This window comes from Spermophilus citellus (genome assembly GCF_964194105.1).
Source record: "Spermophilus citellus genome assembly, chromosome: 5".
Classification (NCBI taxonomy): Eukaryota; Metazoa; Chordata; class Mammalia; order Rodentia; family Sciuridae; genus Spermophilus; species Spermophilus citellus.
The window spans coordinates 166,947,281-167,059,767 of NC_138186.1; the positions used below are offsets into that span (position 1 = coordinate 166,947,281).

The window sequence follows — 112,487 nt, forward strand, 5'->3', positions numbered from 1 at the left end:
CCAGCTGCTTACCCACCAAGCCTGTGTGCCCTCTAACCTATCTGTGCATTCAGGGCTTCTGGATCACCCAGCCTCACCCAGGCTGGTCCCGGGTATGGGTGACCCGTTTCCATGTCAATTCAACACCTGGTGCTTACTCGAGTGTCATTACATGCCTGGCCTGGTGCTAGGTCCTGTGGATGAATCATGGAACATATGTGGGAACAAAAATAATGTACAATGTGACCCCTGCCTTTGAACTTACTAAAATAAATGCTCAAAAGTGGAAAACCACCCAAAGATAAAAGGTGGCACACAATTAGTGCCTCATGAGAGTCGGAGTTGAGGAAGATCCTTGGCTTTCGGAGCAGGAGCCCACTGGGGTCCAGGGGCGCCACCAAGGCAGCAGGAAGAAGGAGCCTTTGTGCTGGGCTGTTAGGAGAGTTTGTTTGTTTATGGAAGACAATTTAACTGGAATCAGGAGCCACGTTCTCTGGGGTCCCAGTCTGTCATTCACCAGATGTGTGAACTGGGGCTTCTTTCTAGACTCCCTAGGTCCTGCGGCAGCTGTGACATCTGCAGTCATCCCGGCTGAAGTTCTTCATCTCACTGGATGGCTTGTGCGTTTGCTCCCCCACGGCCTAAGGCACACCTCCCCAGGTCCTCCTCCATGCCCGGGTGGGGGCAGCCAGCCCCTAGACCAGTGTGGCCCGGCTCTGCAGGCCTAAGGCACACCTCCCCAGGTCCTCCTCCATGCCCGGGTGGGGGCAGCCAGCCCCTAGACCAGTGTGGCCCGGCTCTGCAGGCAGCAGTGCTGGGTAAACACGAGCTGCTGGCAGGCTCACCCTCTTCATAGTTTCCATTCTGAGCTCTGCTCTCTGAAATGCCTTTGAAGTCTCACAGACCTGGGCCCCAGCTCCAGCCCTTCCACTTCCTCGTTCTATATCCTTAGGCAAGTTGCTTTAACCTCTTACAAACCTCGATCTGTTCACTGTGAAATGATGGTACTGATCCCCCCAGGGTTGTTGTGAAAGCTGACTGTTCATCACCCAGGCCGGAGTGGTACCTTGCAGGGCCTGGGCAAGGTGGAGCTGTGAGCTGCTGCCCATCTTTGGAATGCTGTGCATATAACCTAAATGGCAAGCAATTAAAGTTGTGAAATTTTATATTGGATTAATTTATTTCTTTGTTTCAATTTTATAATCATCGTGAAACTGGGTCATTGTGGAAATATAAAAAGGAAATTAAAAAAAAAAAAAAAAAACACTGCTGGTCCTGCTAAATCCCTCCAGAGGGAGTCGAGAGAAGGGAAGAAAAAGTGAATGAGACTGTGTTGTAACGTTTTTTGTTTTCATTTTTGGTTTTGGTGCTATGGATCGAACTCGGAGCCTCATGCATACCAGTAAGTGCTCTACCACGAGACACAGCCCCAGCCCTATTCAACACTTTGATTTTCAATAAGCAACAACAAATGTCTATTTATTCCTGCTGTGGTTTGGATGTGGTTTGTCCCCCCAAGGTTGCAGGTGTCGGGGGCTTGGGCCTCTGTGTGATGGTGTTCAGAGGTGGGGAGGCCTTTAGGAGGTGAAGCTGAGTGGGAGGTCGTCGGAGGTGCTGCCCTCAGGAGAGATTAATGTGTTCTTGAGTTCCTGAGAGCAAGGCTGATCCCTCCCCTCTCCTGGGCTTCCTATCCGGCCATGGGATCTGACATACACTCCTGCCAGATGACACCTGCCATGGTGCAGTGCAGCCGAGGGGGGCCTCACAGTAGCTGCTGCTGCTGACAGCTCGGTCCTTGTCCCCGATGCCAATCCAATAACAAGGCCATGGTTTTGAGAAAAAGGAAAAAGATGGTTTATTGCTTTGCTAGCAAATAAGAAACATAGGGGACTCCTGTCCCAAAGGATGTGATTCTGCCCATCCGCAGGAACAGGGGGCTTTTAAAGAGGTGATTCAGAGAAAATGAGGTTAGGGAGGAGAGATCCGGAAGGAGATCAGGGGAAAGAAGATCAGGGAAAAGAAGATCAGGGAGGAGAAGGTCAGGGAGAAGAAGGTTGGGGGAAAAAAACATGTAGTTTCAAAGCAACACGAGATATAGTCAAAGCATCAAGTGTGAAGGGAAAGCGAGGGGCAAGAGGCGGGTAAGGGAGAAATGAAAGACAGAGACCAGGCAGAGACACACATCAGGGTTTATTTGTCAGAGGTGACAAATAAAGGCCATCTCTCTACAGCGGAGAGAGGCAACACAGGCCCAGGACTTTTATGGGGCAGCTCAGGAATCATAGCTGGGCAGGTCCTAAAGCAGGCGATTAAGAGTTGGGTTGGTATGAGGGAGTGGTGAGCCTTTCTCAGAAACACCCTTGGGCGGGAAAGTGAAAATTTTTCCTTAAAAAGGTGGCTGTCACTTAAGATGGCCATCCAGATGCTAAGCAAGGACCTTTGACACTGGTACCATGCTGTTTCAACTGTTGGCCTAGGAAACTGAGCTCAATAAACCTCTTTCTTTGCACATGACCCAGTCTCAGGAAGTTTACTATAGCAACAGAAAACAGACTGATACAACATCTTTTCTACACTAAAGACTATTACAAGGACTAGTGATTGTAAATGTATAATAATTCCCTCACAAACAGAGGGTGGGTAGCCACAGAAAACCTGCTTTTATTTTTTAACCCCCAGTCCCTTATCCATGAAATTCAGCTCTCCTCATTGCTATTCTTCAAACAAAAAAAGGAAGAAACGTTGAAAGGAAGAAAAGAGAGAGAAACTGCTTTGAATGGCCCTTCATCCACTCCTATTAGGCTACTGCTAATAAATCATTGATGCACTGAGAATCTCTGTTGTTTTCTTTCCTTTGACTCTTTTTTTTAAAATAAGTTTCAAGCTAGGAGAAAAGATAGCTTGTGATTAAAATATATATATATTGAAAAAAGTAGAAACGTGTGTCCACGGCAGGTGAGACTCAATGGTGATGTTGGGGAGGCTTTACTGATTATTGGATATGACTGAGTCATGCTGGAGAGTGTTGGTAAAGATGGTGCCCGGAGCGCTTCTCTTCCAGGAGCTCAGGTCCATGACGCACTGAATGGCCTGCGAATCGTCACCTCCAATCCCTGTGAATGGCACGAACTTTGAATGGCGAACCTCCAATCCCTGAAGTGGCATGAACTGTAGGCCAATGAAGAAGTAACAAGCCCACTAGCCCTGCTCCTCCTCATCCTGCTTTAAGCCCATAAATATCAACCCCCTGTTGGTGCTCCCTCTCTCTCTTACTCTTACTCTCCCCCTCTTACTCTCCCTCTCTCTCTTACTCTTACTCTCCCCCTCTTACTCTCCCTCTCTCTCTTACTCTTACTCTCCCCCTCTTACTCTCCCTCTCTCTCTTACTCTCCTCCTCTCCCCTCTCCCTCCCCCCACTCTTCCCCCCCTTCTCTTCTGCGATGCCCTGCTAAGGTCCTGCTAATAAAATCTTGGACAGGTAAATGGTTGTTTTGGCTTGTTGAGTTTACGGAGCTTTTCCACCGTTCTTTACAAAGAGCTTTTTAGTTTGCCTGCTCCACTCACATGCGTTTTCCTATTTAGAGCTCATAAGTACCCCTTGAATGAAGTTTTCATTTGGGATGTCTTCAGCCCAAGTGACAGATGACCCAATTCAGAGTTAATAAAAGAAGTTGTAAGTTTCTTTTTTTTTTTTTCTGGCTCACATTACAAGAAGACCAGAGCTCTTCTCCACCATCCTCACTGTCATATCTTCTCTAAGACTCCTGGTCCTGAGCTCATCAGCTTCCCATCCTTTCCTTGGTAGGGGGAGGGTCAGCTTCCTACTGCGGCATTTCCTTAAGAGCAAAGATGCTGCTTCCCCGCTAAGCCTCAGTAATCCTCTCCCGTGTCTCATCCAGGCAGGCTTAATCATGCCTGTTTCTAAATGGATATGGCCGGGGGCAGGCGTCTCTGACTGACATAGACTGATCAGCTGGGGTGTGGTCGATGCTAAGCAGTCAACCACTCAACCTCAGTGTCCTCTACAGACATCCAGTTGGGGTCATATGATCATGGGTTTGCAAGCTCAGCCTTTGGACCAAATCCGATTGCCACTTTTTATAAGTCAAATGCCCTTGGAACACAACCACGCACAGATGCTTGGGTGTTGTTTATGGCTGCTTTCATGCCACGAGAGCAGAACTGAGTAGATATGACAGAAAACATACAGTTCACAAAGCCTACGATATGTACAATGTGGCCTTTTACAGAAAGTTTACTGACCCTTGTTCTAGATGGAGAAAGTGGATGAAGGTTCAACAACCTGTCCAAAGTCAAAGAGCTAATAAGAGGCAGAGAACAGATTCCAAGGCTCGCTGCTCTCCCTGCCACCAGCGTCTCCTGGGGACAGGCCTGGCGTTTACACTGGCACAGATCTCCTGAAATGAGCACATCTGCGACGACTGATGGATTTTCAGACACGACACTTCCACATGCTCACAGTAATAGAGGGTCAAGAGGGGCATGAGGAAACGGAAGAGGAATTCTACAATTTATCATAAAACGTTTGACACCCTATTTTATTTTATTTTATTGTGGTACTGGGATCAAACCCAGGGCCTCTACCACAGAGCCACGTCCTCAGCCCGACACTATTTTAAAAAGACACCAAACACTAACTAGAATTAGAGTAGAAATTTTCAATAATCAGTAGGATAAGATGAAAGAGGCTAAAAAACGAATGTCACAGAGATGAAATGCGGATCGATGCTTACTTCGACAAGTTCAGCTCACAGGATAATGTCAGTTTTTAAGTGAAGGAGAAACAGCGGCATGAATAAATGAATGAGTGAATATAGTCCTTACGACAGCTGGACTTCGTGGGTTTCCAACTCTATGTTGGTGCAACAGCCGGAAACACTCAGCATAAGCCATACTTGGGATTTTGATTTGAGTCTTTCACAGGTTCCTGATGACTTCCTAATGAGGTCACATTCTGAGGTGTTGAGGGTTGGGACATCGACATCTTTTGAGGGGACACGATGGAAACCTCAGGCCTGGTTAGGGCACCGCCATCCGTCCAGCCCCATCTTGAGTTCAGTCCGGCAGTCCTCCTTCCTGCCCTCCAACTGGATTATAGGGAGACCCGGACAAAAGCCTCCCGAATTTACTTCTCTGTAGGAGCCCCCCAAGATCCTAGACGTTGGCATGCACCTCGCTCACCAACCGCCTCCCACTGCTGCTTTGTTCTGGCCTGGGATGTGGCTGCACAGGACCAAGCTCCTTGTCACAGCACCCGTCCAAGGCAGGCTTCCTCCCACCTTGATGCTGCGTTTTAATCTTTGAACAGAAGTTCCCGGCTTTTCTGAAGATCCCTCTCTTCATTCCTGAGCTCAGAGCCCCTCGTTTGGGAATACCTCTCACTCCTCCAGATAGAGTGAGGAGCAGAGGGGGTTCTCTGTGTCCCCGAGTCCCTGTGGGCCCTTACAGACCCTTGTGGCTCACTGAGTTGTAAACTGTCTTTCTGCATAAACATGTGAGTCCCTCCAGGCAGGAAATGCACTTCCCCCCCCCATGCCTCCCTAGTGCCGAGTGTAGTATCAATAAAAAGATAAGTATTCAGTTTGTGGTCGTTGGAATGACTTTACTGCCTTTTCTCCGACTGAGGCTTTCTGTGAAGAGAGCAGGGATCAATAAGCCGCCTCGTTCCTGTTTCAACCGTGTCCCAGGAGAAATCCCGCTGGTCCAGGTCTACAGGTGTGTGTTTATCCATGAACATTCCAGGTGAGGAAACAGGCACCGGTCCTGTCTCAGACAATGGTCTGCTGAGAAGGACACCACATCTGCCCATCTCCTCCCCGACAGGCAGGTGCTGACCCACTGGGCTCCGCGCACAGCCCTGGGCTCTCTTCGTAAGCCACTGGCCATTGTTAAAAGGGCTGTTTTTGCAGGCGTTGCCCTGGTTCGTTTTCACAGGAACTTCTCATAACCGAGCTGCAACGGTCCTCAAGTGGCAATTCATAGACACTTTCTCTTCCCTCTCGGCTCCTGGGGGTTCCCCTGGTTCTCTTTCTGTGTGTCTGCTCCTTTGCGGGCTGATCTTCTCTTCCCCATAAATCAACATGCTGCTCTTTGGCTGTGGCAGATTGCCCCGTGAGTGGCACTCCCCCAGACAGCTGGGGTCCCGGTTTCCTCTTCTGGGATCTGGACAGGGGCTGGTGAGTCCTTGGACCACAGTGGATGGCAAAACAGTGTCCTGTGATTCTAGGCTGAGTTCTGACAAGGACGCTGCCCCTCTCTTCCTCGTCCTCTCCCTTTCTGCTTGAGTTGGAGCATTTGAAGGAGTTGGGCCACCGGGAGAGGCTACTCGCAGGCGTCCCAGCTGAGGTCTCTGCTGACAGACAGCAGCAGCCCCAGAGCGCAAATGGGAGAGCTGTAGGGGCTGCAGCCTCCGGCCTTCACAGTCACCCGGCAGAGGCAAACCATCCTGCCCCGCCTGTCTCAACTCCTGACCCCGAAACTAGTGAGAATCGGTGAGCAAGGATGACTGCGTCAAGGCACTGAACTGTGGCGTCATTGGTTATGGACTAACACGGCAAACACACCAAGAATCCCTTTGTTGCTCTCTGCCACTTTCTTCCCATCGTCACCTCTCCTGCCTCTGCAGGGGCCTCCTCCCTTGCCCACGTTCAGCAGGGTGTTAGAACTGCCTCTGGGGCACTTTCTCCCCAACAGCCTCAGAGGGTTCCACAGAAAGACACTTTGCATCTCCCCCACCAGATAGACATCTCTTCTGTTCACTGTTTCTGCTCTTGGCAGGACAAACCTTCCAATCCAGAAACCTCATCAATTCCTTCCTTTCTGTCTGTCTTGTCCAGCCATCTGTCAAGCATTGACTGGGTCACTTAGTCTGTTTCTGGCTGTGAGAAATACAAAAGCCAGCTCAACGTGGTGTGGTGGTTTGGGTCCAGTCAGGAGATAGACACAGAGGACATTTATTTGTTTATCTTTAAAATTATTGTTTTTAATAAATTGACTAATGAAAATTGCATAGATTTATCAGGTTGAACATGATGTTTTGAAATGTGCAAGGGCTCAACTATTGCAGTATAGCCAAACTGAGCAAGCACATGTGTATTTCTGATCTATTGAGGGCAAGGTTAGTGTAAAGAATTATTAACTGAGAACTAAAGAGGTAAGGAAACCCTGTATGGCTCCCTCTGGCTGAGAGTGGACCCAAGGAAGGGCAAGCCTGCAAAGATTCAGACCTCATTGGATAAGGTATGGGTCAGGCCAACATATAGCAGGGGAAGCCCCTGGCCTGGCCTGGCTGGAGCTGGTCTGCCGTTAGTTGGGTCGGGTCACTGTCTGTTAATACATTCAGGGAGCAGGTGATCAACCCCTGTGGCATGAAAGTGCTGGAAATGGCAGGAGAATCTCTTCAGCAATGTTGTTATGGAGCCCTGAGCTCAGAACCCTAAACGTACACCTCACTTTAAAGGAGAACTGTACGTATAGCAATTCCTTTATTAGCACGAGCATATAGCCAAGGGTAATAAATCAATAACCAGCACGCATGGCTTACACACACGTATTTATTCTTTCACAGAGCAAAAGACGAGTTTCTGCCCAGTGCTAGGGTTCTGATGAAGTGGAAGGAGTGACCTTATCTCCTTTCACAGCTACTAGCAGTTTTGAGTGACTTATGTGGACATCACAACATCCAGGGGCGTCTCTTTGTATTGGAGAGAAGATCCCAGGATGCTTCCCGTCAAGTTCTGGCATCAGGACCTGATCACGTGCCCTTGTTCTGGGTGTGAGCACGGCTGGGAAGCAAGGCTCTTGCACCTTCAGCCTCTTAGAGTGGGCTTTTCCAGCCAAGAAGGGCATGGGGAGGCGCGCAGGAAGGCCGCCGACCTCCCAACCTCAGGCCTCTGTCCCCATACCCCTTCCATTTCCATGCCACTGCCCAGGCCATTACCTTTGGTGTCACAAGGCCTGAGATCCAGCCCTGCCAAGGGTTAGCCAGTGGGGAACTAGGCACTTTTGGAGAAGATCACAAGGCTGTCGGCTGACTATTTTGTCGCCTTAATTTCACTACTTCAAGTAAAGCAGCTTTCAGTCCAGCCTGCAACCAGAGGGGTCTTCCTGAAGTGTTACCGTGACAATCTCTCACACTGAGTCTCTTACTGAGGCTGCAACTCATGAGTCCCAGAGCAGAGTTCACACCCAAGCTTTATCACTATCTAATTGCATGAACTTGGACAGGGTGTTTAATTTCTTTATGCCTGAATTTCTCACCTTTTAAGTGAGGATCATAGCATGACCCAGCTCACCAGATTCCTACAAGTAGATGATATGGGAATGAATCCTCTCGAGTACACCTTCAATATGGATTGTTGTGTCAGCTATTTTTCTATTTATTAAAATTGATTAATTCCACCAGATGCAGTGCTGTACACCTGTAATCCCAGCTACTCAGGAGGCTGAGGAAGTAGGATCACAGGTTCAAGGCCAGCCTGGGCAACTTAGACTTTGTCTCCAAATAAATTTTTAAAAGGGCTGGTGAGATAGCTCAGTGGTAGAGCCCTTTCCTAGGATGCACAAGGCCCTGGGTTCAATTCCTAGAGCTACCAAATGCATACACACATACATACGTTGGCTATGAGCTCTTTGAGGAAAGGATTGAGTACAATTTTGGCCAAGAATGTTTTTCTCTATTGCCATACGATTTCCATTCAAGCCAAAGGTTTTGAACAGAACACGCAGTATGTTAGATTTTCATTGCTGTGATCAAGATACCCAACAGAAACAATTCAAAGGAGGAACAGTTTATTTTGGCTCACAGTTCCAGACGTTTGGTCCATGACTGGCCGACTCCATAGCTCTGAGTCCTAGGTGAGGCAGAACATCATGGTGGAGGGGTGTGGTGGAGGAAGCTGCTTCATTCACCGCAGCCTGGAAGCCGAGGGGGAGGGGAGAGAGGAAGGAAGGGGCTGCCGGGAAGAGGAACCCTCCAGGCATGGCCCCAGTGACCCCTTCTCCAGCCACACCCACCTGCCTGCATTTACCAGGGTCAGTCCACCCACACTAGGGACGACTGATTAGGCTACAGCTCTCTAATCTAATAATTTCACCTCTGAACATGCCTGTATTAACACGGGAGCTTTGGAGAGATACCTCCTATCCCAACCACAACAGCTTCTCTCTCTCTTCACCAGGCTTTGCACTTGCGGCTTGCCTTGCCTGTAACGTCATTTCTCTATTCTGCTCTAACTTATTCTCTCAGGGTTACCTCCAAAGCAATCTCTTCCGTGATGGGGTCTCTTTCCCAACTTCTCATTTTTTGGGGGGAAAAAAAGTCAAACCTACAGAAAAGCTGAAAGAGCAATTCAAGAGTGTGGGAAGCCATTCTGACACGTGATCGGGTGACTCCTGTTAAGGGCCTGAGGCGCTTTGGCTCTGTCGAAGCTTTCCCGACCCTTTCCTGATGAGAGAGTCCATCCGTGTGGGGGTGTGCCTGACCACTGACCCCGGGGACCCAATCACTGACCCTGACCTTGGAGTGCAGCCCCCCCCAACCTTCATTGGATGGAATTCTCCCCTGAATTTCTTGTTCCCCAATAAAAGGCTACTCCCCGGTGTGTTCACTCTCTCTCTCTCCTGCTAGCCCTGAGTAATCCTCGCTGCCCTGCTGGGCGGCTAGAGGTGGGAACCAGAGAGGTGAGCCGTCTTGGACCTAGCAATATAAATAAGGTACTGTCTGTGTGTTTTATTTCGATCTCTTCTAACTAACTTTATGTCTAGAAACTCATTAATGAAACCACTGCGCAGCCCGCGTGGTAGACAAGAGTACAGATATAGTTTCACCTACATTTGCAATGGTTAATATTTTTAACATCTTCTATCTATGCACATTTTTTTTTTCTGAATCACTTAAAAATTGCCAACATCATGACACTTATCACTAAGAACCAGGCCACTCTACATAATTGCATTACCATTATCTTACCCAAGATACTTGACATTGGTTCAATATTATTGACTACATAATTCTTTGGTAACAGTTTATTTCTCATCTTAGAAATCAAGGAGCACCCAGAAGAATGACAATGTGCTTTCAGGGTCTTTTGGTAGAGTCAGGCTCTCTTGGGTGTTCTGAAAAGTTTCTGAAATTTTTCTGTAAGCGTCTGCCTGAGTTTCAGAGACAGAGACCTGTTTATCCTCACTCTGACAGCTCCTGGTTTCTGTTTCAAAGGGGAGGTTACTGGCCTTACCTGCTGGTGCTAAGGCGCAAGACACTGCGCAGGGACGTCCTCAGCAGAGGTCTGTTTCTGTCCTTGGTCTATCACTTGAGCTTGTGTTTCTAGAGCCAGGCCAAATGCCAGGTACAAGGAGATTGAGCCATTGCAATGATATAGTGGTTGGAGCACCTGGATTCCAAGCCTGGACTTGTCCCATTAGTTGAGGGGTGGAGCTGTGTCTGCGAGTTGCCATAACAAAGTGCCACTGGGTGGCTTCAGACAACAGAAATTTATTCTCACAGTTCTGGAAATTGAGAGTCCAAAATCAAGGTGTGGGCTTGGCCCTGCACTTTGAAGGTGCAGAGGACTATTGTTCCAGGCTTCTCTCCTATCCCTGGTGCTGCCTTAGGCGCCATTTGGCTCACAGATGCTTCAGTCCCCTGTTCTCATGTCTGGCTCCTCCCACTTGGTGGGAGAACAGCAGTCATGTTGCTGAAGAGCCCACCCTACTCCAGCACCAGTTCTTCCTACCTAATCCATTAGCAATGGCCCTATTGTCAAATAAGCCCACATTCTTAATACTAGCAGTTAGCACTCACTATATCTTTTGGGGGACACAGTTCAGAGGGTCTTGGACTAATGTCTCTGAGTCTGTTCTCTCAAAGATTTGCTGCAAAATTTAAGTGAAATACAAAAGAATTATTTCTTATACGATGCAGCTTTAGAGTTTCTTCTTTTTTTTTGTACCGGGGATTGAACTCAGGGACACTCGACCACTGAGCCACATCCCAAGCCCTATTTTGTATTTTATTTAGAGACAGGGTTTCACTGAGTTGCTTAACGCCTCAGCCTCCCGAGCCTCTGAGATCACAAGCGCGTGCCACTGCCTCCAGCAGCCTCGGAGTTTCTAATATATGGTTTATATTAAAGATGCTCCTATTGTCTCCAAATATCTCTTAAACCTTTTTTTTTCTTGGGTTTTTGGCTTCAATTATTAGAACATGCGTAGCATTTTATTATTATGCCTCTTTATTAAGAAACTCCAGGAGCCGGATTGATGGCACACGCCTATAATTTCAGCTAATTGGAAGACCAAGACACAAGGTTCACAAGTTTAAGGTCAGCCTGGGTAACTTAGTGAGACTATCTCAAAATAAAAAATCAAAGGGCTGGGGATGTAGCTCAGCAGCAGAGCACTTGTCTAGTGTACACAAGGCCCTGGGTTCAATCCCCAATGCCACCAAAAACATAAAACAAAATGCCCCCCTTAAGATTAAAAACAAACAAAACCCCAATTTCCTGGGGTTGAGCCTGTAGCTCAGTGGTAGTGTGTGTACTTATCATATGTGAGACTCTGAGTTCAATCCCCAGCAGCAAAAATAAATAATAGAATAAACAAACAACAAACAAATTCTGGGTCTCATCTTCAGAGATTTTAATTCACTAGGTTGGGATGGGGCTCATAAATTGGCATTTCTACAACTTGGCAGGTGATGCCAAAGTGGCTATTGTAAAGGCTCACTTTTGAGAACCAGTGAGGTAGACAAGTTTTTCCAGCGGAGAGCCGTATAATAAAACATAAAATATGTCAGACTTTTTCAGGCCATGGTCTCTGTGGCAACTACTCAACTTTGCCATGGTAGTCAAAAGCAGTCAGACAACACCCGGGGAAATTGGTTGTGTATGAGCTCCAATAAAACTTCATTTGCAAAAACAACTACCTGGATTGGTGAGACCACTGGCTACAGCAGCCACCTTGACTACAACAGTGCTCCCATTTTTGGGGGAGGAGCAGTGGTGTTTTTCGAACTCTAACATTTTGGAATTGTCCATTTCACTTTTCTTTTAGAATGTTTCCCAGTATGAATTTATTGTTTTATCCCAACTAGATATAAGTTAAACTTCTTGGCAAGAATACTATCTAAGTGATATTTTGTACTGTATGGAAAACTTGTGAAACACTTTGAAATGGATTAAAAGTATTACTGGTCAATTTCAGCAGAAAGCTAGTGTTGTCTAGTACACCCTTGTGGGTTTCAATAGTTCCTCCTTATCTGTAGGGGATATGCTCTAAGACCCCTAGTGCTTGCCTGAAACTGGACTGTATGTACTATGTTGTTTTTTTCTATCATACATATGAGAAAGTTTATAAATTAGGATCTGTAAAGGATCAACAAATCAGAATAATTATAGCAATTTTTTAATGAAACTATTTAAAACTTATGCATGATTTGTTTCTGGAACTATCCACATAATATTTTCAGAACAAGGTGGACTGGAAAACTGAAACCGTGGAAAGGGGGGATACAATAATCTGATTCCATGGGATCACGTAGGTTTTATTCTCTTTGAGGTATTTATAACTGTGTAAATTGTAAATACTGATGGTGATATATATGATTGATGTCAAAAATACAAGTTGTGTCCACTGGGCATACAGTTGATTTGTGACCAACTTCATTTCAGCATTCCTGACTTTCTACATATGTGCTGGATTTTCTTTGTATTCTCTGTTGAATCAGACATAACATTGCTGATTATCACAATAATGAGTTAAAGAGTATCTTTGACATATGTTCATTTCACATCTGCATCTGAGTCATGATTATACCCTCCTTTAAATATTATCCTTCACAAATTTTCATTGTATCACTTCAAAAAGCAGAAAATGCCAGTTTTTTAAAAAATTGGATACTAATTTTAATTACATGATTAAGGTGATTATGCCAGATCTTTTCATTGTAAAGATCTCCCTTTACCAGGGAAACAGACTTTGGGGTAATATTTGAAGACACAGATAAAATTCTGGTTCACAATAATTCTTCACTTGTTGGTTGTCAGTGATGACCCTTGCCTTTTCAATTATAACATGCAGTTGCAAAACACCAACCCTGTCTTGATGCCCACAGTTGATATCTGAGCTGCTCCCTGGGAGTCACTCTAGGCTATACAGCAGAGCACATGCTACACAGCACATCAGCTATGTCACTGGCACTGTCTGAATTGGGCTCAAACCCTACCTTTTTCCATTCATTACGTACACCATCACGTAGTTACTTAATTTCTGCATGCCTCAATTTTCTTACCTGTAAAACGGGTAAAATAAAGGCAAGCATTGTACATCTCAGCTATACGCCCAATCCCTATATCTTTACTTTTCCAAAAGCATGCAAGCTTCGGCTTAAGTGTCCAGATTTATCTTATTTTCACCGTGCCTAGTTCACAGCCATTCCTTAGCAGGCCATCTGAATGACATCTGAATGTAGGAATTAATAAACCTTTGTCAAGTGGCACTTGCTTGATAGTGTTCCCTTCCATTTATATCTTACTGCTTGTTGCTCTGGGTCGCCTTCCTTGCTGCAGGAAGCCCATGCTTGGGAATAACATCTTCACTGAAGGTGTTGAGTCCCTCAAGGGCAAAGATTGGGCACCACATGCAGGACTCCAGGAAAATCGTGCTCTTTACGCCTACGGATCCGCAGACACGGCTGGGCTAAGGTGTTTTCTGCAAGGGCACTTCGACTCAAGCCCCCTCATTTTGCCCTCCCAGGGGGTCGAGGCTGGGGACGGTTGTTCTAAGCTGGGAAGCGGCCACGCTTGGATCCAGACGGGCGCGCCGGCAGGGTAAACTGAGGCCGGGCTCGAGACCCCCGACGGCAGCCTGGAAGCGCAGGCCTCGGCGGGCACCTGGCGCGCCCCGCCCGCGCCGCTTCCTGTCCAGCGCGTGCCGCGCTCACGTGACCCGGACCGGGGCGGAGCCCCGAGGGCCGCGATCACCTGAACAAGGGAGTCACGTGAGCGGGGGGCGGGGGCGGGGGCGGTGCCGGGCGGCGGTCACGTGACGCGGTTCCGGGCCGCCGCTGAACCCAGGCGAGCCGCGCTCCCCCCGGCTGCGTCTCTGGCTCCAGCTCCAGCTCGCCCTCGGCTCCACCTCCGCCCTGGAGACGCGACCCTGCCCCCGGCGCAGCCCCGAGCGGCCGCCCGCCGCCTGCCCCGCGCCCGCCGCGCAGCCCCGGCCCGGCGCTATGGGGGCCGCCGCCGGCTGCAGCGCCCACCTGGGGCCGGCGCCCGCGGGCCGCCCGCCGCGCGCCCTGCTCCTGCTTCAGCTGCTGCTGCTCGTCGTGGCCCCGGGGACCGCGCAGGCCCAGGCCGCGGAGTTCCCGGAGCTGTGCAGGTAGGTGGCCCGCCGGGGCGCAGGCTTCGCTCGCGGTGCGCTCGGCCGGGGCCGGGGTGGGGGGCAGGGAGCGCTCGGGGAGGGAGCCCGTAGTCGGTGCTTGGATCCGCCCCGCCCCCGAGGGAAAGTTGCCTGCGTGGTGGCCGAGAAGAGACGCAGGGTCCCGTGCGCGCGGGCGGGGGGCGCGGGAGGACGCGCCGTCTTGGCGCTGGCCCGCGGAGCCCTGTGCCTGGCCACTTGTGGCTGTCACTAAGTCAGGGCGGCTTTGTGTGCGACCGCCGGCCGCCCGACCCGACTGGGTGTCACTCTATGCTCGTCTCGCCCCGCGCCTGCCCTCTCACACCAGTGCGTCTGCGAAGTTGGAGGAGGCAAGAGCTAAGGCTTTGCTTTTGACCCCCTGCATGTTTCCATTAAAGTTCCACCAGCGAGGCTTCGGCTAGGCCCCCGAGTGTGGAAAGACTCACCAGTGAGTCGGAACCCACGCATATGGCCTTGCAGTTGGGTCGTGTTGGTTTCGTTTGCTGATTGATTTCCTACTTACGGGTTTCCATTTTTTCTTTAAGTGGGTTTTTGGCAGTATATGACTTTGTTTTGTAATTCTTTTAATTGGGGGTCGGGGATGGTCATCCTGTGTTGGCGTTCAAGACTTTACCCCCTCACTTCTCCAAGCCAACTTCCTGTCTGGTTGCTCACATGATGTCATTGTCTCCGGGGTGGATTATTCTCGTGGAGTCTTCTGCTCTGGGAACCGCGATTGTGTAATCATTGGTCCTATCTAGGTTTGTTGGTGTTCCACTAGGACCAGGAGGTGGGCCTGGGGAACTGCCAATTCCCGGAGTTTTCGGACCTTCTCTGGACTGTTTAGATTGATGGAAAAATCCAGCTTTTATTTATTTTTTAAACTTGGGTAAAAAGCAAGCAGGACGAAAATTCTGAACAGTCAACAGTTTCTCTTTTGGCAGATGACTTTTCAGAATAAAGTGGAGTCTACTTTGAGCTGAGCTAGGGTTTATGGGGTCCTTATTTTACCTTTAATCAGATGTAGTTTTTAAAAGTAGTACTTTGAATTCAGAATTTGCAGAATTATTCTTTTAGGGACGTTGAAGCTGACCTGAATAGAAACCCATCTGGATTTATTTATTCTTTATTTGTTTACCTTTTTTAGGGGAGGGGAGGATGGTGGGAGGGAGAGTTTGCTGTTCTGTAGTTTGTAGGCTTAACTGTGAGAAGATACATTGTTGCTGCAACAAATTCATGATATGGAGGAAGGGAGGCAATTTAGGCAAGGTCAGGCCCACTCACTTATAAAACAGGAAATTTTGGACTAAAGACTACTTTGAACCAAGAACATCAACAAGAAATTAGCACAGTTGCACTAGTGGTCAAGTTGAAGTCTTGGTCTTGTTAGTTAATTGCATATTCGCTTTTTAACAGCTAAAGTTTCACTTGGCCTTGAGGGGAGAATGACATTGCTGTTTCAGGGGCCCTCACTTGTGCATTAGGTTAGTCACCACAGTGTCTAGAACCTGTGTTCACTCACCTTATCTCCAAGTGGAACACGGGCCCACAATCCAGTATGAAGAGCCTTTGCAACTACATACTCCAGCCACAGTTACCTGTGGCATAATGGCCAGTGCTAGGGAGGGTTCTTAGGTAGATGAGCATTGTTAGCGTAAGATGTAACCTCTGTGGTCCTGGAATCGCTCTAAAGTTGGTGTTTTTTGTCACATTTCTTCAGGACAGCAAACCTGCCAGTCACTTCAGAGATGGGTTTTCACATGACTTTTCCCCAGTCACTGCCTCATAGTTGCATGTGGAGACTGCAGTGGCCCTAGCTTCACTCCTGGGGTGGGGTGCAGTTGGTTTTGGGGAGAGGTGAAGGAAACTGGAGGAACCATTTTGGCTGTGGCTTTCAGGACCACTGTGCACATGGAGAGGCCTGCTCCTGCACAGCGTGGCAAAGCCCCGAAAGTGTAGCTGGCTCCAAGCAGCACTTTAAATAAGTGTTTGCTCTGTGAAGAGATTCGGTAATACGTTTTGTGAGTGGCAGGAGGAGTGCTGTGCCAGGTGAGCCCTGCGATGTGGGAAAAGTTAGGGATTGTCCTCAGCTGCTTCCTGGGAGCCAATAGAAAGGACTTGTTTCTTGAGACCAGTGTGACTGGCCTGGGCAGAGCTCCTGGGGCGGGAAGGAATGTCCGAAGGTCAGTGGGGCAGGATCAATGAGAACAAGAGGAGAGGGCAGAGGCCAGGCCATGCAAAACCATCAGAAATGACCAAAATGCTCTCTGCCCGTCTGTCCCTATATTTACTACCACATGCTTTAAACTTTGTAAGATGCTGTATTATGTATATAAAAGCAAGTTTTCACCCTTTACTTAGATGTTAACATCCTTAATCAGTGAATCTTAAGTGTCCTGATAAGAAAAGTGTACTGGTGTGGCTCAACTTTAGGTAGTAAGATGCTTTAAAATTCATACAGAACACGTTTTCCCCAAATCTTTTAGATGTAAGGATATAAATGCTGGAAAGTTTTTATTTTATTGAGGACAAGAGAATAATGAAGCCAGCTGGGAGTTGAGGTTGGTTAAGTTGCTCTCTAAGGATTTTTTTTTTTCTCCTGCAGTTTTTCAAAAGGAACAGTGCTTATATGCCTAATCTGGGCCACATGTTAGCTTGGATCACATCCATTTGTGTATATGTTTCTTTTAACCATAAATGTGTGCAGAAGTCTATGCCTGATAATTATGGTTACATTAGGCCTCATGCATTAATTCTTAGAACAGCATTGCAACAGATTCCTAGGGAATGAATGTCTAATTGGGCTTCACATCTTTTATCAAAGTTTCATAGAAAGAAAGATTTTTAGAAGACAGGGCTGAGAAAAATAATTTTAGATATTATCCTCTCTATTTCCACCGTGGCACATCAACTGTATTGTACTGGGCAGAGAGAATTCAGCAGTTTCAGAACTGGGTCCAGTGGCAGAGTGTATCTCATCGTTTTGTGGGTGCTTTTGTGTGTCACCTTCTTTTTCTTTGGATTGTCCCAGCCGTGGAGATTTCTTGGTAATGTCCCAGCTGGTCATGGATGGTGTAGGGGAGGTAGAAATAGCTGCTTGAGTTTATGGAAACTGCCAAGCTGTGATCCGAAGTGTTGTCCACTTGGCTTTCCCACCAGCAATGAGTGAGATTCCACTTTTCCACATCCTTGTCAATACTTGGTCTTGCCTCTCCCACCCCCAGCACGGGGCAGGGGGAGGGGGTTGAACCCCAGGGCTGTGGGTGTGCTAGGCAAGCACTGTATCACTGAGCTCCATCCCTAGCCCTTTTAAAATTTGGCATCAGTCTTGATGTGCTGCCCGATGTCCTTCTGCTTGAGCCCTTCCAGGAGCTGGGGTTGCAGGTGTGTGCTACCATGCTGGTTTGCCAGTTTGAATTTTACCTATTCTAGTGTGTTTATCAGGTATCATAGTGTTTTAATTTTCATATTCCTGCTGCTCATGGTGTTGGACAAGAAGAGAGCATCTTTTCTTGTATTTTCTGGGATACCTAATGATACAGACTCACCTGGAGTGTCTTGTAGAAATAATGTCTTGCCTCCCTACCCCTTAATGGTTTGTTTGGATCTCTTTATTGGGTTTGAGGAGTTTCTTAGGGGCTCTGGGCACAGGCCCTTTCTTAGATACGTTACATGTGTCATGCTTTCCTCTAGTCTTAAGTGATGTCCTTTGAAGAGCAGATACTTTTAAAACTTGATGACTCCAATTTACCTATTTTTTTAATGGTTCATAACTTTTTGTAGCTTGAGAAATCTTCATCTGCTGCAGAATTTCACCACCTCAGCACCGTTATTATTGGTGCTAGATAATTCTTTGTTGGAGGGGCTTTCCTTTGCATTTCAAGTGTTAAGCAGCATCCCTGGCCTCTACCCACTAGATGCCAAGATCACTTTCCACCATGCACCCCTCCCCCAATGTAGGCAAAGAGAAACATCTCCATACATTTTTCTTTTTTGGTACTGGGAATGAACCCTGGGCGTACTTTACCACTGAGCTCCATCCCCAGCCCTTTTAATTTTTTTTTTTTTTGTGTGTGTGTGTGTGTCTGTGTTGAGACTAGGGCTCATTCTGTTGCTTAGGCCCTCACCAAGTTGCTGAGGCTGGCCTTGAACTTGCAATTCTCCTGCCTTAGTCTCCCGAGTTACTGGGATTATGGGATTGCACCTGGCTCCACACATATCACATGACCCTTGGGGTGCAAAATCTTCCCCAACTGAGAAACAGTGGTCTACCCCATGGTCACAAAAGAGCCTCTCCTGTGTTTGATTCTACGTGTTTTAAAGTTTATCTGTAGTGTTTATCACTATGTCTACTTTTTTGGTTTAATTTTTATGTATGATGTCAGGAAAGGGTGAAAGTGTATTGTGTTCCATAATATATGTAGTCTTATTTACTAATGTTGTATGTGGGATGTTGGCAGCTAAGCTTTTAAGTGAGCCTGGCTTATCTTTTATTGTGATTTACTTGGCTGATGTTGTTATCAGGAATGTTTGCTTTGTGGACAGAGCTGGTTAGCTTTTAGTATTTTTCTAAGTAGTGTCACTGTTTTCATACAAGTTGGACATTTTCTGTTTGGTGAATTTTGGTCAAACATCATAGCAGCACACTCCTGAGACCTTGGACCCCAGAGAGGTAGAGTGTAATTGGGGAACAGTCTTTGATTATGATTTCAGTTTTTTTTTTTGTTTTTTTCTTGTGGTACTGGGGATTGAATTCAGTGTGCTCTATGTCAGCTCTTTTAAAAAATGTTTTAAGACAGGATCTCACTGAATTGGCTGAGCCTGGCCTCGAACTTGGGGTCCTCCTGCCTCAGCCTCCAGAATTGCTGGTATTATAGGCGTGCACCATTGTGCCTGGCTATGGGTTCAGTTTTATCTACTCTCACTTGTCTATTCAGATTTTCTACTTTTTCTTGAGCCAATTTTGATAATCTCTCTTTTCCTAGAAGATTGTCGTTTTAGTTATACATTTATATGTAAATATGTACAATGCTACTCTTTCATATTTTCAAAAATACTCTTTATATGTAGGTAAATTTAAAAGTTCCTAATGCTTATTTGTACACTTTTTTCTTAATTATATTCACCAAAGATATATTTACCTTCTTTCAGTCTTTCCAAATTTTGTACACGATCTATCACCATTTTTTATTCGTGTATATCCTCTCTTTCAATTAATTTTTCTGTTTCTAGCTTGAATTGAAAGCAAAGATCTTTTATTTTAAATCCTTTTACATAATTAAGAAATGTTTAGAGCAAATGTTCAAAGCAATGTTTCTGAGCCCCACCGCACTTTTACAGATTTGGACACCGCCCACCCCCCATCTCCAGTCCATTAATTCTGTATATTTTCTTCTGGGACCCAAAGTCTGTCTATTTGGGTTAGGATGCAGTTTAGGGATAGATTTGATCCCCAGCACATACCACCCCCTGCCACATACATTCATATTTTTAGTAGTTAAAACTTTCTGGGTCCAATACATTTTTAGAATTTTTTTTCCAGGTGCTGTAGCCTGGATGTGGTTTGAGTGGTCCCTCAGCTTCCTGTGTTGAGTTGAACCCCCACTGTAAGGTGTTAAGAGGGTGGAAACTTAATCTAGCCCTGGTGATTAGGATGAGATAAAGCTGTCAGGGTGGAGGTCCCCCCATTGGATACTGGTGACTGTATAGGAAAAGGGAGAGCCCCCCAAATGCTCCATCACCACTAGGGTCCCCTTGGTCCTGTACCCCAGGACCATGAGCAGAGTAAATCTCTTTATAAAGTCACCTGCCTCACGTGATGAATGGTAGTCATGTAACAGCGTCCACTTAAGGCTTTGAATACAGTCCTTGCTGCCCTGCTACTGCAGTTTATTTTTAGAATGGACATGTTTCTCTTCCTTTCTCCCTGCTCCTCCCAAACTTCTCCCCCTCCCTACTCTCAGGGGAAACAGGATTACCTTTCTTCCCCATTTTAGGCAGATTTATCTACCCTTGAGCACACACCCACCACAGGAACCAGTAATCCAGACTTTGGGGATGGCACCCAGAGACCTCAGAAATTAACAAGTGAATCACCACTTCCACAGAGAGTGGCCTGTAGCCTTTGAATCACCACTTTAAAAGCCCCCGTTCTTGCTGATGGGCAGGATCTAGGCCTCTGCGACAGGAGTCCCCTGTGTTTCTCCTTTGTTAGCAAAGCAATAAACCTTCTTTTTCCTTTTTCTCAAAACTGTCCTCATTATTGGGTTGGCATCGGGGACAAGGACTGAGCTTTTGGTAACAGTGATGCAGAATGGACTCCTTCCTACCCCAGGGTTGTGCAGTAAGTGAGGTGGAGTTTCCCCTGTGGTCTCACACTTAGGCAAGTCGAGGTGTTGTATGTGTTGAAGAAACTGTTGGTGTTGGGTCAGGGTTCTGGCTGGGCTGTTAAGCTTTTCCCTCCACCCACTTTGTTCCTCTTGACTGGCGGGTTGCTTGGCACTGGTGTGTGGCTGCCACTTTGGACAGGGTTGAAGGCGGCGTCCTTGCTGCACTCCTGCCCTCCCGTTGGCCCAGGGTGATGCTCATGGCTGCCTCTGTCACCCTCCGGTACACACTGCCAGGTTCTGCCTGAGGGCTTTTGCTTTCCTTTTCCTTGGGAGTTTGTCACCTCATGGTGTTGTGTCCTCCTGGTGCCCGTGGTGCGTGGTTGTGCCTGCTCTGCGCAGCGTCTCCTCAGGGACATTTGTTGCTTCCTTGTGCAGCTGTGCAGGGCTGGGAGCAGTTGTTGGACCATGGCTATGAATTGTGTTGGAGGGAGGGGCGCTGGGCCGGCATGCCGGTGGCCGGCGTTGGGTCCTGAGCTCTTGTCATCTTCCGCTTATCACCCAGTGCTGTTCCTGCTGGGAGCAGCGCTGACCCTCCTCATGGCTCTTGGCAGCGTCTGTGTCTTGCCCCTGAGGGTTGAGTTGGCTTTGTCAGATCTCTTCTCTCTGGTCTTCCTCCTCAGGACAGGTGGAGTCACTTTGGGAAGTCACTTTTCTGGTTTTGTGTCCAGGCTTCTTCCCCAAGCCTTGGGCGAGTTGCAGGACCTCAAGGTCTTGGTTTCTTCCTGAGTCAGATGGGGATGCCACCATGTTTTCAGGCTTGGTGTGGGAGTTAGAGTGTTCCAGATGTGCAGAAGTGGGGTGGTGGCTCTCCCCGTTGGGGTCCCGCCCTGGATCAGTGATTTCGTTTTTCCAGCCTGTCACTAGGCATGAGGAGCTCTCTGTTGGTGTCCTGGAGACTCGGCCTCAGCTGGCAGCACTGCTGCTTGTCTGTTGACTCTCCATGTGAGCTTCCTGTTGAGGAAGAATGGTTTCTACTGTTTGAAAAAAGTTTTAAAGCCACTAGACTGTGGTTCTCCAGGTCCATTTTTCATCCAGAATTCTGAGATTCTGAGTTATGCATCACCAGGGCTCCCTCCCAGCTCAAACTCCCTGGAACACTGAGGAGCTTGATAAGAGGTGTGGGGCTTGGGGGGGTGCCAGGTGCTGTGTGTTGGAGAGGGCCCTGCGTCCCTTCCTGCTCCACCCAGCTCCTGCAGTGAGTGGCCAGGACAGAAGGCCGCGGCGGCTGTGGTTGTACTGCCCAGGGGAAGAAGAGAAGACCTCCTGTCGTCTGTGAAGAAGTCAGGAAGTCCCCATGGCTTCTGCAGGGGCTCAGCAGCCAGAGGCCTCTGCCCTCACCTGGACCTACCCAGGCTTCCCTGAGGGCGGGAGTGAGTGCTCCCACGTGTGCTGTGGGTGGGAGGAAGAGCTCCCAGGCTCCAGGTGGGTGTGAAAGCACTTCCCTAGCCCACCTGGCTGTGCAGCTGAAGACCAGCTGCTGCTGGCCAGGTTCGGGAGGTGCCTAAGGTCACATCATGTCTCTGTGTTGGCCAGTGCAGGGGGGCAGGTCTGCATGAATCCTCCAAAGGTGGGGGGTCCCAGGCCCTCCTGTTCCTGTTAGCATAAGGCTGGCTGGTCAGACCAGCTGGAGTCGTTTGGTGGGATTTTTCTTTTTCCTTTTGTGGGCTTCTAGATCCCCTGGGGCAGCCATTGTTCAGTCAGGCGCTGGGGAGGGCAGTTCCTCCGGATGGGGGGCAGATTCCTGCCTCTCACAGAGGAGCAGAGCTGCGGAGCAGAGGGTCTAGGAGATGAGAGACAGTGGATTTTAGGATCCAGAAGGACCAAGGGAAAAGTGAGGGAATGTGTCAACCCTGAGCAGTGGCCTTTGCCACTGGGTTTGCCTGGGGGGCGCCTGGTGAGGAAAGTTGAGGCTTTTGCCTGCATTCTTCACCCAGTGTGTGTCATGGAGCAGAGCCCTGCAGGAGAGGCCTGACCACAGGGTTTCGATTTGTGTAAAAGTTAATTTGGTGCCATCTGGGTACTTCAGCTTTCCTCCAGAGTCGGTGATGAATTTTAAAACAGCTGTTTTGTACTTAAAGTGAAAACCTCCCTCAACACACCCTGGCCTGCAAATAGAAACCAAGCCCCCAGAACAGAAGTGCTAGCAAAGCGGGTTTCCTAGAAATGACAGGGAGGCCCATGAGTCACCCCATCCTTCCCCACCTCCTCCCTCCACCTGTCCCTGTGCAAGTGTTACTTTCCACACGCAGAGTGAAGCCACCACTTCTGTCTCCGCCATGGACCTTGGGAGAAGACAGCGTGCTCCTGGGGCGGGGCCCTGGGGCTGTGGGGGCTCTCTACATGTCCGCAGTCCTTTCTGTGAAGTGCCCCCTTGCAGGGAGGAGCCTTCCAGGACCTCGTTGGGACACACCAGCGTGGCTGAGGCACTGGGGCAGCAGGAGAAAGCAGGGACAGTGGGGACAAAAGAGACCAGGGTCATCTGGGGCCAGAGGCCACCGGGTGACTTTGAGGCTTTCCGAGATTTTGCTAGGTTGATGGAGATGTGCAAGTTCTAACTGCTTGGACTTAGTGCTCAGCTGCTTGTTATCCCCTTAAATTGGCCGTGTTTTCCTGGCCATGATGTGGTGGAGATAGCTCGTTCCCTGGGGCAGGGCAGGCCTCACTGGCTTGGCCACTTTCTGAATTTGTGACCTTGGGTGGTGGCCTCAGGAGGCTGAGGTGTGGTGTTGCACCTTGAGCAGCAGGAGAGTGGAGGGAGACGGTCAGAAGTCGCTCAGGAATCAGTGCCCAGATTGTTGGTAGGTGACATGCGGCAGCCCCTTTCTGTGAGCACAAGGTGAGAACTGACTGTTTTGAACCCGTTTCCCTTTCCACCGCTGGGTGTTGGTTTCTGCTGGGCTCAAGTGCCTGTCCCAAGGTTTGACCCCTGCATCTTCAAAGCAGGGACTTTTGTCCTGTGTCCACTAACTGGCTATTGTGAAGGACCAGCACCTGGTGGCCTCATTAGCACTGTGGACCTAGAAGGCTGACTTCCCCATGCTTAGGGCTCTACAGGAAGGGCACTGGGTCCAGGAGGGTTTCTGTGTCCTTGAGCAATGGACAGGGTTGGGACTGCGCTGAGCACGGGCTGGCTAGCTCCAGTCGTCCACGCGTGGGGAGAGGAGCGGCAAAGCGCCAGAACCCAGACCCTGACTCTCATCTTAGGAAATCTCACGGAGCAGGTTGGGGTGGAAGCACTGGCCTGTCCAACTGCAGCACAGGGAGTGGCCGTGCCTTTGTGTTGGGAAGGGCTCTTGGCAGCTCAGTTCAGCAAAGCCTCTAGAGGAAGTGTGTCCCGTGTCTCCCTGCTCCTGGGCTCTCTTCTGGTGACAGCGGCTGGTGGCTAGGTGGCATGGGGTTTTCGGGGAGGCCCAGTTGCTGGCCTGCCCTGAGCAGAAAACCCAGGATGCACTTGTATGTGTGTCTGTGTCACCTCCATGTCCTGGACTTGAGGTCAGCTCCATTGGCTCTGTTGATGTGGCCCATTGTTGAGAGCCACATTTAGTCGGAATGATGCCTGGCATTTTGCTAGAGGGAATGGTTGAAAGGTGACCCTGCTCCAGGGATTAGGGCGGATCCTCCTGGGATTAGGGCGGATCCTGCTGCCTCAAGCGCCCACTACTTTGAAATTCCCCTTGAGTTCTTGCGGGGTTCTGGGAGAATTGGCGGGTGGAGAGCCCGGTGAAGGGAATGTGAACCCGGGAAGTGTGTGTAGAGGGCTGGTGAGAGTTCGGGAATAAAGAGTTGCTGTTTGAACCTACAAAGCTTTGTGGCGGCACAGTTATTTGTGCCCAGCCAGACTGCGGCAGCCCAGGACTAAGCACCCTTCCCACCCGCCTCTCTAGTTCCTCCCCAGTGTCATGTGACATCTTTGGGGAGGCCTAAGCTAACTTACCTTTTTGTAAACTCAACTTTTAAGCAGTCTGAATCATCTTGATCCAGAAAAAAGCCTGGATCCCAGGTCTCAGAAGCCCTGTGTTCCTGGTCTAGGTTCGTCCCTCACAGTGACCTTGCATGTTAGCTGGTTTTATAGACAAGGAAGTTAGGGCTTAGAGACTAGGTGAGTCTCCCCAGCCTGTTGCTCAGTGGGGGGCCAGGGTTCAGGCCCTGGGGCCCTTCCCTCTGTTGGGAGAAGGGCCCTGTCTCGGTCCTGGCTGTTTCACTTACACTCAGGATGCTGGCCCTGGTTGGCTGCCCTGTTCCTTAGGCCTGTTGCTGACTTAGAGACCATGGCTGATGTAGAGCTTCCAGCTGGGCCCCCTGTCCAGCCAGCTTCCCGCTTCCAGACCCTGTGTGACTGTCTAGGAAAACCAAAGGCTGTAATGCCTGGCACTTTGTGCCTTTAAAAAAAAACAACCAAAACAGGCCTCCTATCTTTATCCTGCTTTGTGGGTTTGTTAGAGTAGGAAGTGAAGTACTTCCTATATAAGCCTGGGCCGCGCTGTGGCGAACTCCTGTGTTCCCCAGCCTCACACCAGGGTAGGGTCATCCTGCCAGATCAGATTTTTCCCTCATTCGCGTCTGCAGCAGAGCATTGTCCGTAGCAGGGGCCAGGCCCTGTTCTGCGGCAGGCCTGGGGGCCCTCCCTCCTCACGTGCTCTCCCCCTTCCCTGCTGTCCCCCTTCCCTGCTCTTTGCCTTCTTTCTTAGTTTAGGAGACTGGTCCAGATTTTTGAGGTTCAGGGGCTGGCCATGTGAGCTGGGACGCTGAGAATAGCAAGGGTCAGTGAGGAGCGCACAGTGTCCTGAGTGTTCTGTTAGAAAACCTGGATGTGTAGGTTGGAAAGACTTGTCACCCCCTGTCTCCAAGTGTGGGTTTGTGGCTCATTCACAGCATTCCTCTTGCTGGTGACTACAGCATCTAGCTGGATGGAGTTAGCTGTATGTTGCCAACTGCTGTTCTTTTTTTTTTTTTTTTTAAAGGAATTAAATTACAGATTCACACATGATTATTATGACTGGTTCTGTCGTACCTGCCCGATATGCCAGTTATTCTAGGCCAGTAATACAGTGTTGAACAGCTACACACCCATCACCAGAACTCCAAGGCTCACAGGGAATTAGGGAACTTGGAGATATTCCAAAAAGTGTGTGTGACAGTAAATGAGGAGGGGACAGAATGTGATGATAGTTCATTGAGTATTTTCTGTTGGAAGGGAGGAACCCAGTTTTCTGGTTTCTAAGATTTTTTTTCCTTCAAGGGATCGGGCATGTCGTACATTTTGGCCATAGAATTTTACTCACTTTTAGTGTTAGCTGTTTTAAAAATGAAAGAACTCAATATTATGTCTTGCAGTTTTACAAGCACTCAGAGGTGACATGAGAGAGAACTTTGATATTGGTGTCACAATAGCTTGAAGCCAGTCAGTGGCAGTGGCTGTGCGGCTCTCCTCACTGCCCGTCCAGGTGCAAGGCCAGAGTGCTAGCTGGTTAGATTGGCTGCAGCTCTGCTGCCCCTCGCTTGGTCTGGGCTGGCCAGTGTGGGCTTTAGGGGTGACATTGGCTGTAATGGTGCTGGGAAGGTGGAAGCAGAGGCCTCCCCGCCTCTGGGTTTGTTGGTAGTCTGCTTTTAGTTGTGTGTGTCCTTCTCGGTGGTGATCTGCCCTCACCTTTCAGGACGTTAGAAATGGAACCTGCCAGCCGCTGCACAGGTGTGGATGACCACGGCTCTGCAGGGCGGCTGGGCAGGAGCAGAGAAAGCACCTGTGAGAGCGGGTATTGTGGAGCTTTCTGGAAGGTGGAAGGCTCAGACTGTGTGCTTGGCTCCTGCCCAGGTCAAGGGTGTATCTCAGCCAAATCAGAGCTGCCTTTTGAAGTCATTGGCTGGTGTGACTTCTGCCCCTCCCCCATTTCCTGCTGGACCTGATGGTTTGTAGGACCCTCCTGGGTTGTTGATGACACTTGTCACACTCTACTCTTTGGCTTAGTCAGCTTGAAGGAAGGGAGGAAGACAATATAGAGGTTCCTTGGTGGAGTCTGCCACCATCTAGAATGCAAATAGACAGGACTTGCTGTCACTCCTATGGAGGCCTGCGCGGTGCCAGGAGAGGTTGCGTAGGTGGCTGAGGTAGCACCTCTGGAGTTTGGCAACACAGACTACAGAAGAGAAAGCAGAGTTGGGCTGGGAGCAGGCAGTCTGCCCACGGGCCAGTGCAGGGCATCCAGAGGCCATAGCTTCTCCCTGGAGGCCGTCCTGCAGGGGCAAGCCTCTGGCAGTCACCTGCCCCATTACCATGGAACGTTACACTTGAGAAGGGAATTTCCATACGTAGAGATGCGTTTTTCTGTGTAATTACTGTTTTAATGAATCAGATTACACAGTACCGGTTGGTTGCACAGTGTACTAGGAATTTGGAAATCTTCATGCCACACAGGAATCTGTCATCTTAATGGCACTTTGTGACAAAGTCTAAACACTGACTTTCTGTTGCATGTTTTGCTAGTTTCACTGTGGTAATTCAAACTAAATACTTTTTAAAAACTGACAATGATTCAAAGTTGAAAGCAATGAGACTGTTTACCTTGGTGGTTCAGCTCTTGCCCATGGGGCTCAGACCAACCTGGATTTATTTCTGGCTTTGTCACCTCATGACTGACCATTGGGGTCTCTGACTTCAAGCTGAGGAACTTGAGAGATTGAAAATGGTGTCAGGGGTTGGGGCAGGTGTGGCTCAGGGTCAGCGCCCGTGGGTGAGCCTTGTCCAGTGCCTCGGTTTCCTTCTCAACCCATGGGTGAATAAAGGTTCTCTTGGGACAGAAATGCAGGTGACCTCCAGAGTGACCTTGGGAGCCACAGGTGGGAGTAGGTCACAGAGATTTAAGACAGAAGGAATTGGTTGGTGAGAACAGAGATCTTCCCGCCTCCATCCCAGGGTCTTCTGTTTTTACTTTATGTGAGAAACAAATGTCTGTTTTTTTTGTTTTGTTTTGTTTTTAAAGTGGTTCTGCATTTGCTGGTGATGGTTTTGGGAGGGTGGTGTTGCTGTCCGTGTGGTGGGGTCACAGCCACCTGGAAGATGCTCCTGGTGTGGGTGAGGTGCCCTCAAGCTGGCGCCAGAGCTGCAGATTGACAGGGCTGTGCAGGTCGCCCAGAGGTGTCGCGGGGCATGCAGTGTCTTTGACCTGGATTGGAGCCTGAGAGCGGGAGGGTATCAGCTAGCCAGTGGTGTGCTCTGATACGAGGTGGACCAGGGAGGATTTGGCTAGTTTTCAAAACTGGGGTCTTCGCGGGGGCTTTGGTGTTCCCTGGAGGAGGCGCCTTTGTGAGGATGGCGACTGACTTCTGCTGGGACAGTGGGCAGTGACGGGCCACGTGTGCAGAGGGCCGGCTGCTTCCCCGGCCTTCAGCTCTCCTGCCTGCCGCCCCCGTTGATGAGCAGGGTCTTAGAAGAGCCACTGGGAAGGAGTGTTAGTTTCCAGAACATGCCAGGGGGCCTCTTGCTGTCCTGCCAGGGAGGTTGCTGGCCATAGCAAAGACATTTAAGCCACTCTGAGTGTGAGCGAGTGAAGACGAAAGGCCACAGAGCTGGCCGGTATTTCTTCCAGAGCTTCGTTTCTTGTTAAAATTCACAGTTTTAATGTTACAGCTTAGTTTTTTCTCTTTGATCTCATGTGTTCGCTGCGTTTCCCCTGCACCACCCCCAAGTCTGAATTTCGCAAGCTGAGCTAGCTTAGTCTGGCAGGACTGTCCGGGGGTCCCAGCCCAGCCACCTTGCTGGCTGGTTGCTCCTGGAGCTGTGTCCTTTGGATGGAGGTGCTGCTTTTAGCTGTGTGTTCACTTTAAGTAGAGGATTTCTAATAGACTTTTAGACCAATTTCTCAAAGGTATCATCGTGTTCTTGGTCTGATACCTTTATTCTCTGGCTCTCTCACACCATCCTAGTGCTTTTACACTTTAGTATTAATTTTTAAAGAATGATTTGTGCCTAGGCCATTCTGGTGGCTTGTACTTTAATCTGGCAAGAAGTCCAGAATCATCTAGTTTCAGATATGTGGAGAAAAATGCTTAAAAAGTGCTATTAGATATTTTTATTTAAATTTATTAACTTAAAATTAAAAATTAAAGTTTATTAAATTTATGTTTAAGTTTATTATGCAGTAGCTTTTAAGACGTCTTTGCTACTTAGGGGAGTGTGTCTGCGTGACAGTCAAATCCCCCCAGGGTCTGTACCTGAGAGTGCATAATCGTCTGTGACCTCGAGTTTCCAGTGAGATGATTTTGGCTGAGTGACTGCGCCTGTCTTCGTGATGCCAGACGCCAGGCGTGTTTGTTTTGAAGCAGACACAGCGCCCACTGGCTTTAGAGTATTTCAAGTACTGACAGCCTGCAGATGCCTTGTTAGCCAGCTTAGAAATGCGCTGTGACCATTCCTTCGTTTTTAAGTGATGTGACTCAGGTCTCAGATCCCAGCGCTTCGCTGTGTGCTGTGGTGTATGAGTCTTGTGGAGGTCGCCAGCCCTGGGAAGAGCCAGGGTGTGGAGGGCTTTAATAACCCGTCCTGCCTGCTCCCAGCACAATGTACATTTTGATAAGTCTTGAGGAAAAAAAGGAATAAAATGCAGATATGGGGCTGGGGTTGTGTCTCAGTGGTAGAGGCTTGCCTAGGTGGTAGAGTGCTTGCCTAGGTGCGTGAAGTACTGGGTTCGATCCCTAGCACCACATTAAAAATAAATAAGTAAAAACAAATAAAAGTATTGTGTCCATCTACAACTAAAATATATTAAAAAATGCAAACATAAAAAGAATCGACTGTAACCAGGCAGCTGCCTTAGGAACCCTGATTTCCAGGTGACCAGGACGATGTCCCTTGTTTTACTCCTTTCCATTTCTCTTCTTCCCAAACACATACTTTTTACAGTCACCTTATGTAAACATCACTCTCCAGAAACAGCAGTGTGTTTCTGGTTTTAAAGAAAAGCATAGCATTTTAGGTGCTATGTGGATCTTTTTCTTTCTTTCTTTCTTTTTTTTTTTTTTTTTTGCAGTACTGGGGATTGAATCCAGGGCTCGCACATGCTAGGCAAGCACTTCACCCCAAAGCTACATCCAGCCCATTTTATTTTATTTTGACATACGGCTTGCTAAGTTGCCCAGACTGGCCCTGAACTTGCCATCTTCCTGCCTCAGCCTCTGGATTAGCTGGGATCACAGGTGTGCACCACTGTCCCCGGCCTGTGTGAATTTCTTTAGGGTGGATTCCGACTGGTTGACTCATTTAAAATTATACCTTTAGGTATCTGTCAGGTGCTTAGGACTGTGAAGTACTTCAAGGAGGTCATGTTGAGGTTTTTAATCTACTGACAAGTAATTGGAAAAACTTAGTTATGGCTCCTCAATAAAGGATTAACATTTTTTTTTCTGTAATTAACCATGATTAATAATAAAAAATTCACTAATACTTCACAAATAAAAACTTGAGCTTAAGCTTTTCAGGAAAAATTCAGTGTTGAGTGGCCTTCCTTTACTTGAGGATTAAGTCAGGCCCCTGCCTGACAGAGTGGGTGTGTCTCCCACCTCCTTGGTCTCACCCATTGCCTGCCCTGTTCCCTGCCTTAGCACCTTGCAGTGGCCGGCCGTCTGCCTGGTGTGCTCCTCCTTCCCTGGGGTTGGTCCTGCTGGTCAGGTCCCTGCCATTTCAGAAGACCCCCCCAGTCTGCAGTAGCTGGTCACGTGCTCCCACATTCTGGTGGTGTGCTCATCGGCGTCTGCCTGCAGGTGGGATTGTTCTGAGTGTTCTGGAATATGCAGTCCAGCAGGCCAGGGACCTTTGTCTTTTTGGTTCAAGAAATACTTGGGGGAACCATGGAGTAAGGGTGGCTCAGGGCAGGGAAGAATCCTGTGTGGGCCGTTTTCTCTGTGCTGGGTGATCCGTTGGGGATTTTCTCAGGTTTGATCCTCCTCACTCCAGGAGGCAGCTGAGCTCTCACTGATGTAGAAGTCGAGTTGAGTAACTGCTGTCAAACCTGTGGTCACCCCAAGGCTGGGCACTCAACAACCTGTTTTTCAGGCTTGTAGCAGTTCCCTGGCCAAAGCCTGCTGGGGACACAGCATTGCCTGTGTGTGCTTGTCTCCCCTGGCTGCTGGGGGGTGGATCGGATTGCTCCCCAGACAGAGGTTCACGGGGGGTGCCTGGTGCCTTGTTTGCCATTGACCCAGAAGGCTGTTTGGTTCCTCTGTTGCCGGACTAGTCTATGTGGGAGACATTCTAGGCTCAGAGGGTGCATGGGGTGCGGTTTTGTGCTGAGTCACTGCTCCAGAGCCCCAGAGACAGGGGTGCAATGCTCTGGAAGTGGCTGCTTGTGTGAGCCAGCTCTTCCTCTCATCAGAGGGCACTGCAGTAGGGGTGAGCTGCAGGTGAAGGCCGGTGGTCTCACCCACCCTCGCATCTCGGAAGGCCGGCCCTTGGCAGTCTCCCTGAACTAAAGGCAATCAGGTGTTCTGCATTCTGCAAATAAGTTTTTAGACCCTGTCCTCCCTTTCTCTTTCTGCCTTTGCTGGGGAGTTGGTTGCATTTGACAAAACACACACCATTCTCCCAGGGAAGAGCAGAGAACAGGGTAATTGGACAGAGGTGACAAGCCAGCTGTTTTGTTCCTTGGCCATCAGGTCCTTCTGGAGCAGCTTGCCTGGCTCTGAGGGGACAGGGAGTGCAGACACTCCAGAGAGTGGGCCTCAGCCGACTTCCTCCCACGTGGAGTCAGGTAGTTGGGTCGTTGCAGCTTATGCTGTCAGTTCAGATCTGCACTGTGACTGTACGAGGTCACATCAGAAGTAGGACTGTCTTCCATGCCAGAACTGGTTTTAACTATTTTTTTTTTAAAGTAAAGTCTGCAAAAACTAAAAAGTTAGCCAACATTCACTTGGCTTTTCAGCATTTTGGGCCATTGGAAAAGTTACTCCCTTATAGTTGGTGTGATTCCTCAGCAGTTATCATCTTACTGGTCGATTTTAGTCTTGGTGATTGTTAGGTCCTGTGGTGGCTTCAAGGAGATCTTCCCAGAGAGAGGTGATATTTAGTGGTTTCTGCTCTGACTTCTTTTCAACTTAGCATACTTGGCTTCAGTATTTTGGTTAAAGAAAGTATCTTCTAGTTTGTGGTTGTTTAAGCAAGTGTGACTTGAAAGTAAAATAAGAGAAGTTTAATTGTTGGCAAATCAATGACAAGTTGTTTTTTTCTTCCTTTCTAGTTTTATATGGGAAGCTGTTGATACCAAAAATAGCATACTTTATAAAATCAGCATCTGTGGAAATGTGGACATTGGTCAGTGTGGGCCGTCCAGTGCTGTTTGTATGTACGACTTGAAGACCGGCATCTACCGCTCAGTGGGTAAGTATAAGCGACTGCAAGATGCCCTGGTGCCAGGACATCAGTTCACAGATGGCTTCATGTTGAGGGCAGTGTGTGATAGAGCTGGGTCCACAGCTGAGTATCTTATAGTACTTTCATTGTATGTTTTATAATAGTTTAAAGTGCCATGTCCCCTATGAGATGATAAGATTAGGTTCCCCCCGTCTAGTGGGTCCTATGAAAACAACAGTTGGGGAGAATTATGCAGATGTGTATTTAATGCGGAAAGATGCTTCCTGCAGGGCTCTCCCTTCCCACCCGCGTTCTTCTTGCGCCATCTCCACTTGCCCCCGTGCGTCTGGTTCCTGTCGTCCAGCTCCCTCCCCTGCGCCCTTCGTCCTTCTTCTCTGGTGTCTGATTCTTGGGTGGTGCGTCCTCACGGTCAGAGACCGGTTGCTGGCCTTAGGCTTACATTAAAAATTAAATAGTCCTGAGGAGTGCCACCTTTCCTTTCTTGGGCTCATGTCATTTCCCCAAATTACTTTTCGGGTCAGGATTCCTTTCCTGTTGAGGGTTGTGGGTCCCCGTGGATTGAGAGGGTTGTGGGTCCCCGTGGATCGACAACTCTGCCAGGTCACATGGAGTGGGGTTATGGCAGATGCCCATAGGAGGAGACACAGTGTGATCTCCGAGGTGACTTTTGACCAAGGCAATTCAGATGACAGGTGCTGTTCTTTCATGAGGAACAGTGGTGGAGTGGAGACCGTGGTGTCTTGAGCAGGGTCCAGCAGTAGTCAGAAGAGGGTGCTGGGTGGTGTTTGGGTCTGGGGCGAGGGCTTACTGTGGCCGTCTGTTAAGAGATGCAGATAAAGAGGTGCAGGTCTCCTGGGAGGGCCGACTGTTCCATATCCCTCAGCTGAGGACAGAGGCCTGGGATGGACAGCTGAGCAAGACCTGGTTGTGCTGGATTCCCCGGTCAGACCACTTGTGTTACTTGGTGGTCTGTGTAGACAACTTGGGGGAAGATTGCCCGTTTCCTCATTGGGATCTTTTGATGATTCAGAGAGACCATGAGTGAGCCTGTTGGCCAGTGGTGTTTAGGTTTCAGAAAGGGGAAAATGTAGTTTTACTCTTGACTTTGTTTCTAATACTAGCGTATAATATTTTTGGCTAATGGAAGTGTGTCTGGCAGTTGGGGGCAGCGAAGTGCAGTGTATATACCATGCCTGACACAGGTGCAGAAAGGCCACCAGGAGGATGCTTGTGAGATGGGCGTTGCTGGAAAAATCAGAGACCAGGTTCTGTAGGATGTGAAAGGCAGGAAGGAGGTGGTAGTTTCTGGAAGGTGTTGGATCCTTTATAGATTCTTGGTGATAGTGATGGAGAGGTGATTTTACGGGGGGGGGGGGGGGTAGTTTGCTCAAGGGAGAGACCCAGGCAGCTAGATGAGTCAAATCTAAGTTATGGTTTAGGCTCATGATTTGAATCAGCAGTTTCCAGGGTCCTTTTTCACCTGTGGACATACACGACAGATACCTTTTTCGGAGCCTCAGACTCCCTGAGAGAGTGAGGACGTGTACCTTTAGCCCAGAGGTAATTGCTCCTTTTCTTCAGCTAGGGAAAGCAAATCACATTCATGAATGAGAGTGACGTGGATGTTAGCATAGGGGTAATCTGAATAAATGTGATTTTACTAATTGGAGTGTACAATAAAAACAACATTTGTTTGCATTTAGGTGTCAGGACTCATGTGTTTAAATAAAACATTTCATTTATTCAGCAGCCTTTGAAGTAAGTGATTTCATATCCCTCATCTTATAAATGAAGATACTGGAGCCTAAAGTAGATAGACAATTTGCCATGTGTTATGCAGCGATGGCTGTGAGTGCTGACAGGCCACCCTGGGGCTGGGGTGCTTACTCAGGGCTGTGTCCCAGAGTTCAGGTTTGCACCAGACCAGTAACAGCTAGAATGGGAATGGGGGGAGGTATGCACTACCCTGAGGGGCAGCGAGAGACTAACTTATGATTTTGCTAGAAAGCAAAAAAGGTGAACTTTCCAAACAGCCACAAAAGCTGGCTCCACAGTAGGTCAAGAGGAGCTGTGCCTGGCACGGGGGCACAGCCTGAAACCCCGTGAGGGAAGGAAGGAAGCCGTGGCAGGAGGATTGCAAGTTCAGAGGCAGCCTCAGCAACTAAGCAAGGCCCTAAACAATTTAGCGAGACCTGTCTCAAAATACAAAGGGATAGGGATATGGCTCTGTGGTCAAGTGCCTCTGGGTGCAATCTCTTGTACAAAAAAAAAAAAAAAAGCTGAGGCCCTAGTATGGAATAATCTGAAGCAACCTGAGGGTGTGGAGGCGCCAGTACATCTGCCCCAGGTCAGCGCCCTTGTCCATCTTCTTTTTAGAGTGCCAGCCTATTCAGATGGGCCTCTGGGAGCTCAGCCCAGGCCTGGAGGCCTTGTGCGGGGACAGGAGGCCTTCATGGGCTCCCCAAGGTGGGGCAAGCCCCTGCCTTGCCCTGGAGCTTGATCTTGCACCGCCTCCTAGGCGGCCAGTCCCCAGCCTCAACCCATACTCCAGTGCCTGTTGCTCTGTCCATCTCCACCTGGCTTCCTAGCCCGCCCCACATTCCCGGGTCACACCCCTGACCTCGCCCAAGTCCTCTACCCTGTCTCCCTCAAGCTTGGCCACAACATCCTCCGAATCCCCCATGCTGCTCACCTCCTGTGTTCACCTGGCCCCGCCCACTTTCATGCCCTGTCCCAGCCCCGCCCACCACCCTGCCACTGCCTGAGCTCTGGAAGCCTCGACAAGGATGGGCTGTGTGCTCTTTGTATGAGCTGGTCAGGAAAAATATTCTGCAACAGAAGGACGTCCGGCAGACCTTTGCACTGATGGAGGCACAAGAAAAAACTGCCGTATTGTGAGCCCCTTGCTGTGGGCTTTCCTAAGGGGTTGACCTCTTGCTCACTGGCATCTTATTTCACCCTCTGCCCTCTTCAGCCTCTCCCGCGCTTGCCTCCCCAGGGCCTCAGTCAGGAGGAGAATGAGGGGTTAAACCAGCTCTAATCTGAGTTCATGTCATGTTCATTGTTAATCTAGGGAGGAACCTTGACCTTTTCCTTCTTGAAAATCAGGTGGTTTTGTATACTACAGTGAAACCCATCTCTAACAAAAGGAGGATCTTGACAGCAGCCATCATCTGCTCCCCCTGCACACTTCCCTGTTTTCTATTGGGAATAATTATTAGTTCACATCCTGTATTTAGACGATTTTATTGCTATGTACTGTATCCAAAAATTTTTTACTCTTATTTCTAGAAAAACCAGGTATGTATGTTATTAATGTTATTTAAAACTATACCTTTTGCTATGCATAACTTTTTGGGACATATGATAATAGTAATAGTGTGTTGCCAAAATATCCTTGGTGTTCACTGTGGTCTGCCACTTCTTACTGCTGCAGTATTTTGTAGTGTGTGTCTACAACAGCGCACTTACCCACTCTCCTCCTCAGGAGCCTCTGGGTTGTTTCCAGGTTTTGGCTATCGTGAAGAGCAGTACATAATCTTTCACATTTCTTGTTACAGATAGTTATGTAAGCATGACATTTCTTTGTGTGTATGCATACCCTAGACTGTTATAGCTCAGCCATGGTACAAGAGCATCCAATCTTAGGACAAATTGTCCTGCTAACTAAATAATGGTCGTACTAATTTACATTTCCACCAGCAACATAGGAGAGCCCTGGATCATCGTACTTTCAGCTCAGTGTTTAATTTTTGCTAACCAGGTAGCTGTAAACTATATGTCATGTGGCCTGATTTGTAGTTACTTGGTGGCCAGTGGTACAGAACTCCCCTTCCTATCTATTGATGGATGGTTCTTTTATGTCAGATAGTGTCCTGTCCATTTTACATTGGTTGTTCTCTGGATGTGACCTGTATTTTCTCTCTGGAAGCTTAGAATTTTCTTTGCCTTTGATGTCAGAACTCACTGTGACTAGACAGTGGCTTTCCCTTTTCTCTCCTCCTTGGTGTGCTCTCAGCTATAGGTAATTCATTGTGTATTTTCTTAAATTATTTAAAAAATTGCGTATGATTGTAGGTGATATTATTAATTTATTTATTTTTGATACCGGGGTTGAACCCAGGGGTGCTTAACCACAGAGCAACATCCCCAGCCCTGTTTTACATTTTATTTTGAGATCAGGTCTCATGAAGTTCTTTAGGGCCTTGCTGAATTGCTGAAGATGGCTTGGAACTTGAAGCTCTTTCTCAGCTTCCTGAGTCCCTGGGATTACAGGCGTGTACCACAGTGCCTAGCTATATGTGGATGTTCTTGATGTTAGTTCTTTGCCAGTCTGTGGATCTTCTAGTTTATAACTTATTTGGTTCCTTTAGGCTAGTTTTTGGTTAAATTTCCTAAGAGTTAATTTTGCCTATTGTACTCTTAAGAAATCTCTGCCCACATTAAGACATGAAAGGTATTTTCTACAGTTTTTAAAGTCTGACTTTTAATGTTTTTCAATCCATTTAGAGTTGGTTTTTGTATACATTGGTAAGCAGGGATCCAGTTTTGTCTCTGTCTTGTGGATGACCATTTTGTTTCCAGGGCCATTTATTGAGTAGCCCCCCACTTCCCTCTGCAGGACTTCTCCTAATAAAAGTTTGGTATACAGGTGTGTCTCTGTGCTCTTTAGTCTGTTGGCCTCTTTTCTAGTCTGTTGGTCAGTTTACATATTCCTGTACCAACCCTGATTTTATGTAGTTTATTCTGAATTATCACAGCAATGTCCCAGACAAACCCAGACACAGTCACCCTACTTACAGGCCTTTCTAAAAAATCGTCCTTTCTAAAATGCATGTGCATTGAGAAGCATTAAAGGATTTGAGTTATACATTTTGATTTATGTTTTTGAAGATAATATTGGTCGAAGATGAATGGGGAAGGGTGATGGTGAGGGACAAGATAAGGGTGGAGGCACGGGGACCAATTAGGCTGTGGCACGAGGTGGTAGAGCTGGAGAGATGTGGATGGGTTTGAAGTGAGGGACAAGCAGCTGAACTTTCTGATGTCCGAAGGTAGTAGAGGCTGGAGACAGGAGTCAGGTTGTGTCTGGGCCTGATTGAACACCTAGCCGGGGTGGGATGCCATTCCTGAGGTGAGAATTCTGGGCAGGGATGATTTTGCAGGTTTATGAGCTTTCAGATAAATGGTAGTGCTTCTCCTTGGAAATAGCTTTGTGGTTCTGTGTGTTTCATAGCCTGCTCATTCTCTTTCCTCTCCAAACAGGCGACTCTCTTTTGAAAAGTGCAACCAGGTCACTTCTGGAATTCAACACGACCCACAGCTGCGATCAGCAAGGCACAGGCCACAGAATCCAGAGCAGCATCACCTTCCTGTGTGGGAAAACCCTGGTGAGTGGGAGGTCAGGCTGAGGGAAACGGCCAAGGCATTTCTGAGTATCATTTTAGGATTTAAAGCTATGACTGCTGCATCTTCAGGCCCATGAGCTCTCACCTGAAGACCTCTGAAAACAGAACCAGGGTTGTTCACTTTGGATCAGCCTGTGGGCTGCACTGTTACTCACACCGAGATCTGAAAAGAGTCTGTTAGCAGCAGCATGAACTGGGAAGGTTTAGGTCACAGAGTAAGCTTCTGCTCTTTAATTTCCCTTAAGAATCCCGTGTTCACGGGGCAAGAATCATGAGGGCTGTCGAGGTTAATCTCTCCTGAGTGGCATGTCCCACGGGTGTCATGGTGGGCCAGTCTGGAGCCAGCGCTGGTCAGTCTGGTAGGAGGAGCTGGTCAGAGACGGGAGTCGGTGGGTGTTCTGACTGTGTCAGGAGGCTCCACAGGAGCCTTTTCCTAGGAAGCATGGGGTCACGCTTTCCGCCTGATTTTGCTGGCATTTGGTTCAGAGCACATTTGGAGTTTGGGGGCAGAAGACCCTGAGGATCGCGTCCCGGGAGCTTGCTGTGCTTGCGTGGTGGGGCATGGAGCAGTTCTGGACTGGTTACACTCAGGTTCAAGCAGAGTTTCAGGAAGCCTTTGTCTCCAAATTCCTCTGTGGGAACTTCTTGATGACCTAGTTTGACTAAAGCTGTTGTGTCCCCTGTCTTCTTCTGTATTGCTAGTAGCCTTTACTGTGCTCTCTCTTTAAAAAAGAAACTATATAGTACGGTAACAATTTTTTTCTTTTTTTAAAATAGGGAACTCCTGAATTTGTAACTGCCACAGAGTGTGTGCATTACTTTGAGTGGAGGACCACTGCAGCCTGCAAGAAAGACATCTTTAAAGCTAATAAAGAGGTAACAGAATTTAAGATCAATGATTGTGAAGTCTCTTCTGGAGACCTTTAGGATTTGAAATACTGATCCCAACCTTTTGGGGTGAAAAAATCTTGTTTTTTTTTTTTTTAGTTTTCAAACTGCATTTGAATAGACACCGTGTGATCTAATCGTGAAGACTTTTCGGAGTGGCTCTTATTTTTATGATAGGGCATTTAAAACGTCACGGATTGTGATATGTTGGTCTAGATTGGAACTAGACCGACTCACCCATATAAGGCAACTTGGTTCCTAGTTTTTGGAGCTGTGTAATGAAGTAAGCTATGCCACATGGTTGGGTCTGGGTTAAATTATTTACTCTTCCCACAGGAGCCTTGCTAACAGCTTGTCCTGTTGAGATAACTGATTCTTCTCACACTTTTCTGTTAGTGTTTTCTTTTCTTTTTGGTGCTGGGGATTGAACCCAGGGGTGCTTTACCACTGAGCTTCGTCAGACCCAGTGTTATTTTCTGTTTTGAGGCAGGGTCTTGATAAGTTGCCCAGGCTGGCCTTCAACTTAGAATCTTTCTGCCTTAGTCTCCTGTCACCAGGATGACAGGTGTGCACTGCTGCGCCTGGTTAGCTTTTTGTTCTCAAGGATCAGAGACTGTTGAGAGCTGGTCACTTGCAGATGGCTTGATCAATACTTTTTACTGGCAGCCTAATATCACAGAGTTTAAGAAAGGGCAAAAAAAAGATGTTTGTTTTTTAAAAATTCAAGTGACAAATAATAGATTATCACTGATTTTTCAGTTAAAACCATCTGTTGAAGAAGACAGTGACGTGGAGGAGGCAAGGTTGCCTCCAGAAGAGAGCCTACAGTGTGCTCAGTGAGAAAAACGTTAAAGTGGATTAAGGGTGATATTTGGGAGGTTTAAACTTCATTAAAGTTTTAAAACTTAAGCTGTTGGACAGTACACCGTCGGTGGCAGGAGAAGCATCTCAAAGCTGAAAGCCACTTGGGGGTGGTCATCAGAAAGCATCCAGTTGGCTGGCCCTGTCGGCTCTCCAACGAGGCCCTAGCCCTCTTTTGGCCCCACAGACGTTCTCAACGGCTGGGATGCCCGTGGTGCCCATGGTGGTGTTCTGCTGAGTGCCCCCTTACCCTGCCTTGCCAAGCTGACTGTATGTTTCTTTGCCTGTGAAACAGTTACTTTCCAAACAACCATGCTCTAGCTCACCAGCCGAGCAAGAATTTTCTTTTACATTTTTATAGGGTTTTGAAAAAAAAAAAGAATATGTGATGGCGATCTGTGTGGCCCACAGAGCCTGAGACACACCCCGTGGCCCTTGGCGGGAGGAGTGTGCCGGTCTCTGTGCTGAGCAGTTTTGCGGGTAGGCTGGCGGGGTGCAGTCTGTGTTTTTGTCAGTGCCCTTTAATTTCTGTCAGTCCATATGAAGACGTGAGAGAAACAATTGCAGTTCTCAGTTGTCCGTAGGTGTGGGTGGCCGCTGGGGCCTTCCTCATTTGGCTTTCGTCGTTGAGAGCCCATTGTGGACGGAGCAGTCAGAATTCTGTTAGGTTTGCAGGTGGTTCTTGCTTTTAGGGAGCCTGTGAGCTCACGGTGCAGAGACCTGCCCTCCTGGCTCACCTGTTCCTGCTGTGGGGTGGCTTTATTAGACGCGAAGCCTGGAGAGCTCAGTGACTGCCGAAAGTGTCCCACTGTCACCGGTAGCAGATCTTAATAAAGCTTGTGCCCTCTGTCCTGACTTCACTGTGATAATGGCTACCCCTTTTATGGTGTGATAACCTTAAAAGTCAGAGGTTTATGTGCATGTGAAACATTCACCATCCTTCAAAACATCTCCGGCTGGTTTAGTGTCCCAGTCGTCCATCTCCAGTCTGTTGGCCGCTTGCAGTCTTTGCGAGTTTTGCTCTGTCACTTGCAGAGGGAGCTGACGGGCCTTCTTATGGGAGTCCCAAACAGCCCTTTAGAACTGCATGTGCTGTAACGATTGCTCAGCGGATCCTGGGAGTGGTTTTTAAGATAATTATTCCCTTAAAACAACTGAATATGTACGTCCCCTACGCTAACACCCTCAGAGGCATAAATTGCAGCACTAGCATCTCAGAGTTCTCGCTAGTTTTATAAGTAAGATCAAGAGGCTGTGGAACAGTACCGGCCACGCTGTCAGAGTGGGTTTGAAGCTGGCGAACAGCCTCTCCCAGGCTGGGACATTCCAGCTTTCTGAATGTCCCCTTAGCTCTTTACAGTGAGGTCAGAAGTGGGAGCAACCCAGTAGCCTCCGTGTCCGGCTAGTCCCTCAACCTCTGGGAGAGTGAGACAGCCTGAAGTTGTTGGCTGCCCTGAGTGGGGGTCCGCAGTCTTCCGACTCAGACTCCTCCAAGAGTTGTGGTGAAATGGGTCTAGTCTCAGAACAAGGGATTCTTCCCAGGGTGGCCCCTGTCCTGCGCTCTTGCCACATGCCGTCTTGCTCCCTTGACTCATAGAGGTTTCCTGCGCTCTCCAGCCAGCCCACGCACTCTCCTTGGCAGTGAATGTTTTTGTATGACCTTGCTGTTGGTTGACAAGCTTTAGATTTGCAGGACTGGGGACATGTGTGGTTGCTTCTTCCTGCAACTCAGTTGTAATTGGCAATAGTAACCTTTTCTTTTGCCTTTCTGGGGGATTGAGCCGTCGGCTGGGCAGGGCTTGTGTGCCTGCTTACTTCCAGCTGGGGTTGGAGAGGCCTCCTGCCTCCTCCCACCACAGCCTTTATCAGCGGGATCCTTCTGTCTGAGAAGCCTGTCAGGTGGGAGATTTTACCCTAGGGATCTGGTTGGCAGGAGTCCCTGAGGCTGTGTGGAGGTGTAAGTTGTTTGATACAGTCCCTTAGCTGTCCATGAAATCTCTGGAATCTGGCCTGCCAGGGGAAGGTCAGTGGTCTGAAGCTTTCCTGCAGGTTTGATAGCATCTTTCTAGGAAAACTTGAAAGCTAAATATTAAGCAGTTAACCTTTGTACTTAGACCTGTTTGTGAATTGCATCAGTCTGAAGATAAGATCTTAGGGAATTTATCCATGGAAAGTTAACAAAGCTCAATACTTTGAGATGATCACAGAGCACTGAGAACATGGATTTTTAGAATATTCTTTGGGACAATTAAAATGATGCCAGTGGGGCTGGGGATGTGGCTCAAGCGGTAGCGCGCTCGCCTGGCATGCGTGCGGCCCGGGTTCGATCCTCAGCACCACATACAAACAAAGATGTTGTGTCCCCCGAAAACTAAAAAATAAATATGAAAAAAAAAAAACTTCACTCTCACACTCTCTCTCTCTCTCTCTCTCTTTAAAAAAAATAAATAAATAAAATAAAATGATTCCAGTATATTATTTTGAAAATAAAACTTCTGAGAGTATTTCAAATGAAGTCTTGACAGTGGATGGTGTTCCCTTAGTGACGGGGCCTTTTCTACTCCTGGCTGCATCTCTGGGCTTGCATGCTTTGCTTCAGAGTGACAGAACACTTAAAGCACAGGTCTGCCAACTTAATGGGTTCCTTGACATTTTAAAAATAATTCATGGAGATGAGAGTGTGGTAATAAATCTAGAATTGAGTAAGGGTAACTGAAGACTCCCGGGAGGAACTGAGCTCCGTGTTTTATCGAGCAGACATTGGCACAGCTCCTGTTGTGTTTTTGGCATCGTCCTGAGCTAGGTGAGGGTTACCGCCTGAGACAGAGCCTGCCTTCAAGGAACCCACATTCTATGGGAGGAAGCCGACAGGTCAGCAGATGGCAAGCAGTATCTGGTACCGTGCGCCTCTGCGCCATGAAGAATGAGCCTGAGTGAAGCAGTGGAGGTGGAGATCCATGTTTTAGATAAAGATTTCAGAAAAGGCCTTACTAGGTGGTGACATTACTCAAGAGTGAATGAAGTGAGGGTGAGAGCCGGTCAGCATCTGGCTTCCAGGGCCATCAGGAGGCTCTGCGTGGCGTGTGGATGAGAGGAGGGCCGTTGAGGAGTTTTGGATTTCATCCTCTGTGTAAGGGGAAGCTACTTGGAGCAAGGAGTGATGTGGCCTGATTTCCCTCTGAAAGATTGGGCCTGGGGCGCATCAAAGCCAGAAGCTGGGGACCAGTTAAGAGACGCTTGCTGGCAGGAGACCTGGTGTCTGTACAGGGTGGTGATGGTGGAGGTGGAGAGAGAGCTAGTTCCAGGGCTTAGTTTGAAGGTGGAACTGGCAGAACTTGCCAGTGGTTGGATTGAGAATGTGAGAGGAAGCAAGGGGTGGGTGTGGTTCAGTTTTGGCCTGGACAGCTGGCTTAGTGACTGTCCCATTTACTGGGACCATTGGGGTAAGAGCATGTGTGGGGAGATATCCAAGCCCCATTTTAAATATGTGGAGTTTCAAACGCATGTGTGCGTCCTGGGCCGCCAGGGAGGATGGCGGGTGCAAGCACTTGCTCAGACGCACATGTGCTGCAGCAGTAGCTGCACATGCAGTGACTTAGCCAGGCCTTGCAGTAGCCCCGTGGACAGTCTCTTGTTCCCATGTGATATGTGGGGAAACTGAGGCACAGAGGTCGGTTCGCACCTGGTCATACTGTCAGCATCAGGTTTGAACCTGAGCGTTCTTGGGTCTGTGCTTAGAAACTCGGCATCTCTTGTGGGCTCCATAAATCAGAAGTGGGAGAGGCATAGTCTGGGGTAATCTGCAGGTGTGTAGAATCATTCAGGGGGACACCAAGAGGGTGAGCATACACAGGGACAACGAGGTCGGATACACAGCTGTGGAGCACCTCTGTTTAGACCTGTGTTGGAGGACCCTGAGGAATGTCCCAGGAAGCCGAGAGGTGGGGCAGAAGGAGGCCAGGTGCCTCTTGCCCAGGAAGCAAAAGGCAGAAACAGCTTCCGGGGGTGGCCGGGACCGGTAGCGCAGCTTGCCGTTGGAGGGGAGTGAGGGGACTCAGAAACAGCGTCAGGTGCGGCAGCAGGGGAGGGGCGTGCCTGGGCAGGCGTGACGCCATCGCTGCGGGAGGGGAAGCACCTCCGTGACGGTGTTCAGGAGAGAGCGGAGGTGCGGGGGGGTGGTGAACAGGGACGTCCAGGAATTCTGCTAAAATTTCAGAAGCACATGGGAGCTGAGCGGGAAAGAGAGGGAGGACGCCCATGGTGGGCATCGTAGCCTGCTGAGCAGTGACCCAGTGGAGAGGGCCACCGTCCGCCTTTGCTCTGTCCCCCTTTTCCTCAAGGGTGGTTGTGGCCCGAGAGCCTCAGGAATGGAGACCCGTGTTGTGTGACACGATCATAGGTGTGCCTGACACAGTCCCCAGGCGTGTGATGACCCCAGTTTCATGCTGACCCCTCTCCTCTCTTCCAGGTGCCGTGCTATGTGTTTGACAAAGAGTTAAAGAAGCATGATTTAAATCCGCTCATCAAGATAAGTGGTGGCTACTTGGTGGACGACTCTGATCCGGACACTTCTCTATTCATCAATGTCTGTAGGGACATAGGTGAGAATCTCTGTGGGCGTGAGGGGCTGGTGGTTGAGATTACCTGAAAGGCTGTACCTCCTTTGTTCCAAGTTGGACATGGTTCACCAGCTAGGCCCTGCAAGAGAGCTCTCCTTGCATCTGTGTCCTCTTGGCCAGCCCCACCGCGTGTCCCCAGAGAGCACTGCCCCCGGGTCCGTCCAGGCTGTTCCTCTGATCTGCTCTTCTCTCTGCCGCACTTTACACCGAGGGAGTGTTGGTCAGCCTGCCGGGGGTGCCCAGGTCCCGTGGCTTTGAGTGGCACGGTTGGTAAAAGGGACCATGGGGTGACAAATACTTTGGCCACTTGATCCTGAGGTGTGTTGGCTCTGGCTTCTTTGTGTCCCCCTTTGTAGTGTCAGAATGAGTGTGAGGAGCATGGTGTCTTTACCAAGTTACCTGAAGCCTGTGCGTAGATGGCCTGTATCTGACGAGGGACTGGACTTTGACTGAGCCTGAGAGGCTGCCGTGCACTGCCCGCTCTGTGTCCCTCGGGCTGAGTTGAGGTCCGCAGGCCATTGGGGTCTTTCCACAGTGTCACCAGTGATAGTGCTGAGTAAACTTTTCTGGTGATTAAGTAATATAAAGGTCATTTTTAGTGTTTTCTTTATGCTTATATTTCTCACATAGTATATAAGACTGTCTCAGAAAAGTTGGGGAAATTGTTTGCTGATGGATGGAAGTTCTGCGTAAGTGTGCTAGTAACTGGGCAGCAGGCAGAAGCCCGTCAGTGGGCCTCTGAGCCACCCGTGGGTAGTGGGCTCGAGAGCAGAAGGCTTGCTTCTCTGGTGTCAGCGGCGGCTCCTCGTGGTGGGAGGCAGAGTGGACATGTAAGCCCAGCAGTGCGCGAGGCACCGGCTGTACCGTGAGCCGCGCAGGCTGTGAAGCCGTGCAGCTGTGGTGCTGGCTGGGCCACGGCCAAGGAAGCCCAGCACATCTGGGAGCATTGACTGGTGTGTGTGGCCATTGGTCCCCCCGGGCCTAGAAGGCCACACACTGGTCACTGGATGGTTCTGTAGTTAGACTGAAGTCAAAGAAAGTGCCCTCTTAAGACGTGAGCCCAGAGCTCTCTGTAGGTTCTGTCCACCAGCCGAGTGTTTCTGCTCCTCGGTGTGGCTTTTCCTGGTCTCTATCAGGGATGATGCCAAAGGCAGTGGACTGATGGGAGAAGACAGGAGCAGTCCTCGGCTCAGACCATGCAGGGGGCCCTGGAATGTCTGGATGGGCACCTCTCGGGTCCTTTGCAGAGTAGTACTTTGTTTCTTTACCTGAGCTGTGTGCAGAGGGGGGTGGCTTGCAGGCTCTCAGAAGGTTGCTTATGGAGATTCTGCAACTCACTGATTTTCGTTGAAAGTACCCTGGGCCTTCATGTACATGCAAGGACCATTTCTGACACTTAAATCTTGTTTATTTTAAATTTATTTTTTACTTTTATCTTTTTACATTACTGGGAACTAAACCCAGGGGTGTTCTACCACTGAGTTACATCCTTTAAAGTTTGTATTTTGAGGCAGGGTCTTGCTGGCCTCCAGCTTGTGATCCTCCTGCCTCAGCCTCCCAAGTAGCTGGGATTACCAGTGTGCGCCACCACACCCAGTGACTCAATCTGTTTTGACGTCGTGTGATGCTTTACAGACTCACTCCGGAACTCGAGTCCACAGTTGCGGGCCTGTCCTGCTGGCACTGCTGCCTGCCTACTGAGAGGGGACCAGGCATTTGATGTTGGCCAGCCCAAGGAGGGACTGAAGCGAGTGAGCGAAGACAGGTGGGTTCACGGACAGAGGCTGGCCTGCGACTCTGCTTCATCCTCTGCGGGAACCTGACTCTGCGGGTGGTGCTGTGCCTTTCCGGACAGGCCTTCAGAGGCTGCTCCTCACCTGCTCCTCAGATCGCTGGTCACAGCCGAGCCACACTGGCTGGTCTGCTTGTTGCTCTCTCTGATCACGTGTTGCTTATCTCAGCTAAAATAACGTGGCCCTGCCTGTCGCGCAGACCTCTGTTTGCTTTGGGAGCTGACGCTCACTGAAGGTGCTGCCTGTGAGGTTGATTTTGCATCCACACTTACCTCTTCTTTAGAGCTCGGAGGGCAGCTTGCAGGGTGCAGAGGTTCCTCCCAGTGGGGTGTGCTGGGTACGGGGTCCCCAGCAGGGGGTCTGCTCCTTGCATCGGCTGTGCTGTTCCCACGCGGCTCTTGTAGGAGGACGCTTTCTCTGCATGTTGGATGTGACCACAGCCTGAACACAGATGAGGGTTCTGACTTTCTCTCATTCCTAGAGGCCTTGGGTAGGTGTGTCTCGCTGCCTGGGTTCTGGAGCCAGTGGGGTGCTGGGTGCTCGTAGGAACGTGTCCAGGTGCAGGTTGGGGCTTGCCCACAGTAAGCATGGCCGGGAAGGCAGGTGCTGGGAGTGTGCCGCCTGTGTTTGTTTTAATTTGCTCAGGCAGCTGACTGGGGCTTAGACAGCAGCGCACTCTCCTCATGGCCTGGAGGCCGGAGTCTGAAGCAAGGTCCTGGGGTGGTTTCTCCGAGGTCCCTCCTTGTCTCATCAGATGGCATCTTCTCCATGTCTTCATGTGGTTGTCCCTGTGTCCCTACCTAATTGGGACATACTCGATGTTGGAACAGGGCCCACACATCTGACCTGATTTTTATTCACTTGCCTCCTCATGGTCCCTGTGCAGTCGCTGCTGAGATGAGTGTGGGGCGTAGGCTTCACCGTGTGAGCTGCAAGGGAGCTGAGTGACAGATGGGTGACCCTGGGTCCTGGTGGGTTGGTGAGAGTTTGGGAAATGTAGGGCACTGTGCAGAAGGAAGCCTTGCCTGGGAGGAGAGGCAGGTCATCTGTTTCAGCAGGTCTGTCGCATCTGGCAGCAAGGATGGGCACTGCCGGCCAGCGCTGGCCGTGTCCTAGGGCTCTGGGTGTTGGAGGAGAGCCCCAGTCTGTGCTGCTGGATCGGTGTTCTGGGTCTCTTCAGGGTTAAAGGCAGATCTGCAGCTTGCACTCAGGAGCTATTTGAGGGGGAAAGACCGTGTGGCCCCCTGGGCAGAGAGATGCTTGGCCTTCGATTTTTTGGGTTAGGTCATTGAAAAAAAATGTTTCTGTTTTACTCAACCAGCTTTTCTTGGTATTTTCAATTTACATGTTGGTCATCTTGTTAATTTGACTTTCAACAATAGTGCTCATCAAAGTATACTTTTAATTTTTTTTCCAAATGGAGATAAATAAAGTTACTTTGTCCTCTGGGTGCTTCTGCAGTTTGCTCAGGGCAGTGCATTAATTTGATGTCATTTATCTTCATGTAACCCTCTCTCTATGCCGAATGTGCAGGCTTGTCCTGAGTTACATGACGGAAGGGCCAGGAAAGCCAGACTTCTGTGACGGTCACAGCCCGGCAGTGACGATTACATTCATGTGCCCTTCGGAGCGGAGAGAGGTGAGTGCCTTATTGCAGGTGACCTGAGAGCAGTTACCCTGAGCCTGGGTCCCCATGTTTGGTTTGGGGCGGCGGCTGGTGTGGGGAAAGGCGAGTGTTCCACGGGGCCTGGACTTTGGGCAGCTGAGCGGCCCGCTTCTGCTCTCCCACCTAGCCGGGGGGATCTCCCTGGAGCAAGGTGGGGTGTTTTGTCCTTTGTGAGATGATTTTAAGTGGTTCATGGAGAGATTTTTTTTGTCCTTGGGTTGATCTTGGCAGTGATTGAGAAGCATGTAGGCATCATCTCAAGCCTGGATCTCCTGCAGGAGAGTGTCACTGCCTCCATCTTGCCTGTTTTGCCTCCAGCCTGTCCCCGTTTTGCCCGCTGTTCCCTTTCGTGTATGGACAGATTTATTGTCCCTGTTCTCTTTCTGCTTTTCTATGTTTTAGCTTATTTTTGTGGCACTTGGGGCTAGAACCCAGGGCCTGTGCACACAAGGCCAGTGCTTCTGGATGCCTTTTCCATCTCTGACATACTTATTAGCCTCTTTGAGGCTGGTGACTGAGTCTCGTTTGCTTTGGGTCCTCCTTGCCTAGTGGCCTGTGTGCCAGGCCTGTGTAGGGGTCACTTTGCTGTTTAAAAAGTACTTAAACGGGGAGCCAGGTGCTAATGGGAAGGAAAGGACAGGAGCTCCCTGTAATTTACTTCTGCCTTTAGAAGTAGAGAGAAGTAGAAGGGGCTGAGCTCTTGCCAGAGAACAGCACTCCCCTCCTCCAAACAAATGTGGAGCGGGCTCTGATTTCAGGCTGGCAGCTGGCCTGTTTGGAGTGTGGGATCTGGGGACAGAGGTGAATGGAGGCTCAGCTTTCCTTTGATGTCCAGGCTTCTGCGTCCCTGTGTTAGCTCACCAAGGCCTACTGTCCAACATCAATTCTGAATGTGAATCTGAAGAATACAATACTTTCTGTTGGTACCTCCAGATGTGAATTGAAATCTTCTAAGCTAGTAGTGGTTTGGGATTTTTCATATGTACTGTGTTTGTGAGAATCATTTCACGTTATCATGCTTAGGAGGATAGGGAATTTCCCTCCATTTTCCTTCCAGGGGGCCTGAGGCGCTTCTTGGTGCCAGGAGAAGACGCTGACCTGTTGCTGGTGGGGTGGAGGTTTCCTTTCCTGCTGGGCTGTTTGCTGGACAGGTGGGGTTAATGTGCGCGGTCCTGCAGTACTTACTTGGAGGGTCTGTCTAAGCATTTCCATGGACTCACTGAGTGCTCTTGGCAGCTGGTATTTAGTGAGTCTTCATCTTGCAGACCGGAATCTCAGCTTCTGGTCATTTTAAAAAGTCTTATTGAATTCACATAGTTAGATTCAAAAAGTATGATTCAGTGGTTCTTACTGTGTTCACAGAATTGTACAACCTCCACCATAGCCTTAACTTTAGAACATTTCCCCCACCCCAGAGAGAACCTCATGCCCATCAGCAGTCACACCCCAGCCCTGGCAGCCACATGACCATGAGTCCACTTTCTTGGTAGACATGCCCTTTCTGGATGTTTCACTAAGTGGGAACACAGCACGTGGCTTTTGTGTCAGCCTCCTCTTGCTCAGCACGCAGCTCTGCGCTGGTCTGTGGCAGGCTGCACTGAGCCACAAGGCTGGGAAGCACTGGTTATGGGCCGGATGGGAGGGCTGGGCCTGCACTCCGCAGTTGTGTGACCTGTTGTCAGCCTGGCACTTGGTAGTGCGACTGGCCTGCAGCAGGTGCTCAGTAAATACTAAGGAATGATCAGCGCCAGCATAGCTATTCCTGGTACTCAGACCAGTGGTGTTTCTTCTAAGGAGGATTAAGAGGAGGGCCTGTCAGCATTCTTCACAGTTCACGCGGGAGCAGCAGTAGGCGGAATCCAGGCTTCTGGTCGGGTGATGGGCTGGCTTACCCCAGAGCAGACTGGAGTTCAGAGGAACTGGGCACAGACCCCTTTGTCAGTCCCAGGAGAGGCATAGCAGACAGGCCCACTGGGCGTAGGCTCCCAGCACTGGGCTTCGGGAATCAGTACCGAAGCGACCCACTGCTGACTGCCCGGGTCATAGTGATTCTTGGGTGGCGCAAACTTCAGGGTGGACTTGCTGGCCACAGCCCGAGTGTCACCTAATGGTGACCAGAAAGAGAGTAGAGTTAAAGGAAATGGAATTGTTACAAGTCAAATGGAAAAACAAAACCAAAACCAAAACCCAGTTCAATTAAAAACAAGACAAAAATAAATGTAGGAGTTATAGGTTATAAAATCAAAATGCATACTGGGTATTGATTAAAAGAACAGGAACAGAAAATATATAAAACCCAACTCCCCCTCTTTGAGCTTTCCAGTGGCAATCTGTATTTAATCTGCATGTAACATTTTTTATTCTCCTTCTTTCTGATTGTTCCTGACAGGGCACCATTCCTAAACTCACTGCTAAATCCAATTGCCGTTATGAAATCGAGTGGATTACCGAGTACGCCTGCCACAGGGATTACCTGGAGAGCAAAAACTGTTCTCTGAGCAGCGCACAGCACGACATCGCCGTGGACCTCAGACCCCTGGCCCAGCCTGGAGGTGCGTGGCTGCTCTGCTGCTGAGGCTGTGGGGGCTGAGTGCATGTGCACCCCCAGGCTGGGGTCTCTGAGATGGGCCCAGACTTGTCTCTGGGGATGCTGCACTTTCGGACCTGTGTCTGTGTAAACAAGCCCCTCTTGTGTGTTCTCCTTTCTTAGGGTCCCCCTATGCTTCTGATGGAAACGAGTATACGTTTTATGTGAACGTCTGTGGAGAAGCCGAGATTCCGGTCTGCAATAACAAAGGGGCTGCAGTTTGCCAAGTGAAAAAAAAGGATACCACTCAGGTTAAAGTAGCAGGGAGATACCAGAGCCAGACCCTCCGGTGCGTGCACACAACCCTCCGCTGCCCTCCACCTTCACCCCCCTAAGTACAGGAGAAAGGGAAGCCAGCCTTCCCTCCCGTTGACTTAGGCAGGTTGCCGTGTGTCACCAAGCAGGTGGGCGTTCTCCCTGACTTCACAGTGAGACTGACTGTTCACGGTGTTTGCTTCTGAGCCTGTTTTTTGAAGGTACCATCCTGTGGGACATTCTTCAGCTCCAGTCATGTGGCTTTTGTATTTTAAATGCATGTTTTTGAGGGGTTTTGATAATTCTCTGGAAGTTTGCGGATCCAAAATGTCGTGGGCATGACATAAGAAAGTGGAGCAGCTCAGCAGATTCGCATAGTGTGACTCTTATGACCTTGACTCGGTTGCACCTTTACAAGAGCAGCCTGAAGATGGGTTCTCTGAAGTGGGTTTTGTCTGGGTCCTGTTGTGAGACTGCTCACAGCTGAGCTGGAAAGGCCCCAGTTCTCAGCCCAAAGATGAGAGAGCAGGATGCTGCGACACCATCCTGCAGTCTGCTGTTACTCTCCAGTGGCAGGGTGACGGGCCCATGCATTTGGAGTGTACTTCCTTTAGGACGTGTCCGCCGCCAGCTGGAGAGCTCGCCTTTTCACGCCAGTTGTGATTTGTTGATGGTGTGCAAAAGGCTTCAAGTAGCCATTTTAAAAATTCAAGTTTCTTCTGTGGTTTTGCGTGTATGTTCACAGATACTCCGATGGAGACCTCACGCTGATATATTTTGGAGGCGATGAATGTAGCTCTGGTTTTCAGCGGATGAGTGTGATAAACTTTGAGTGCAATGAAACTGCAGGTGAGTGCGTTTGGGGTTCAGGTCCCGCTGTGGCAGGAGGGTGTGGGAGCAGTGCATGCATGCGTCTTTCTCAGAAGGGGATGCTGGATGGCGCAGTCAGCCATCCCCCTTTGGACCTGGCGGTCTCTGATCCTTGGGCTAGATTTTTCTGTTGGAGCAGCATCCTCCTTGCCCCTCCCCCACTCCCCAGTGACACACACATCCTGTTTCCACTTTCCTCTGCTCTCCGTGTTTGTCTTGGGAATGGGCCCAGCACCAGGCTTGCTGGGAGTTTCAGCCTTGAAGTCTGGCGCCTGCACTGCACTGCGTAGGACGGGCCCAGCAGAGGTGGGTCTGCTGACCAGCTGTGTGGGCCTTCCTTTCACGTCACGAGTTTCAGGGGACTCTGGGCAGAGCGGTGGCCTGTGGTGGGGTTCAGGTCTGGGGTTTGCTAAGTGTCTCCGGGAAGGTTTTTAAGTTGAAGGTGTAGCTTCCTCTGGGTGACAAGAAGTGTCCTTGAGTTGCCCAGGTTTCAGACACACAGGGCACCATCATCACAAGACCTGTCCTGTCCCTGGGACCCCCATTGCCGCTGAGGCCAACCCACCTCTGCTCCAGGCTCTTGTTCTGGAGGCCAGACTTGGTGCAAACACATGTGCTGCCCCACCCCAGGGGGTCTTTCTGGCTCTTCCTGATGGTTTTTTTTTTGTGTGTGTGTGTGTGTGTTTGTGCGCGCGCCTGTGTATTTTTCTGTGGCAGGTCTTGTACTGTTTGGTCATGGGGCCTGTTCCGCCATGATTGACTCGGATCTAGGGTGGGCAGCTATGCATGAAGCTTACATCTGCAGTGGGAAGCTGGGGTGATTTCAGACTGAGTGCTCATGAACTTGCTAGCTGGCAAGCAAGCAGAGAGTAAGCCTGCTGCAGCAAAGCTCTCCATCACCCCTACCAGGCCAGTGCCTTGGCGGGGCTGGGGTCCTTATTTGCAGTGTCTAAGCCCTTTTGCTCAGGCTCTGTTGGCTCCCCTTCCTTATCACTCCAGGACTCATACATTTTTTTTTTTTTTTTTTGAGGTCGATCTATTGACTGACTATATTGACAAGATACTGATTGGTTACATGTTGAAGAAAACATACAATACAAAATACAGAAAAAGTTGGTTCCATCCCCTCCCACTCCCCCCTTACCCACCCACCCCCAAATACTCATCATCGTGATTTGGTCAGAACAGGGCTCAGAGCCAGAGGTCAGGTGACCGAGGGTGGAGGGGTCATAGGCAATGGATGCGTGGCTGTCACAATGATGCTGCGGTAATGCTGCGTTTTCTCTCCCAGCTGGGAGTGGGGTGGGAAGGAGGCTGCAGCCTGATGACAGCCAGCTGAGGGCAGAGCTGCCTGTCCCCTTCCCAGCCCAGGGCCTGCCCACCACCCCAGACTAAGACCACTCCCAACAAGGTAAGGATGCGGATGCTCACTCATACATTTTTTAGTGCCTGTTTGCCAAGGCCTGAAGGTGCAGTGGTGACAGATGGGCCTCCAGGCACAGGACTGGAAGCAGAGGGAGATAGAGCAGGGTAGTGCTGTCAGAACTGAGCTGCTGCCAGTGGCATCACCCTGCCCCTCACGGGTCAGCGTGGGCTAGTTGTGGGCAGCACGGGTGAGGTTGCTTGCAGGAGCAGAGCTGCTCTAGCTGCTGGACGAGGGGCAGCCCGCCAGGTGCCTGGGGGTGGCTGTGGGCAAAGGCTGCCAGGGCCTTCAGTGGCGCCAACTTGGGTAGCTGTGCGCAGGTCTGTGGCTGGGTGTGGTTGAACGTGAGCCTAGAAAGGCAGGGCAGCCTTGTCCAGAGGAGCTGCGTGTCCTGCAGGCCTGGCTTTGCGTCCCGTCCCTGAGGGTTCTCAGCAGGGTCACAGTGGGCCTCTGACTTGTGAGTGAGAAGACTCACTGTGGCCTCTGGGTACACCCCCATCTGGCTGGAGTGCGCCCTGTCCCTGCAGGGTCTCCGTCCGTCTTTTACCTCCTCTGAGCCCCGCCTTTACAAGACCATCTCAGAATTCTGAATTCCACCCCTCCTACTCTGTGTTCCTAGTCCCGGGGCAGCGCAGCCTGCTTCTTCCTCCTTGCTGCAGTGGGCTCCCGGGCTCCCCAGTGGGCCTCCTTCTGCACTGTCAGGTGGCTTCTGTGGTCTGAGTCCCACCAGCCTGTGTCCCTGTTCTGTTCAGGGCTTTTATTCATGACTGAGCTGAGATCTCTTGAGAGTGTTATTCTCATTTGGGGATGCTGGGAAGGTAGAACAACCACCCCCATGACCCAGGTGGCTAGGAATTTGGTGGGACAGCAGCCGCAGACTCACAGGAAGGTGTGGGGGGAGAAGGAAGGTGTGGGGGGAGAAGGGTCGGCCTTGGGAAGCTGCTGGCGAAGCCCGGGGCTGTGAACCAAACACCAAAGGCACTTTCTTTTCCTTTTTGTGATAAACATTTTCAAACAATAGCGAGGCCATTACCATGGAAATGTATGTGCCCACCACTCTGACCATCATTAATTGCTTCAGATACACCTTAGTGGTCATATCACCAGCCCCAACAGAGCACATTCCTTTCCGTGACCTCATGTCATTACTACCCTGACAAAGTGAGCGGTACCCGTGGTGGAACAGCAGTGTGTGCATGGCTGCCTTCGTGGAGATTGTACTGAGGAGCCTGCTAGATGCCAGGGGCTTAGTGGGTGGGTGGGCTTTGAGCCTTCTTTCAGGTGGGAGTTGCAGTATAAAATGTTCTGATCCCTTCCTGCTCTGTGATTCAGTCTCCATACTTTTGAACATACTATGTACTATGAAATTACTTCACTGTTGTATTCAGGTTTAAATGTGGAGCTTTTAGATAAAGTCCCATGGTGGAGTCTGTTTTTGGATGTGAGTGGGTGTTCAGTGGTACAAGTTTAATGTGGTTCATAGTTGAAGTTAAATCTCTAGGACCTATTTATGCTTATGAATCTAAGGTTCATGTGTCTCTAAGACACAGAGGCGCGTCCGTGATTCTCTTGGCCGCGGTCTTTTTTTAACATTGACATCCATGATCCACACCTAGTTTGCTGTAAAGTGATGCCTTGTTATTGGGCATCCTGATAATTTCTTTTTGAAAAATAAAATACACTGTGATAGGTTAAAAAAAAAACTGCCCACAAATTTAAGTGGATCTTGGTACATTAAAGGTTCATTGCCCTTAGTACATTGGGGACAGAGGACTGGAGGTGGGGGCTGTGCCCCATGTGGTCAACCATGGACCTATACTCTGGGGTCTCTGCAGAATGGGAGCAGCATCCCTTTGCTCCCTGGGGGACAGAGCGAAGCTTCTGGCCCAGCCCTTCAGACAGTGAGGCTGGGAAGTGGAGCTGTGAGGGAGGGTGAGCCGTTTCCCAGGGCAGCGCTGTCTTCTCCACCGAGGACGGAGGATGAATGCTGCCGCAGCAGGGACACAGGGCTCCTTGGTTTTGCTTACAGGGGCAGGCAGCAGGACGGCCCTATTTGGTGGAAGGCAGTTATGGTTTACTATTCAGCTAAAATTCTTGGAGAAGTTAAACAAGACAGGTCAGGTGCATTGCAGCAGTACTGCGGACAGAGTCTTCCTGCAGCCCACTGGTTTCAGGGGCCAACCCTAATTAGTAGGATGGGTTCTAGAACCATTCTGAGGTTCACTTAGTCTGTCGCTGCTTACCTGGAGCAGTTCGGGAAGACCTCACGTAGCAAGATGGCTGGGGGCTTAGGGTGCATTCCGGCAGGATGAAACCTGCGGAGGCTCTGTGGGCAGGCTGGGAGGAGGCACTGAGCGGATTCTTGCTAGTGAGCCAGTCCCACACAGGACACATCAGTCCTGGTGAGGGACAGCAGCGTCTGTGACCTGGACTGTGCCCCGGAGAGCAGGAGGGAGTCGGCTTTCGTGCAGAGAATGGCATAAGGTGCTCACAAAACCAAACCACCCGTCCAACCAATGGATCTGGGACATTGGGGAACCACAAAGAAAGGAAAGAGAAGACACAAAGCCCCAGGCAGAGTGGGAGGCCCCGTCTTGTGGTATGAGCCTGGTCTGGGCCAGAGCATCTGAGTGTGATGCTGGACCCCCTCCTTTCCAGCTGTGAAGCCGTAGACGAGTTATTTAGCCACCCTGAGTCTATGCAGTGGGGCCAAAATTGTCCCTATACCGAAGGGTTTTGAGGACAGAGACACTGATTCTATGAAGTTTTGCACGTCCTGCCTCTGTGTCGCTGGCCCTGGTACAACTGAGATGCTCAGACTGTGGGACAGGTTAGGTGTCATGGCTGGCACGTGCAGCGTTCAAGAGTCACTAGAAATCACAGTTGAAACGTCATTTCCTGTGCACTTCAGCTGAAGCCGCTGCCAGCGTGCCCTCTTCTCTGGCCTCCGCTGTAGGGACGAGTCCCGGGGACTTGTCTCGCTCAGTCTCATACAGTGGCACTCTGGGACCCGGAGCTCTGCTCTCCATCCTCCTCTCTGTGGACCACTGGTCTCACCCAGAGGGGTCCATGGGGACTTGCAGGCAGGTGCGACCCTGCTGCCTGCACGGTCCTTATTTGTTCTTTCAACTCCTCTCAACCGTGTTGCGATGGCCCTCTGTGAGGCTGCTTGATGCCACTCCACCAAGAAGAAAAGGGCGCAGGCTGCCAGTGAGGGCCTGAGTGTCCACGGCTTGCTGGAGTGGCCCTGATATCCCTCAGGCCTGGGGGTTTTGACTGACCGCTGGGTGGTTCCCGCTGGCTGTGTAGATGTCCCGCAGCTCAGGTGACGGGGCTTGGTGCTTCCTCTTCACTGCAGGTAACGACGGGAAGGGAGAGCCTGTGTTCACCGGCGAGGTGGACTGCACCTACTTCTTCACCTGGGACACGAGGTATGCCTGTGTCAAGGAGAAGGAAGACCTGCTCTGCGGGGCCAGCGATGGGAAGAAGCGCTACGACCTGTCTGCGCTGGCCCGCCACTCAGGTAGCACTCCCCCAATGCGGACCCAGCCCTGTGTTCCCAGGATACTACCCCTGAATACGTGGGGACACTGTGACTGTTTCTAATCACCGACTGCGTCACGACCCCTTTTTCACTTCTTTTGTAGCTGTCTGGATTATAAGGAGCATGGATGTGGGAGGTGGAACCACCCATGTTCAAGGCCAGCACCATCATTTTCTCCTTGGTTTATCTGGGCCCATCTTACCAGAGTTTAATGAGAATGGCCCTGTGCCTATTGTGTTAGGCCACCTTGTACTCTGTGCTTAGAGACATTAGTAAAAATTGCTTGGTTCTCCCAGCAGCCTTCCACCGGGCAAGGTTTCCATGGGCTCAGGGGCCGTGGAGGCTGGTGGACCTGGACCTGGGCCTTGGTTCATGGCTGATGCCCTTTCCTCTGCCTCTTGCTCGTCTCTGACATGGGGTCACAAGCCCTGCCCTGTGCCGCACACAGCTGCATCATTGTGGGTCAGTGTAGTGGGCCTTGTCCTGGGGAAGGCCTGATGGGCTTCAGGGGCAGGCAGCAGGACGGGCCTGGACAGTGCGCCTCTGCCTTCGTGGGGCTTGGCATTTGACAGGAGAGAGGGGGCGGGGTCATTGGAACGGAAGCTCTGGCGGCGGGTGGCCTGACCTCGCAGGCGGAGAGGGGTGCCTGGGCTTAGCGGCTCTGGTTTGGGTAGGCGGGAGCCGTCGCATCTGTAGGGTGGAGAAGGAGTTCTACAGAGTCACGTAACCACCAGATGTGACTGTATTCTGAGACCCTTTTCAGAAGTACCACCACGAGGGGAATCCTCTTTGTGGGGGCCGGGTTTCCCCTGAATGCAGACACAAGTACTCTGCCCTGAGCCCAGTCAGCAGATTGCTCTGCAGTACGTGATCCCTGTGCTTGGGCAGTGGAAAGCCCAGAGCCGTGTTCAGTTCCACGCGTGCGCTACCAGAGATGGGTTTTCTGCACAGCAGAGCGTGGTGATCTTGGGGCAGAGACCGGGCTGAGGACTTGTGTGGCCGTGTTGAGGGCGACTGCCTGACGATTCCAGGCTGGAGCTCCTTGCAGTGCGCCCAGCTGGTAGCAGGTGCCGGGAGTGGACGTTTTTGTCCTGTCACTGTGGACAAGATGAGACAGTGCAGGGGCTGTGCTTGGTGCACTTTGCGGACTTCCCAGCCTAGCCCTGGTCCTCGAGGAACCTGGAGGGTTGGTAGCATTTGTGTGAGCCGGCTGTGAGGTGAGAGCTGAAATCCTGCCTACTGCCCCGCAGGCCTTCTGCACTGCAGCCCAGCGCAGCACTTGGGGCCTCGCACTCACTGCCATCTGCATGGCTCTTCAGGTCATTGACACCAGAGGACGGGCCTCCCCAGCCGGGCTGCAGGCTCTCCTTCGGCAGCGGGGTGCTCTGCCTGCGGTGACCGCACTCTGTGCTGCTGTGTTCTTGACGGCAGCTGAGTCCTGCCTCTGTTGGCTGGCAGCAGGCTGGTGCCTTTGGATCTGGTGACCCTATATGTCCTGCTTACTTCTGCGGCACCACTCCTCGGGTCCTGCCCCTCGCTGTTACCCAGAGAGGCTGTAGGTTCCTTCGGCAGCGTTGGCCTCTCCAGGACCGAGGCTGGCTGTGTTACCCATGGCTGTTGGTTCTTTAGGCCCCAGATGGGCTGGCTTTGGATTTGGTTCTCAGTTTCTGCTTTTGCACTGTGGGGACTGGGAGAATCTTGCTTCTTAATTCCCTGTCCCTGTGAGCCTGTTCTGAGCCGGTGGTGGCCTGGCTCACTTCTGTCACCGTCAGAGAAAGTAGAGTCCCTCAAGGTCCTGTGCTCTGACCTTCCCAGGGCTCAGAGGTGGGCATGCCTGGGACTCCTGACCAGGAGCTTAGTGAGCTCTGGTCTCTTGACCTGTAGCCCGGTCACCATTTGTGTTGTGACCCACGGAGAACAAATTCCCTGCCTTGGTTACAGAATCAGAACAGAACTGGGAAGCCGTGGTCGGCAGCCAGACGGAAGCAGAAAAGAAGCATTTCTTCATCAATGTGTGTCACAGGGTGCTGCCAAAGGGCAAGGCCATAAGCTGCCCCGAGGATGCTGCTGTGTGTGCCATGGGTGAGTTGGGTGCCAGGGACCCCCTTCTTGAGGGAGGGTGGGCGGCGGGACCTGGCTGCTTTAGACCCTGCTGAAGTCCATCTAGCTTGCTCTGTCTGGGTGCCACATAGAGACGGTGAAGAAGCAGCCTGTGGCACAGACGTCAGGCCCTGCTGGGTGCCTCCAAATCCTGAGGCTGGCGGAAGCCACCTGACTTTGGCTAAAGCTGTAGGTGGGGACAGAAGGGACCACACTGGAAAACGCTTGACCATCGCTCCATTTGTGACCTGAGGACCGACCCTGCCTTTGTAAAGCGACACTGGTTGTAACAGCTTTATTGTCCATCTTCCGTGGTGGACGGCAGCCAGAGCCGCGGGAGGCACTTGTGCCCCAGGTTCCTTTGCCCTCTCCAGCCCGTGGCCGTCACACAGAGATGTCTCATCAGGGGCACAGTGTGTCAGTAGCTTGTTGTTGAAGGTACGCTTGAAAAGGCCAGGAGAGGAGAACAGGGACACTCCGCTGTGGGTGTCGGAAGCTCAGTGGATGTTAGGGATGGCCCCAGGGCACGGGCAGGTGTGACTTTAGGCAGGTGCGTCGCTGTTGGAGTCTCAGCAGGACTTGGAGCAGAGTTTTAGTACATTATAGAGAACTGTATATGGGATGCACCCCAGAGCCTCCTGCGCTGGGGAGCCACCCCCCAGCCCCTAGTGACCCTTTGGAACCATGTTTTCCCTTCCTCTTGCTTTCTCTTTTCCAGATAAGACTGGAAGCAAGAATCTGGGGAAATTTGTCTCCTCACCCACAAAAGAGAAAGGAAACATCCAGCTTTCCTACTCAGATGGTGATGATTGTGGTGGTGACAAGAAAATAGCGACTAACATCACACTCGTGTGCAAGCCAGGTAAAGGTGTTAAGGAAAAAGAAGTGTTCCTGGCATCGGCCAGAGGGGTGTTACGCTTCCTGTGTTCCTGTCCCCTGCTCCCTGCAGAGGGTCTTGGACTTCAACCCAGAAACGGAGCAACCATGTGGTGTCAGCGGGGAGTTGGGATGTCGTTTTCCACACGAGTCCTGAGCACAGTGTCCTGTTCCTTAGGACTGGGACAGGGTCAGAGACGGAGCGCTCAGCAAACGGGAAGAATCTTCCCTCCAGGGGGAAAGAACCACAGTCTCACCATATAAATGCATTCATCTTCACGTACCTTTATTTAACAGGTGGATGTTGTTCTTACCGAGTCGAGGCCTCATGTCCTCACCTGCCTTAACTTCCTTAGTGCTGTCTCTTCTGTGTTGCCCGGTTTTCTCTGGTTTTTAGGGATTGCCTTGTTGATATGGCTTGGTTTCACTGTTTTTAAACATTTCCCATATGATTGGATTACGGGCATGTTTCTAGTGCTGAGAACTGATTCTCTGCACCCTCCATCGACTTCCCACTGAAATATTTCCTTTGGATAAATTCCTAGCAGTGGGAGAAGATTAAAGACTATGACTATTTTTTTTCTTGTTTATTTTTTGGTAGTAAAATGTATGTTACATGAAACTTAACATTTTAATCACTTTTATAAATCCTGATAAAATATGCATAGCCTAAAATTTACCACCTGGCCCATCTTAAAGCGTATGGTTCAGTGCATTAAACACATGACGCTGTTTTTGCATCCCTCTGGAGGCCATCTCCAGAACTTTTAATCTTCCCAAAGTTAAACTGAGTGCCACTGAACAAGGACTCTCCATTCCTTGCCCCCAGCTGCCAGTCTAACGTCTGCTCTCTGGGTTTGATTGTTCTGGGTATTTCACAGAAGCCAAATCATGCAGTATTTGTAAGATCAACCCTTTGTCCTTGAATGTGCTGCCTCTCATTTCCCGCTGCCCTTCCCTAGTCTGCTGTGTGTATGCGTGTGTGCACGCAGCACCAGAGGGTGAGCCCAGGGGTGCTCTACCACTGAGCCCCGTCTCCAGCCCATTAAAGGTTTTTAAAACAGTTCGAGACAGGGTCTCACTGTCTTGTCCAGACTGGCTTTGAACTTGCAGTTCTCCTGCCTCAGCTTCCTGAGTAGCTGGGATTCCAGATTGCTTTTAACAAAGCAAGAGTAAGGAGAGATGTTTCAGAACAAGCAGGTTGATAGGTTTCTTCCCTCGATGCAGGTGATCTGGAGAGTGGCCCGGTGTTGAGAGCTTCCAGGGATGATGGTTGCTTCTACGAGTTTGAGTGGCACACGGCAGCTGCCTGCGTGCTGTCGAGGACAGAAGGGGAGAACTGCACCGTCTTTGATTCCCAGGCAGGTGTGTGTCTCAGCAGCACCTCTAAAGATTTTTCCTGAACATTTCTGTGAGTGTTTTAGAGGGAACCTGCTTTAGAGTTTAATTAATGCTATTTGCCCAAAACCCTGTGTGTCTGATGTCGGGGCTAGACCTGTTGATGGTGCCTTGGGTTCATGGTCGAGTTGGGTTTGCTGCATGTGACACCTTCGGTTTGGAAGGCTTTTATACGAGGCCTAGCCCAGAATCCTACCTGGGAGATTCTGCAAGAAGGACGTTGGATTGGACTGTGGTCATCCTGCTCGGATGTACTGTGGCGTGGGGGACAGCGACTGTGGGCTTTGAGTCGGGCTGTAGGTTACTGAGTGAAGGGGGGTGGTGTCAGCTCCATCTCCAGGGGGAAGCGCTGGTAACCACAGGCTGCTGCTGAAGCTGCCTTTCGGCTGCTTCTGGGGAGTCATCTCCTTTTTGCTGTGGGGTGGGGTTGCCCTGAGGACTCCCTTCCGACTGGCCTCACATGCTTTTTATTGTTTGAACTCTTACTTAGGGTTTTCTTTTAATTTGTCACCGCTCACAAAGAAGAATGGTGCCTATAAAGTTGAGACGGCCGAGTATGACTTCTACATCAACGTCTGTGGAGCAGTGTCCCAGGACTCCTGTCAGCCAGAGGCCGGGGCCTGCCAGGTGGCAAGGAGGCAAGTGACTTCTCTGCGTTTGTTCTGGGCCTTCTGTGTAAAGGGACATGTATTCAGGAGTAGGCGGGTACCTCCTAAGACCTTGCTCCACGGCAGGCATTAAGGGCTGAGAGGACCTCAGTGCGGGACGCCAGGAGCCTTGCTTGCTAGAGAGACCGCGTGCCACGTCCCAGGGGACGAGGAGGGGCTGGCGCTGGCCCACTTCTGTTATTTGCACATTTTAAACGTCACTGTGTGCCTCTCTCTTTTCTGTGTGGTCCTAGTGGAATGCAGTGAGTCGAATCTTGAGCCAGTGGTGCGGAGAGTGGGTTTGGGTCCTGGTGGGGGCAAGGGAGGCCCTCTTTCCCTGCGGTTGGAAGTCAACCTGTGGGATTCCCGTGGGCTGCAGCCCCGAGTCCTGCTCGCGGTGGCTTCCCCACTCTGCCCACCGGCCTTCCTTCAACTCCACATGGACCTGAGAATGCATCTGCTCATCTAGGGCTTTCTCAGAGACCTTTCTTGTGTTTATCTCAGTGATAAGAAGTCGTGGAACTTGGGACTGAGTAATGCTAAGCTTTCGTATTACGATGGGATGATCCAGTTGAACTACAGAGACGGCACGCCCTACAACAATGAGAAGCGCACTCCGAGGGCAACGCTCATCACTTTTCTTTGTGATCGAGAAGCCGGAGTTGGTTTCCCTGAATACCAGGTAGGAGCTGTCCTGTGTGGTTTTCCCTGGGGACACTTGAGCCCGTTGACCCTTTATTTAGAAGCAGAGCTATTAATAGTCTGGTTTTCTGGCCAGGTCATCTTAATTATTCCTTTCAGATTTGCCAGGGTGCAGAGGCAGTGTTTGTTCATTGGTTAAGCTTGCTTTCAGTGGGCTGGACGCTCATGGTTGCCTACAGCCCCGTTGGTTTGGGCATAAAACTGCAAATGCATCAAAAGTCGTCCTTCGCTCCACTGAACCGAGGCTGAGTTTCCATCTTCGTGGCGTCTTCTCTTTACTGAAATGAAAGGATGTGGATGAAGGAGACTTCCTCTCATAGAGTTTTCATTTAAAACAACACCCTTGTGGTATTTTGAATGTTGTCTTTGATAGCATTTCTTTTTGCCACCTGTGCTGGTCAGCTCTCGTCTATACAGCAAACACGTGAGATGATCAGTCTGCAGAGGGAAGAGGCTCACAGTTTTGGAGGCCTCAGTCTATCTGTTTGGCTCATTGATTTGGGCCTCTGAGTGTGTGTGGCAGAGTCAGGAAGCAACAGAGGTGGAGGAGGGGCCAGGGTCCCACAGCCCTGTAGTGGGCGCTCCTCCAGTGACCTGAAGCCCTTCCACTAGGCCCTGCCTCTTAAAGGTCCACCCCTCCCACTAGTGCAAACTAGGGACAGACTGGACACATGGGCCTTTGGGGACATTCAGTATCCTAACTGTAGCACCATGCATGTCTCTTCCCTTGTCTTTCCACTAGGAAGAGGACAGCTCTACCTACAACTTTCGGTGGTACACCAGTTACGCCTGCCCAGAGGAGCCCCTGGAGTGTGTGGTGACTGACCCCTCCACGCTGGAGCAGTACGATCTGTCCAGGTGAGGCCTGGCCCTTTTTGCCGAAGTCCCCTAAATGTTGCTGATGAGCATGTAACCAGCTTATGTCACGTTGGCTCTGGTAGATTTAGCAGTGCTGCCCACTCTTTGCTACAGCAAGACCTCAGCCTGAAGCTTTGGTGTCTAAATCGGTGGTTGGCGAGGTGTGGGGGCTTACTGAAGCAGACTCGCGGTAGGCTGTGCAGAGCGTGGTGACAGTCGAACGCAAGCCTGTGTCCCCAGTCGTGTGTCTTAGCAACGCGTGATTCACTGATAGGTTCTCTCCTTAGGAATACCTGCATGCAGTGGGTAAACTCTTTAAAAGCACAATCTTTCTTGAAATTTCAGTCTAGCAAAGTCTGAAGGTGGTCATGGAGGGAACTGGTATGCCATGGACAACTCAGGGGAGCATGTCACTTGGAGGAAGTACTACATAAATGTGTGCCGGCCCCTGAATCCTGTGCCAGGCTGTGATCGGTACACATCCGCCTGCCAGATGAAGTATGAGAAAGATCAGGTGAGTCTGTCTTCCCTGTGTCTCCTGTCCCCCTTAAGTGCATGGCTTAGTGATTATTTTGGGACCCTAGATCACAGCTGGCCTGGCTGCTCAGGTGCAGCCCTCTGCATAAGATCAGGCCTCTGTGGAAACTGACCCGCCTCCTGCACAGAATGAGTCATATTTGAGTCTGTTCAGATTTGAAACTTCAAGAAAATGCCAGTGCATTGTCCACCTTTGAGCAAATAAAGGGTGAGGAAAGCTCTGAATGATGGTGTGGGGCCTGAATTCAAGTGTCTGGTTCAGCTGGCTTCTGTAAAAGAGTTTCTGCCTCCAGGGGATTATCAGTCTGGGGAGCTGTCTGGATGTTCTAGATCCAGGCATAGCTTTCACTCCTGCTGCTGAGCTGCCCTTGGTTATCCAGTTGGATTCAGTGACCTCCAGAACCTCTGCATGTCTCCTTGTGAATGGTAACCCTCACAGTGAAGGGGTGCCTGCTGTAAAAGCAGCAGGCCAGGAGAGTATTTCCTTGGCACACGTTAATGGCACTCTGGTGGTTAAGAGCTGAGTTCCTAGTGTTTGGGGATAAAGCCCAGTGACAGAGCATTTGTCTAGCTCAGATGAAGTCTAGATTCAGTTCCCAGCATGATAGATGGATAGATCCCCAGCACAACACATAAGTAGCTAGATCCTCAGCATAGTAAGTAGGTAGGTAGGTAGGTTGATTGATTTTTATCAATCCCCAGCAGAACAGATAGATCCACAACATGATACATAGATACAACACGATAGGTAGATGGGTAGACAGATCCACCTCTAGCACGATGGAGAAATAGATCCTCAGCGTGATTGATAGGTAGGTAGGTGGATAGGCAGGCAGGCAGGCAGGAAAGAATTGTTTTTGTGTACATGCAGTGGTCCTTGTAGGAGCAGTGACCTCAGAGTATCGCCAGTCCCCATTTCTAGTTCCACATTGTGAATTGGCTTCCTCAGTGTCATTTATAACCCCCTGGTCAGCATCCAGAGTGCTTCCTTGGTGGTTCTCAGACATGCACAGTGGCCCAACGTGCATGTTCCTAGCTGAGGTTGATGAGTAAGGTGATGCTCCATCCTGTCATTCAGCCTCCTGCTGAGATGACCAGAAGGTGGAGTGGGCGGGGGGTGCAGTGCAGAAGCCGTGTCTGGTGCCAGGTGGACTGGGGTCTGTTAGTAGGACACCCTTGGGCGAGTCACTTAACATGTCCAAGCCTCAAGCAGACCTGTCAGGATGGGTTGTGCACAGGGTGTAAGACTGTGGCCTAGGTGAGATGCAGATAGGCTGCCCAACTCCCCTGGGAGCAGTACTTCAGTGTCCAGTGATTCACTGGGGCGACTTTGTGGGTGTGTCCACCACAGATGATAGTGGCTTGTGGGGAGACTGGCTGTCCTCAGGGAGCCTGACCCACTGGTGTTGCAGGGCTCCTTCACCGAGGTGGTGTCTGTCAGTAACCTGGGAGTTGCCAAGGCGGGCCCCGTGGTGGAGGAGAGCGGCAGCCTCCTCCTGGAGTACGTGAACGGCTCAGCCTGTACCACCAGCGATGGCCAGCTGACCACCTACAGCACCAGGATTCATCTCATCTGCTCCAGGGGGAGCCTGGTAAGGCGCTGCTGGTGGGCGAGGGAGAACGCCACAGAAACATGCTTCGGGTCACGATGTACAGTCACACTGACGTTTGTTTTTCATCATGGTAAAATGTAAATGACACGATACACCCTTTCGGACATTTTGGGTAAGAATGTTAAGGCTGGGCGCGGTGGTGTACTCTCTAATGCTAGCCTCTCAAGAGACTGAGACGGGCTCCCACATTCCAGGCCAGCCTCAGCAACTCAGGGTCTTTTGAGCAAGACCTTGTCTCAAAACATAAAAATAGCTGGGCATGTGTGTAGCTCAGAGGTAGAGTGGCCCTGGGTTAATTCCTAGTTCAAAAAATTTTTAAAAAGAAAAAGAAACATAAAGTGCTTGTGTGGTGCATTTCTTACCAGGACCCATGTCCAGAACTTTTTTGTATTGTCCCAAACCCAGTTGCTTCCTTTACTGGGAGCTTTATGTATATAGCAGGGCCGTGGGTTTTTGAATACCCGAGTCAGTTGGGTAAACTGAGGATGGCAAGTCACACGTAGATAGTGCCCGTGCCACCTGGTGCACAGGGAACGCTGGCGTGGTCGACTGGCCTCGGTGGCTCTGGCATTCTGTTGGCTAGATGATCGTTCTCTGCACTCTTATCCTGCACTTGACCTTTCAGAACACCCACCCGATATTTTCTCTCAACTGGGGATGTGTGGTCAGTTTCCTGTGGAATACGGAGGCTGCCTGCCCTGTGCAGACGATGACGGACACCGACCAGGTACGTGTTGCCTGCCACCTGGCCCCTCGCTGAGCTTCCTGCTTGATGGTCCCCTGGTGTTCAGCTCTGCACCAGCCCACCTTGCATCTGCTCTGATGGATAGCAGGTGTCTGGAGCCCCTCCTGCTCTCTCTCCCCACGCTGGAGGCCCAGATCCAGGATGAGAGACAGGAGCCTTGCTTCTGCTTCCCGCTCGCTGTAGCTCCTCCGTTCTCCGCCCAGCTCTTTTGTGTGGCAGCGACACCCACCCGGTGGGCCCTGGGGCTCTCCATCCCCACAGAGGTCTGGCTGGCTCGTATGTCACTCCATCTTAGAACATCGCAGAGCCCTGGCTGTGGGCCACTGGCTCTCGTGATCCCTTCATCTCCCTTCCAGCTCTCTCCTCCTTGGCTGGCAACTGCCACAGTGCCCAGGCTGGTCCTGCTGCTGTGGCCTTGGCCCTGCTCCTCCCAGCTGCATGCTGTCCTGCAAATGTGGCAGCAAGCTGCTGCTGTGGGCTCTGCCTGCCCAGGGCAGTGGTCTGCACAGAGCGGTTCCTTGTGGTGGGGCTTGTTTCCCTCCCTTCCTGGTAACCTCTCCCCAGACTGCAGAGTTGCTGGCGGCAGAGACCTTGGCTTGTCCCCATGGATGAACCCAGCTCAGGGTCCTGCTCATAGGTGCACCATGAGGGTGGGAACATGGGGTGCCAGGCACCTTACCTGTGGTCGGCGCTTCTGGGGCTGTGATCAGTGCCCCATTCCCTGTGTTTGGGGGACACTGGAAGCCCATGACAAAGTTCCTCACACCTTAAGAGGAGGGAACGTGGTTGAAGTTACCCTATCATGCCATTAGTACCTTTCTTTCCCTGAGTAATTCAGAGACAGAACTCAGGATTTCTTCAGATGGTTTTTAAAGGAATTATTATAGTCGCCGATAGTTTCCGCTTACCTTTCCCCTGGGGGACTAGCGATACTCTGCTTATTCAGATCATGCAGCGGTTCAAGAACGTTTGGGCAAGTTGAGCACCTCTGAGTCTGTCGCGCTTGGTGTGGGGAAGGCACGGTACTGGAAGGTGTGGGTGCACTCAGGGCTGCCTTTCTGGTAGGGATTTTAAAGTTACTGGGGAGCAAGCTCTGCAGAGCTCAGCAGCAGGTTTCTGAAGGTGCCGTGCTGCTGTGGAGTTGGACTGAATTTCTCCCCCCGCCATTTTGCCTCCTGAAGGCCTGCTCCATAAGGGATCCCAACACTGGATTTGTGTTTGATCTCAACCCACTCAACAGCTCCCAAGGATACGTGGTCTCGGGCATTGGGAAGACCTTTGTGGTAAGAGTGATATGATGAATTCCTAATTTGCTTGGAATCAAGGAGACAGTGCATTAAAGTCCCCTGAGAAAGTGACCTGGGATGGTAGGTGTCCTCAGGAATTCCAGGCACTATGATGGCATCCTCCCCCAGGAGTGACCTCGTCCCCGCTGTCCTGCAGCAGTTCCCATGTGGCACAGTGTCCTCTCAACCCAGTGCTGTGTCCAGCAGCAGTCCCCAGAGCTGCTGCGGCGGCATCCCTGGGGCCTGTTAGAAGTACAGGTCCTGGCCCCACCTGAACCTTGTGAGTCAACGTGGGCTGGGCCCAGCAGTTGGCTTAACAAGCCCTCCATGTGATTGGATGAGCAGTGACGTTTGAGACCTTCCAGTGACTTATTGGTCCCGTAAAAGGAAGACAACATAGATGAATGTGTTCTAGGCTCTTCTGAGAGTGCTTTCTTCAAAAATAGTTCCTGTGGTTTGCCTGGGTTTCTAAGGAGGACGATCTCCACATTAATGCTGTTCTTTTGTAAATAGCACCACTAGCAGGGAGAAAACTTTTCAAACATCTTGGTTTTGGTTTAAATTCTTAGATCAGTGCCGACTTTTGTAATATGCTTTGAGAACTGGTCTGTAGTAACTGGATGTGGAGGAGGTCCCTGGGGCTGAAAGACCACAGGCAAGAGGGCGCACAGCCCAGCCCCCAGCCAGGGAGACTGGCCAGGCCTTGCCCCTGAACAGGCTTTGGCGGTGTCTCCCCACCCCCTTTTCCAGCATGTTATCCGGAGTCGTTGCCATTTCATAATACCAAACTACAAATGTTTCATGGCCCAAGTGTTAGTTCTGGTACTGTTTGGTTTATAGAGTAGCTGTTACTGCAGAGTCTGGTTTATTCCAGGTGTTATGTGATGGGGGAAGGAAAGGGAGAGGGTGTTCGGTTGCCTGCACTGGTGTGAGGAAGGTGAGAACCTCACTGAACTGCAGAGAGCATGCTTGGAGAGATGACTAAGAACCCCATAGAGAACATGCTAGAAACAGCCCAGAGAGGTCCTGCCTTGTGCACCTGACCCCAGGGCATCAGGAGGCAGCTTGTGAATATCAGGAACGTCAGAGACTGACAGTGAGTGGCAGAGGTAGGAGTAGAGTTGGCTGGTGGAAGGGGCTCGAGGCTCCAGCGTTGTTCCAGGACAGGGAGCCACAGCGTGGACATCACTGTCCACCAGCCAGTTCTGCATGGCTTCTTGCACCCTGTCCTGCAGGACTGACTTGTCCTGGATGCTCCCCAGCACCTCCTGGGCCCTGAAGCTGCCACCGGAGGCCTCTCTGAGGCCCTGACCCAGCCTCTTTGCACTGGAGGGTGTGCAGGTGTTGGGCAGCTGGGCTGGCGGCTGCCCGCAGCTTCCCCCAGCTCTGCCGTCGGCTCGTAGGGGAGATTTAGAAGGAAGAAAGGGGAACTGGCTTCAAATTCGCACCATCACACACCCCTGGATGTGGCCCCAAAAGCTGTTAGAATACTTGGGTGAGGTCTAGCACTTATTTTCTCTCTCAAGTAGGAAACAGCAGTCTTTAGGAAAAACTCTTGCTGTGTGTGGTCACGAGCTCTGAATTCCTTGCCTATTAACATGAACAGAGAGAACTTTTCCCTTATGGATCTTCATATCAAAGAGCATAGTCAGTTTTGTTTTCATAACTACAATAAATTTAATTTTACTGAAACTGTGTCAACTTAAAGAAATATAGGGACATCGATTTTTATTCACTTGTAATTAACAAGACTCCAACTATGTGTACTTTCTCTGATATAATTAAAAATACTGTCAAGTCATGGCTTATCATATTTCCTCCATTATATATGGAACATTGCTGCATGCCATATATCTTATGCATTTTATAAATACAGGGCAGCATAGATGAATAAAACCGCGTATACTAACACTTAAAGAACACTTATGGTTCTTTAGACTTTGATGTTTGCCATACTTAATAACTAGGATTTCACTGCCTCAACATGGCGAGTAGGTAAATTAATATCCAGTGGGCTCTGAGGTTGCCAGGGCTCCTACTGTGCCAAGCCCTGTAGCCTAACCGGCCTGCCCGGCTCTTGCCCTCTGGCCTCCAGTTCAACGTGTGCGGCACGATGCCCCTCTGCGGGACCTTCGGTGGGAAACCAGCTTCTGGCTGTGAGGCAGCCACCCAGACAGAAGAGCTGAAGAACCTGAGGCCGGAAAGGCCCGTTGGATTTGAGAAGAGCCTCCAGCTGTCCACTGAGGGCTTCCTGACCCTGACCTATAAAGGGGCTCCTCCTGCTGACAGAGGTGAGCCTGGGCTCTGTTCTTTAGCTGACGGGGTTCCGCGCCTCAGCGCACCTCTCTGAGTCTGTGCTGCAAGCACACCTTTGCTCTTCCCCCGGGGGCCTGCCCCTCTCCTGCCTGGTCTCTTGTACATGCACGTGGCCGCCTCTCACTATGGGTGCCTTAACTAGCTCCTTTCAGTGTAATTCTGAGATTCTGGAGAGGTGGCCCTGAGTTACTGGTCCCCAAGATGCTGTCCTTCCTTCCCCTCCCCTGGCATCCCTTTCTCCTGCACCCCCAGTTCTCCCAGTGGACTCTCTTACTCGTTATCACGTTTCTTTTAGGTACTGAAGAAGAGAGGGGTAGGGATGAAGATCATAAAAGTTACTGTTTTTTCCTAAGTTAATTTCTTGCTTCTGATTTTTCCATTCGATCTTCATGGTTTCTTAAAATATAATTTTGCTGTGTAAATTTGTTAGCATTTCTGCTCCTTTTTGCACCTGTGTTGGACAGCAGAAACCATTGGCGCTTTTTGGGTCATGAAGTGCAAGATCAAGCCCATGACCCTTATGATGCCAGCAGCTGGGCCAGGACAACAGCAGTTACTGCATGTAGAGTACTTGCTGTGTGCCAGGCCTGTGTTAAAATGCTGTATGTACGTTGTCTGGTGCGTTCTCATGCCAGCTCTGTGAGTCTTATCCTCCTCGTGTTTATGACCTCTTGCTTAACCCTGGCCTCATTTTATACGTGCAGTAACGAAAACTGGAAAGGCCATGTCCTGGGGACATAGGCGATGGCTTTTTGGGTGGCATGAAAGTAAGGATCCAGACTTCTGGGATTCTAATGCTGGCTCTGCCAACAAACTCATCCTCTTGCACAGATGAGGAAACAGGTCCCCAGAGGTGTGGCAACTTGCCCAGGGCCACACAGCTAGTGAGCAGCAGAGCTGGATTTTTGAGTCTACATGTCCAGTGTCACAACCTCTGCCGTTGTTAAACCCTTGCCATCATGCCTTGCTAAACTTGGGTGGAGACAGTGGTGTGGTGTGGTTGCTAAGAGTGCTGCTGCCATCCTGGCAGACATCACCAATTTATTGTCTGGAAGGGAGCAGAAGGTTCTGCTATCTTGGATCCATCACCCCTGTGTCAAAAGTCTTCCTTTACTTTAATACATGGCACCTCAAGCTAACAGAAGTGGAAAATTCGACACTGCTGGGAGAAGAATAGCCAGGGTAGCAAAGGAGCAACTTATGAGGTAGTTTAAGAATTAGGAGTCTTGGAGTGAGGTCAGCAGGATGGTTGACAGGAGGAGCCTGGTATGCCTCCATCCATACTAGAGGACCAAAGCGAGGACAAGCAATACCTGATTCACTCGAGTGAGCAAAGCAGGGTGCCAGAGTGCGCTGGGGATGTGGCAGAGACGGTGCAGGACACAGAGCTACAAGGTGACCTAATACAGAGGGAGATGAGCACACAGCATCTGTAGTCCTGTCCCTCAAAATCAACTCTGAAGGGCTGGGGCTGTGGTTCAGTGGTGTAGAGCACTTGCCTAGCATGTGTGGAGCACTGGGTTAGATCCTCAGCACCACAAGAAAGTAAATTAAATAATGGTATTGTGTTCATCTACGACTGAATACATATATTGCCATCTGAGATCCCACTCACTTGGGGTCCTGTGAAGGAGATTCACAGCAGCTCAACTGACTCAGGCCTATGAGCCAGCCAGGAGACCCTGCTCACTCTCCCTCAGCTCTAGGAAGCATCTGGTGGTCCATCCTGAGCATCTTTAGACTGCAGAGGCCCCCATAAATGGTGCCTCCAGCCACTACCCTGGAAACACCTAAGTGGCTCGGCCTTCTCGTTCTTGGGCCTCAGAAAGCAGCTCAACAACCCTGCCCACCTCTACCATGGCCCAAGAAGTAGTTGAGCAGTCTTTACTCAGAAAGTCATCTCACTAAGGTCCTGAGAAGGGATGTTCAGGCCCACCACCTGCCCTTGGCCTTGGGAAAGAGCTGAGCAGATCTCCTTGAGTATATTGGCTCCTGAAGGCTCTGCACAGTTATCTGTGCAGCCCTCAGGCAATGACAGATTCTCTGTCTGAGCCCATTAGTGTGGCATGGCTACCATGTGGTCCTTGGACATGGGCAGGCCCCTCATCCTGCTGTCCAGCGTGCTGTGCTTCATTCACAGGAGTGGTCCCATCCTCATATGACTCTCAGAAACCAATGGGTACTCCATACCCATCATTGAGCCCACGGTATCTGTAGCTTTCAGCAAAACCCACCTAGGGGAGCTGCATTCCAGCAGGTGGTGCAGTCCCACAACTTCTGCAGCCTGGGCCTCTGGGACACCTGCAGACATCAGCAGCTTTAATTACAGCCACAGAAGCTGTGTGTACACTACGCCGAGGTACCCACCTGGAACGAGAGCCGAGGCAGAGTGCCCAGCCAGCATGAGGACAGGCACGGCACTAGCATACTCTTCACTATGAAAGTCACCCTGTAAAGTTGGTAGAGGCAGCTGACCCACCAGAGATGTAAATGACAATGCAGGCACACAGGGAACATGGAGAAGTACCGCGCTGCCTGCAGAATAATGTAACAACCCACTATTGACAGACAAAAGGAAAGGAAATCATAAACTGCATGTCACAGAATTCAAAATAATGATTATTAGGAAACTTAAAGAGATAAGAGAACACAGAAAATTCTGTGAAACTAGAAAGAAAATACCTGATATGAATAATAAATTCAGCAGAGAGATCGTTAAAAAAAAAAAAAAAGAACCAATCGGAAATCTTGGAGCTAAAAAACTCAAATGAAATTTTAAAAACAGTTGAGAACCCTAATGGTGGACTTGATAAGAAGGAAGAATTTCTGAGTTAGAAGAAATAAGGATTCTGATTTTGGAGACAGGTCTTTTAAAGTAACCTTGTCGTATTTTGTTTTTAATAAAAAAGAAAAAATATGAAGGAATAAAGAAAGTCTTTAGAACACAGGATATCATGGAGTGAGCAAACGTTTGTATTATGTGTATTCCAGAAGGAGGAGAAAAAAGGTATAGACAATGCATTCAATGAATAACTGCTGGAGACTTTAGACACGTTGGTAAGTTGTGTATGTCCACAAAGTCAAAAGAACCCATTAGTAGATTTGACCAAAATAAAAAGGATCCTGAGATACACTGTAGTTAAACTGTTGAAAACCAAAGGCAGAATTCTAGAGATAGCAAGAGAAAGCATCATGTCACTTGTAGGGGAAGCCCCAGCAGACGTAACAAGCAACTTCTTTGCAGAAACTACCAACCTGCTAGAAATGTGATGGTACAAAGTCCTGGAAGAAAAAAGTTGCCATCCACAGTTTTTATATCCAGTGAGGCTATAGACTTCAGAAATAAAGTAGAAAGGAAGACTTTCTGAGTGAAGGGCTTCTGGCCCTACAATAAATGCTTAAGGAAGTATTACAGTTGAAGAGAAAGGTTAACTATGATCATGAGAACAAGCAAGTCAGCAAAGAACAGCGATGAGAGAAAGAGAATCAAACCCTAACAATACAGAAAAGTAGGAAACGGCAAAGATGAATAAGAGGAAAAGTGAACAGAGCCTATACAAAGTGACAAGAAAGAAATTGATGGAGACAGAAGTATGCTGCTACTTGTCACTAAAAACCTCCAATGTGGGCTGAGGTCGTGGCTCAGCTGTAGAGCGCTCGCCTAGCAAGTGCAAGGCCCTGAGTTCTATCCTCACACCACGTAAAAATAAATAAATAAATAAATGAAAGAAAGAAAGGTAAAAAATTGAAAAAACAAAACAAAAACAAAAACCTCAAATGTAAGTGGACTAGATTCCCCAGTGAAAAGATACAGACTTGTTAAATGGACCCCCCAAAAAGTGATAGGCTGACTACAAGAAACTTCCTTCACCAGTGAAGACGGGCACAGACTGAAGAGGTGGAAAAACTACGCCAAGCAAAGAGACCACAGGAGGTCAGAAAATGGACAGCCCTCCAGACCTAGCAACAGAGAAGATCCAAGGTGAACTGTACCGAGGGGACTGCAGACGTGTCCAGAACAGTCACCCAGAAGGCAGGAGCACGTTTTCCTCATCCACACACAGAACATGCTAGGGCAAGACACAGGTCTCAACAGAGTAAAGACAACTGAGACCACAGGATTCATCTTCCTTGACCTTAGTGGACTAAAATCAGAAATTAACTTGGAAATCAGGGGAACTTGGAAATTGTACGGTACGTGGAAATTAAACAATAATGTCTTGAGCAACTCATGGGTTGGTGAAAAAACCAAAAGGAAATTTAAAAAATCTCTTGAAACAAATGAAAACAAAAGCACAACTTATCAAAACCCATGGGAAACATAGGAATAAATGCCTGCACCAGGGGGGGAAAAAGATTTGAAAATAAACTATCAAGATGCAACTCAAGGAACAAGAACAATCTAAACTCATGATTAGAGCAGAAGTCGGGCGTCGTGGTGCACGCCAGTAATCCCAGTGGCTTGGGAGGCTGAGGCAGGAGGATCACAAGTTCAAAGCCAGCCTCAGCAAAAGCAAGGTGCTAAGCAACCCAGTGAGACCCTGTCTCTAAATACAAAATAGGGCTGGGGATGTGGCTCAGTGGTTGTGTGCCCCTGAGTTCAATCCCTATACCAAAAAAAAAAAAAAAAAGATTGAAGCAGAAATAAGTGAAAATAAGTGTAACTAAAAAGTTACAATAAGATCAATGAAGCAAAGAGTTATTTTGAAAAAGAACTTAAATGTTTAGCTAGATTATTCAAGAAAAAATAGAGAAGTCAAGTAAAAACAGGAAGGAGAACAGAAGACAGTCCAGTGATAGCACAGGAATACGAAGGGTCACCAGGAGCCACTGGAGCCACTCTATGCCAGCCTATCGGGAAACCTGGACACAGGTAGGCACAGAAAACCTGGCAGACCAATTAGGAAGAACAGTAGTGAATCACTAGTAAAGTTCCCAACCGAGAAAAGCCCACTCTTAGATGGCTTCACTGCTGAATTTTACCAAATGTTCAAAGAACTCAGGCCAGTTCTTCTGAAACCGCCACAGACAGGGGCGTGGAAGGCACACTTTTGTAGGAGGCCAGCTTCCTAGGTACAAGAGCCAGGTGAGGACAGTGGAAATTCCACTAGAAGAGAAAGCTCACTCTCGACTCCCTGGGTCAGAGCCATGAGCACAGGGCAGAGCCGGGTGGTGGTGCTCCACAGATGGGGTCCTGAGACTCGGCCACGGTCCGCCCGGCTGTCCATGGAGCAGTACGCCCTCCTCTTGTCTGGCTCTTTTGCTCTCCATTTAGAGCACTGTTTTAAAAGAAAATAAGCTCATCGTTTATCTGTGATGTCTTTTTCTGGCTCCAGTTTTGAAAACCTCGTGTCTCACAGGGTTACCAGGTTTACAGTGTGGTCATGCAGTTACCAGTGGTGGACATTTCCTGATGGCCTTACAGTCCAGGCTGGAGTGCTCCATGGGCTCTGCTCACTTATATAACCAGGGCTTTACCCCCCTGCCTCAGTTTCCTTGTATAAGTTGGGGGTGATGATGGACAGCCCTGGAGGGTCAGTGTAGCTGCAGCCCCTGCCCCACGCGCCCCACTGCCTGGCCTGCGGCAGGCGCTTCCTTCCCTGCTTGCTTTGCCCTCACAGACAGAATAGTCTGTGTTGGATGCAGCAGTGATTTCATTTATTTTTTAAATGTTAGATCACATGAGTCCCTTCCCAGCTCAGAGCCTTGCTGCGTCCCTCCATGGTGCCTGGAGTAGAAGCCAGTAGTCCCTCAGGCCGAGGACACTTCTGGACTCCCATGTGGTCTCTTACTGCTCTTCCTGCCTGGTCCCACCTCCTGCATGTTTCTGGGAGTTCAAGGGAGGCCCATTCGTCCCCACTCCTGGCCTGGCTCTGGACTCACCGAGCCCTCTGTGGTCCCTGTGTTCCCTTCACTCTCGTGGGCAGCAGAGCTTAGTATTTGTTAAAACCCAGCAAATGAGAGTCAGGCTGCTGCCTGGTGTTTGGACTGACAGCGCCGTGGGGTTTGGATGCTTCCTGGCAGAGCAAGAGTGCTGAGACTTAGGCCTGTGACATGAACCCCTGATGACATGGCTCACATGCCACGAGTGTGGCCACTCAGGTCCCCGGGCACAGACCAGCATGTGCGGTGACTGGTTCCCAGGGTGGCGGTTGTGTGGTGCCGGGCAGGGGCTGCACTGCGCTGAGCTGCTTCTCCACCCTGGCTCCCTGCTCCCCAGGCACTGTGTTTATCATCCGCTTCCTCTGCAACGCTGACGTCTACCCAGGAACCCCCAGGTTCCTGCACCAGGACATCGACTCCACACGAGGCATCCGCAGCACCTTCTTTGAGTTTGAGACGGCCTTGGCCTGTGTGCCTTCTCCAGTGGATTGCCAAGTCACCGGTGAGCCGGGGCCTAACAGTGATGGGCTGGGTGAGAACCGTGTATGTGTGTGTGTGTGTGTGTGTGTGTGTGTGTGTCTGTGTCTGTGTGATACGTGAGAGCACATGTGCGTTCTGAGTGTATATATGTGTGTGCGCTGAGCGGTCGTCTCGGGCCAGCCCTGCTGTGTCTTCATGTGGGCGGTTTAGGGACAGCGTGGCTGTCCTCCTGCATGGAAAAGCCTCCTGGTTGTGGTGGCTCTTCTGGGCCTTGGGGTCAGGGATGTCAGCCACCCTCACTTGGGTGAAAGGTGGCCCCGGAACTGAGGAGAAAGGGTGTTTCAGACTCGGCTGGTAACGAGTATGACCTGAGCGCCTTGAGCACTGTCCGGAAGCCGTGGACGGCGGTGGACACCTCCGCGGGTGGGAGGAAGAGGACCTTCTACCTGAGCGTCTGCAACCCCCTGCCTTATGTGCCCGGCTGTCATGGTGAGCTCTGCTGAGCCTGTCCAGTCCCTCTGCAGGGCTTCAGGTGGGGGGCAGCCTCCTGTCCTCCCCTAGCCTGACACCACCCTGTTCTCTCAGGCAGCGCAGTGGGGTCATGCCTGGTGTCAGAGGACAACAGCTGGAACCTGGGTGTGGTGCAGATTAGCCCCCAGATGGCGGCAAACGGGTCCCTGAGCATCGTGTATGTCAACGGCGATAAATGTGGGACCCAGCGCTTCTCCACCAGGATCACGTTCGAGTGTGCGCAGACCTCGGTGTGTACTCAGGGGCCAGGTGTGCTGCGGTGCCAGTCTCCCTTCACTCCCAGTCGGCTGTGCCAGGAAGCCTGCCGGTTCCTTCATGGTTTTTGGCCACCAGTGGGGTTTGGCTGGAATGCGATGTTCAGCCCTGGGTCTGGCTCCATGCTGGACTCACAGAGGCTCGCATGGGGTATTAGTTGTGGCCATCATTTGATTAACTTTTTAAAACCAAGTAAGTGGAAAACAAAGTGCGCCGTCGGTCTGTGTTGTAGGGGTCGCCCACGTTCCAGCTGCTGGACGACTGTGAGTACGTGTTTGTGTGGAGGACGGTGGAGGCCTGTCCCGTGGTCAGGGCGGAAGGTGAGCCTGGCCTGTTCTTCACCGTGACGTAGGGTAGCAGCACTGCACGTGCGCCTGAGCTGTGAGCCTATGACGGCCACTATGGAGGGGACCGGGAAGCACTTCCAGCGGTGGACAATGTCCTGTCCTTTTCCTTTTACTGCAGCTTGTCAGTGACACTTTCCTACACACCTGCGTTGACGTACTTCTGTCTTCTCATACTTACAAACCCTCGGGTTGGGGTGGTTGCTTGGATCTGATGAAGTGGGTTTTATCCTGAGACAGGCTTTTCTCAAAAGGCGTTTGAGGGACAATTTGTAGTTTATATGTAAACAAAATAGTGTGGTGTTGGCTTTTGATGCCTGTTTTAAGGCCTGTTGACCTGCCTGGGGGCAGGGCTGTTGTGCCCTGGCATTTGCCTTTGCGTGTGTGTTCCTGCAGGGGACAACTGCCAGGTGAAGGACCCCAGGCACGGCAACCTGTATGACCTGAGGCCTCTGGGCCTGCAGGACACCGTGGTGAGCGCCGGCGAGTACAACTACCACTTCCGCGTCTGTGGGAAGCTGTCCTCAGACGTCTGCCCCACCTCCGACAGGTCCAGGGTGGTCGCATCGTGTCAGGAAAAGCAGGGGTCAGAGGGATTTCACAAAGTGGCAGGTACCATTCATTTTTCTTTTGTTGACTTGCAAGTCCAGCAGAGAATAGAACAGAATTAAAATGTCAGGCCGTTCCGCCGGGGACCGTGTTTCTCTAGAGCAGGAAGGAGCGCGTTTTGCGGTGATGTTTCTGACCCCAGGTGCTTTCTTGGTCGGAGTTCATACTGAAGCATGCCACTCGCTGAGTGTGTTTCTGACTCCAAGGTCATGTTGCTCTGTAATACCTGGAGGACACACTGAGCAGCTAGTGGGTGTTTGGAGGTGCTCTTTTCTGGGCTGAGTCACAGGGGACACATTCAGTGTAGGGTTTGGCCGTAATGAGCAGACAGTTACTCCTGGCACCTGGGCCAGATTTAATCAGCTTAGGAGCTTTAAAAGATGCAGTAGAACAGCTCCGTGGTGAGAACGGGCAGAGACAGCCTCTCAGGACTGGGCTGAGGTGTGCTGGTACGTCACCAGACCTGAGGTTAGTCTGCTGTGCTGCGTGCTGGGCGGGAAGAGGTCTGGCTTCATGCCTCCTGTGTTGTGATGTGACGGAGGGTGGGTGATCCGGTGCCCGTGGTCCAGGGGTGCTTTGCCTCCCAGCTCTTCAGGTTGTGACTTGACACAGCTTAGGATGGGTGTGGCAGCCTGGGACTCGTGAACTGAACCTGGCTTGGTCTACTGCTTCTTGAACAGGTCTCCTTACTCAGAAGCTGACTTATGAGAATGGGTTGTTGAAGATGAACTACACCGGGGGCGACACCTGCCATCAGGTGTACCAGCGCTCCACCACCATCTTCTTCTACTGTGACCGGACCACACAGAAGGTGAGCGCCCACCTCAGCCCTGCAGAGTCCCCTGCCCTCACCCAGCTGCCCTTGTCTTAACTGAGTGAGTTGGCTCTTGGGTCTCATAAAATCTCCTGGATAGCTCAGTTAAAAATATCATTTACAGGAAATGTGTTGGAAGCGCGGTCTGTTCCTCTGGGCTTTACTGAACATAGCTTTTCCTTCTTGTTTTCATCCTGAAACTCGGAGTGTAAGCTGTCGAAGCTCTGCATTCCTATTCTGACCCACGTTCATCTTCACTTTGCAGCCAGTGTTCCTGAGGGAGACTTCGGATTGCTCCTACCTGTTTGAGTGGCGAACACAGCACGCCTGCCCACCCTTCAGTGTGATTGAGTGTTCGTTCAAGTGAGTTGCTGTGTGTCGGCCGGCTCCCTGGGTGTGCTTTGCTTTAGCACATGAGGTCAGTTTATCTGGCCTTCTTCCCCAGGCACCTGGCAGAGTCTATGACTGTCTTGTGTCAGATGCACATGAGGTGGTGACCGGAGCAGAAGCAGAATGTTCGAGTGTTGGCACCTCTCAGGGTTCCCGGGCAGGGGAGGAAAGAGCGGGCCAGGTTCCCTGCTTATGTCAGGGACTCAGCTTTGGGGACAGTGTGGCCCTTTGCCCAAGTCCTTGCAGCATGCAGAGGGTGATGGAGGGACACAGGTGGGCCGGGGTGAGGAGCAGGATGGGGCAGCGCTGGCCGCCAGCTTTTCAGGGCTCCCTGCTCCTGGATCTTTGTTCCCCGTGACCCCAACATGCTCCTGAGACCCATGTCCAAAGCTGTGGGTTCAATTCATAGGACAACAAAAACAAGTCTCATACAAATTTCTCTTCTGTATTCAATTTTCTTCTTTGATTTTCTAAGCCATGTTCCAAAGTATTATTTCAGGGCAATCTTCAGTTTTCTGGTATTTATATATGTAGTTTTAATTTTCTTTCTTGTCCTAAAAATATGTCTATAGTTTTTGAGTGGAATTAAGTCAAAGGAGAATTCCTGATTATTTACAGTGAAAGTTTGCGTGTGTGTCTCTATAGTAACAGAGTAAAAGTGTATATAAGGTAAAATAGCTCCTTCCCCATCTTCTCCCTTCAGCCTTTTCCACTACTTATATAATTTCTTGTAGTTTTTTTGGAACCCTCTGTAACTCCAAAGGGCACTGTTTTAGTCGGCTTTTTCACTGCTGGGACTAAATGACCAGAGCACGACGAGTGTGGAGGAGAATGAGTGTCTTTGAGGGCTCTCAGTTTCAGAGCTCTCGCCTGTAGACAGGAGGATCTATTCCTCGGGGGGCTCGAGGTGTGGCAGAGGGAAGCGGCTCACATGATAATCAGGAAGCAGAGAGACTCCACTCTCCAGATAACAAAATATACACCCTCAGCTCTGCCCGCCCCCTGTGCCTCCAGCCACCACCCAGCTAATCCCGTCAAGGGTCACTTCATCTACTAGGTTAAGGCTGCGACCTCATCTTTTCCCCTCTGAACCTTCTTGCATTGCTTTATATGTAAGGCTTTGGGGGACACCTCACATCTGAACCATGACAGGCACCTATGTCCCTTTTGGTCAGCCTCCAACAGGATCGTTGACTGTTTTCAAGATGAAGATTGTAGTGAGGTACAGTGGCGCACACCTGCAATCCCAGAAACTCAGGAGACCGAGGCAGGAGAATTGCAAGTTTAAGGCCAGCTGGGCAACTTAGCAAGACCTTGATTCAGAATTAAAAATGAAAAGGGCTGGGATGTAGCTTAGTGGTAGAGCCCCCCTGGGTTCAAACCCCAGTAGGCTTAAAAAAAAAAAAAAAAAAAAAAAAAAAAAAAACAACAAACGTAGTCATCCATGGGTGTCCCTGGGGGACTGGTTCTAGGACCCCTTCCCCCACATACTCACACTGTAGTGTCAGGGGCGCCAGAGCCCCCCAGGTGCAGCCCCCCACCCGCGCTGGCCTGGCACCCCTGCAGTGTGGGTGCTGTGGGAGGAGTCGGCTGAGGAGAAGCCCGTGTGTTCAGCAGTTTCTTTCTGAGCCCCTCCACCTGCAGTTGGCCGACCTCTGGCCCCTCCCCCTCCTGCCCACGGTTGTCAGTGCCATTTTCCTTTCTCCCGTAAGGTCTTAGGACCTTAGGAGCTTCTGGACCCTGAGCTCTCCTCCCTGCTGCACCTCTGGCTGCCTCTCGGCTTCTGCTGACTCCACCTGGTTCCACTTTCTGCCTCTCCCCTGCCTGCTGCTCTGCAGCGCCTGCTGTAGTGGGCTCCCTGCCCCTGCCCTTGCCGAATATCCCACTAGTCAGTAGTGTAGTTGACACATGGCCGTGGGAAAGTGTCAGCCAGACTGTGCTGAGACTTCAGTGCAGGGAGGCCCTTGTCATGTGGAAGCTTGAGCTGCAGTTCTTACTGGGATTAAGGACCCCACGTGCCGTCCCCGTGGTGGGTCTCTGACTCGCCCCTGTTTCACTCCTGACTCTCCCTGTCCCACTGGCATCCTTGCCTTTCTTTGAGTGCACCAGGCTGTGTGCCTCAGGCCCCTGGCTCACGCTGTTCTGACGGTGCTGCTGCTCCTGGGCCTCAGGCTGTTCCGTTTCTTCTGGGGTTTACGCAGAGGTCCCCTCAGTGAGGCCTTCCCTGGCTGCTCTCGCTACAGTTGCCACTTCCCCAAGCTTCCCCCTCAGCTCCTGTCACCATGTAGCATGCTCTACACGAAAGACCTGGGTTTTGTCCATGGTCTTTCTTACTAACAACTTCTGCTGGCTTCCTTAGGATAGGTGGTTCTACGTGTCCAGGCGACGCCCTGGCTTCGCCGGCACTTTCCGGAGGAATGGGCCCTGTTCATTCTTCTGTAAGTGCTGAGCCCGAGGGGTGGGTCTGCAGTTGCTCAGCTGCCATCCTGCTGGGCCTGGCGCATGCTGGTGCTCAGTGCTGTGCACACCTGATGCAGAGCAGCGCGTCTTCATCCTGGGCACGAGGTCAGCACAACCCGGTTTTCCTTCTGTGCCTGTTGTTGGCCTTGGGTTTGGACAGCAGGTGGCCTGCCGGGCTGCTCCTGGAGTGGCTGGTGTGCCCTGAGTCCTCAGCTGCTGGCTTCTTGGCCAGCGAGCTCCACCTCTCGTGGCCTGTGTGTGCCCAGCACTTGGAGATGATTTTTGGATTGGACTTAGTTTTGTTAATGTAAGTCTTCAAAATTCAGTGGTGTCAAGGCGGTCTGCCTGGCTGGGCAGGGGCATCCTCTGTGACGTTCTCTCTGTCCCTGGGTGAAGCCTCACCTAGGACAACATTGGAACCTTCTGGATGGGGCGCTGAACTGACTGTGGCCTTCTCCTCCCTGCAGGGATGGGGCTGGCAATTCCTATGACCTCTCACCCCTGTCGAGATACAGCGACAACTGGGAGGCGGTGACCAGGACGGGGGCCACTGAGCACTACCTCATCAATGTTTGCAAGTCTCTGGCCCCACAGGCCGGCACTGGTGAGCAGGGTGGTTACCTGGGGGCGCCTCTGGGGCAGGCAGGGTAATTAAGGGTCTCGGTGACTGATCTCTGGTGTGGCCCAGGCTCCCCGCTGCTGAGGGCTTGGGTGGGAACGTGGTTACTTTGAGTATGAGGATCGGCAGTAGGTGGAAGGGAAGGAGCAAGTGTGTCTTCATAGGGTGGGAGGTGGAGGCTGGGACAGGCACCCTGGTGTGTGCCCTGTGCTCGTCACCATGCAGGGACTCTAGTACCAGGGTGGAGACTCGAGGTCAGGGGCATGTGTGGGCCCATGAGCACTCCTGAGAAGTCCAGGCGCCAAGCTCGGGGTGCAGCTGTTTTAACTGCGAAAAGGTGTTCTCATGGGTGTGGCGGGAGGCTGTGGCCCACTTCCCCTTGTGGGGTGGGCTGTGACCCTGTGGTCCTGCACTGTGGTGTGGGCTGCTGCTTAAGCTGGGGCAGGTGGCACAGCGGTTTTGGTGACCGGGAACTGGCAGAGTGTTTTTGGTAAATCTTGAATACAGGGCACACAGTGCAGACCACTCAGAACATCCTGTTGACTTAATGAGGAGTCGGGGCTTCCCCCTGTGTGGGGCTGGGAAAAGATGCATCTGTTGTGTCTTGGCTGTCCCCACCACACCCCATGGCTGCTCCCGGCCCTTCTGTGGTAAAATAGCACTTCAGGGGGAGAAAGTGCTATGTGAAGCGGAGTGGCATTGGGATGGAGGCTGGAGTGGGTGAGTCTGGTGGCCACTGCTGTCCCTTTGGGTTAAGCTGTGTTTTTTACTTTTTTGGAAGGTTGAACCCAGGTTCCCACTGAGCCTCATCCCCAGTTCTTTTTATTTTGAGTCAGACTCTTCCTAAGTTGCTGAGGCTGGTTTCACATTTGGGGTTTTGGTGGGGCCCCTGTGTGACCACTGTGACTGGTGCCAGCAGAGCCAGACTGAGTCCCTGCAGGTAATGCCTCGTCGTGTCTCCTCACGTTGCAGAGCCATGCCCTCCAGAGGCGGCCGTGTGTCTGCTGGATGGCTCCAAGCCTGTGAACCTTGGCAGGGTAAGGGACGGTCCTCAGTGGAGAGATGGCGTGATTGTCCTAAAGTACACGGATGGCGACTTGTGTCCAGACAAGATTCGGAAAAAGTCAGCCACCATCCGGTTCACCTGCAGCGAGAGCCAAGTGGTGAGTGGCGTGGCTTCCATGACGGTGCAGATCTGCGGGCCAGCGAGATAGGCATCCGTGCATCCCTGGGGTTCGGGTCACAGAGCTCCGTGACACAGCTGGGCAGGAGCTGGGTCTGCTATCCAGGGGGACAGTTGTGACTCCTCGGGTGCTCAGCCTCGCAGGGCCAGGCTTGTTAGTTGGTGCTCTGTGGAGCCAGTCTCGGTCCCAGAGGCATAGAGAAGAGTGGTGACAGCTGCCCACCTTCTAGGAGGCAACTTGGGAGGAGGCCTGTTTTGGGGGTGCTCTTTCTTCCTAGCTGCGAACCTGGTTCGTGACTTCATCCCACCCTGGAGCAGCCCTGCCTTGCTGGCTGTCAGGAGGGTGGAGGAGCCGTGGGAAGTGGCTGTGTCAGGCGCAGTGCGTGAGGGCTCTTCTTCCCCTGAGCTCCGTTCTGCCTGGTGCGCGCAGCTGGGCAGGTGTTGGCCACGTGGCCGCCTTCTCCGTCAGGGGTGGTGCGCTGGGTGTGCTGCTGAGTGTGAGGGTGGGAAACGGCTCTCGGGACACAGGAACCTAGGGACTCCTAGAACCTGGGGCAGCCCTGCCCGTGGGAGGATGGCTTGCCCGGTCCTCTGGAGCCAGTGGCAGTGGGGGAGGAGCTGGGTCCCAGGGAGCTCCAGGGGCCAAGCCTCCCTCCCTCCAGCAGCAGCGAGGGTCCTCCTGGAAGTCCTCAGAGCTCAGCCAGATTCCTGGGCAGCTGGCCTGCAGCCTTCTCGTCCGTGAGCGGCTGGGCACTCGTGGTCCAGGACCAGAGGCTTCCTGACATGCAGGAGGGGAGGGAAGGTCGTGAGGGGGCTCTCCCCCACAACCAGGGTCCTGGACCGCAGGGTACTGCTGGGTACCCGCTCTCTAGAGGATGGGAAGTGTCCGAGATGAACGTGAGCACACTGCTGCCAGGGGCAGGGCTGGTAGGACCGATGACCAGCCCTCTGGGTCTTTTGTTTGAGCCACAGCAGAGGGCAGCTCTCGCAGTCAGGGTCCCGCCAGTCAGCCTTGCTTGTGTCGCCTTGGCCCCCCCAGAGCCTCTCCTATCTGCTGGGCCACCTTGGTCCTCTCAGCTGGTTTCCCTGACCCACCCGTGGGGCCCACGGGGCGCCTCAGCAACAGGTCCCCACCCTTCACATTTGCTGACCTGCCCTGGTCCCATAGTGACACTGAGCAGGACTTCCACGCGCTCGTGGGGTCTTGCAGGGTGAGGGTTGGCACTGCCCGCGTGGCAGCTGTGTGACGCCGGCTGCCGTCCGCCTGTTGCAGAATTCCAGGCCCCTGTTCATCAGCGCCGTGGAGGAGTGCGAGTACACCTTCTCTTGGCCCACGGCCGCCGCCTGCCCCGTGAGGAGTAGTGTGCACGACGACTGCCAGGTCACCAACCCCAGCACAGGTGAGGGCGGGGCTGTGCCAGGCAGCACAGGTGAGGGGGCAGGGCTGCCACCAACCCCAGCACAGGTGAGAGGCGAGGGAAGGCGGTGGACAGCCAGGCACCCTGGCAGGAGCATCCCATGGCTGGGCACATAGGCCCTTCCTCTGGATCAGCCTTGGTGTTCACACTGGTTCTGATTCAGTGTGGGAGAGGCCCCTGGCTCTCAAAGCCATTCTTCGTCCTCCCATGGGGGTGACGAGCTCCTGAATGCTACCTCTGGACTCCAGAGCCCACCTGGCAGACAAGACGAGCCGGAGGCTTCTGCCTCCCTCTGTCTGGGTGCCTGGAAAGGAGTGCGTGGTGGTCCCCTGGCAGGTGGATGCCATCGGGTTGTCTGCAGGCCTTGGGAGACCTTGTGGCTGCGTGGTACTCCAGCAGGAACAGGTGCTGGGAGCCATGATGGCCTTTGGGGAAAGGGGACCATCTCCTAAAGCTGGGGACGGTGGTCACATGACATGCACTGGCTAGTGGGAGCACTTTGGGGTACCGTCAGTGGAGATTTGTGGGGAGGGGTCAGGGGGCCTGACACCTGCACTGACGTATCCGCATGAGCTTGCTGGAGACAGGCTCCCCGAGGCTGAGCTCCTTGGAGTCACTGTGTCCCTCCCCTTCCACTACAGGACACCTCTTCGACCTGAGCTCTCTGAGTGGCAGAACTGGTTTCACGGCTGCCTACAGCGAGAAGGGGCTCGTCTACATGAGCATCTGTGGGGACAATGAAAACTGTGCTCCTGGTGTGGGTGAGTGCTGCGGCCCCTCGAGTGTTGTCTCCCTTGACTGGTTGTCCCCAGCCCAGCTTCTGGCACTGGCAGTCACCAGGAGAGCCAAGACCCACACCGTCATCTCAGCAGTACTCAGGCCTGGGGGGCTGCATTGTGAAGCTCAGCACAGTGATGGCCAAAGCCAGACTTAGTGACTTATGACTTTATGGAAAGGTCTCAGAAAACTTGGCCACTGACATCCCTGACTCTGCCTTCCTCCTCCTCCCACATGCAGGGGCTTGCTTCGGACAGACCAGGATCAGCGTGGGCAAGGCCAGCAAGAAGCTGACCTATGTGGACCAGGTGCTACAGCTGGTGTACGAGGATGGGTCCCCGTGTCCCTCCAAGTCTGGCCTGAGCTATAAGAGTGTCATCAGCTTTGTGTGCAGGCCTGAGGCTGGGCCCACAAACAGGCCCATGCTCATTTCCCTGGACAAACAGACGTGCACCCTTTTCTTCTCCTGGCACACGCCCCTGGCCTGCGAGCAAGCGGTGAGTCCAGGACGGGAAGCCCATGCCCGAGCCCGGCCCCTCAGCTGCTGCACTCCCCCCCCCCCCCCCCAAACAGGTACTGGTGGCCTTGTCCACTCCCGCCCGGTGCTACGGAGTGAAGCACCGGGACCCTCTGCCTGCCCTGTGCTCCTGTGGTTCAGCTCTGAATCCTTACCGTGGGAGCCTTAGGAAATCTTCCCCTGTAGAACCGACGTGCGCTCTTTCCTGTTGAACAGACAGAGTGTTCCGTGAGGAACGGAAGCTCCATTATCGACTTGTCCCCGCTCATCCACCGCACTGGCGGTTACGAGGCCTACGATGAGAGTGAGGATGACACCTCCGACACCAACCCGGACTTCTACATCAACATTTGCCAGCCGCTGAATCCAATGCACGGGGTGCCCTGTCCTGCCGGGTCTGCGGTGTGCAAAGTTCCAGTCAGTGGCCCCCCGATAGTGAGTATGGAGCCTCCAGGTGGCGAGGGTCTTTGCGGGACTATTGGCAGAAACCTTTGTGTTGTGCTTCTTGCCTTTGGGGGTGAGTTAGTCAGGAAAAGTGGAGAAATGAGCTGGGCTATGTGTTCTGGGTAAGGTGAAGGGTTTGAATGCTGAATGATCAGCCTGGAGTGGTAGCCAGACAGTCATTAATCTGTGTAAGAAAATGTGAACCTATATGTATAGGTAGACTTTAGTGTTGTTCTAGGAGTCTCAGAGTACCCTGATCAGGGGAATCCTTTTTTTTTTTTTTTTTTTTTGGTACCAGGGATTGAACCCAGGGATACTTAACCACTGAGCCACATCCCCAGCCCTTTTTAAATTTTCATTTTGAGACAGGGTCTCCTTAGGTGCCTAACAGTCTAAGTTGCTGAGGTTGGCTTTGAACTTATGATTCTCCCCTGTCAGCCTCTCAAGTTGCTGGGATTATAGGTGTGCACCACCATACCTGGCTAAAGAGAAGTCTTCAGTGGTAGGAAGGAACATTGGCTAGATTGGTTTCTTAGTCTGAAATACCTGTGTAATGAAAATGCTTGTGAAATATGGGCACTTTTTTTTTGTAGCAACTTATAAACAAGGGCAAGAGTGCAGTTGCTAACAACAACTCTTCAAAGTGTTGGTTTACACTTGTACCTTTTACTATAGGTTTGGATTTTAAAAAATTACATGAGATATATTCATATTTTGTCAAATTCTTGGGGTGATTTTGTACTTGAAATGTATTTCAAAAGTTCTCTGTTTCTGTACTTGTTCTGTGTCTGAGTGCTCCCAAGGGTAAACCCTCGATATGGGTTTTAGAGAGAGAGGTGGGATACTGTTTGTACCTTTGGTTCAGAGGACACTGGAAGTGGTGTGTGGTACAGGCTGTAGCCGTGAGCAACAGGGCAGGTGAGGGAGCTTCAGTTGTGAGTCATTTTTTAGAGATCTGGCTTGCTAAATTCTCCTGCTTGGCCATCCTTCATCAGATTTCTAAATGTTGTCCTGACTTTCTTTAACTGAAGAAGGTGTTGTGTCAGTCATGTGGTCCGAACATGCTCCATGGTGATGAATGAATAGCAGCCAAGAACCGAATCACAGGGAAGAAACGCATGTGCAGTACATGCGTGTTCACACACACGCTCATGCATGTTCGCTCATGCACATGTCCACATATTCATGACATGTCCCTTTCCTGGCCATTCACTCTTCTTTCATTCGTTGTTTATTCATTTAGAAATTCTGATTGAGCAGCGACTGTGTGTCTGTGGCTGCACTAAGCAATAAAAATTGGTGAACCAGTTTGTCCCCTCTTTTGAGGACCCGCCCAGTGGGTACCGATGAGCTGAGGGAATGGGTAGGTCCATGGGGGTGGTGGGGTGGGCGAAGCTGGGGCTCCCACCTCCACCATCAGGTAGGGAGGACCTTGAGACTCTGAAAAGTGGCTGCTAGAAACACCTCTCGTTCCTGAACAGATGACCTGCCATACGGGGCTTCCCCGGGTCCCTATGCAGATTCCCACTTGGCATGGCCTTGACCCGTGTCTTTAGGTGCTGTTGGTTTTCAGAGTCGGTGAAGTGTGAGTTTCACAGTTCTGTATTAGCTCTCACTCCACTAACCTTGGAACAACTAATTTCCTGAAGTGCTGTTCACTCTCTCCTTTGTTTAGGATATTGGCCGGGTCACAGGCCCTCCGATCCTCAATCCAGTGGCCAATGAAATTTACCTGAATTTTGAAAGCAGCACTCCATGCCTAGCGGACAGGCATTTCAACTACACCTCGCTCATTGCCTTCCACTGCAAGAGAGGCGTCAGCATGGTAGGTGACCTCCGGTCAGTGTAGACGCTTAAGTGTGGGTTGGCGAGTCAGGCTGGATAACTGTGAAGCACGTTTCAGGTCAAAGGGTACGAAACACCTGCCTTGGGTAACGAGCTCAGGGTGCATCTGGGTCTGAGGAATGAGTACCTTCATCCTGCGTGGAGGCGTGTTGGGATTCAAAAACTTGTGACCTTTGAGTGTAGAAATGGCACCCAGCATTGGCTACATGTATTTAAGGGTCTTACCTTTTTTTTTTTTTTTAAACTGACTTCCTCCTTATAGAGAGGTCAGACTTTTGGGCATCATTCTGAACTTAGTCTAAATTCAAAGGTCAGCAAAGAACAAAAGCACAGCTTTGGTGAAATAGTGCGTTTGACTTTAGGAAGTTATCGACCTTTCTGGTGCTTTTTAAGAATAAGACCAACTTCCATTACAACGAGAACTGTTCTGCGATGAAGAGTTTGTGTCTGCCGGTTGGTTCCCTTGAGCCCTCCACCCCAGTGTGAAAGGAGTCAAAATGGGAGGGTCCGGCTCCTGTGTCTCAGTGACTGGGGTGGCTCTGTGGAGGCCGAGCAGGTCCAGCTCCTGCTCCCACGGGCAGCTCTTCCTGGGTAGCACGGCCTCAGCCCTGGTCTGTGCTTCTGAGGTCCTTGAGGCTCTGAGAACTTGTCACCCCTTTAATAATGAGTGGACTGAAGCTTCTTATGATCTGTATTTGTCCCATCTGTTGTGAAAATTCATACATCCTGCTACAGAAATATCGATGAGCGTGATCACAGGGTTTGGGGGTTGTGCTATGTGATGGAAATAACAGATCCTGCATTGCCTCTGAGAATCCTAAACGCCCTGGGTCCCCAGGCTCATCTCACCCTGAGGGGCACAGGTGGTGGTCCTGGCATCCTAGCTAGAGCAGGTTTGATGGGAAGGTCACTGTGCTGGATATGGATGTGCTGACAATGGCAGGAAATGACCTGGTGGCCCCTGGCACGAGGAAAGGACAGTTGTTGGGGGAAGCTCCCATCGCTGCCCCTGGCTGCTCTGTGCAGAGGCCCAGGGAACCTCCCAGCCCTCAGCTGTCCCTGTGCATGAGTCCCGAGGGTGTGACATGGTGCTGAGTTACCAAGAAGCAGGGAGCTGCCCCCTCGTGAGTATATCTGCATGCTTGTGGGTGTCGTCTGCACTGCTTCAAACACTCAGCATGTGGCAGGTGGACAGAGCCTCTGTCACTCAGCCCTGAGTCCCTCCTTGGTCACAGACCCCCTCTTCAGGGGAGTCAGATTATCTCACACAAGCAGATAAGCCCGAACTGTCCTTGGCTTTAAGCTGCCATCAGGTGGAATTTGGTGGAATTAGGGGATGTGATTTAGGAATTCCCACAGCCGCTGCCCTGTGAGAGTGGACATGCTCACTTGATTTTAGAAATGGCATCTCATGCTGAATGTGTCCAGTTTTGGAAGGATTCTGAGTAGACGTTCTTCCCTGGAGTTTCCATCTTTAGTGGAAGTACTTTTCCATTTGAATCGTAGGAAAAGAGGTTTTCTGTGGCAGTGGCTGGTGGAGCTCCCAGCCACGTCATCTGTTTCTGCTGCTCTAAGGGAAGAATAAACAGGCAGATTCAAAGTACTCGGCCTGTGGGATGTCTGGCCACATGGTGCCTTGCCCCTCCCTGGTCACATGCATCCCCAGCATCTGGACACTCGCCCCTCCTTAGCAGTGGTGATGTCCCCTCACGGGCTTGTCTCTGGGTGTTGAGAGACTCCCTTTCTCCTATGAACCACGGTGTGGCACGTCCCACACTCTCCTCTGTCTCTAAGCAGGGAGTGACAACCTGCAGCTAGCAAGGGTGTTATAGGGCTGTGCGAGCAGTCAGAGGTGCCAGCCTGCACCCTAAGACTGTGTTGGTCCTGCTTGCTGTTCCCTGGGGAGCTGCCCCTATGGATCACAGGTCCCCATTGATCCCTGCAACTGTGGCTGCAGCCCTGCCCTCCTGGGCACCCGTAGGGGTTCAGGGAGTGCAGCGTGTGGCTGCCATGCTTGGGCCCTGTGGTCTTTAAGACCTGTGCTCTTCCTGACCACAGGGAACTCCTAAGCTGATAAGGACCAGCGAGTGTGACTTTGTGTTTGAGTGGGAGACGCCGATCGTCTGTCCAGACGAGGTGAAGACAGAGGGCTGCGCCCTGACGGACGAGCAGTTGCTCTACAGCTTCAACCTTTCCAGCCTCTCCAGGAGCACCTTCAAGGTAAACAGCTCTTCCACAGCCTGGCGGCCTCTTGTCCTGCCTGGTGGCTCCGCCCTGACAGTGCCTGGCGTGTGCAGCTCCGTGTGGGGCGTCCAGGCTCGGTGCGACAGGAAGGCGGTCGGAGTGTTGGCTAATGGGCACGGCCGGCACTGGGTTGCAGCTTGTGGGTTGGAGGGTTTCTGAGCTTCACGAGGATCAAATGACCCTGTGAGGCAGGCGATGAGACCCTGTCACAGATGGAGAACAGACGAGGCATCTTGGGACATGCAGGGGACCACACGTCCATGGGGCAGGGTCAGATCTAGCTTGGCTGGCAGAAATCCAGAAGGAATAGCTCTTTGTCAGCCTGGCTTTTCGTCATAGAGGCAGCTGTCTTCCGGCCAGTGGTGTGACGTCAGGAAGAACCTGGCAGCTGCCCCCGTGTGAGCAGAACTTGGTGTGCAGCTCCCTGTGCTGGAGCCCCGGCCTGTGTGTCTGCACATCGGCCGTCAGGGAGGTCTCTGTCACTGCCAGCATAGCTGCTAGACCTCTTAGCTGAGTCCGTCCAGGGTGTGGGCCAGGCTACAGGGCCGCTCCTGCCTCAGCCTGGCAGCCAGAGAGTGGCTAGCCCTTGTGTCCCTGCTGGAGCCAGTACCCTGGTTCCTGGGACACAGCCTCAGGTGTGCGGCAGGGGGATCCTGGGAGGACGGAGTGGGCGAGGAGAGCAAGTGCACGTTTTCATGTGGAGCATCTGCTGGGCTCTTGGCTCAGTGTCCCAAGTAAGGGGTTGCCTGCTTCAGAAAGCAGGATGAGCCTGTGGTCTCATAGGGGCCCCTCTCTTCTGGGCCCAGTTGGGGAGGACAGGTTAGCAGCCACATTGGGCCCCCCCAATCCCGGGGAGAAGCCAGAGAAAGGAAGATGGCCTGGGCCGGAGGGGCGGCACCTTGTGGTGGCCACTCGGAGGTGCCTGGAGAACCCCAGGGCATTCCTGGTTGCCCTGCAGGTGGCCCAGGGCCTGGAGAGAAGGTGAATGCACGGTGGCCCTGAGGCACCTGGGTGTAGCTCGTGGCCACCGCTGCACAAGCTGCAGTGACGCTTCTAACTTGGAGTCCCAGGTGCTGCCTGCAGCCATAGCCACGTGTGCTGTCTGTCCTTGCAGGTGACGCGAGGGTCGCGCACGTATAGCGTGGGGGTGTGCACCGCGGCAGCCGGCCCGGAACAGGGTGGCTGCAAGGACGGTGGCGTCTGCCTGCTGTCTGGGAGCAAGGGGGCGTCCTTTGGTCGGCTGGCATCCATGCAGCTGGATTACAGGCACCAGGACGAAGCGGTCATTCTGAGTTACGTGAATGGCGACACTTGTCCTCCAGGTAAATTTTAAATTCCTAGTAAGTTTGAGAGTAGGCTTAGCAGCGGGAACAATCCAAGGAGTGAGCTTTAAGCCCTGTGAGTGCTAGAAGCGTGGGCTTGAACTGGATGGGTCACGTGGCGTCCTCGGGTGTGAGGGCTCCTGCCACGATGTGCTCATCCCGTCAGGTGCCCTTCACGTTTCGGCAGGCGCATCCCGGTTGTCCTGGGTGGCTTGGGCGGATGCTCCCTTAGGTCTTCTTCCCGGGGTGGCCTTGGGTGGCTGCCGTCACTGAGCCTGGGTCTTTTGGATGTTCTTCTTCTTTCCAGAAACCGAGGCGGGTGACCCCTGTGTCTTCCCCTTCACGTTCAACGGGAAGAGCTACGAGGAGTGTGTTCTGGAGGGACGGGCGAGGCTTTGGTGCAGCACCACCGCCGACTATGACCGGGACCACGAGTGGGGCTTCTGCAGGCAGAGTGAGTGGCGGCGCGGCCTTGGTCCCCGCCAGGCTCTGTTCAGCCCAGAGCTTGGTGGACGTGCGGGTGGACGGGGCATCGACCTGCTGTATACATCGCTTTCCCGTCTTGGGACTGTTGCCCACAGGAAACGCTGTAGTTGCTCTGGGTTGAGATGAGCTGGGCCCCTCCCTGGCCTGGGGACTCGTGTCCACTGCAGTGCTCAGCCCTGGAGGTTGAGAGTCATGCCCAGCAGAATCACTGCCTGTCACGGGTCAGAGTGGCTGGCGAATTCAGGAGAAGCAAGGGGCTCATGGTGGTCTTTTGTCTGGGTGGCACACACAGCGTTCAGTGGCTGGGAGGGGCCGGGGCCTCGGGCCGCATTTAGTGCCCTTGCTCCTGTGAAGCCTGGAGCCGCCTGTTGTGATGGGAGTGTCCAGGAAGAGCGAGGTCACTGTGTGAAGATCTGTCGTTCTGGTAAATGATCAGGACACGTTAGGAGCTTAGGTGTAAGTTCACGAGGGACACTCTGCTTCTGCTGCTGGGTTTGGTGGAACACCAGTTACTCCTGGTCTCTGATGACACTGAACTTTTAGCTGTGGCAGGTATTTTATTGCTTGGATATTGTGTTCTCATCGCTGTGGAATCAGGTGCTGAAGCTCAGTGAGGACCTGGGTTAGTGCTGTGGGGCCTGGCCTGCGGGGATCTGCATGGGAGAAACAGACAAGGAGTGCCTTAGCTACACCTAGGGGACAGTTCGGTGACAGGGGTTGGGAGGAGCTGGGTGAGGGTGAGCTGTGGGTGAGGGACCACCCTGTGACAGGAGAGTCAGGAGGAGCCTGGTGAGGGTGGGCTGCACCTGGGGGACAGCCCCGTGACAGGAGAGTCTGGAGGAGCCTGGCGAGGGTGGGGTGGGCGCCAGGGACAGCCCGGTGACAGGAGAGTTAGGAGGAGCCGGGCCAGGGTGACTGTGGGTGAGGGACAGCCCGGTGACAGGAGAGTCAGGAGGAGCCTGGCGAGGGCGGGGCTGCATCTGGGGGGCAGCCCCGTGACAGGAGAGTTGGGAGGAGCCTGGCGAGGGTGGGGTGAGTGCCCGGGGACAGCCAGACTGGAGAGTCGGAACATGCCTACTGCTCCCTAGCCAACAGCCACCGGACGTCTGCGATCATATTTAAGTGTGACGAAGACGAGGATATTGGGAGGCCGCAGGTCTTCAGTGAAGTCCGTGGGTGTGAGGTGACGTTTGAATGGAAGACGAAGGTCGTGTGCCCGCCCCGGAAGATGGAGTGCAAGTTCGTTCAGAAGCACAAGACCTACGACCTACGGCTGCTCTCCTCCCTCACCGGGTCCTGGTTCTTCGTCCACGAAGGAACCTCGTGAGTACCCTGCGCACACAGGTGGGAGCTTAGGGTCCCTCCGTGGTTGCTGGCTCGTCGTGGTTCACCCCAGACACGTACGTGTGGTGCTGATGGTGCCTGTCACTGTGGTTGTGCTCCTGGAGGCAGCCCAGAATGTCACCGGTGTCCACCCAGTGGCCGTGCAGTCAGAGCAGCATGGGTGGGTGAGCAGAGATGACCCCTCAGACCCAACAGCTGGGCTGGCTGAACAGGTCGGCTTGCCCCTTGCTGGACGGGCCACCTGCTGCGAGTGTGGGCGGGGGGTGGACTTTCTCAGTTCTCTGGCAAGAGCTCCCTAGGCTTGGCCTCTGCCGGCTTGGTTCATGGTCCTGACCGTGCCCTGTGGGGCTGCCCTCTGCTCTCCAGGGCCTCACCGCAGGGCAGGCCGGGAGCTGGAGGAGGAAGTAGCATGAAGGATGGTGCGCCACTTGCCAGGATTGGAGCACTGCCCGTGCCCCGCAGGCTCCTCGCTCTGCCTGGTGTTGGTCTGCAGCAGGTGTGGCGTGGGCCACTCCCTTCCTCAGCCCTCCTCGGCTGTGGCTCGTGGGCCTGGAAGAGCTGTGTCCGATCTGCCTCCAGCAAGGAGGTGGAGCCAGGGTAGAGACCTCCCTGCTTACCCCTCCTTTGTCTTGCTGTAGGTACTTCATAAATCTGTGCCAGAGAATATACAAGGGGCCACTGGACTGCTCGGAAAGAGCCAGCATCTGCAAGAAGAGCGCGTCTGGTCAAGTGCAGGTCTTGGGACTCGTCCACACACAAAGGCTGGATGTCATAGGTGAGGCTCCGAGTCCCCGTCTTGCTTGGTTCCAGGGCCTGGACTGGAAGACGGAGCTATCCTATGGTGGGAGGGTGCAGGACCGTGGCGGGAGCGTCCTGTTGTGATTTCCGTCTCTGAAATTTTGGCAGTTCCTGGAACGTGGAGGTCTGTGCCAGTTTGTATTCCCTGAGACTGCAGGTCCAGACTGCATGTCCAGTTCCTCCCAAGGTTGTGTTCCACTCATGGTTCTGTTTTGGAGGGCAGATAGTGGCATGAGGACTTAGTGGAGATAGTTCAGGGTACATTTTCTTGATGATTTGGAAAATAGATGGTTTAATGGCTTCGACAGAGGGTTCATTGTGCAGTTGGTTGCTCAGTTGGTGGTTCTTCCGTGATGGAAGGAGGTGACTGGGTTTGCTAGAGGCACCGCCTGCCTGTGAGGCTCCAGTGGGGTTCTGGGGCTCGGGCTGATTAAGCTACAGGATGACCAAGTGAGCTTGAGATGTGGGAATGGAGAAAGAGAATTCTGAGGAAATAACTGTAACCTTTGGTAAAAATCAAACCGAGGCTCTGCAGGTTGCAGCCGAGGGAGAAGCCACATCCCCCGAAATCACCCTCCCTGTGGAGAGTTGGGTTCTATGCCGCTGTTGCCGCACTGCTCAACAAGGGGCTGTGAGCCAGAGTTTCCAACACAGACTTTGGGGAACGCATTCAGACCACAGCGTTCTGCCCCCAGCTTCATGTCCCCTCCCATGAAATACATTTGTTCCAACCCAGTGTTGCAATGGGCAAAGGTGTGACTTATGCAGGTCAGTGGGAGAAACAAAGAATGTCCACGTGCTTCTGCCCTAGTGAATGCTTTATTCACTCAAATCACTTAATACAACTTAACTCTATAGGTTCCTAAGCAGGAAAATGATAATTCTTAATGCTAGGCACTGCAGTACACATAATCAATTCACAGAAACAATTCCAGATTAATGAGTTCACACAAACAGTTCTGGATTTAATTAATTCTAAGCACTGCACACATACTTAATCATGCCAGGCTCATGACAGACCTTCCCTCTGCGTGCCGAGTTCAAATGTCAGATCAAAAGTCTCAAGGCTTAGGCTTGAAGTCCAGCAGGTGTGCACTCAGACCACGGCAGGCTTCTCCTGGGGTGGAGCTGACGGCCGGCTGAGGAGAGGGTTGTAGGGAGACTCACCAGGGACAAGATGTGGCTGTACAGTTTTGAGAGCGGTGAGGAAGATGCAGAGGATCAGCAAACGATGACACGTGGGGGTGTCAGTCCAGGTCCTCATCAGGCTCTCAGCGTGAGGGCATCAGTATCCGCTGGCTGAATGTCTGTTCATTTGCTCCATCATTTATACCAAATTTGGGGGCTTTTAACGCCCCCCCCCCCTTCAGTCCTTACCAGCTACCACCAGATCTCCCAGTGACATCATTTTCCCCGGGGTTAGAACATCTGGTCTGAAGGTCTTCACCCTGATCTTTTGGCCTTTCCCTCTTATTGGGCGAGGACAGCCTGCCAGCGGCTTCATTCTGAGTTTGTCAGGGTGGGGAAGTGACTGGTTTGTGGAGGGCTCTGTTAGGTGTGCCTGGCAAGACTGCAGGTTTCAAACTGGAGTTTTAAAATGGAGTTTCTTGGGTTCAGGCCTAAGGCCATCCTCATACCCAGTAACCTCAAAAGTTTGTTTTGTCACCAATCTAGAAGTTCAGAGTCCATTTTCATCTAAATTGTATGTGGCCGAGCTCCGGACACAGTCCATCCTGAGGCAAACGACCCTCTGTCTGGAAGCCTGTGGAATCAAAGCAAGTTGTGTGTTTACAGAATCTAACACAGAGATGGGCAGAGCACAGCCCTTCTATTACCAAAGGGGTAGCAGGCCCCAACAGGGCAGGGAATGTTACATCTTAAGGCTCCAGCTTGATCTTCCCTCCCTGTGCCCACTCCTAGGCACCCTGGGACCAAGTGGCCGCCAGGTCCAGGGGCAGGCCCCCCCCCCAGCCTTGCTGGCTGGTTGCAGCCTGGAGCTCCTCCAGGCCTGTGTTGTGTCGGTGGCTCTGCACTCCTGTGGCCTCGAGGCTGCTCGATTCACACAGTTCCACTGGGCCTTGTCCTGCTGGGGCCCCCTGCGGTGCTCCTGTGTCGGGTGTCTGCCTGGGCCCCAAGCTGTCCGGCTCGGCCTTTGGTGTCTAGGTGGAGGCCACTGAGGCCCCTGTACAGCAGGACTCCACTGGGCTGCACTGGGCTGCCAAGAGTATAGTGGGATGCAGGGGACACCCCAGGGGTACGGGGGCCCAGGCAGTGAAGGCTGAGCTCCTGAGGGCGCCGCTGGGGACTTGCCCTCAAGGTCTCCTCTTGCCTCGAAGTCTCTGAAATGCCTTTGGGTGTCCTTTCGCCTTGGTGCACACAGCACCGCTTCCTCCCATCCACGGGAATCTGCCCAGCAGGGACGCGTGGCCGGCCTGGTGTACTCTCTGGAACCTGCCTTTCCTTCTCTAGCTGGCCAGGGTGGCAGTTTTCAAAGGTTTTCTTTCTGTTTCTCTCTCAACTCTGTCTGCACGTCGTTTCCCGCCTCTCCTTGACTGGGACGGCTGGGTGGCCCGTGGCAGCGCAGCACCTGGCTGCGCAGTGCTCTGTGCCGGGCGCTCTGGCTCGCTGCTCTCCAGCCCTGCCTTCCTTGAAGCCCTAGGACTCAGCAGTGCTCCAGTGGTTTGCGGCCCTGTGACAAGGATGGCCTTGCTCCAAGGGTGGCTTCCTGCTGCCCCACCCCTTGGTGCCCGACACCTGTCCCTCAGTCCCTGGGGGCGGGGGCTGTGCTGTCCTGCCCCCTGCCTCCCCGTCACCCAGGGGTTTCGCAGCCTGCTCCTGCACATTCTCCCAGCCTCCCCGGGTCCCGCGGCCCAGGTGCATGACGGCAGCACCCCGCTCTCAGGACCAGTATTCTGCCAGTCCATGTGTGCTGCTATCACAGAACACCTGGTTTGGGGTGATTTTTAATAAGCAGGGATTTGTTTTTCACAGTTCCGATAACTGGAAATCCAAGGTCAGGGAGCTGGTATCTGGTGAGGGCCTTCCTGGGACACCATCCCAAGAGGTAGGGGGAAGGGGGAAGGGGCGGAGCTCCTCCTTCCCTGGGACCCCTCTCCCAGGACAACGGCCTAGTCGCCTGTTGAACGCTCCTCCTCTTGGCCCTGCCACACTGGGGCACATAGCAGTTCTCCACTATGTGGGGTGGAGCATAAACCAGGTCACAGGGAAGACCCGGGTGAAGGTTGTGTGTGTCACCGGGTAGCATGTGGCATCTGAACTGTGACTCAAGCCTGTGCTTGTTCTGTTTCTCTCTCAACTCTGTCTTCACATCGTTTCGCTCACTGGAAATAGAGAATGCCCATTTCCTGGGAATCCTGAGTTTTTCCTTAGAGCAGTGGAAATTTTCTACCAAAATTTTTATTCAGAAACCCAATATTTAAAACAAACTGAACTGGAGCAGCTCTGAATTGGGTGCATGGCTGAGAACTGAGCCATCTTACCTCCCATCTGCAATTCATCCCTGCTGCCTTGGCCTCTGCCTTTTGGGGGCCAGGTCATTTCACCCGTGTGCTCCTGTGTGGGGGGTCTGTGGCTCTCAGACATGGCCCTCTGTAAGACGTGCTCCTGCCCTGTGGTGGCGTGTGTCTGCTGAGCCAGGCCAGGCCCTGGCTGCTTGCAGGACAACAGCAGTGGTACTGCTGCAGTGACCTGGCCACAGCACGTGGGTTGGCACTTGGTTGCCACGCCACCTAGGATCTTTGCCACTTAAGAATATAGGCCCATTTTTCTCTTTGATTCTGGAAGTTACAAGGCTTATTGATTAATTTTCCCTCTAATGCCATGTTCAAAGGTAGAGCTTGATTTAATCCAAAAAACCCAGAGTTGCTCTCTGGGTTAGGTTTCTCCCTCTGACCCTTGCTCTGTTGTTGTGAAGAGGCTCAGATGAGGGGCCAGGCAGGAAGGCTCTAGAGTGGCACTGAACTTGTGTGGGTAGCGATGGTCACTACCATTATCTAAGGTCCTGCCTGGGGTTCCCATGGTGGAGCGCTTGCCCTGCACCCAGATTTCTGAATCACATGGGTTGGGAGAGTGTTTCCATTCTGAGGTGTGATGGAGGCCCACAGGTCAGCATTCCAACACACGGAGCCTGTGAGTGAAGGACGTGAGTTGGAGGCCAGGTGTGGCCGTGGTGATGGTGGTGCAGGCCAGGCGGCCGCCCTGCATGGCAGTGCTGAGAGCAGGTGGATAACCCTCCGCAGAGCTGCACACGTGTTTTGTTCTTGCCCCGAAAGTAGGTGTGATCTCTGACATTGAGACTTTTCCAGTGCACTCAACTAATGTCAGTCATTTTCCTGTTTCAGATGACAAAGTTGTTGTCACTTACTCAAAAGGCTATCGCTGTGGTGAAAATAAGACTGCGTCCTCTGTGATAGAGCTGACCTGTGCAAAGACAGTGGGCAGGCCTGCATTCAAGAGGTGAGGAGAGGGGGCTCGGTGGGATCGCAGAGAGCTCGGCGGGCTCTGCAGTGTGCTCTCTGGTTTCCATGTGGGGGGTTGGCATACACACTGGGGCCAAAGGGTTCGGGTTGTCAGTGTGGGGAGGGGCTGGCTCTTGAGACTTGGGGCCAAGGGACCAGGGCTGCCCTCCATGGGAGGGAGTCCCAGGTGGAATACTGACACACAGTTACAGACCAGTGTGATTTCTCTGGCCTCACTGTCCTTAGAAAATATGCTCCTGCTCTGGGTTTATTGCTGTGTGAGCCAGCTGAGCAGTATGTAACTGGCCACTGTCTTTAAATGTCAGAGTAGAACCAACGGGCCTTGATGGTACCACTCAGCTGCTCAAGCAGTGGGACCAGCAAGCACCTGGGGTGTTCTTAGACTGTCTTGGAATTCCCAGGAAGCAGTGTGTGGTGCTAGGAGTTTGGCCAACAGGGGGAGCAAGTGAGCTGCTGTCTGGGAAGAAGCCTGTAACTTCTGGAATCTGGGCTTGGAAAAGGGGAGTCCCAGACACTGTGGAAGGACTGCTCTTTTTTGGTAGAGGGGACTGCCCCCAGGGCTCTTAACTGAGCTACATCCCCAGTCCTTTTATTTTTTGAGACAGGGTCTTGCTAAATTGCTGAGGGCCTCGCTAAGTACTAAGGTCCATCTTGAACTTGGGATCCTCCTGCCTCAGCCTCATGAATACCTGGGGTACAGATATGCACCTCTGTACTCAGCATCAAAGGACTTTTCAATATGTAAATCTGAGAAGTTTGTGAATTAGAAATTCTAAAGTCTAGGAGCAGATTTTAAATGTTGAACAGGGTCTAAATTTTAAAGCCTTTGTATGGAATGAGTACCTGAGTTTCACATTACTGATAGGCTGTGCAGTCATCCTCCTTATTATGGTGCTGGGAAAAGGTGAATCAACAACCTTCCTGGCCCCGTTCGGACCCCAGGACTGCTCAGTGTGGGGCCAGCAGGTGTCCTGGGAGGCCCAACTGCAGTCAGGGAGCCTTGGGTCCAGGGCTCCTTCAGGGCCTCTGAAGGTTTCTGGTAGTTGTTTGCATGTCTGGCCAGAGGGTGACCGGCGTTGGTTTTCTCCCTCTAGGTTTGATATCGATAGCTGCACCTACTACTTCCGCTGGGACTCGCGGGCTGCCTGCGCTGTGAGGCCGCAGGAGGTGCAGATGGTGAACGGGACCCTCACCAACCCTGTGAATGGCAAGAGCTTCAGCCTTGGGGATATTTATTTTAAGTAAGTGAATCCTTTCCCTTCTGAGCATTAAAATGTACTCGAGCGCAAGCCAGCCGTTCCCTACCTAACAGGAACCCTGTAAGGTAAATAGTCTGTGTGTCTTAGTTACGGTTGCTGAAGCGGTCATCATATTTTGCTTAAACCAAAGGAAAGCATTACTCAGCTATTAAGGTTTAGTGCTAAAGATGGTAAATTCTCATGAGTGTAAAAATAAGGTCCCCCTCCTTCCTCACTTCCTGGGAAGCCTGGGGTCAAAGCCAAAGCCCTCTGGAAGCATGGCTGAGCAGGAGTCTTCTGGGCTTACCAGTATGTGGGGATGGAGGTCTGTTCAGCAGTGTCCCTGGGCTGCCGTGGGGTGCACTGGCCCTGGTGACCAGCCATGCCCACTGGCTGTACAGGGCAGCGTGAAGTGTGTGTGGCACTGGAGGTGGCATTGGAGAAGTGGCTCCTGCCAGAGTGTGGAGCCAGCGGGGCAGGACAGTGAGATGGCAGATGGAAGTTGGTGCCCTAGTCGCTGTGGGGTCACGGAATTGCTGCCCTGGTTTGGAACAAGGAGACAGGAGGCATCCTGGACCCTGCAGCCCCTCTGGGGACTGGGGGTCGTGTGGTCATGTTTAAGTGTCCTCCCTGAGGGATTTCTGAGCCACTGTGTGTCTTCGCAGGTTGTTCAGTGCCTCCGGGGACATGAGAACCAACGGGGACAACTACCTGTATGAGATCCAGCTCTCTTCCATCACCAGCTCCACTAACCCCGCATGCTCCGGAGCCAACATCTGCCAGGTCAAGCCCAACGACGAGCACTTCAGTAGGAAAGTGGGCACCTCCGACAGAACCAAGTACTACGTGCAAGGTACCGCTGCGCTCCTGTCGGGCTCCATGCCGACGCCCCGGGAGGGCCCAAACGTTCATCCCGAAACCACCTCCGTGGGAGCATCAGATCAGGTTAAGATAGAAACAGCAGATCCCAGGGTGCTGCAGGACCTGAGCATCCTGTGTGGGTGAAGCTCAGCTCAGCTAACCAGTGGGAACCAGGGCATTGCCTTTGACTTGGTCGTAGGCCTGGCACTGCCTTCTTAAGTAATATCAGGACATTAGAGGGGAGCGGGAGGCCGCACATCGCACCAGAAGCATCCCAGGGAACAACGCGAGGGCCGCCAGCCTGAGCGTGAGAATGAGTGTGAGGAGAGGCCTTGTCCTGGTTGATCACGAGAGAGTGTTCTGGAGGGCAGTGTGTGTTTCACTCTATACCTTTTATATTTGACTTTTGAACCATCTGGATGTCTTAACAAAGTATGTTGGAAAGCCCAGCCTGCTCTGGGGTAAGGCTGAGAGAGCCCTGCCAGGGGGAGGCCGCCTGCCAGGAGGGTCCTAGAGGAAGCACCTGTCCAGTGCCCCAGAGCTGAGCATGTCGCTGGTGCAGTGCATAACCCGGGCGCCCTAGATGGCCGGGCGATACTGGCACTGGTTACAGAGTGTGACGGGCCTCGGGCATCAGGAGCCCTGCCTTGTGTCTGCTTGCAGCAGCTGCGGTCCCTGGGGAAAGGGAGGGGTGCACATGCTGCTTTGTGGGCTGGTGCTCAGCCAGCTCCGTCCCTCCCTCATCATCCCACAGCGTAGAGTGAACGCCTCCTTCTGCTTTCGTACACTTCAGTGACTCCTCCAGTAATTTGGGGTCAGATGTGAAGGTCATACTGTCTGGGTGTGCCTCTTGCTGTCCCACATCCTCGGCCTAGGAAGAGCTGAGTTCATGTTGGTTGCCAGCTGTGGGATTGCATTGTAAGCCTTTGAGGTGCCCCCTTAGGCAGAGGAGGAGAGGCCCAGCCCCCTTCCTATATGGCTCAAAGGACCTCCATCCTGCAGGCCTCTGGTCCCCCAGCTCATGGCTCCAGCCATCTGTCCTCCATGAGCTCCATGTCCTCCTGAAGCCTGGTGGCTTGATCTGTGCAGCTCCTTTGTTCCTCTTGCCAGAGCCACCTCCATGTCTCCTCCTCAGGAAGCCGCCCTTCACGAGCCAGGGTTCCCGCCTCCTGGTGGGTCTGGGGGAGTGCTGTGCTGGTGAGGAGTGCAGCCCCTCGCTCCCCACAGGGTCTGCTCTGGAATCCCAGCCCTCGGGGTTCTGTGTGCCGCTTGCTGTGTGTTGACACAGTCCCTTTCAGACTCCTCAGTGTTCCCCTTTCCTGCACCACAAAGTGGCGTTGGATTCCTGGTTCTTGAAGAAATGCATGTGAAATCTGCTCATTCACCGCAGCAGGAAAGGGAGCCCGCGGAGCCTGTCCTGTCTGGTTGGACAAGCAGGACCATCTGTTCAGTTCCTGCTTCAGCCACCCTGCGTGGGGACACGGGATTCTTCCCCAACTGGCCGTGCACCAGGGCACCCGTCTGTGGACCCGCACACCAGCCACACAGGGTTCCCCTTGTGCTGACACCACTGGCCAGCTCAGGGGCCCCCAGACCTGCCCTCCCATTTTGTAATTTGACACAAGAGCTCACAGCACTCACTGGGCACACTGGCCTCGTGCTCACGGCGTTTCAGCAGAACCACCAGGGTGGCGAGCCACCATGAGAAGACCCCACAGGCAGCATCCAGCCCACGGGGGTCAGAGGCCTGGGCCTTTGCTGCGATCCCCACACTAATGCGTGGCACCCTGGTATCCAGAACCTCTGTGGGGCTCCTGTGAATAGTCATGGTTGATTGGTTGGTCTCAGTCACCAGGTGGACAGGTGGGGCCTGACCAGTCCCACTCCAGACCCTGCCATTAGCCAAGGCTGGAGGCCAGACCTCTTCAGGGGGAGGTAAAATCTTTAGTGCATGCTTATTGTTTAGGACAGGAGCGCTGTGAATCTGCAGCAGGTAACTTTTTTGTTGTTTGGTTTTTAAGCTCTGAAGGCAGAGTGCTTGTGGGTGGGACATTTGATGACATATCTTGACCTGTGATCATGAGTCTGTGTCAGCTTTTTGCAGACAGTGAAGTGTCAACTCAGTCCCTTACTGAGAGGCCGATGGTGACAGTACCCTTTCCCCCTTGACAGATGGTGATCTGGATGTGGTGTTTGCCTCTTCCTCCAAGTGTGGGAAGGACAAGACGAAGTCCGTCTCTTCCACCATCTTCTTCCACTGCGACCCTCTGGTGAAGGATGGGATCCCAGAGTTCAGTCACGAGACCGCCGACTGCCAGTACCTCTTCTCCTGGTATACCTCGGCCGTGTGTCCTTTGGGGTAAGTGGCGTCCTGGGTGCTCGACCCCTCTCTGCTCAGTGTGCGGCTCCGGGGTGAGTCTGAGCTGTTCCCCCGTGCAGAGTACTGAGACACGCACACAAAGTGGAAGAGGACAGACCTCCTGCAGCCAGCGCCCTGCTTCAGTGGTCAGGAGTGGGAGGCGCCTCTGCATGTCCTTCTCCTGACCCACAGCTGGCACCTCTGCCGAGGACCTCCTGTAATAATGGATGGTCTCCTCTGGGTTCCCTCTCTTCCTGCCTTCCCCGGCCACCATCCCATAAGCCTTCTTTCCTCTGTCCTGTGACCTTGAGATCAAGAGGAAGACGAACCCTCAGCATGTCATGACCTGAGAAGGGTGCCACCGCCATCAGGCAGCAGTGGCAGGGGTGACGGGGGACTTCTGGTCCCGCTTCTTAGCTCCTGTTGTTTCATTTTCACTTCCCTTGGGGACTAGCTCAGCAGAAGATGGCTTTTTCCTAATTTGTCCCAGGCACATGGACACAAGGACTCTTGTCTGCAGCATCACAGAGGGGTCTTGGGGCTGAGGTTTCACTCATGACACTTTAGCTTCTGAATATGTGTGGTGTTTGGGTGGGGTCATGGCAAAATACAAGGATTAAAACTAGAAGTTCTTTGTGAAAGAAGCAAAACGCGAACCAAAGAAAAACATTAAGATTTAAAAATGAGCTTCCGGCACTGTTGGCAGAGGCAGAGCTGCGGTAAACTGTTTTGCCCCACCCTCTGCATGGAGGAGACCAGCCCAGGCCCGAGCCTCAGTCAGGCCTGTTGTAACTGGCAAATGGCTGAGGGCACAGTCCACAGGGCTTCAGGGATCCATGTCAGAGCCAGAGAGGAGCTTCCACGGGAGGCCCGCTTTTCACGATGTCAGAATGTCAGGCCCTGGAGTTGCTTAAGCCCCTTAACAGGTTGGTAACGCAGTGAACGCTGGAGAGGGAAAGCATGAAGTACCCACAGCAGGCACACTGCCCGCTGGAGGGCATGGTGGCTGTGACCACCACGTGGTGGTCAGGCAGACCAGTGTCCGCGTGGCTCCCCCCGCAGTCTTCCCTCACATTTTATCCAAGTATAGTTGTACCTTTTTTTTTTAAATAAATATTTTTAGCTATAGACGGATATAATATCTTTATTTTATGTGGTGCTGAGAATCGAACCCAGTGCCTTGCACATGCTAGGCAAGCGCTCTACCACTGAGCCACAACCCCAGCCGAATTATAGTTGCCCCTTTTAAAATCAGATATAAATGTGGAAGACAGGTAGCAGTTGTCCTAACCGAGGGCCCTTAGTTCTCTCAGCTGTTTCCTGTGCACTCACCTCCGTGTTCCTAAGGAGTGTGTTTAGGCTTCATTGGCCTCCTGCAAGGCCAGGTGGAATCAGCTTTCTCACAGCTTTCTCTTACTATCCCCTACCTTCCCAAAACGGCTGTTCACAGTTTTGCAGTAATCAGTGCAGATGTATTTATGCTTTTACAACATTAAAAAAAGAACTTCCATAAAGTTAAAAACCTGCATCTGCAGATGGAGGGGCCCACCACTTGCCACAGAGAGGCCCACAGTTGGGAAGTGCCACACCAGTGGGTGTGAGAAAGACTAGAAGCTGCAGGGAAGCTCATTTACTGAATTTAAGAACAGTTTTTTAAAAATATTTAATTTTGGGTTACAGTTGGACACAGTACCTTTATTTTATTTATTTTTATGTGGTGCTGAGGATCGAACCCAGGGCCTTGCTAAGCAAGTGCTCTACTGCTGAGTCCCAGCCCAGCCCGGATTAAAGAACAATTTAAGAAGGATTATGATATTGGACAACAATATCAGTAAGCTGTATGTAAGCAATAGAGTTTCTGGTTAGTTGGAGGTCCAGTTTTAGACTTTTTATCCTGGTATGTATGTCAGTACTTCAGAAATAACCAACACAGTAATAAAATAAGCACATAACCTCAAACAGTAGAGAAGAAAAGGTGCAATAAAGAAACTAAAGTCTCTGCAGAAAGACAAAAACGGGAGCAAAACAGAAAATCAGAGACAAGTAGAAATGACCTAAGGTGGTGGGAATAGTTGTCAGTGTCAGTCATGGTGGTAATGTCCACAGGCTGACCTTCTCTTACAAGACACGTGGTGGTGGTGGGGGGCTCTTAAGAGCAGCTGAATTTGCAGGGAGTGCAGGAGGCCTGAAAAGACCAGAGGTCAAAGGCTAAGAAAACAGACCAGGCAAACCACAGTAGGAAGGGAGGCTAGACCAGTGGAGAGGGAGGACTGCTGATTTTGCAAGCGCCAGCTCCCTGCAGATACAGGTAAGCTGAACTCAGCCCACCTGGGCCAGGAAAACAGAAACCCACAGAACCACACTTGGGCTGAGGCCTCCTTTGCTGGTGTTTGCTGGGTCAAGTTCACAAAAAGTAACACCTTGAAAAGACGGGGATGAGAGTGAAAAGGCTGGGTTGAGCAGGCAGACAGAGAACCCTGTTCCTAGCCGCCAGGAGGCACATTCTCCAGCTCAGCCTCACTTAGCAAACTGTCACAGATCAACCACGGAGGGGCGGGTCCCTGAGTGGCTATATATGGACTCTGTACAGACTCAACACCTGACCCAGCTAAGTCGGGAACCAAGGCAGCCGATAACCAGGAAGTAAGTACAGCTGGGAACAGACCCCCCCCACCCACCCAGCGTGAGGAAGACCTTGACACAGCCTGAGGACCCTGGGTGATGGACCTGGGCTGGGCCATCCCGGGCTCCTGAGCAGCTGCACTGGTTTGGCTGGTCTGCTTCCGGCTTTGAGGGGAGAGGCCTTTGGGGCTGAGACCACTATCCATGCAGTGCATTCCCCCTGAGCAGAGGCCAGTGGGTAGGGCCCAGGGGCCTAGTCACTCAGAAAGCCAGTCCCTCCTGCTCTTCCTTGCCTTTGTGGTGCTGTACGAGGCCGCTCGGGGAGGCTGAGCTTCTGAGCCTGGTGGCTCAGCCATCGCTTGGTTGCTCTGACTCAGTTATTTTGGAGCCAAACTTGTGACGGTTAAGTCAGTTTCTGAAGGAGCAGCCATACTGTGGGCAGCTGTTCCTGCGATGTGTGGTGCGTGAGCCTGTGTCTCATCCCGAGTGGTCAGGTACCTCCATCACTGGGGAGGACCAGGACCCTGTTCTGCCGTTCTGTGTCTGCATGTGGTGACCCTGAGTGATGGGAAGCTGGCAGATGAGCAGCCTCAAGGCCTAACCCCGCTGTCCCAGAGCAGAAGGGGAGTTAGCCAGGCGTCCCCCACCCCACACTGCTTCCCTGTTTCACTCCCTTGAACTCTTCATGTCATGAAAGTGCGCCGATGTCCCTGCTGGTCTGAATGTCGGAGCGTGGGGTTGGTGGAAGGCGTGGGGTGCTTCACCCGTGCTCCTCCAGGTGGTTGGGGCTTGAGAGGCCACTGCCTGGCGTCCGTGGCCCCTTCTTCCAGGTTCTTCCCACCCAGTTTTTGTTGGTGTTTTTCGTGTCCACTGGATCCGCTTTCACTGGCCGGGTGGAGACTGGCTGGCCCCTTCCTGGGAACCCTTCAGTGCTACTGTGGCAGTTGCACCATCGAGTGACTTTGTGGCTTCCTAACTTGTGACATCCTCCAGGGTGGGCTTTGACGGCGAGAGTGCTGGACCAGACGGGCAGGGGCACAAGGGGCTCTCGGAGCGGAGCCAGGCCGTCGGGGCGGTCCTCAGTCTGCTCCTGGTGGCGCTCATCGGCTGCCTGCTGGCCCTGCTGCTTCACAAGAAGGAGAGGCGGTGAGGAGTGCGTCCTGACGGGGCAGCGGGGGCTGGGGGCGGTTCAGAGTCAGGGCTCGGGAGTCCCACAGCATCAGCGCCTCCTTGTCCTTGGTTCAGAGCTCCACAGTGGTGCTAAAGGTCTGCGCACCGCGACACCAGCGTGTGGTCGCCCAGCGCTGTGGCACCATTCTCGGGCATGGCTCACCCGTGTCGTACACCTTGGCTCCCGGCCCGGCTCATGCAGAGCCAGGACACTGAGCTCCTGATGTGCCCGTCCCCTCCCAACAAAGGGAGAAGTGGTTGGGGTGGGTCTCCAGTTCAGGAGCCGGGCTCCGAGGCACGACAGTGTGAGCCGGCCTCTGCGTACTCCCAGCACCTACCTCTCATCCTGCAGCCCTGGGGCACAGCAAAGTGGTCTGGTGTAGTCACATATGAAAAATTAGAGACCAGATGTGAGTGACACGTTGTAGAACTGTGACCACTGAGAGGTGAAGCAGGACCTGAGCCTCCTTCCCAAGCCTGTGTTCTTCCCATGAACCGTGAACATCATCCATTTGCAGGCTGGCTGTCGTCATTGGTGGTCACTCAGAATGCCGTGCCCTGGAGGGTGATATGTGCTGGGCATGTAGCCTTGTGACCCAGTCCTCAGCAGCTGCAGATGCTGGGCAGGCAGGCTGTGGTGGGTGTGGAGGGGGCTTGTTCTACCCTGGACTAACGATGGTCTTCATTTTCAACAGGGAAACCGTGATTAACAAGCTAAGCAATTGCTGTCGAAGAAGCTCAAATGTGTCCTACAAATACTCAAAGGTACTCGTCAGCTGAGCCTCTGGGGCCTGCTTGCCCGCTCATCAGTCAGTGCCCATGGTCAGCACCAGGGTGTGTGCTGCCCGGAAGACCACGTGGTGGGGGAGAAGGCTTGTCCTTCACTCAGCCCTCACCCAGCACCGTTGCTGGCTGTCCCCTCAAGTCTGTCCCGCAGGGGGGCAGCCGGTTTTCTTAGGAGTGCTCGGTGCTTGGGCTGTTCTTAAGACACTGTGGTGGTGGAAATAGTAACTCCCAGAAGAGGCCACCTAGGGTAGTACTACGTCCGGCCACCCCTGCGCTTTGCATTGCCAGATCTCCTCTAAAACCAGACTCTGCAGAGTCCTCCCTGTGGCTCTCCACACACCACGTGTCCCCACCCCTGCCACTGTCGGCCCCTTGCCGTCCAGCACTGCCAAGGGGGGTGGGTCCGCACAGTGCTCCTCACGCTCCTGCAGCTCTCGGCGTGGCCTGCTCTTACTGTGAGCGGGCAGTTGTCCCCAGCTCTGCTGGGGCCTGGGACCTGGAGGCCCAGGTGGGGACAGGGGCAGTGGTGGGCAGGTGTTCACTCTCTCCCTGGCTCCTGCAGCAGGGTGGCCCCTGATGTGCCAGCAGAACTGCAGAGGGGAGAAGGGTGTCTGCTGGGGCTCACGTGCCCTCTGCTCTTGCTTCCTGGCAGGTGAACAAAGAGGAGGAGACGGACGAGAACGAGACGGAGTGGCTGATGGAAGAGATCCAACTGCCGGCCCCCAGGCTGGGCAGAGAGGGGCAGGAAAATGGCCACATCACCACCAAGTCCGTGAAAGCAGAGGCCCTCACTTCCCTGCACGGGGATGACCAGGACAGCGAGGATGAGGTCCTAACCATCCCAGAGGTGAAAGTTCACTCGGGCAGAGGAGCCGGGGCCGAGAGCTCACGGCCCGTGAGGAACGCACAGCAGAGGGCCCTTCGGGAGAGGGAGGACGATCGGGTGGGGCTGGTCCAAGGCGAGAAGGCCAGAAAAGGGAAGCCCAGGCCCGGACAGCAGAAGACGGGGACCTCAGCCATGCTGGCGTCCTTCCACGACGACAGTGACGAGGACCTTTTACACATCTAACTCCGTGGTGCCTACAGGAGCGCGTGGAGCCGTGGGACAGCCAAGCACCTCCAACCAAATAAGACTTCTACTTGATGCTTCTATAGTTTGCCTTTAACAAAAACTGCTCCAAAGGGAAGAGTTTTTGTGACGGGGGAGGGTGAAGGAGGCCACACCACTCCTTCCTGCTGGTTTACAGGCCTTGGGACAGGCCTGCTCCAGTGGCCGGCGGGCGGTACCTCGTCCTTCCCACGCTCCGCCGCTCAGCGCTGCGCCAGTGCCGGGCCGGGCATCCGGAGCAGCGGCCGCGTCGAGGGAGACCCTTGCTGCTTCAGACCCGTAGGGTATCTGACCATTACTTAGCATCTTAATTCTCTCCCCCTATTTATTGACTTCGACAATTACTCAGGTTTGCAAAAAAGTGAAAACAGCTCAGTTTCTTCCTGCCGGCAGGGTGGGGTCCACGGTGAGGGGGCGGCTGTGCGGGCGGATTTGGGGGGCTCGAGCTGGCCGGCGGCGTGTGCAGAGCTGGCGAGTGCAGAGCTGGCGAGTGCAGAGCTGGCGAGCGAGCGCCATTCTGTCTCTTCCTTTCTGCTTCCGTTTCTCGAGGGCACACACGGTGCACAGGGTCCCCGAGTGCCTGGGTTTGGGGGTTCGCCTGTTCTATGCCTGTGGCTCTCTGCAGGACACCTTCAACCCCAGGTGGCCGCAGCACATTCGTCAGTATTGCTTCCGCTGGCTGGCGAGCTCCACAGCCCACCCAAAGATTGGCTTTGTTCTTTTGTCTTGCTGTGCCTGTGAGTGGAGTTGAGGTATCAGAGGAAGGAACTTCTCTCCAGGTTTGGGCTGTAGGTCTCATCTCTTCAGAGTCTCATGATACACCACCTTTACTGTGCTTATTTTTTTAAGAAAAAAAAAAAAGCGGTTATCAACCATTCGACCTATAAGAAGCCTTAATATGCACAGTGTGTGACTTACAGAAATCATGTGAGACTGTGGGCCAGCATCTCGCCCCGCGCTGTGCTTGGATCCGGCTCCTGGAGCCGAGGCCGGGGCACCCAGGGCTGCAGGATAGAAGAGCAGCCGGTGTTCCTCCTCTGCTGTGGACTCCTTTCTCAAAGTGTTCAATGAATGACTTTTCTCGAATTGTAGAATTGTACATAGACTCAGTGGTATTCATATACTGAAAAGCAAACCACCCTACAGAATTTCTTGGTTTGTGCCCAGTTTGGCTGGCTTGTTTGATTTCAACATGAGTGTATTTTTTAAAATTGATTTTTCTCTCCTTTTTTTTTTTTCCCAATCAACTTTACTGTAAAATACAGTATTCAGCAATTTCAATAAAAGATAAATTATTAATTGGGTGTTCTCGCTTTTTTCCTCCTTGGTAGTGAAGAACTTGCTGAGCTAGTGGCCAGTCTGGCCTTCTGTTGTTCAGAACATGTTTGCATTTGGGTGTTAACTTCAGTATCCTGTTGAGCAGCGCTGAAGTTTCCCTCCGTGTGTTCCCCGTTGCTTGGTCCTTTGGTTCCCGTGTGCCTTCTTTCAGCTTTATCCAGATCTGATGTCTCCATTCTTTCTAGTGGAACTTAGTCTCTTGTTGACCAAAACAAGGACTGCGGTCATTTTACAGTTCTACAATAAAGCATCTTTGTATGCGACCCTACCTACCGTGGGAGTCTTCCTCCTGAATAAATTCACTGGTCTCCTCTCTTAACTTACTGATTAGTTATTGAGAGTTTACCTACATGTTGACATAAAACAGAAAATTACTATAGTATCTCCTGTTTTCCAGCTTCTCTGAGGTTTCAGGTACCCTTGGTCAGCTATCATAGAAAAATACTAAAGGAAATATTCCAGAAATAAACAATTCGTAAGTTTCAGGTTGTGCACTCTTCTGAATAGATGAAATTTTGTGTTTTCCCACTCTGCCTACATGTGCGTCATCGTATCCACTTCATATATACTGTCCACCTGTTAGTCACTAACTAGGTATCATCGTGGGTCTGGCCATGTTTGGTTTTGTGTGTGTGTGTGTGTGTGTGTGTGTGTGTTGGGGGGTAACTGGAGGTTAAACCCAGCTTCACACATGTAGGCAGATCCTCTACCACTGAGCTATATTTTCAGTCCTTTCACTTCGCATTTTTGAGAGAGGGTCTCTCCAAGTTGCCCAGGCGAGGCTTGAAGTTGTGATCGCCCTGCCTCAGCCTCTTTGTAGCTGGGATTACAGGTGTGTGCTGACATGCTCAGCTTCTCCATCTCATCGCTAAATCACACATTGGTTCTACCTTTTGTGTGTACGTGTAATTTTACAACATTTCTCCTGAGACGGGTACCGCAGGGTCTTATGAAGGTTTACGTCATGACCCAGGTCGCTGCTGCTCGGGCATCATGTCCCGGAGCTCTTCTCCAAGCTATTCCCACTTCTCGCTAGACCATGAAAGTCCTGGTGGTAAAGGGAGGGGGTTTGCAGGGACCTGCCGTCCCTTGGCAGGCTTGATGGCCTGCCCAGGTGGGGTCCTGCTGCAGGGCAGCACTTCCTAGGCCCCTCAGAGACGAGGGAGTGTGTGTTCATATGGACTTCTTTTCTCGCCAGCTGCTCTTACAGGTGCTTTGGGGAAACCTGCCCTGACAGCAAATAGGAATTCAAATATTTCAGAGAAATGATCGTTCACTTTTTTTCTAATGAGATTTTCTGTGCCCCGACTTCAAGCCTGTCCACTGAGGGGCAGGGCCACAGGATGCTTGGGTGGCATATGGATGCTCAAGCAACCCATGAGAAGGAAATCTGCAATGAAGAGGAAATGTGACTGAAGAGCTCACAAACGCGTGGAACCCGAACTTCACCAGCCACCGAGACATCCCCTTACACAGATGGGTCCTCTAGGAAGGGCACCTGTCAGTGTCCCTGATCATCTGGATATTTGGGGTGGTCTGATGCTTTGTACCTGATGGGCCCGCAATGGGCCAGTGTGTGCAGGGGAGATGACGGGGACACAGTAGATTTCCTGAATCCCCTTTGTCTGCTCCTGAAGGATACCTGGGCTCCGTGGGTGCAGCCTGGGGTCTTGTATTTCTCCTGTGCTTCTCCTGCCCCAGTGCCAGGCTTGCTGTGTGCCTGGACTCTGTTCTGCTAGGGTCAGTACATACACAGCTATGGCAGGCAAGAGGGAGCCAGCTGCTGTGAGGTCAGCAGGGGTGGAACAGGGGCAGCTGGCCCAACAGAGGCCCAGGGGCACGATGGCCACGTTGAGTTTGGGGACATGACTGAGAGGGGCAGCAGAGGTAAAGCTGAAGCCAGCCCAGAACTTGGAGCCTTATGGAGTCACAGGGAGGCGTTTGGACTTGCCCTGAGTGTGGCCAAGCTGCAGAGAGGCGGGGTTTGCTTTGGACAAAGTGGAGAAGAAGAAAGCAGGGGAATGGAGAGCCCTGGCCTCTCGCTGGCAGGGCCGGGCAGGGAGGCCCTGGCTGTGCCGACACTGAGATGAAGGCTCAGGCTTGGGCTGGAAGGAGGTCCAGGGAAGAGCACGTTCTCCTTAGATGGAGGAGAAGCCCAGGCTAGGCTTTGGGGGTTGGTGTTTGTCTCATTTTTACCGTGCACCAGCCAGATTCAGAAGAAAACGTTACCACGCTACTTTGACGGTTCTGGTGCCAGAAGGAATAGGATCGTCTGGTTTCACTGGTGGTTATCCCGGGTGGGCAAGGATGGAATCTGGGCCTGCCCAGCTTGTCCCTCCAGCCAGAGATGGCCTTGGGAACCCCCCAGATGCTCTGAACCAAGGAAAGGAAGGTGGGTGCAGGAGGCAGCGCTGCTCTGTGCCCAGGAGCTGGAGGAAGCCGGGGGTGGTTTCAGGTGGGGCCTGGGATATTTCCTGGGCTCCAGGTTTCTTTCCTTTTTTCCAATTTGGAGGCAGAGCGCGTCGGCAGTTCCGATGCACCTTATGCCTGACTCACCCTGGTGGTGCCCTCGCCAGACACTTGAGCACGGCGCCTGACAAACCGGGGCC

The 112,487-nt window shown here is 51.8% G+C and overlaps 1 protein-coding gene across 1 annotated transcript; it reads left to right on the forward strand.

The window, feature by feature from the left end:
• The first annotated feature begins 12,915 nt into the window (after positions 1-12,915).
• On the forward strand, positions 12,916-109,839 carry IGF2R (insulin like growth factor 2 receptor). The gene is made up of 48 exons (XM_081295320.1): positions 12,916-14,376; positions 32,009-32,148; positions 37,408-37,532; positions 38,328-38,426; positions 43,768-43,900; positions 45,554-45,683; positions 47,245-47,350; positions 49,767-49,929; positions 50,088-50,253; positions 50,965-51,068; positions 55,871-56,035; positions 57,998-58,138; positions 58,875-59,018; positions 60,260-60,397; positions 60,921-61,068; positions 61,582-61,759; positions 62,522-62,637; positions 62,983-63,151; positions 64,587-64,766; positions 65,413-65,514; positions 66,714-66,815; positions 68,914-69,109; positions 75,355-75,519; positions 75,843-75,986; positions 76,083-76,258; positions 76,516-76,603; positions 77,024-77,239; positions 77,917-78,047; positions 78,316-78,413; positions 81,368-81,504; positions 82,492-82,682; positions 83,976-84,102; positions 84,762-84,881; positions 85,138-85,394; positions 85,631-85,849; positions 87,534-87,683; positions 89,762-89,923; positions 91,062-91,269; positions 91,577-91,723; positions 92,844-93,078; positions 93,738-93,874; positions 98,259-98,373; positions 99,491-99,637; positions 100,300-100,487; positions 102,668-102,854; positions 106,470-106,622; positions 107,342-107,411; positions 108,085-109,839. The coding sequence occupies exons 1-48, from the start codon at positions 14,228-14,230 to the stop codon at positions 108,499-108,501; spliced, it is 7,479 nt and encodes a 2,492-aa protein (XP_081151446.1). The 5' UTR covers positions 12,916-14,227; the 3' UTR covers positions 108,502-109,839.
• Positions 109,840-112,487: the final 2,648 nt, after the last annotated feature.

Excerpts from the sequence above, each read along its gene's own strand:
- IGF2R (XM_081295320.1), top strand. The coding sequence starts at position 14,228 with ATGGGGGCCGCCGCCGGCTGCAGCGCCCACCTGGGGCCGGCGCCCGCG. Across the intron at positions 38,427-43,767 it reads TCTTTAAAGCTAATAAAGAG|GTGCCGTGCTATGTGTTTGA; the intron begins GTAACAGAATTT and ends CCTCTCTTCCAG. Across the intron at positions 102,855-106,469 it reads TCGGCCGTGTGTCCTTTGGG|GGTGGGCTTTGACGGCGAGA; the intron begins GTAAGTGGCGTC and ends GACATCCTCCAG.